General features: G+C 41.6%; 3 pseudogenes; all 3 read left to right on the top strand.

The window, feature by feature from the left end:
* Nucleotides 1-44,367: 44,367 nt before the first annotated feature.
* LOC101438698 (leukocyte immunoglobulin-like receptor subfamily A member 6) lies at nucleotides 44,368-139,206 on the top strand (annotated as a pseudogene).
* On the top strand, nucleotides 88,437-99,102 carry LOC139436926 (leukocyte immunoglobulin-like receptor subfamily A member 6; annotated as a pseudogene).
* Nucleotides 99,099-108,449, top strand: LOC139436925 (suppressor of cytokine signaling 6-like; annotated as a pseudogene).
* Nucleotides 139,207-144,179: the final 4,973 nt, after the last annotated feature.

Below are 144,179 nucleotides of genomic sequence, written 5' to 3'. Positions count from 1 at the left end.
TAGAAGATAAAATGGGCAACTGTATAACTCAATGAATTCTGGGGTGGCCAAGGATTGTAGTTAAGAATACAAATATAAGACAGTTCTTTCGGAATCTATAATGAAGGCACATCATTACTACAGGGAATAGATAGTGTGGTGAAATTTGGTAAGAAATGTCCCTAAAATATACTTCCATGGAATATGAATGTGTTCATGTTGTCATACTTATGGTTTCTCAATATATAGAGACCCACACATTAGCTAGCAAAATACTAAACTTCCATCCTGGGGAAGCCTTGCTACTTTCTCAAGTAAAAAGATAAATACATCTGGAATATATAAGCCTTACCTAAGAAAATAGGCCTATATGCCAAGTCAATGATCTTAAAGTTTATGCTTATGAATATTCTTGTAAAAATGAAAGTTACCCTAGTTATAATTAATGCCTAAGAATTTCCCCCTGAACACCTCCCTGTTACTCAAATGTGGCCACTCTCTAAGCCAAACTCAGCAAATAAATCACTACCTTGCCCCCAACATGGGACATAACACCTGGGGATAAGCATCCCTGGCACTGACATTGTTACCTAGCATTAATCAGCCATGCGTTTGAAAAGATCTTGAACTAAAGGGGGAAACATTAAATTAAAAAGAGTTTTTATGGCTAAGAGAGTAAGAACAAATACACTACAAACACACGTGATAACTTGGATGAATCTTGAGAACCTTATGTTGAGTGAAGCAACCCAGGCATTGAAGGACAAACACTACATGACCTCAATGATATGAAATAAGAAAGATGCCTCAGAGAGCTAGAGACTGAACGATAGGCTTACAGGAAATCGGGGGGTGGAGGAAGGACGTGAGTCGACGTCTGCAGGGGTGGAATTTGATGAGCTGGAGGTAAGTATGAGCACAAAGGAGAGATAAAATGGGGGCAAGGGGTTGCCTTTGGGGGGGCTTTGCAGATTTGAGGTGGGCTGGGGACGGACGGATGGGTAATCTTGCCCAAAAAGTGGGGAGAGGGAGGGGTAGCATACAAACATAGGAGAGTGTTCAGGTGTTGGTTGAGAGTAAAATGCTGAGATAATAGTATCAAAATATAATTAAGAGGGTTACCTGTTTAGGATGCTCGGAGGGGATGGTCTGATGCGGGACGGGCTCCTGGGGAATGTCTGAATGCTCATTTTGCCAGAGTGGGTGGTACCATTGGATAGAGACTCAAGTAGTGAGTGTGGGGGTGGACCCACATCCTGGGGAGGACTAATGCCATCAGATAGAGGGAACTGTATCTCTGGAGAGAAAGGGTGGCTCACAGGGCATTGGGGCAGTTGAGCAAGTTAGGCCCTGAACACTGTTGCAAGTATCTCTGGACGTGGCTCCTCAGGAAACGGAGGTTGGCTGTCACTGTGGGCACCAAGGGGATGGGAAAATGGATGTTAAATGTGTGGAACCAAAGTAAATGTGGGATAAGAGAGGACTTTCACGAGAGTACACAAGGATGGATATAAAACATGTACTATTACACCATAAACATATAGGGGATGACAGACTAATAATGTAAACCATAATGTAAAACATAGGATAACTAAAAATTTAGAAAACTGTATATCCTAAAGTATGGACCACAATGTAAGCACAGATGTCATCTTGTTTGAAAGCTATTGTCACAGAGTGTCTACATCACTGTAAGTAAATATGATATGAATAAGGTATAAGAATATCGCTGTGGAAGGGAAAAGGTTTTACGGTGGATGTGTGGGAGTACTGCATATTGTATATATGAATTACTGTGGTCTATGGCGCTTGTGAAGAGAAGTTCAATAATTATGGGAAAAAAAAAAAAGAAACTGATAGGATGTAGAATTTTTCCAAGTCAACACGTATTCTATATCTAACCTTTAAACCCATCGCTATATGCCATCTTACTAGTAAGGGAACCTGACATTATATTGGGCTTCAATTTTCAGGAAGTTTTGGATCACAGAATGGTTCAACAGTGGCAGCAGAGGAATACTGGTATAGGATACTATTGACAGGAGATATATGGCTGACGGGGAGCTATACAGGGCATATGTCCAGGGTGCATGGTAATGTTTGGATATACTCATAGTGGCAACAATTAAAAACTTGTAGCTGGGGGGTACTGGGTTCCTGGCCGGGGGTGCTCTGTCGTGGTCACTAGGGGAGCAGCGGCAGTCCCCCAGGTGCAATGGTAAGGACCAGGAAGGAATGAGGGTCCAACAGTGAGAGCATGATACTAATGACTATGCTTGTGAGCCTATATGCCTGAAATAAGAACAAGGCCTAGAGCAGCACTGTGCCTGGGAATTTCCTCCTGACAGCCTTTATGTTACTCAAATGTGGCCAGTCTCGAAGCCAAACTCAACATGTAAATGCAGTGCCTTCCCCCCAGCATGGGACATGACACCCAGGGATGAGCCTCCCTGCCACCGAGGGATCACTATCAAGTACCAACTGATGATGCAACTGGAAAATGACCTTGAATGGAAGGTTCAATGCGGATCTAGCAAAATATCCCTGTCTACATATAATAACATGGCTTCAAAATGCTGTTTGACCTAATGTAAGGGGGAAATGGAAAGGAGAAATGAGTTTATATGGCTACGAGTCTCTAAAAAAGAGTCTGGAGGCTGTCAGAAGGATTGCCCTTATGCACAACTGAGCAGAATCTAAGAGACAGATGAAGTAGATACAACCCCAGGTATTGGTTCCTTTGAGGGCTAAAGAGACCCACGGGCTCTATGGTCATGGCAGATGGGGTTCACTCTCATGTCAGATGGCCCTTCTTTGGAGCTGGTGTTTCTGCTTGATGGAACTGGATTCAGATGGAATCTCTTTTCATTAGACTTAAATGCTTCTTTACTGGAATTGTAGTTGGTGTTGGGGTTTAAGATATATTTAGGGGATTTGAATCTCTGGACTGACAATATGATAGCCAGGCCCTGAGCCTCAACAGACTTCAGCTCCTACAATCTGATTGATTGGACTCACCTCACTCAGCTAAGTTGAAATTGAAGAAGGACAGCCACCACACCATGGAGCCTAGAGTGCCTACAACTGAAAGCAGGAGGATTGCATCCAGTATCCATGTGGAATCTGAGCCTCCTCTTGACATAGAGATGCCACGGACATAACCAATCCAAGGTCCACAGAGAAAAGGTGGCATTGGAGTGGAGTGGGAAAAGTGGACATGGTGGCTGATATGGGTATGGGGAATGGCAGGAAGAGATGATATGTGGAGGTGCCTTTGGGACTTAGAGTTGCCCTGGATGGTGCTGCAGGGGCAATCGCCGGACATTGTAAATCCTCCCAGGGCCCACTGGATGGAATGTGGGAGAGTATGGGCCATGATGTGGACCATTGACCATGAGGTGCAGAGATTCCCAGAGATGTACTTACCAAATGCAATGGATGTAGCATGATGATGGGAGTGAGGGAGTGAGTGTTGCTGGGTGGGGGGGGGGGGGGAGTGGTGGGGTGGGGGTGGCAGGGTTGAATGGGACCTCATATTGTTTTTTTAATGTAATATTTTTACAAAATCAATTTAAAAAAAATAAAAATAAACATGAATTAGATCTGGGGAAGGACTGCTAAGGAATATGGACTTTTTCTTTTTGGAGTAATGAAATTGTTCTAAAATTTTTTGTGGTGATGAATGCACAAAATTGTGATTATACTAAAAGCCACTGATTATACTCTTTGGATAGATTTAAAAAAAAAAGTGAGTAGAGAGTGCATTCTGGAGGTTAGGCTTCTGCAGGCCTCAGACAGATTTCCTAACTGCCACAATAAACAAAGCCTCAAACAAGAGTGCTCCTGAGAACTGGAAGGATGTCTGGATAATAGAGGCAAGGAACACATCAAATTAACACACTTAGGCAGGCCCTATCTGGGGATATATGAAAAATCTATTACCCATATATAACATATTTATACTCATTTATAATTCCCCAATTCATGATTCTTCCACTCCTTTTATTTGAACCTATATTTCTTAGTATATCCATTAAATATATCTCTCAGAGACTTAAGTCATTGGGTTGTTCACACACATCTTGAATCCTGAACCCTAGCAGAGTAGCAGCCAACTCTTTCTCTCTAGTTCTTTGGCCTTGCCCTCTCCAACCAATAAAATTACTATGATAGATAAGTCATATTCCAAAAATCAAAGAGTACCTACAACTGCAAGCAAAGCAATCATTTCCATCTGCCACATAATTTCTAAGTTCCCTCATAGCCTGAGGCAGTCAGGATGGACTTCATTCCAAATCCCCCAAGATTGAGGAATGAGCAAACATAAGGTGGAGTGCAAACACAGACCAAAGTAGTTTATTGTTATTGTAGTTATAATCTTTTGTTCACAGAAGAACTTGAAACATTAATACAAAGATAGTAGTTCCCAGGGGTTCAGAAGGGAGGGGGAAGGATGAATGTGTGGAACAAAGGGAATATTTAGGAGAGTGAGATTCTTCATTATGACATTACAATGGTAGACACATGACATTATACATTTGTCAAGGACTACGGAACTAAAGAGGGTGAAGTGTAAACTATAATGTAAACTCCAGACTTTGGTTAGCACCAATGCTTCCATATTGATTCAATAATTGGAACACATGTACAACACTAATCTAAGATATTAACAACAGGGAGTAGAGAATGGTGAACCAAAGCTTAATCTGTGCAGAATTTATAAATAAGTTCCCTGTAACAGTTTGGAAACTGATGGAGGTATAGCTAGTGCAGTGCTATGTGGGTAATTAACACTGCTTTAGTGTGGGTATGAACGTAGTTGAAAGGGGAAGATTTGCCCTGTCCATGAGGCTAGAGGGAAGCTAGAAGATAAACTATGCTTGTGAGTGTGTTGGAGATTTATATTGAAATTCCATGTACTTTAGTAGTAATTTTTGCGTAAATGTAAATCTAAAACTTCTATAAAAATGAAGTTTATTATTGCAAAAAACCCATAGCCACGTTTGGAGAGAGAGGAGAAAACTGATTCTTGTATTTACATGATTATATGAAGGACAGTTAAGAATAAAACTAATCTTGAAGAAAAGGATTATTGGAGACTTGATTTCAATACTTCCTATAAAGTTAAGATAATGCAGAGAGTAGAATAATTTCATAAGGATACATATAGATCAATGGATTATTCTAGAGGTACCCAAAATAGACTAACATAAATATGCTCGCTTTATTTTCACCAAAATCAAAATAATTTCTTGGAAAGTCAGATAATGGTTTTAATAAATTATACTTGAACAATTAAATATTCATGAAAAACTCTTGAGTTAACCTCATGCCATATCTGAACGTTAATTCAAATGGATGATATTTCTAGCTATAAATAAATGAATATAAAATTCATGGAAGAAATCATAGAATAAAATCTTTGTGATATTAGGTTAGACAAAGGCTTCTTTGATATGACATAAAAAGAACAAACATTAAAAGTTAAATTCGGAGAGCAGATGTTCCTCAAGTGGATGAGCTCCTTCTTCCCATATACAAGGTCCCAGGTTGGGTCCTTGCTACCTCCTAAAAACAAACAAACAAAAAACGATTCTCATTGGGGAGTGGATGTAACACAGTTGTTTGAATCCCTGCTTCCTAAAACAAATGAAAAAACCAACTTTCACTGGGGAGTGGATGTACCTGAGTGGTGGAGCACATTGTTCCCATGTATGAGGCCCTAAGTTCAATCCCTAGTACCTCCTTAAAAAAAAGATAAATTCATAAATGGGACTTCTTCAATTTAAAAGTTTTGGTCTTCTTTAAATTAAAAGTTTTGGTCTTCAAATTTAAAAAGTTGGTCTTAAAAATACTGATAACAAAATGAAAAGACAAGAAATAGGGTGGGAGACAATATTTCTAAAACACTTATCTGAAAAAGAATTTCTATCTACAATATTTGAAGCACTCAAAACTCAATAATATTATTTTGGGGGTGGGAGGAAAACTAAAGAATACATGATGAGTATGTTAGGAGGGAAAGCAGAAGAATCTCATGACTCAGAGGCTACAGGCACCAGGAAGTCTTCCTAACCTTTAGTTCTGTTCACCTATTCTTCCCTGTATCTTGGTCCCCAGATAACCAGGCTTGGAAACCAGAAATCCTTACCAACCCATGCTGATTCCCAACCCCAACCTTCTGTCATTTATTTCTTTTGTGAAATAGAGAAACAAGTCAAATGTGGTGAGCCAGCCATGAGGTCAGTTTCTGTAAAAATCAGTCCCTTCCCTCAGCTAAACTTCGGGTGGCCTCTACAGACCCAAGTTCTTTGACCTCAAATGATATGACTGGCTCTGGACTCTCTGGAGTTCATGCTCTGAGCTGTGAGGTTGGAGTCAACATCTAAGAAGTGATGTTGTGTGAAATTTTAGTGATGAGAAGAAGCATGAGGAACTGTGGCCAGGTCAGCTCTCCCACCTCACCTGGCTTATGAGCGCCCCTGGATCCTTTGGTCTAACACAACTACATTTAGAGTACACGAATCTGGATGTCTACAGAGATGGTCCCATGGAGATGTGGGAGGTACATCTGCCACCACCATCATTTCAACGACTGGACTCAATTCCCTTCGATTCTCCCTTTTTAATTACTTGTCCCTATGTTCCTCCCTATTTTCCCAGTAGAAGAGAATAAAGCATCTAGCATCCTAGAAGAGAGAACTACTTGCCTGGGACTCCCCAATTTCTGCCAAGAATCCCATGAGATTTGGGGACAGATCCCATCTGGGTTTTACATTGTTAAATCCATAGAACCACAAGGTCATTATCCAGAGGACATTGGCCTGCAATAGGACAACATGGGGCTGTGTTTGTAAACCTTCCTCTTTGGTCTAACCAAGGTGTCCCACTGTGTTCTGCAGTATGGGAAAGGTCAAGTCCTCTCCTGATGTCACCTTGGAGGTTGTGGACCCAGAGGGCAAGTTTGTTCTTGACACACTTTGGAAAAGAAGATACCTTGGAATCAAACAAAGGAAATACCTTGATGAAAGTATCTCCTAGTCCTGGCCTGCTAGAAGGGAAGGTGAGATAAGAAGGTATCCTTCTCTGTTGTTTTTGAGTCTGATGTCAGACCTAACTGTCCCATATCTCCAGGGCATCCATATGAACCCAGTCCCTCAAGAACAATGAACAAAGCAGTAGTCTCCAGATGGAACCACTGATATGACTTTTAAAAAATTATTTATTTATTATTATTATTTTTAATTACATTTAAAAAAATATGAGGTCCCATTCAACCCCACCGCCTCCGCCGCCCACTCCCCCCACAGCAACACTCTCTCCCATCATCATGACACATCCATTGCACCTGGTAAGTTCATCTCTGAGCATCACTGAACCCCATAGTCAATGGTCCACATCATAGCCCAGACTCTCTCACGTTCCATCCAGTGGGCCCTGGGGGGATCTACAATGTCCCATAATTGTCCGTGAAGCACTATCCAGGACAACTCCACGTCCCGAAAACGCCTCCACATCTCATCTCTTCCTCCCGTTCCCCACACCCAGCAGCCACCATGGCTACCGTTTATCCCTGTATACTAGTTTTGCATGTTTTAGAATTTTATACAAGTAGTCATACAGTGTTGCTTTCCTGTGTTTGGCTTCAGTCATCAGTATCACAGTGATGAGACGTTTCCATGTTGTGTTAGCATGTGGGGAGTAGGGTATATGGGAACCTCCTATATTTTTTAATATAATATTTTGTGTGATTTATGTATATTTTTAAAAGATAATATTTCATTAAAAAAAGCTAATACTGGAGGACCAGATGTGGCACAAGTAATTAGGTACCTGCCTCCCACATGGGACGTTCCAGGTTCAGTTCCTAGTACCTCCTAATGAACATGAGCAGACAAAGTGAGCACACAGCAAGCAGTGAGTGCAAACAATGTGTACACAGACAAGGGTGTCATCTAGGGGTTGTGGGAATACGTAAGTAATATACTTCTTTAAAATATCTAGTCCTTCTACCGGTTGTTTTATGTCGGGCCTCCAGGCTCCAGACCCTATGGGGGTCTCAGTCAGAAGTGTGGTGGTGATTCCAGGAATTAAGGCCAACTTGAGGATGGTGGGTGTGGGGCAAAGCGAGCTCTCTTACCTTCTGTCTGTTTGTCATCTTCAGGCTTCTATCTTCAAAGACACAACTGGAGTGGAGTGAAATGGTCACATCTCTTCCGATATCTTCATCTTCCCTCCTCCACCCCTGAGCTTCCCTCCTCCTCTCTCCTTTCCTCGGAGTCATCTGCAGGAAGTTGGAGGTGTGTGGAGATTATAGCTCAGGGGGGAGTTGTCCAGGTTGGGTCCTGCACAAAGATGCAAATCTACAAGCTGGTATTCACAGCATAAAAACCAGTTTTAGGTATTTATTATGACATTTGTCCACAAGACAGCAGTAATATGTCTTGTTTTTAGCAATATCAGTATATTAGTTATATCACAGCATTGTTTTGCTGGATGGGAGAAAAATCTTGGAAAGACTGCTTTTTTAAAAATTAGAGATGTAGGTTTAAAGAAAAAGCATGCAGAAAATACAGAGTTCCCATGCGCACATCAATAAATTGGCTTAGAAAACATGAATTTATTGACTCACAATTTTGAGGGTGAGAGAAGTACAAAATAAAGGAGCCATCAAGGCAACACTTTCTCCCAGAAGACTGGATTTTGTGGGCTGGACACCAGCAATCATCAGTCCTTGGCTCCTCTGTCACATGGCAAAGCACGTGGCCCCCTGTCCTGTCCTCTTCCTTGTCTTCCATGTTCCATTGACTTTCACCTTGTAGTTGGCCCTCTGTGGCTTTATCTCTATCTATCTGACTTTTGTCCTGATTATAAAGGATTCCAGTAATAGGACTAAGGCCCATGCTGATTGAGCCTTAACTGAAATGACCTAATCAAAAGTGCTACTTACAGTGAGTTCACACCTATAAGAATGGACTATGTTTAATAACATGTTTTTCTGGGTTACAGAGCTCCAAATCACACCCCCTGTTATTAACATCTTGTGTTAGTGTGATATATTCATTAAATTGATGAAAGAATTTTGTTATAATTGTAAATTATAATGATTTGTCATAATTTACATAATAGTTACAGGAGGGTTCCCTGTTTGTCTTGTACAGTTCTATTTATTGTTCTTTTATTTTCATCCTGTTAACATATATACACCTAAAATTTCCCTATTAACCACCTTCACACACATAATTCAGGGCTTTTAGTTACTTTCACAATGTTGTGCTACCATCTCCACCAATAACTGCCAAAACCTGGCTATCACTCCCAAGCAAATACATACAATTTGAGCATTAAGTTCCCATTTATTATCTCCACCCAATCCACTGGTTACCTGAAAGCTAGTTTCTGACTCTATGAATTTGCTTATTCTAATGATTTCAAATCAGTGAGATCATAGAATAAATGTTCTTTCGTGTCTGGCTTATTTTACTCAACATGAAGTCTTCTTCAAGTTTCATCCAAGTTATAGCATATATCAGAACTTTGTTTCTTTTCAGAGCTGAATAATATTCCACTGGGTACATACACCACATTGTATTTAGCCATTCACTGGTTGACGGACACTCAGGTTGCAACCATCTTTTGACAATTGTGGATAATGTCATTATGCACACTGGGAGACAAATAGCTGTTTGAGTTCCTGCTTTCAATTCTTTGGCATATATACCTAGAGGGGAAACTGCTGGGTCTTAAGGTAATTCCAGATTGAACTTTTTGTGAAACTACCAAACTGTCTTCCACAGTGGCTGCACCATTTTTTAGTCCCAACAACAAAGAAAGAGTGTTCCAATTCCTACACTCCTCTCCAACACCTGTAATTTTCCAATTTTTAATACTAGCCATTCTTGTGGGTATGAAATTGTATCTCATTGTGGGTTGTTTTTTGTTTAGTTTTGTTTTGAGGAGGCATTAGGGATTCAACCTGGGACCTCATACATGGGAAGCAGGCAATCAACCACTGAGCTACACCTGCTCCCCTCATTGTGATTTTGATTTTCATTTCCCTAATAGGTAATGCTGTTGAGCATCTTTCCATGTGTATTTTGACTATTTGAATATCTTCTTTGAGAAACGTCTATTCAAGACTTCTGGCAATTTTGAATTGGGTTGTTTGTCTTCTTGTTGTTGAGTTGTAGGATTTCTTTATATGCTCTGGATAGTAAACCCTTATTGGATGTGTGGTTCCAAATTATTGTATCCTACTCTGTAGACTGTATTTTTACTTTCATGATAAAGTCCTTCAAGGCACAAAGATTTTTAAAATTTTTGAGCACTTTTATTGAGGTAAATTCACATACCATACAATCTATCAAAAGGTTTTTAATTTTAATGGCATTCCATCTATTTTTTTCTTTTAATGGTTGTGTTTGGGGAGTAAAGTCTAAGAAACTGTGGCTTAGCAAAAAGTTCCTGAAGATGCTTCCCTATATTTTCTTCTAGGAGTTTTAGAGTTATGGCTCTTATATTTAGGTCTTCGATGTACTTTTTGTTAAATTTTTAATATGGTGTCAAGTATTCTTGTTCATTCTTTTGCATATGGACATCCAGTTTTCCCAGCACCATTTCCTGAAGTTCCCAATTGTGTGGTCTTTGCCCCCTTGTCCAAATCAGATGGTCATTGATGTGAGGGTTGTTTTCTGGACTCTCAATTCAATTTCACTGATCTATATGTCTGCCTTAGTGCCAGTACCATGCTTTTTTAAATTATGTTTACTTGTAATAAGTTTTATGATCAGAAAATGTATGTCCTCCAACTTCACTCTTCTTTTTCAAGAAGGCTTTGTCTATATAGGTCCCCTTACCCTTCCATATAAATTTGACAATTGGCTTTTCCATTGCTGCAAAGAAGAATCTTTGGAATTTTTATTGTGATTGTGTTGAATCTGTAAATCACTTTGAATAGAACTGACTCCTTAATAATATTTAGACTTCCAATCCATGAACATGAAAATCCTTCCCATCTGTTTAGGCCTTTGTTTGTTTTTAGCAATATTTTATAGTGTTCTGTGTAAAAATCCCTTGTAACATCCTTGGTTAGATTTATTCCTAGATATTTGATTCTTTTTGTTGCTCTTGTAACCAGATTTTTTTCTTGATTTACGCTTCAGATTGTTTATTGCTAGTGTATAGAAGGCTATGAGTCTCTCAAAAATATTTATTTATTTATTTCTCTCCCCTTTTCCCTCCCCCATCCCAGTTGTCTGTTCTCTGTGTCTATTTGCTGAGTCTTCTTCTTTGTCTGCTTCTGTTGTTGTCAGCAGCATGGGAATCTGTGTTTCTTTTTGCTGTGTCATCTTGTTGTGTCAGCTCACCATGTGGGTGATGCCATTCTTAGGCAGGCTGCACTTTCGCACTGGGAAGCTCACCTTATGGGGTGCACTCCTTGTACGTGGGGCTCCCCTATGAGGGGGACACTGCTGCATGGCATGGCACTCCTTGCACGCATCAGCACTGTGTGTGGGCCAGCTCCATACCGGTCAAGGAGGCCCAGGGTTTGAACGGCAGACCTCCCATGTGGTAGATGGATGCCCTAACTACTGGGCCAAGTCCACTTCCCTCACCACTGATTTTTGCATGTTGAGCTGTACCCGCCACTTTGTTGAATTGGATTTTTAGCTCTAGTAGCCTTGTGGATTTTTAAGGATTTTCTGAACATAGGACCATGACATTTGCAAATAGGGAAAATTTCAGTTCTTTCTTTCAAATGTAGATTTGCATTTCATTTCCTGCCTAATTGCCCCAGTTACAAATTCCAGTAGAGTTTTTTTTAAGGATTTATTTTATTTATTTTTCTCCCATTCCCTCATTGTCTGCTCTCTGTGTCATTCGCTGTGTGTTCTTCTGACTCTGCTTGCATTATCAATTGGCACTGGGAAACTGCTTCTCTTTTTCTTGTTGCGTCACCTTGCTGCATCAGCTCTCTGTGTGTTTGGCTCCACTCCGGAGTGGGCTGTGCTTTTTTCACATGGGGCAGCTTTCCTTGTGAGGCACACACCTTGCACGTGGGGCACCCCTAGGCAGGGGCACTACTGCATAGCACGACACTCCTTGCACAGCATCATTTCTCGTGGACCAGCTTACCACACAGGTCAGAAGGCCCTGAGGATTGAACCCTGGACCCTCCATATGGTGGATGGACACTCTATCAGTTGAGCCATGTCTGTTTCCCTCCAGTAGAGTATTGAATAACAGCGGCGACAGTGCACATCCTTGTGTTGTTCCAGATCTTAGAGGGAAAGCTTTCAGTCTTTCACCATTGAGTACGATATTTGTTGTGGGATTTTCACATATGCCCTTTACTGTGGTGATGAAGTTTTCTTCTGTGCAGTTTTCTATGTGTTTTTATCAAAACGTGGTGTTAAACTACAATGTTAACTATAATCCAAGTGGTTCATCAGTCCTCCAATATGTATTCACCAAGTGTAATGAATGTGCCACAATGATAAGGGAGGTTGTTGATGTCGGAGGAGTGGGGGGTCAGGGGGGCTATGTAGGAACCTCTTATGTTTTTTAATGTAACTTTTTTGTGTGATTTATGTATCTTTTAAAAAAGAAAATTAGAAAGTATATATATAAAGAAGGGGTGTTAGATTTTGTCCAATGCCTTTTCTGTATCAATTGCAATGATATCAGTTTTTGTTGTTGTTGTGGTTTGTTTCTGCTCTCTGTTATTGTGGAGTATTACATTAAGAGATTTTCTTATGTTGAACTGCCCTTGCATACGTGGGATTAATCCCACTGGATCAAGGTGTGTAACTCTTTTCATGTGCTGTTGGATTAGATTTGGTAGTATTTTGATGAGGATTTTTGCATCTAAATTCATAAAGGATACTGGTTTGTGATTTCCTTTTCTTGTAGTATCTTCACCTGGCTTTAATATCAGAGTGGTGTTGACCTCATAGAATGAATTAGGGAGCGTTCTTTCCTCTTCCGTTTTTTTTTTTTGGAAGATTTGGAGAAGGAGTGGTGTTCACACTTTATAATAAAAAAAATTTTTTTAACCACAACCTCAAGATTTTATTGTCATAACAAAAGAAAACCTTAGAACTGGATCACCTGGCCCTTTCTCTTCTTGTGTCCTCCTAGTTCAAAGTGTTTGTATCTCTTAATAACCAACATCATCTTAAATCTGCAGTTAGGCGCAATGCATTCAATCTGCAGCATAATCTTTGTAGTTTTAACCTTCTTCTGGAGAATTAGCTTTGTGTGCCCACTGTAGGCCCCCTACTTCCTGTCATAATGATGCTTTCCATGGGCATAGAGAGAATTCTTGCCCTTCTTGTACTGTGTTACTTTGTGGGGTTGCTTGCCACACTTTTTATAGAACATCTGATGGATTTCAGGAACATTGGCCATATCTATGTGAGCATGAAGAATGAGAAAGCTCATTTTTCTTTTCATGTTTGGTAAAACTCACTTGTAATTCCATTTGGCCCTGGGCCTTGCTTTGTTGTGCGGTTTTTGATTACTGATTGAACCTCTTTACTAGTTATTGGGATGCTGAGAGCTTCTATTTCTTCCCGAGAAAATATAGATTGTGTGTTTCTAGGAATTTGTCCATTTCTTCTAGGCTACCCAATGTATTGGCATACAGTTGATCATAGTATATTTTTATATGCCTTTTTATTTCTGTGGGGCGAGAAGTAATGACCCACTTTCATTTCTGATTTTTATTATTTATGGCCTTTCTCTTTATTTGTCAGTCCAGCTAAATGTTTGTCAAATTTATTCAACTTTCAGAAAACCAACTTTTAGTTTGTTGTTTCTGTTTTTTTCTCTCCATTTCATATATTTCTGTTCTAACTTTTGTTATTTCCTTCCTTCTTTTCACTTTAGTGTAGCTTGCTCTTCTTTTTACTAGATCCTGCAGTTTTGAGTTTAGATCTCTGATTTGAGCTATTTCTTCTAGTTTTTAGAGTTTTATATTTCTCCCTAAATGTTGTCTTTGCTGCATTCCATAAGATTTGGAATACGATTTTCATTTTCATTTGCCTCAAGATATTCTCCAGTTTTCCTTGTGATTTAATATTTGTCCCATTTATTCTTTATTTATTCATTTATTTATTTTTAGGAAGTACCAGGGATTAAACCTGGAACCTTGTACATGCAAAGCAGGCATTCAAGCACTGAGCTAAATCTGCTCCCCGATTTATTCTTTAAGAGTACATTATATAAACTCATACATTAGTGAATTTCCATTTCTCCCTCTGTTATGAATTTCTAGCTTCATTCCATTTTGGTGGGAGAAGATGCATATGTATGAGATCAATGTTTTTTCATTTACTGTGTCTTGTTCGTGACCTAACCTATGATTTATCTTAAAATCCTAAAGAATGATTTATGTGCACCAAAGAAGATGGTGTATTTGCTGCTGTTGGGTAAGTATTCTACATATGACAATTAGCTCTAGTTAGCTATTTTTTAAAAAAATTTTTAATTTTTTAAAGATATTTAGATTATATAAATGTTTTATAGAACATATAGGGAATTCCAATATGCCCCTCTCTCCATAATTTGCACATTTTCCTACATTAGCAACATCTTACATTAGTGTGGTATGCTCATTTTAATTCATTAACACATTTTGGAGCATTGCTGCTGAGCATGGATTATAGTGTACGTTGTACTTTAAACTCTCTCCCACTCAACTCTGCAGGTTATGGCAGGATACGTAATGGCCTGTATCTATCTTTGTAATATCATTCAAGACTTTTCCCAAGTCCCCAAAATGGTTCCATATTAACCTGTTTTTCCCTCTCCCTACCCCCAGAACAAGTGACCACTGCACACACATCAATGATCTTTCTTCCTTTGCTAGAATCACAATAAGTCTATAGCAGAATACTAGTAAGTCTGCTTTATTTTTTTGTTTTCTTTTGTTTGTTTTTATTCATGTTTTGATATTACATTACAAAAAATATGAGGTCCACATATACCCCTCACCTCCCTCACCCTATCACTCCCCCCATAGCAACATTCTCCTCCATCATCATGAGGCATTCATTGCATTTGGTGACTACATCTCTGAGCATCGCTGCACCTCACAGTCAATGGTCCACAACATAGGCAACACTCTCCCACGTTCTATCCAGTGGGCCAAGGGAGGGCGTACAATGTCCAGTAATTGTCCCTGCAGCACCACCCAGGACAACTCCAAGTCGCAAAAACACCTCCACATCTCATCTCTTCCTCCCATTCCCCAAACCCAGCCAGTCACCAGGGCCACTTTCCCCACACCAATGCCACATTTTCTTTGATTACTAATCACAATAGTTCATGAATAGAATATCAGTAAGTCCACTCTAATCCATATTCTATTCCTCCATCCTGTGGACCTGGGATTGGTTGTGTCCACTCCACTTCTATATCAAGAGGGGGCTTAGATTCCACATGGATGCTGGATGCAATCCTCCTGCTTTCAGTTGTAGGCACTCATGGCTCCATGGTGTGGTGGTTGACCTTTGTCAACGCGATGTTAGCTGAGTGGGGTAAGTCCAGAAAACCAGAGTGTAGGAGCTGAAGTCTGTTGAGGCTCAGGGCCTGGTTATCATATGGTCAGTCCAGAGATTCAGATCCCCTGGGTATATATTAAACCCCAGCACCAATTACAATTCTCGTAAAGTAACAAGAAAGGCTTGTGAAAAAAGATCACATCTGAGTCCAGCTCCATTACACAGAAATACCAACTCCAAAGAAGGGCCAACTGACATGGCACTGAACTCTATCTGCCATGACCATAGAACCTGTGGGTCTCTGTAGCCCTCAGAAGAACCACTACCTGGGGTTGTATCTACTTTATCTGTCTCTGGGACTCTGCTCAGGTGTGCATAAGGGCAACCCCTCTGATAACCTCCTGGCTCTTTTTTAGAGATTCATAGCCATACAAACTCATTTGTCCTTTCCATTTCCCCCTTGATTTGTGTCATAAAGCATTTTTTACTCCAGTAATTATATGTAGGTAGAGATATTCTTCTGGTCCGAGTTGAACCTTTTATTCAAGGTCATTTTCTAGTTATATCATCAGCTGGTACTTGGTAGTAATCCCTCCATGCCAGGGAGGCTCCTCCCCGGGAGTCATGTCCCACGCTGAGGGGAAGGCAACAAATTTACATGCTGAGTTTGGCTTCAAAACTGGCCATCTTTGAGCAACATGGAGGCTCTCAGGAGGTAACTCCTAGGCACACTGCTGCTCTAGGCCTTGTTCTTATTTCAGGTGCACATGCTCACAAGCATAGTCATTAGTATCAGGGGCTCATTGCTGGACCTTCATTCTTTTTTGGTCTTTACCATTGCACTTGGGGATTGTTGCTGTTACTTTAGGGACTGTGATAGAGCTCCTGTGGCTAGGAAATCAGTACTGTCTCAGTTGTTGTTTTTAATTGTATCCACTATGAAAATACACAAACATTTTTATATACCCTGGATAGGTGCACTGTAGAACGCCCTGCCAACCATGTGTCCCTTGTCAATAACATCCCATACCACTATTCCTCCGCTGCCATTGTTGAACCTCTCTGTGATCCAAAACTTCCTGAAAAGTGAAGCCCAATATATTGCCAGGTTCCCTTAATGGAAAAGTGGAATATAACGATGAGTTTAAAAGTTAGATATAGAATACATATTAACTTGGAAAAATTCTACATCCTATCTTTTCCTTTTCTTTTTTCTAATTATTAATCTTATCTTCACAAGAGCTTAGATCACAGTAATTCATATACACAGTATACAGTACTCCCACATACTCAACATAAAACCTTTTCCCTTCCACAGCAATAATCTTTTAACATATTCATACCATATTTACTGAAACTGATGTACAGATATTGAGACAATAGCTTTCAAACAAGGTATCATTTGCATGTAAATTGTGGTTTATACTTTAGACTATACAATTTTCTAAATTTTTAGTTATCTTATGTTTTACATTATGATTTACATTTTAGCCTATCAGCCCCTATATATTTTTGGTGTAATTTTATATGTCTTATATCCATCATTGTGTACTCTTCTGGAACACTTCTATTGCCCACACAATTATATCGATTCCATCTATTCAATACCTCTTTTCCCCTCCCCTTAGGGCCCACATGACAGTCAATATTCATTGCTTGAAAAGCCATTTTCAGAGATACTTGCAACAGTGTTGAGGGCTTGACATGCTCAACTGCCCTAATGCCCTGGGAGCCACCATTTCTCCTGAGAGATACAGTTTGCTTTATTTGAGAACATCAGTCCTCCCCAGGATGTGGGTATACCTTCACTCTCATTATATGGGTCTCTACCCAATGATATAACCCACTCTGGCAAAATGAGCATTCACATATTCCCTAGGAGTCTGTCCTGTGTCATATTATCCCCTTTAAACATCATAAACAGGTAACTTTCCTTATATTTTTGAAACGGTTTTTTTGCTTTATACTCTCAACGAAATACCTGACAATCTCCCATTTTCGTATGTTGCCGAACCCTCCTCCCCAATTTCTTGGGCAATATTATCCATCCTCCCATCCATAGCCCCCCTCAAGCCCGCAAAGCCCCACCCAAAGGTAACCCTATGCACCCATTTTATCCCTTCCTTGTACAAAAACTTACCTCCAGCTTATTATAGATTTCACCAATGTAGGTGTCAGCTTACATCCTTCCTCTACCCCCAATTTCCTTTAAGCCTATCATCCAGTCTCTAGCTCTCTGAGGCAGCTTGCTTTACTTATTTCATATCATTGAGGTCATGTAGTATTTCTCCTTCAATGCCTGGGTTGCTTCACTTAACATAAGGTTCTCAAGATTCATCCATGTTATCACGTGTGTTTGTTGTGTATTTGTTCTTAAAGCCGAGTAGTATTCCACTGTATGTATATACCAAATTTTATTTATCCGTTCATCTGTTGATGGGCTTTTGGGTTGATTCCAACTTTTGGCGATAGTGAACAATGCTGCTATGAACATTGGTGTGCATATATCGGTTTGTGTCCTTGTTTTCAGTTCTGCTGGGTATATACCCAGCAGTGGAATTGCTGGGTCATATGGCAAATCTATGGTTAGTTTTTTTTTGTGTTTTTTTTTAACTTTTAAATTTTTATTCTTTATAATTTTCAAATAGACCATTGAATTATGTTAAATTCTTTTTTTTTAATTTTTTAATTCATTCTTTAAAAATATTACATTAAAAAAATGTGAGGTCCCATTCAACCCCACCACCCCCACCCCACCACTCCCCCCACAGCAACACTCTCTCCCATCATCACGACACATCCATTGCATTTGGAAATTATATCTCTGGGCATCGCTGCACCTCATGGTCAATGGTCCACATCATAGCCCATACTCTCCCACGTTCAATCCAGTGGGCCCTGGGAGGATCTACAATGTCCAGTAATTGTCCCTGAAGCACCACCCAGGACAACTACAAGTCCTAAAAACACTTCCACATCTCATCTCTTCCTCCCATTCCCCGCACCCAGCAGCCACCATGGCCACTTTTCCCACATATGGTTAGTTTTTTGAGTAACCGCCAAACTGTCCTCCAGAATGGTTGTAAACTTCTGCATTCCCACCAGCAGTGGATAAGTGTTCCCATTCCTCTACATCCTCTCCAGCATTTGTAGTTTTTTGTTTTTTCATAGCTGCCAAGCTTATGGGAATAAGATGGTATCTCATTGTAGTTTTGATTTGCATTTCCCTGATAGCTAGAGATGTGGAATGGTTTTTTTTCATGTGCTTTTTAGCCATTTGCATTTCTTCTTTGGACATGTGTCTGTTTAAATCTTTTTCACATTTATTAAATGGGCTGTTTATCTTTTTATTTTCAAGATATAGGAATTCTTTATATATGCAAGTTGTAAGTCTCCTATCCGATATATGGTTACCAAATATTTTCTCCCATTGTGTAGGTTCACTTTTCACTTTCTGGAGAAACTCCTTTGAGGTACAGAAGGTTTTAATTTTGAGAAGGTCCCATTTATCTATTTGTTCTTTTGCCGCTCATGCTTTTGGTGTGAAGTTCATGAAGCCATTTCCTATTACAAGGTCTTGTAGATGCTTCCCTACACTGCTTTCCAAAGTGTTTGTTGTCTTGGCTCTTATATTTACATCTTTGATCCATCTTGATTTGAATTTTGTATAAGGTGTGAAATGGTAATCCTCTTCCATTCTTTTACCTATGGCTATCCAGTTCTCCAGGCACCATTTGTTGAATAGGCCATTCTCCCCAGTTGAGACGGTTTGGTGGCTTTATTGAATATTATATGGCTATATCTATGAGGATCTATATCAGAACTCTCACTTCAGTTCCATTGGTCAGTGTGTCTCTCCTAGTGCCAATACCATGCTGTTTTCACTACTGTAGCTTTGTAGTATGTTTTGAAGTCAGGTAGTGTGATTCCTCCATTTGTGTTTTTCTTTTTCAACATGTCTTTGGCTATTCAGGGCCTCTTTCCTTTCCAAATAAATTTCATAGTTAGTTTTTCTTGTTCCTTAAAGAATGCTGTGTTGATTTTTATTGGGATTGCATTGAATGTGTAGATCAGTTTTGGTAGGATAGACATCTTAATAATATTTAGTCTTCCTATTCCTGAACAGGGAATGTTCTTCCCTTTATTTAGGTCTTCTTTGATTTCCTTGAACATTCTTGTGTAGTTCTCTGTGTATAAGTTTTTTACATCTTTAGTTAAATTTATTCCTGGGTATTTGATTTTTATATTGACTATTGTAAATGGTATTTGTTTCTTGATTTCCTCGTGAGCTTGCTCATTATTGGTGTACAGAATTGCGACTGATTTTTGCACATTGATCTTATAATCTGTGACTTTACTAAACTCATTTATGAGTTCTAGAAGCTTTGTTGTAGACCTGCAGGGTTTTCAATGTATAGGATCATGTCATCTGCAAATAATGAAATTTTGACTTCTTTCTTTTCAATTTGAATGCCTTTTATATCTGCTTCTTACATCAGTGCTTGAGCAAGTACTTCAAAGACAATGTTACATAGAAGGGGAGAGAGTGGGCATCCCTGTCTTGTTCCTGATCTTAGAGGGAAGGATTTTAGGATTTCACCATTGTAAACGATGTTGACTGTGGGTTTTTCATATATACTCTTTATCATATTCAAGAAATTTCTTTGTATTCCAATCTTTTGGAATATTTTTTTATCAAGAAAGGGCACTGTATTTTGTCAAATGCTTTTTCTGCATCTATAGATATATTCATGTGATTTTTTTCCGTTTAATCTGTTTATATGGTGTATTACATTGATTGATTTTCTTCTGTTGAACCATTCTTGCATACCTAGAATGAATCCCACTTGGTCATGGTGTATAATTCGTTTAATGTGTTGTTGAATACAGTTAACAGTATTTTGTTTAGGAATTTTGCATCTAGGTTCATTAGAGAAATTGATCTGTAATTTTCCTGTCTTGTGGTGTCTTTGTTTGCCTTTGGTACTAGGATAATGTTGGAATCATAAAATGAGTTAGGTAATGTTCCTTCTGCTTTGATTTTTTGGAAGAGTTTCAGCAGGATTGGTGTTAGTTCTTTCTGGAATGTTTTGTAGAATTCACCTGTGAAGCCGTCTGGCCCTGGACACTTCTTAGTTGGGAGCTTTTTAATGACTGATTTTATCTCTTTACTTATGATTGGTTTGCTGAGATCATCCATTTCTTCTTTCATTAATATAGGCTACTTATGTGTTTCTAGGAATTTGACCATTTCCTCTGAATTGTCATTTTTGTTGGAATATAGTTTCTCAAAGTATCCTCTTATGATTGTCTTTATTTCTGTGGGGTCAGTGGTGATATCTCCTTTCTCAATTCTTATTTTGTGTATTTGCATCTTCTCTCTTTTATTCTTTGTTAGTCTCACTAAGGGTCTGTCAATTTTATTGATTTTCTCAAAGAACCAGCTTTGGTCTTGTTTATCTTTTCAAGTGCTTTCTTATTTTCTATTTCATTTAGTTCTGCTCTTATCTTGGTTATTTCTTTCTTTCTTCTTCATATGGGGTTACTTTTTTTTTTTTTACTAATTCCTCCAAATGTGCGGTTAATTCTTCAAATTTTGCTCTTTCTTCTTTTTTGATGTATGAATTTATGGCTATAAATTTCCCTCTCATTACTGCTTTTGCTGCTTCCCATAAGTTTTGGTATATTGTGTTATCATTATCATTAATTTCAAGGTAGTTATTAATTTCTTTTGAGATTTCCTCTTTGACCCACTGTTTTTCTAACAGTGTGCTGTGTAATTTCCATATCTTGCTGTGAAATCTGGGCCTCTGGCCCTTGCAGATTTCCAGCTTCACTCCACTGTGGTTAGAGATATGATTTTGTATGATTTCAATCTTTTGGAATTCATTAAGCCTTTCTTTGTGGCCTAGCATATGGTCTATCTTGGAGAATGATCAATGTGCAATTTAGAAAAATATATCTCCTGCTGTATTCACATGTAATAAGCTGTCTATGTCTGTTAGATCCAGCTCCTCTTATATACTGTTCAAATATTTTGTTTTTTAGTGATTCTCTTTTGAAATGTTCTGTCCAAAGTTGATAGTGATGTATTGAAATCTCCCACTATAATTGTAGAGGCATCTATTCTTTCACTTAGCTTTTCAAGTGTTTGCCTCACGTATTTGGAGGCACCCTCATTAGGAGCATAAATATTTATGATTGTTCATTCTTCTTGAGAGATTGTCCCTTTTACTAATATGAGGTATCCTTCTTTGTCTCTCACAATTGTTTCATATTTAAAGTCTATTTTGTCTGATATTAAATAGCTACTCCTGCTTTTTTTTTGTTTATTGTTTGCTTGTAAGATTGTTTTCCAAGCATTTACTTTCAGCCTCCATGAATCCCTGGGTCTAAGATGTGTTTCTTGTAGACAGTATATAGATGGGTCATATTTCCTTATCCAATATCCCAGTGTGAATCTTTTGATAGGTGAGTTTAATCCATTGACATTCAGTGTTATTACTTTCAAGGAATTATTTATGTTAGCCATATTTTGATTGGAATTGTGTTTGTCATATTTTCGTTGTTTTTTTTTTCCTTCTCTTTTTGTCTTTTCTGTTGCTCTTACACTCTTCTCCAACTCTGCCTGTCCTGTTTTTTCCTTTCTTCCTGCAGAACTCCCTTTAGTATTTCTTGAAGGGGAGGTTTCTTGTTGGCATACTCTTTCAATTTCTGTTTATCTGTGAATATTTTGAACTCTCCATCATTTTTGAATGCTAGTTTAGCTGGGTAGAGTATTCTTGGTTGGAAATTTTTTCTTTTGGTACGGTGGCTATATCACACCACTGCCTTCTTGCCTCCATGGTTTCAGATGAGAAATCAGCACACAATCTTTTGGAGCCTCCCTTGAATGTGATGGATTTCTTTTCTCTTGCTGCTTTTAGAATTTTCTCTTTGTCTTGAGCATTGGATAATTTGACAAGTATATGTCTAGGGGTGGGCATGTTGGGATTTATGATGTTTGGGTTGCGTTGTGCTTCTTGAATATGTACATCTGTCTCAGTAGATTTGGGAAGTTTTCAGCCATTATTTCCTGCAACACCCCTTCTGTCCCCTTTCCCTTCTCTTCTCCTTTTGGGATGCCTATAATACATATGTTTGTGCGTTTTGCATTGTCATTCTGGTCCCTATGTCCTAGTTGGATTTTTTCTATCATTTTATTGATCAATTCTACTATCTGTTTGATTTCAGATGTACTGTCTTCCAAGTCAGTAATTCTCTCCTCTGCCTCTTATAATCTGTTGCTATTTGCTGAGAGTGTATTTTTGATTTCTTTAACTATGGTGTTCATTCCCATCATATCTGTTATCTTTTCGCATATGTCTGCAATTTCCTATCCAAGTGTTTTCTTAATATTGTTAATCTCTTCCTTTACTTAATTATTTTGGTTTCTAATATATGTTTTGAAATCTTCAATTACTTTTCTGATGTTCTGCTCCCCTTCCTGGTTTTTAGTTTGTTCATTGGATTCAGCCGTGTTTTCCTGATTATTAGTTTGGTTTGTAGTTTTTTGTTGCTGTCTGGTCATCATTTTATCTTGACAGGTTTAATCAGTTCCTTAGTTTCTTTGTCTAGTCTTGGGGATTAATTAGTTATTGTTCTTGCATGTGTTATGTCTTCTCTTCGTCACTTTGTTCTTCTTACTCTAATTTCTTGTTGCTGTCTAAGTTCACTTTGAAGGAAAATGTTAGGGACAGGGAAAGATATTTTGTAAGAAAAGAAAATGTGTAAAGTAGTATTGGTAATAAATGTTAACAGAGCAACAATGAGAGATCTGGGAGAATGGATATTAGACTTATGTAAGTTGTGTAGAGTTATAGCAGCAAGTAGAGTATCTATAATGAGATAGTCAACTGAGTATGGGAGGAATATAGTATGAATCAAAATGCCAGTGTTTTCATGAGAGAGGGAAAGAGAAAAGAAAGACAATAAACTCAAGAGTGGATAAAAGAAAGGAGCCAGAACTAAGGTATTAGAAATTAAAAGTTAGACAATTTGGGGGCCAAAGAAAGGGAGGTGGAATGTAAGAGACACAGTAGATAATGGAGGATAGCAAGATGTCAGGGAAAGGGGATAGTGTAGGTGGCCAAAATCAATTCACACAGAAACGAGGAAATGGAGGATGAGGAAACACAGCAAAATGTGAAGCGCTGCCTGCAGCACCTATTATATAAATAAAATAAAATAAAGTAAGAATTAAAAGAGAGAAAAGAAAAAAAGAGAGGAGAAAGGGGGTGGGCAAAGAAAAGGGAAGGAAAAAATCAAGAAAAAGAAAAAAAGAAAAGAACCTAAATAAACAAAAAAGGACCTTGGGGAATACAATGGAAGAAAAGACCAGGAGATAGTGCAATATTAGCAACCAAGACAATAAAAAAAAAATTGGAAAAAGAGAAAAAGAAAAAAAGCACAAATGCCGAGGGCTAGCATAATCAGGGACCTCAGATTTACCTCAGGGCTTGGTGAATTCAATGATGGGAAGTCTGTGATATTGCAGACTCAAGATGTGTGAGTCTCTTGAGTGTGGACCACAAGGTTTTAGGGGACACACACCTGGGAACCACGCATCCAGTTAACAGGGAGCCTCGGAGCACCACAGTGCAACACAGCCTTCAGGGATCCCTGCAATTGGGTGCAAGCCATAGGGGGAGGCGTCACCCCCAGAAACTCTGACCTCTTTGTCAGAAATCCAAAATTTCACTGCTCAGAAGAATCTCTCTGTCACTGTCTCACCAAATCAACTTCCAGACACCTCCTGCCCTGCATGTCCCCAAAACAGCCTACTGGAGGTGCCACTGTACTACAAACAATTCAGGGACTGCCACAGATGGGCCGCCAGTCATAGGGTGAGGGGCTCTAGCTGGAAGCTCTGACCTCCAAGTCAGAAACCCAAATTCCACCTCTCGCAAGAACCTTCTCCAAAACTGTCTCTCCAAACTGACTTCCAGACACCTCCCACCCTGCAAGCCCCCGAAGCAGTCCTTTCAGGGCTTGGGAACTCCCCAGTGCAGCAAAGCCTCCAGGAGTCACCCCCGTCGTGCTGCCAGCTCCAGTGGGAAGGGTCCCATGTGCAACCCCGATCTCTGTGAAATAGACCCAAATTCTACCTCTTACAAGAATCTCCTCTGTCACTGTCCCACTAAATTGATGTCCAGATACTTCCTGCCCTGCAAGCACCCAAAACAACCTGGTCCAGCATGACTCCAACCCTACTCAGCCACTTCTTTGCAGGAGAGATTATAAGGTGCACTCACTCAGATGCCATCTTGCCCCAACTCTAAGTCTGCTTTAGTCCTACTTCATTCCCCAATCCTGAGGATTCTGTAATGGTGGAGGAGGCCTTTGTTCCCATATGGCCGATGGATGGGACTCTTGCTTGCAGTTATAGACACTCTCAGATCCTTGGTATGTTGTTTGTCCATATTCTCCTCCTTCTTACTTGTCCTGGGTGAGTCCAATGAACTGAAGAGTCAGTGTTGCAACTCTGTTGAGATTCAGGGTCCAGCTGGCACAAGGACAGCTCCAAAATTTAAGTCTCTTGGACATACACCTACCAATTCTAGTGTTACTTATAGATCCTAATGGCAGGACAGAAAAGCCATGTGTAGGGAAACCAGAGCTGAGTCCAACTCTTTCACACTGGGGAGCATAAATTGCAAAATAGGGTCCACTGGTGAGGAACCAAATTCCTGAGCTATCTGCCTGACTATAGTGTCTGGATGTCCCCATATGCTTCAGGAACCCCTCAATTTTGGGTAGTATCTATTTTGGCTATCAATGAGATCCTGCTGAGATATGCATAAGTGTTACCTCTGGAAAGACTCACTTCTGAAGTCTCTTAGCCATATGAATGCATTTGTCTTTACCCTTTCTCCCTTTTGGTCAAGATCTTACTTTTTCCATTGCATAGCTTGTTGGTACTTGGTACCAATCCCATGATGCCAGGGAGACTCATCCGCAGGAATGCAGTCTGGAGGGAGTTATTGCATTTATATGCTGAGTTTGATTAGAGGCCATGTTTGAGCGAGAGGGACATTCCCAGGAGATAACTCTTAGGCATCCTACAACATTAGACTAAGTTTCAATTTCAAGAGCAAAGGCTCATAAGCATAGTCATCAGGTCATGACCCCTCAATGGATCATCCTCCTTCACTGGTCCTTGCCCCTGTACTTGGGGGATTCTTACTGTTCCATTAGAGAATGAGGCACAGCTCCCCAGGATGGGAATTTGATATTCTTTTGGTTACTATGTAAATCTCCACCCACTTTGACAATGCCCCATGAACACTTGAACCCATATATGTGCTTTATATGTATGCCCAGGTGAACTTTATCCTATGTATTCAAGGTCATTTCCAGTTGCATCACCAGCCAGTGCTTGGTAGTAATCCCTTGGTGCCAGAGGGGCTCATCCATGGGATTTGTGTCCCATGCTGGGGGGAAAGTAATGCATTTATATGATGAGATTGGCTTAGAGAAAGGCCACATATGAGCAACTTTGAGGCTTTCAGAAGGCAACTCTTGGGCACCCTGTGACACGTGGCTAAGATGCAATTTCATAAGCAAAGGCTCACAAGCATAGTTCTCAAAATCAAGGGCCCATCAATGGACCATCCTTCTTCACTAGTCATTGCCTCTGTACTTGGGGGAATGTTGTTTCTCCATTAGAGTACATGGCAGAGCCCTTCGTGGTAGGAATTCAATATTCTCGTGGTTATTGTTGGAATCTCCACCCGCTTTTACAATGTCCCATGGACATTTGAACACATTTATACACATTATATGTATGCCGAATTGAACTTCCTCCCATCTGTCCCTTCATCACTGACACCCCAAACCATGATTCTCCCCTACCACAGCTGTAACCCTTCTGTGATCCAAAACTTCTTCAAAAATGAAGCCAAAAAGATAGCCAAATACAATTAATGAGAAAATGAAATGACTGTTTTAAACATAAGAAATAAAATGAACAAGAAATTTTTAAAAACTAAAAATATTACATCAGTACAGGGGCATTTTTGGGACTTGAGAATTGTCCTGAAACATATTTCAATTACAGATACAGGCTATTATAAATCTTGCCATAGTCTACAGAATTGTGTGGAGGAAAGAGTGTAAACTACAATGTAAACTTTACTCCACACTTAGTGGCCATGCTCCAAAATGTGTTCATCCATCACAAAGAATGTACCTCACTGAGGAAGAATGTAATGGCATTGTGGGAAAAAGTGGGAAAATGTAGTAGGTGTAGGGAGGGGGGCATATGAGAATCCCCCATATTTTTTATGTGATGTTTGTATAATGTAAGTATCTTTTAAAAATAAAAATAATAAAATGTAAAAAAAACAAAGAAAACTAAAACTAAATTAAAATTTAAAAGTTGGTATTTAAAAGATAATGAAAAAATATTTTGAAAACGTTTTTTGACATTTTCCCTTTCATCGATGTCAGATGTGTTCTCCTGTATGTACAGTGATGTTATTTTCTTCCATTTATTCCCCCAAGGTCATACTTTTTTACATTTTGTCTTCAAAGATGTTTTAGGTAACAGTAAAGAAACATACAGAACCAGGGGATTCACATATACCCAACATCCTCCCCTTTTCTCCCTTCCTATATTAGTAACCTTTTTTATGTGGATGCTACATTTGTCACAAATGATGTACAAATATTGAAACATAGCTACTAACCTAGGTCAATGGTTTACTTATGGTTTATATTTTGAACCATAGACTTTTATAAATTTTTGATGTAATTTTTTTACAGATTTTTTTGTCTTTATTCAATTTTTTAACATTTCATTCAAAAAATATGAGGGAGAGAGCAAGATGGCGGCCGAGTGAACTTCCCGGTTACTAGCTCCTGTGAGGAATTGGCTGGGCGGCGTTGGAGACTCTTCAGGACCGGGCTGTTTCGGGATTTTTGCTGGTCTAGAGGTGTCTGGACATCGATTTGGAGGGAAGGTAACAGAGAGGATCCGTCTGTGAAATATATACGGACATTCCAGCTACGTGTGGAGGATTCCCTCCTTGGGTAGGCAGAGCCGAGCTGTCTGACGCCATGGCAGTGGGTGAGGCGGCCGGAGCGCCGAGCAGCGGGAGCAGGGGGGGCAGGGCCGAGCCGGGCCGAGCCAAGCCGGCCGATCCCAGCTGGGCCGAGCGGCGGCGGCCGGGGGGCGGAGCCGAGGTGGGCCGAGCCCAGCCGGGCCGAGCGCCGAGAGATGGGGGCTGGGGGGGCGGGGCCGAGCCGGGCGATGGGGTTTCTGTTCTTAGCGTGTGTTTTTTTTTGTTTTTGTTTTTGTTTTGTTTTTATATCCTCTCTTTCTTGTCCCTGATCTTCTTCTTCTATTTTATCTTAACAATACAATAGGTCCTGCAGGAAACACCTCACATTTGATGGGTTTCCTCATCCTCCACTGCCTCATTTCTCTGTGAATAGATTTAGGCTATCCACACTATCCCCTTTCCCCTACAACTTGATATCCTCCACCATCTGCTATCTCTCCTATATTCCACCTCCCTTTCTTTGACCCACAAAGTGTCTAACTCTTAAATTCTAATACCTTTGCTTAGTTTTCCATCGGGTATCTGCCCTTGAAACTATTACCTCTCTTTTCTCTTTCCCTCTCTTACGAAAACAGTAGCTTCTAAGTACGTACCATATTCCTCCCATATTCAGTCGTCTACCTCATTATAGGTACTTTCCTACTACTATAACTCTACACAATTTACACGATCTAACCTCCATCCTCCCAGAACTCATATTGTTGCTTTGTTAACATATATCACCAATACTACTTTACACTTTTTCCTTGCTTACACAATTTCCTTTCCACAGCACTAATACTTTCTTTTAAAGTGAACTTAACCAGCAATAAGAAATCGGAATAGGAAGAACAAAGGAACAAATAGAAGATATATCACTTACGCAAAAACAACAGCTAATTAATCCCCAAGACTAGACAAAGAAGCTAAGGAACTGATTAAACCCATCAAGAAGAAATGATGACAAGACAGCAACAAAAATCTACAAACCAAACCAGTAATCAGGAAAACATGGCTGAATCCAATCAACAAACTAAAAATCAGGAAGGGGAGCAGGACTTCGCACAAGCAATGAAAGATCTCAGAACATTTATCACCGACAAATTTGATGAAGTAATGAAAGAGGTTAACAACATGAAGACAACACTTGGAGGGGAAATTGCAGACATGCACAAAAAAATAACAGATATGATGGAAATGAACACCACAATTCAAGAAATCAAAAATACACTTGCAGCAAATATCAGCAGACTAGAAGAGGCAGAGCAGAGAATTAGTGATGTGGAAGACAGTACATCGGAAATCAAACAGATAGTAGAAGTGGTCAATAAAAAGGTAGAAAAAATCCAGATAGGACTTAGGGACCTGAATGATAATGCAAAACGCTCAAATATACGTATTATAGGAATTCCAGAAGGAGAAGAGAAGGAAAAGGGGTCAGAAGGAGTGTTGCAGGAAATAATGACAGAAAACTTCCCAAATCTACTGAAAGAGACAGATATACATATCCAAGAAGCACAGTGCACTCCACTGGCCATAAACCCCAACAGGCCCACCCCAAGACATATACTTGTCAAATTATCCAATGCTCAAGACAAAGAGAAAATTCTAAAAGCAGCAAGAGAAAAGAAAACCATCACATACAAGGGAAGTTCCATAAGATTAAGTGCTGATTTCTCATCTGAAATGATGGAGGCAAGAAGGCAGTGGTATGATATAGTCAAGGTACTAAAGGAAAAAAATCTCCAACCAAGAATACTCTATCCAGCTAAACCAGCATTCAAAAATGATGGAGAGTTCAAAATATTCACAGATACACAGAAACTGAAAGAGTATATCAACAAGAAACCTCCCCTTCAAGAAATTCTTAAGGGAGTTCTGCAGGAAGAAAGGAAAAAACAGGACAGTCAGAGATGGAGGAGAGTGTAAGAGCAACAAAAAAGACAAAAATAGAAAGGGAAAATAAAATATTACAAACAAAATATAACAAACACAAATCCAACCAAAATATGGCTACCACAAATAAATCTCTGAATGTAATAACACTGAATGTCAATGGACTAAACTCATCTATCAAAAGTTTCAGACTGGGACACTGGATAAGGAAATATGACCCATCTATATGCTGTCTACAAGAGACACATCTTAGACCCAGAGACTCATGGAGGTTGAAAGTGAATGGCTGGAAAACAATCCTACAAGCAAACAACAACCAAAAAAAGGCAGGAGTAGCTATATTAATATCAGACAAAATAGACTTTAAATGCAAAACAATTGTGAGACAAAGAAGAATACTACATTTTCGTGAAAGGGACAATCTGTCAAGAAGATCGAACAATCATAAATATTTATGCTCCTAACAAGGGTGCCTCTAAATACGTGAGACAAACACTGGAAAAACTAAGTGAAAAAATAGATGCATCTAAAATTATAGTGGGGGATTTTAATACACCACTATCAATTCTGGACAGAACATCTCAAAAGAGAATCACTAAAGAAACAAAACATTTGAACAGTATACTAGAAGAGCTGGATCTAATAGACATATATAGATCATTACACCCAAACACAGCAGGATATACATTTTTCTCAAGCGCACATGGAACATTCTCCAAGATAGACCATATGCTAGGCCACAAAGAAAGGCTTAATGAATTCAGAAAGATTGAAATCATACAAAACAATATCTCTAATCACAGTGGAGTGAAGCTGGAAATTTGCAAGGGATGGAGGCCCAGACTTCACACCACAATTTGGAAATTAAACAGCACACTCTTAGAAAAACTGTGGGTCAAAGAGGAAATCTCAAAAGTAATCAATGACTACCTTGAATCAAATGATAATGATAACACAACATACCAAAATTTATGGGATGCACCAAAAGCAGTACTGAGAGGGAAATTTATAGCCATAAATTCACATATCAAAAAAGAAGAAAGAGCAAAAATTGAAGAACTAACTGCACTTTTGACACATTAGAAAAACAACAACAAAGTACCCCAATAGGAAGAAGAAGGAAGGAAATAACAAAGATAAGAGCAGAACTGAATGAAATAGAAAATAAGAAACACTTGAAAAAATAAACAAGACCAAGGGCTGGTTTTTTGAGAAGATCAACAAAATTGACAAACCTTTAGTGAGAATAACAAAGAAAAAAAGAGAAAAGATGCAAATACACAAAATAAGAAATGAGAAAGGTGATATCACCACTGACCCCACAGAAATAAAGACTATCCTAAGAGGATACTTTGAAAAACTATATTCCAACAAAAATGACAATTTAGAGTAAATGGACAAATTCCTAGAAACACATAAGCAGCCCATACTGATGAAAGAAGAAATTGAGGATCTTAACAAACTAATCATAAGCAAAGAGATAGAATCAGTCATTAAAAATCTCCCAACTAAGAAGAGCCCAGGGCCAGACCGCTTCACAGGTGAATTCTACAAAACATTCCGGAAAGAACTAACACCAATCCTGTTGAAACTATTCCAAAAAATCGAAACAGAAGGAACATTGCCTAACTCCTTCTATGAGGCCAACATTATCCTAGTACCAAAGCCAAACAAAGACGCCACAAGAAAGGAAAATTACAGACCAATTTCTCTAATGAACCTAGATGCAAAAATACTTAACAAAATACTTGCTAATCGTATTCAACAACACATTAAATGAATTATATACCATGACCAAGTGGGATTTATTCCAGGTATGCAAGGATGGTTCAACATAAGAAAATCAATTAATGTGATACACCATATAAACAGACTGAAGGAAAAAAATCACGTGATTATATCTATAGATGCAGAAAAGGCATTTGACAAAATATAGTACATCTTCTTGATAAAAACACTCCAAAAGATCGGAATACAAGGAAACTTTTTGAACATGATAAAGAGTATATATGAAAAACCTACAATCAACATTGTTTACAATGGCGAAATCTTGAAATCCTTTCCTCTAAACTGAGGAACAAAACAAAGATGCCCATTGTCTCTGCTCCTATTTAACATTGTCTTGGATTACTTGCACGAGCACTGAGGCAAGAACCAGATATAAAAAGCATTCAAATTGGAAGGGAAGAAGTCAAAAAATCATTATTTGCAGATGACATGATCCTATACATAGAAAACCCTGAGAGATCTACAACAAAGCTTCTAGAACTCATAAATGAGTTCAGCAAAGTTGCAGGTTATAAGATCAATGTGCAAAAATCAGTCATAATTCTGTACACCAATAATGAGCAAGCTCACAAGGAAATCAAGAAATAAATACCATTCACAATAGTGAATAAAAAAATCAAATACCTAGGAATGAATTTAACTAAAGAGGTAAAAAACTTATACACCGGGAACTAAACAAGACTGTTCAAGGAAATCAAAGAAGACCTAAATAAATGGAAGAATATTCCTTGTTCATGGATAGGAAGACTGAATATTATTAAGATGTCTATCCTACCAAAATGGATCTACACATTCAATGCAATCCCAATAAAAATCAACACAGCCTTCTTTAAGGAACTAGAAAAGCTAACTATGAAATTTATTTGGAAAGGAAAGAGGCCCCGAATAGTCAAAGACATATTGAAAAAGAAAAACGAAATTGGAGAAATCACACTACCTGACTTCAAAACATACTACAAAGCTACAGTAGTGAAAGCAGCATGGTATTGGCATAAGGAGAGACACACAGACCAATGGAATCGAATTGAAAGTTCAGATATAGAACCTCAAGTATATAGCCATATAATATTTGATAAAGCCACCAAACCCTCTCAACTGGGAGAGAATGGCCTATTCAACAAATGGTGCCTGGAACTGGATAGCCATATGTAGAAGAATGAAAGAGGATTACCATCTCACACCTTATACAAAGATCAACTCAAGATGGATCAAAGACCTAAATATAAGAACCAAGACCATAAAGATCTTGGAAAGCAGTGTAGGGAAACATCTATAGGACCTTGTAATAGGAAATGGCTTCATGAATTTCACACCAAAAGCACGAGCAGAAAAAGAACAAATAGATAAATGATACTTCCTCAAAATTAAAGCCTTCTGCACCTCAAAGGAGTTTGTCAAGGAAGTAAAAAGGGAACCCACACAATGGGAGAAAATATTTGACAACCATATATCTGATAAGAGACTTATAACTTGCATATATAAAGAGCTCATAAATCTTGAAAACAAAAAGATAAACAACCCATTTAAAAAAATGGGAAAAAGATTTAAACAGATAATTCTCCAAAGAAGAAATATAAATGGCTAAAAAGCACATGAAAAAATGCTCCAAATCTCTAGCTATCAGGGAAATGCAAATCAAAACTACAATGAGATACCATCTCACTCCCATAAGATTGGCAGCTATGAAAAAAACAGAAGAATACAAATGCTGGAGAGGATGTGAAGAAAGGGGAACACTCATCCACTGCTGGTGGGAATGCAGAAGGATCCAACCATTCTGGAGGACAGTTTGGCAGTTCCTCAAAAAACTAACCATACATTTGCCATATGACCCAGCAATACCACTGCTGGGTATATACCCAGCAGAACTGAAAACAAGGACACAAAGAGATATATGTACACCAATGTTCATAGCAGCATTGTTTACTATTGCCAAAAGTTGGAATCAATCCAAATGTCCATCAACGGACGAGTGGATCAATAAAATGTGGTATATACACACAACGGAATACTACTCGGCTGTTAGAACAAATACACTACAATCACACGTGATAACAAGGATGAACCTTGAGAATCTTATGTTGAGTGAAGCAACCCAGGCATTGAAGGACAAATACTACATGACCTCAATGATATGAAATAAGCAAACTGCCTCAGAGAGCTAGACACCGGAAAAGAGGCTTACAGGAAATCGGGGGGTGGAGGAAGGATGTGAGTTAACGTCTGGAGGGGTGGAATCTGTGATGAGCTGGCGGTAAGTATGAGCACAAAGAAGGGACAAAATGGGGGCAAGGGGTTACCTTTGGGTGGGGCTTTGTGGGTTTGAGGGGGACTGGGGATGGGCAGAGGGGTAATATTGTCCAAAAATCGGGGGGAGGGAGGGGCAACATACAAACATGGGAGAGTGTCAGGTGTTAGTTGAGAACAAAATGTTGAGAAAATCGTATCAAAGTATAAGTAGGAGGGTTACCTGTTTAGGATGCTCAGGGGGTATGGGCTGATGCAGGATGGACTCTGGGCGAATAGCTGAAGGCTCATTTTGCCAAGGTGGGTTGTACCATTGGGAAGAAACCCAAGAAGTGAGAGTTGGGGTGGACCCACATCCTGGGGAGGACTAATGCCATCAAATAGAGAGAACTGTATCTCTAGTGAGAAAGGATGGCTCCCAGGGCATTAGGGCAGTTGAGAAAGTCAGGCCCTGAATACTGTTGCAAGTATCTCTGGACATGGCTTCTTGGGAAATGGAGATTGGCTGGCGTTGTGGGCCCCAAGGGGAGGGGAAAATGGATGTGGAATGGATGGAACCAAGGTAAATATGGGGACAAGAGAGGAGTTTTGTGAGAGTACACGAAGATGAATATAAAACATGTAATATTACTCCAAAAACATATAGAGGATGACAGACTAATAATGTAAACCATAAGGCAAAACATAGGATAACTAAAAAATTTAGAAAACTGTACAACCTAAAGTATGGACCACATAGTAAGCACAGATGTCATCTTGTTTGAAAGCTATTGTCTCGAAATCTGTACACCAGTTTCAGGAAATATGACATGAATAAGTTAAGAGATTATCGCTGTGGAAGGAAAAAGGTTTTATGGTGAATCTGGGGAAATACTGTATATTGTATATATGAATTTCGGTGATCTAAGACTCTTGTGAAGCTGACATTATGCTGGGATTGACTTTACAGAAAGTTTTGGATCACAGAGTGGTTCAACAATGGCAGCGGAGGAATACTGATATAGGATGTTATTGACAGGATATATATGGTTGACAGGGAGTTATACAGGGCATATGCCCAGGGTATATAGTAATGTGTAGATATACTCATAGTGGAAACAATTAAAAACAATAGCTGGGGGGGGGGTACTGGGCCCTTGGCCGGGGGTTCACTGTCGTGGACCCTGGGGGTTCAGCGGCAGTCCCCCAGGTGCAACGGCAAGAACCAGGAAGGAAGGAGGGCCCAACAGTGGGCTCCTGATACTTATGGCTATGCTTTTGAGCCTATACACCTCCAATAAGAATAAGGCCTAGAGTAGCACTGTGCCTGGGAGTTTCCTCCTGACAGCCTTCATGTTACTCAAATGTGGCCACTCTCACAGCCAAACTCAGCATGTAAATGCAGTGCAGTCCCCCCAGTGTGGGACATGACATCTGGGGATGAGCCTCCCTGGCACCGAGTGATCACTACCACATATCAGCTGAAGATGCAACTAGAAAAGGATCTTGAATTAAAGGTTCAACATGGATCAGCAGAATATCCCTGTCTACATATAATAACATGACTTCAAAATGCTGTTTGACCTAATGTAAGGGGGAAATGGAAAGGAGAAATGAGAATATAAGGCTATGAGTCTCTAAAAAAAGAGTCTGGAGGTTGTCAGAAGGAATGCTCTTATGCACAAATGAGAAGAGTCTGAGAGACAGATAAAGTAGATACAACCCCAGGTATTGGTTCTTTTGAGGAATAAAGAGACCCACGGGTTCTATGATCATGGCAGATGGGGTTCACTACCATGGCAGATGGCCCTTCTTTGGAGCTGGTGTTTCTGCATGATGGAATTGGACTCAGAGATCTCTTTTCACAAGACTTGCATGCTACTTTAATGGAATTGCAGTTGGTGCTGGGGTTTTAGATATATTTAGGGGATTTGAATCTCTTGACTGATAATATGACACCCAGGCCCAGAGCCTCAACAGACTTCAGCTCCTACACTTTGATTTATTGGACTTACCCCACTCAGCTAACATCGACTTGAAGAAGGTCAACCACCGCACCATGGAGCCTAGAGTGTCTACAACTGAAAGCAGAAGGAGTGCATCCAGTATCCATGTGGAATCTAAGCCCCCACTTGACATAGATGTGCAATGGACACAACCAATCCAATGTCCACAGAGAAAATGTGGAATGGGTGTGGGAAGGGTAGCCATGCTGGCTGCTGGGTTTGGGGAATGGGAGGAAGAGACGAGATGTGGAGGCGTTTTCTGGATGAGGAGATGTCCTGGGTGGTGCTTCGTGGACAATTACGGGACATTGTAGATCCCCCCAGTGCCCACTGGATGGAATTTGGGAGAGTGTGGGCTATGATGTGGACCATTGACTAGGGGTGCAGTGATACTCAGAGATGTACTTACCAGGTGCAATGGATGTGTCACGATGATGGGAGAGAGTGTTGCTGTGGGGGGAGTGGTGGGTGGGGGTGGTGGGGTTGAATGGGACTTCATATTTTTTGAATGTAATTTTAAAAAATAAATAAATAATTAAAAAAAATATATATGAGGTCCCCATATATCCCCCACCCCCCTCACCCCACCACTCCCTGCAAGGCAACATTCTCCATCATCATGAGGCATTCATTGCATTTGGTGAATATGTCTCTGAGCATCGCTGAACCTCATGGTCAATGGTCCACAACATAGCCCACACTGTCCCACGTTCCATCCAGTGGGCCCTGGGAGGACCTACATTGTCTGGTAATTATCCCTGCAACACCACCCAGGACTACTCCAATTCCTGAAAATGCCTCCACATCTCATTTCTTCCTCCCATTCCTCATACCCAGCAGCCACCCTGGCGACTTTCTCCACACCAATGCCAAATTTTCTTTGATTACTAATGACAACAGTTCATGAATAGAATATCAGTAAGTCCACTCTAATCCATATTCTATTCCTCCATCCTGTGGACCTGGGATTGGTTGTGTCCATTCCACATCTATGTCAAGAAATGGCTTAGATTCCACATGGATGCTGGGTGCAATCCTCCTGCTTTCAGTTGTAGGCATTCTTGGCTCCAGGGTGAGGTGGTTGACCTTCTTCAACTCCATGTTAGCTGACTGGGGTAAGTCCAATTAACCAGAGTGTAGGAGCTGAAGTCTGTTGAGGCTCAGGGCCTGGCTATCATATGGTCAGTCCAGAGATTCAGATCCCCTGGGTATATATTCAACTGCAGCACCAACTACAATTCTGGTAAAGAAGCAGGAAAGGCTCATGAAAAGAGATTACATCTGAGTCCAGCTCCATCACACAGAAACATCAATTCCAAAGAAGGGCCGACTGACATGGCACTGCCATGACCATAAAAACTGTGGGTCTCTGTAGCCCTCAAAAGAACCAATACTTGGGGTTGTATCTAATTTATCTGTCTCTGGGAGTCTGCTCAGGTGTGCATAAGGGTAACCCCTCTGATAACCTCCCAGCTCTTTTTTAGAGACTCATAGCCATATAAACTCATTTGTCCTTTCCATTTCCCCCTTGATTTGGGTCAAAAAGCATTTTTAACTCCTGTTATTATATGTAGACAGAGATATTCTTCTGGTCCAAGTTGAACCTTTTATTCAAGTTCATTTTCTAGTTCCATCATCAGCTGGTACTTGGTAGTAATCCCTCCGCACCAAGGAGGCTCAATCCCGGGAGTTATGTCCCATGCTGGGGGGAAGGCAATGAATTTACATGCTGAGTTTTGCTTCGAGACTGGCCATCTTTGAGCAACATGGAGGCTCTCAGGAGGTAACTCCTAGGCACACTACTGCTCTAGGCCTTGTTCTTATTTCAGGTGCACATGCTCACAAGCATAGTCATTAGTATCAGGGGCTCATTGCTGGACCTTCATTCTTTTTTGGTCTTTCCTTGGCACTTGGGGGATTGTTGCTGTTCCTTTAGGGACTGTGATAGAGCTCCCCTGGCTAGGAACTCAGCACTCCCTCAGTTGTGGTTTTTAATTGTATCCACTATGAAAATATCCAAACATTTCTATATACCCTGGATAGATGCCCTGTAGAACTCCCTGCCAATCATGTGTCCCCTGTCAATAACATCCCACACCACTATTCCTCCGCTGCCATTGTTGAACCTCTCTGTGATCCAAAACTTCCTGAAAAGTGAAGCCCAATATATTGCCAGGTTCCCTTAATAGTTAAATCGAATATAGCGGTGAGTTTAAAGGTTAGATAAAGAATACATATTAATTTGGAAAAATTCTATATCCTTTTTCTTTTCTTTTTTTCTAATTATTAATCTTATCTTCACAAGAGTTTTAGATTATGATAATTTTTTGATGTAATTTAACATGGCCTGTATCCATCATTTCAATATCATGTAGAACACGTCCATTACCCCCAGATTGTCCCCTGTTCCTTCTATTCTATTCTTCCCTCTGCCATTCCTTGGAGCCCAAGCTGACCTCCAGGCTTTACTTCTTGAAGGACAAGATTCATAGTTACCTCCAACAACACTGAGGGTTTGGCACACTGGCCTGTCTTCCACTATCAGTACGACCCATGGTCTTGAAAAACTCCTACCCCTCCATGTGAGAACATAGTGGGCCTCCCTGGAGGGAATTCCAACACCTTCCCACTCATTATGTGGTCTTTACCCACTGATATAACACACTATGACAAAATGATCACTCGCACACTCTCTAGAAGCCTCCTCCAGGTGCACCTTGCCCCAAAGGCCCCTCCTCCAACACCCTAAACCAATAACCGTTCCTTGTCATATTGCCAAACAACATTGTTGTTTCAACCATGTATCCACCAATACCCAGTGGTTACCTGCTCCCTTTCCCAACCCTCCCACTAGTTCCATGGACCATCAACCCACTGTCTCCAACCTACTCTTCTGTCTGACCTGCACCATCCAAGCCCATAGTGCTACTCTACCTCTGCCATGTCCCTTCACTGCAGAACTTCATACTTCCCCTATCATAGATTTCACCTATATGGGTGTTGACTCACAACCTTCTTCTCACTTTTTATTTCCTATAAACTTATATTCAGGACTATAGCTCTTTGAGCCTGCTCAATTTGCTCAATTCATGTTAGAGAGATCATGTAATATTTGTCCTTCAATGCCTGGCTTGCTTCACTCAACATAAGGTCTTCAAGGTTTAACCATGTTTTCCCTTGTGTTAATAATGAATTCCTTCTTACAGCTGAGTAATATTCCATTGTAGGTATACCCTATAGTTTGCTTGTCCATTCTTCTGTTGATGGATATTTGGATTGTTTCTAACATTTAGCAATAGTGAACAATGCCACTATAAACCTTGGTGTACGTGTCTTTCTTTGTGTCCCTGCTTCAATTCTTCTGGGTATATTCACAGCAATGGGATTGCAGGGTCATATGGAAGTTTTATAGTTTGCTTCCTGAGGAACTGCCAGATTGTGCTCCACAATGGTTGCACCATTCTGCATCCCCACCAGCAGTGGATAAGGGTTCCCATTCCTCCACAACTCTCCAACACTTGTTTTCCTCTGTTTCTTTTTATCAACTACCAGTCTAATGGGTGTAAGATAATATCTCATTGTAGTTTTGATTTGCATTTCCCTAAGAGCTAGTGACGTTGAGCATCTTTTCATTTGCTTTTTAGCCAATTGCATTTCTTCTTTGGAGAAGTGTCTTTTCAAATCATTTGCCCATTTTTTTAATGAGTTGTGTTTTTATTTTTGAGGTATAGAAATTCTTTATATATGCTGGACATTAGACTCATATCAGATATATGGTTACTGAATATTTTCTCCCATTGGGTGTGATTTTCATAAAGCCATTTTCTATTACAAGATTCTGTAGATTTTCCCTACATTATCTTCCAAGTTCCTTATGGTCTTGGGTCTTATATTTAGATCTTTGATCCATCTGGAATTAATTATTGTATAAGGTGTAAGTTGGTATTCCTTTCTCATTCTTTTTTATATGGATATCCAGTTCTCCAAGCACCATTTTTTGAAGAGGCTGTTCTCCACCTGTTCAGTGGGTTTGGTGGCCTTGTCAAATATCAGATGATGTATATGGAAGGATCTATATCATAACTCAATTCAGTTCCATTGGTCAATATGTCTATCCTTGAGCCAATACCATGCAGTTTTGACCACAGTAGCTTTATAGCAGTTTTAAAGCCAGGTATGGTGATTCCTGCTATTTCATTTTTCTTTTTCAAATTTTTTGGCTATTCAGAGACTTTTGCCCTTCCAAATAAATTTATAGCTTTTTCAATTCAGTAAAAAAAAATGCCATTTTGGTTTTTATTTGGATTTCATTAAATCTTTAGGTCAGTCTGGGTATGATAGACATCTTAAAGATGTTTAGCCTTTCTGTCTATAACCTCTAGAATCTTTGTTGTAGATTTTTCAGAGTTTACTATGTATAGGATCATGTCATCTGCAAATAGAGAAATTCTGACTTCTTCCTTTCCAATTTGGATGACTTTTATATCTTTTTCTTGCCTAAGTGCTTAAGCAAGTAATTCTAACACAATGTTAAATAGCAGTGTTCGTGGGCATCCTTATCTTGCTTCCAATCTTAGATTGAAAGCTTTTAGAATTTCACCATTGTGTATGTTAGCTGTGGGTTTTTCATATATACACTTTATCACGTTAAGGAAGTTTCTTTCTATCCATGTCTTTTGTAGTGTTTTTATCAGGAAAGGGTGCTGTATTTTGTCAAATGCTTTTTCTGCAACTATAGAGATGATTACATGATTTTTTTCTTTTCTTTTTTAATTGAAAGGCAACATTTCAGATACAGGGAATTTTAATTAGATTGACAGAGTTAAGATCAAAAAGATAAAGTGGTCTTAGCTACCTTATTTTCAGCACCTGCCTTTAAACAGGCTGATGAACACCAGTTGAAACACAGGTGAGTCTTGCTCTATAAGACAGTGAAGGGATTTCCCTTAGTATTTAAATATATTAATAAAACCATTATATAAATCTAAATATAAAACCAATCTCCTATAAGTTGTGAGTTGGCATTCACCATCTTTGTGAAAAGTTGAACACTACAACTACAACCTAGGTTTGAGTCCAATTATATCTTTAGAAGGGGGAAACAGTGATAGCACTTGCTGGACCAGAATTATTATCAAAATTCAAAAAGCTTGATCATATACGTTTAACTATAAGCCGATATTATTTAACTCAGGACTGTCCAACAAAAATATCCTATCACCCATTCATGATCTGCATTCTGGTGTATGAGATCAATTTAAGTATGGTACATGTACAAAAGTCATATGGCATTTTTGTTTTGTAATAAATAATGCAGTGCCCAACTATTACTCATTAGTAGCTTTTTTGAGATAAGCTCTCAAGTCTGCCCTTTCTGCCTCCTTTTTAATGCCAGCAAAGATCATTTTTGTCCCAGGGATGTACTTCTTGGGATTTTCTAAATACTCCATCAGTGTCTCCTCTCCCCAGGTGATGCCTTTGTTTTGGTTGGCATCTGTGTAAGAGAATCCAGGGTCCTGATCTGTCTTCTGCCAAAAGAGACCATGCAGATTTGGCAGTCTTGTGCTTGCCTCCCTTTTCCATGGTGTGGCACTGGGTGCATTTCTGAACAAAAATCTTCTTGCCATTCTCAATATCACCCATTTTGAATTCGCTCTCTCGTCAAGTACTACACAGGAGTCTACTCCAAAGCCGGGCGTCCCACGCTCTGCTTTTTTCCTTTTGATCTGTGTATGTCGTGTATAACACCAATTGATTTTCTTACGTTGAATCATTGCATATCAAGAATGAAACCCACCCAGTCACGATGTATAATTTGTTTGATATGTTTTTGAATACGATTAACAAGTATTTTGTTGCAGATTTTAGCATCTAATTTGGTTAGAGTGAATGGTCTGTAGTTTTCCTTTTTTTCCTTTCTTTTTTTAAAAATAAGATTTGCTTATCTTTATTTATTTCTCCCCCTCCCCCAGGCCCACCCTGCTGTTTTTCCTGTCTGTGTCCATTCCCTGTGTGATCTTCTGTATCTATTTCTCTTTTCATCTTCTATCCTCATTTTTTCTCCTCTAGGTTCCACCAGGATTTGATCCTGCAGATCCCTGATGTGGAGAGAGTTCCCTGTCAACTGCACCATCTCAGTTACTGGCTTCTGCTATGCTTCACCTTGACTCTCCCCTTCATCTCTCTTTTGTTGCATCATCATCTTGCTGCATGATTCACTTGTGTGGGCACTGGCTTGTCACATGGGCACTCGGTTCGCCATGTGGGCACTCACATGGCACTCTGCTCACCATGTGGGCACTCAGCTCACCACACTGGCACTTGTGCGGTCCTTGGCTCACCATGTGGACATTGACTCACTGGGCAGGCACGATTTCTCTTTTTCATTTTCACCAGAAGGCCCCTGGGATCAAACCTGGGCCCTCCGATATGATAGGCAGAAGCCCTATCACTTCAGCCACATCCACTTCTCTAGTTTTTCTTTCTTGTGGCATCTTTGTTTGGCTTTGGTATTAGGGTGAGGTTGGCATCATAGAATGAGTTAGGCAATGTTCCTTCCACTTCTATTTTCTGAAAGATTTTAAGCAGGATTGGTGTTAGTTTTTCAGGAATTTTTGGTAGAATTCACCTATGAAACTGTCTGCTCCTGGGCTCTTCTTAGTTGGAAGGTTTTCGATGACTGACTCTATCTCATTATTTGTGATTGGCCTGTAGAGTTCATTGATTTCTTCTTTTGTCATTGTAGCCTGCATGCGTGTTTCTAGGAATTTGTCCATTTCCTCTATACTTAGAGGAAATTTGCCATCTTGTTGGCATATAATTTTTGTAAGTATCCTTTTATGGTACTCTTTATTTATGCAGGTTCAGTGATGATATTCCCTTCCACATTTTGTTTTGTGTATTTTCATTTTCTCTGTTTCTTTTTAGTCTAGCTAAGGGTTTGTCAATTTTTTTTGATCTTCTCAAAGAACCAGCTTTTGGTTTTGTTTATTTTTTTCTAGTTCTTTCTTATTCTCAATTTCATTTAGTTCTGCTCTAATCTTTGTTATTTCATTCTTTCTACTTCCTTTGGGATAATTTTGCTGTTCTTTTTCTAATTCCTGCAGGTGTGCAGTTAGGTCTTTGATTTGAGATCTTTCTTCTTTTCAGATATATGCATTTATGACTATGAATTTCCCTCTCAGTACAGCTTTTGCTACATCCCAGGGATGGATGAGGAACTTGGCCTTATCCTTAGACTCCAGTGGGTTCTGTCTGTCTAGGGTTCTGGGCTTCTATCTTTATCCACACAGTATTCCTTCACCCAACACCAGGTGGTCACAGGCCTCCCCCAGGTGGTCAAAGAGCTTGACTCAGCCTAGAAGGTAGTTTTGGAGAGGATCCCTAGAGACAAAGATTGTTTTTTAATGCAATTCTAGTTGAGCTTCATGCTGGCCAAGGATCAGGTCAGTGAGCAGAGATACCCCAGTTCCCAATGCAAATATAGGGGTCAGCATAGATCAACCAGCTTTTCCCAGAGCACTGATCTCCCTGCTCCATGAGTTCTCTGAGGTTCTCTTCCTGCAACCACTCAGACATGTAAACCACCTCTCTCATGAACCCTGCTGGCCCCAGGCACCTTGGCCACTCTGCTCTGGCCTCTGTACTTGTTCTCCTTCCTTCTCTAATTCAGGAACTCTAATTTCTATTCCTCTGCATAGGAGTGTAGCTACAGGCTTCAGAAATGTGTAAGTAGCATTTCTTGGGATCTGGAGAGTCAGGAGTTCTTCAGTAGGCACTTCAAGAACCGTTCACCTTGACATGGAGTCTGGCATCTGATCCCCTCATATTTCCATCCACCTGTCGTAATCTGCTCTGGAAATTAGCAAGGACTTGACCCCTTTCAGATTCCAGGGACCACTGACTGCTACAACCACTCTCAAGACTGAGGTTTACCATAAACATGTTCAAATGAGGACAGAAAGGACAGAGAAGGGACTTGACAGCTGAAGTCCATGAGCAGTGCAGTATAGGTCAGGAATTCAATAAAAACAGCTTTACACAAATAAGAACACAAACCCAGTTCATGCTTGCACAATCCTTGAACATTGAGTCACAGGCTGAGGAGATTTCTGTCTGAGGAAATGAGGGCCACTGAGGAGGCAGAGATGATGCAGAGGTCTGTTTCCAGGGAGAAGGGGAAAGAGGCTATTACTGAGGAAAAAACAAAGTGGGGGGCAGGGAAGTCCATGAAGGGGTCATTTAGAAAGAAAAGCAATACTCAAAAACCAGGAGAAAATCATGGTTTTTTTTTCTATTCTCTGTATTTCTCCTTATATTTGTTGCTACAAAGTAACTCAACTTCAATTGCTCAGTTGATTGTAAATGTGTGTCTCTGCTGCTCTGAGCTCTGCAGGGAAGACTCTGCATCTCACTGAAGCATCTCCACGGAATGGAGAGACAAGGGCCAAGGATAAGGACTCAAGAGCATCAGCAGTGGATGGGCCAAAGGAGGGAGACCCCACAGGGGAGGCTCTGACAGCAAAGGACATGCCCACCTCAACCTGGCCAGGAGGGGAAGATCAGAATTGGGACCAAGGTCTACTTGGCTGCTGAATCCTGGTCTTTTGGAGATGAGGGGAGATCAGGCAGACAGTGGCTGGGGTCAGGAGAGACCCCATTTCTGTCTGAAATGTCTTAGAGACCCTGGAGCTCTGAGCACCACACTGGAGAAGCTAGAACAGGCTCACAGGGAGGGGCAGTTCCCCTTCCTGTGGGGCTGATGTGACAACCTGTGATGGGTAGGACCAGCCTCCCAGTGGCCACATCCTGTGCGTCTGTCTGTCCTGCCAGTCACTGTGGTTTCATCCATCTGCACAGCTGGATCCAGTGAAAGGAGACGCCATGACCTCCACCCTCATGGCCCTACTCTGCCTCGGTGAGATCTGAGAGGGGGAGGGGAACCACCAGTCTTGGAAGGTCCCCACCCCACAGCCAGGCCTGGTCCTCCAGGAGACCCCAGGGCTTGGAGGCTCAAGGGGAGGAGAGGAGCTGCTCAGGCTTCAGGGTGCAAACCTCTCACGTGGAACTATTTTCCAGGAATGAATCTGGGACTGAGGAGCCCAGTGCAGGCAGGTGAGTTGACCCCAGAACTTCCAGCCTCATGGATCTGGGACAATGCTGATAAAACTGGCAGGAGCTTTAGAGCTGAGAGGGCAGTAACCAAGGTTAGTAAAGAATTGCCTTAAAATCCAAACTCTGATCCCTTCCAGAGACCCTCCCCAAACCCACCATCTGGGCTGAACCAGGTTCTGTGATCACCCGGGGGGGGGGGGTCTGTGACCATCTGGTGTCGGGGGACCCTGGAGGCTGAGGAGTACCGTCTGTATAGAGAGAGAAGTCCAGAACCCTGGGACACACAGAACCTCCACGAGCCCAGAGAGAAGGCCAAGTTCTCCATCAGATCAATGACAGAGGACTATGCAGGATGGTATCACTGCTCCTATGGCAACTTTAGAGGCTGGTCAGCACCCAGTGAGCCCCTGGAGCTGGTGGTGGCAAGTGAGCGGATACTCAGGGGTCCCAGCCTCTGGCGCTGCCAACAGGAACTGGGTCTGCTCTCAGGGGTGTCTCCCTCTCATAACCCACCCTGGGGAGATGCGGAGGGTGAGCCCCATTGAGCACAACTCCTCCTTTTCTCCAAGGAGCCTACAGCAAACCCACCCTCTCTGCACTGCCAAGCCCCATGGTGACCTCAGGAGGGAATGTGACCCTCCAGTGTGGGTCATTTGAGAAGTTTGGAGTGTTTGTTCTGTCTGAGGAAGGACAGCATGGGAGCTCCTGGACATTGGATGCACAGCCACGCCTCAGGGGGCTGTTGCAGGCCCTGTTCTCCGTGGGGCCCGTGAGCCCCAGCCACAGGGGGCCATTCAGGTGCTACGGCTACTACAGAGACAAGCCCCAGGTGCGGTCAGAACCCAGTGATCCCCTGGAGCTGCAGGTCTCGGGTGAGGAAGTCCTGTCCCTGCTCCTTGAATCTTGAGGCCCCAGAGAGGTTAAGGGGAGTCTTGTCCTAGGGGAACCCAGAGGAGAAGGGACCAGAAGAGCAGAGGCTCCTGTGACAAACAAAGAGAGACAGCGAGGCACAGGCATCCTGGGGTCATAGACACACGGTGACCCCTAAAGCTAGGGAGGAGGTTGGAATTCTAAGGGGGAACTCAGACCCCTCACGTCCATGTTCATCTCCCCCAGGTGTATCCAGGAAGCCATCCCTACTGGCCCAGCCAGGCCCCATCGTGACCTCAGGACAAAACCTGACCCTCCAATGTCGCTCCGATGTTAGCTATGACAGATTCGCTCTGTTCAGGGAGGGGGAACGTAACCTCACCCGGAACTCTGGCCGGCAGCTCCTGGCTGGGCTCTCTCAGGCCAACTTCCCTCTGGGCCGAGTAAGCAGCAGCAGCAACCATGTGGGCCGTTACAGGTGCTACGGTGGACACAACAACTCCTCTGAGTGGTCAGCCCCCAGTGAGCCCCTGGACGTTCTCATCGCAGGTGAGGGGTCCAGCCAGGTCCATCCAGGACCCTGACCCTGCACAGGGCCTACCAGGGGGATCCTAGGGTGAGCTGGTTGGGGTTCAGAGTGGAGGGGGTCAAGGGTGGGAAAGAAAGAGAAAGAGAATGGAAAGGAGAGGGAGACAGAAACAGAGAGACTGAGAAGTCCTCAGGGAGGGGCCCTGGTGGAATCTCAGTCCAGAGCCCAGGTGGAGGCTGGCAGCCCCTCACCCACCTTCTTCTCTGCAGGAGTGTTCCTTTTCACACCTTCCCTCTCTGCCCAGCCGGGCCCCAACGTACGCTTAGGAGAGAACGTGACCCTGTGGTGTCAGTTATAGAACAAGATGAACATTTCCCTTCTGTACAAGGAGGGGGGAGCTGATCCCCCCCTGCACCGTAGATTCCAGCACCAAGCCCACCTGTACCTGGCTGACTTCACCATGAGCCCTGTGACCTCAGCTCGTGGGGGGACTTACAGGTGCTATGGCTCATACAGCACTAACCCCTATCTGCTGTCTCATCCCAGTGAGCCCCTGGAGCTCCTGGTCTCAGGTGAGGATCCCCCACCTCCCCGTGTGAATGGTCAGTTCAGGGTCCCATCCCAGGGCAGCTCTGAGACATGCTAGGATGAGGCAAGCACAGAGGGGGGATCTTCAGGGGGCCCAGACCATCTGAGGGTGGGCAGAGCATGGGCTCCTAACCCAATGGCATCCTATCCCCAATCAGTAGGCAGGGCTGCAGGTAGGAAAGGGTTGGAGCCAGACTGTGAGAACAGGAGGAAACATGCCCATCCTGGGAAGGGGAGGCAGGGGCCCCCACACCTGCTCACCTGCTCTTGCCTCATCTCAGCCTCGGGACCTCTGGGGTCCCAGGCCCTCTCCACCAGCTCCTGACCCCTTGGGGAATGAAGTCACCATCATGCCCAGGACTGAGCTAAACTCTAATCTCATCTCAGTCCACTTTCCCAGACTCAGGGAAGGGTCTGCTCCCCGAGAGGGGGGACATTAAGGGAGGGGAGCACATGACTCCCAGGGACTCTGAGTTTGGTCAATTGTCACCTCTGTGCTGGTCAGAGGAGAAGGAGACATCCAGGGTCTAAGGCAGGAGAGACCAAGGATGCTGGGCTGGAGAGGGCAGAGGTCTGTCCTCACCTCCTGTCCATGGATCAGGTGAAAGAGGATGACAGGGAGGTGTGGAGTACAGGGGCCCATTGGGAGGGGCTCCCTGCCTCAGCCCCTCCTTGGGCATTTAGTGTTTTGTCTTTTCTATTGTAATAATATTGCTCATTTCTTTTGTAATCTTTCATTCCTGCAAAGATAAATTTTATCTATACCAGACTCTGCATTCCCCTGTGGAATGATTTCATTCCATCCACGATTCCTCTCTGCTGACAGTATCTGGTAGTACTGCCCTTTCTCCATTTGCCTTCTTGCCACTATTTTCCCAATTTTTTCTTGCACTTGTTGCATGTAAACTTGTACAAATTTAATTTGAATTATTTGGACATATGCATATAAAATAATACACTGTATTCTTTATATCTTCATTGGGAAATGATTCAATTTATACCTTCATTATGGAGAATGGCTTCCTGAAATTTACTCTTCAAATTTACTCACAACTTTTCAAATGGCATTTATTATTAATGTGCAGAACCATTTTGAAATTTTAGTCCTACAATCATGGACTTCACAGTTAAGTTTAAGAATTGCTTCAACTTATTTAATATTGTATAAATAAGATCATTTCTATGTTTAAATATTTATTTATTTATTTATTTATTATTTTTTAAGAGGTAATGGGGATTGAACCCAGGGCCTCATATCTGGGAGTCTGTTAATCAAACAACTGAGCTACAGCTACTCCCCTAAATCTTTTAAATAATAGTTAAATGTTCATGACAAAATTATTCATTTTTTATGTTAATTTTATTTTCTATCATCCTACTTCAAAAGGTTTTCCAATAGAGCTCTTGTAATTTACTAATAAAGTATATCAGCTACAAGCTCCCAAGTGCTAAAGCTCTTTCAAAACCTAAATCTTTCTTTATGTCATACCGGGTGCTGGGAAGAGGAGGACCTCAAGAATAAGGGTACTCAGGATGGAGGAATAAAATATGGATTAAAGTGGACTTACTGGCATTCTACTACAGAACTATTGTGACTCTAGCAATAGAAGAAATTATACCATTGATGTGGGCAGTGGCAACGGGAGATGCTTAAGGCAGGGAGAGGGAAAAAGAGGTGTGATATTGGGCATTTTTGGGACTTGGAGTTGTCCTGAATGATATTGCAGGGACAGATGCAGGACATTATATATACTGCCATAACCTACTGAATAGACAGAGAGAGGGTCTAAACTACAACAGAAACTATAATCCATGCTGCGTAGCAGTGCTCCAAAATGTGTTCATCATATGCAATGAATGTACCACTCTAATGAAAGAAGTTGATGTGGGAGGAGTGGGAGATGTGGGAATTGGTGTGTATGGGAACCTCTTATATTATTTAATGTAACATTTTGTGTGATCTATGTATCATTTTAAATAAAATACTGAAAATAAAGAAGAGGCAATGGAAGAGTTTCTCACAGGTTCTGCCCTAAGCTAATGGGGTAGAGGACATGACACCCTCTAAACAGATAGCTCTTTGGATGCCCTTCTTCTGGGCCATCCCAACTGACATGAGAAGATCTGTATCTAACACAGGGAGCTGAACACACCTTAAATGCTTGCGAGAAAATGCATGAACAGGAGTGGGGAATGAGTTGTCTAGAATTTAAAGGAGGGTCCTTTCTGAGAAACAAGACTAATGCCCAGTCAGCCCATTAGGACACCTGACAGGCACATTGGCAGGTTATCCGGGGGCACATCCCTGGTGCCTGAGTAAGACCTGTCATGCTCCCCAGTCTGCTCCAGAGAAGCCTCCACAGAAAAGCCTTACCGTCATCTGTAGCCCCATGAGGACCAGATTCTTAGGGCTCTGCCAATTTTCAGCTGGGGAGTGGGAGTCAGAGGAAAGCACTGGGAGCTAATCCAGGAGCAAGTGCTGATGTTTGTTAGCTGCTTCCCCTGCTTCCACTGAGAGAACCACCTGGAAAGGATGGTGGCAACAATGTGGAAAGACATTGGTACTCTCATTACTGCAGATACTAGGAAAGAGGGTGCAAGGAAATACCATAGGAAGTGTGGAAGAAAGCTGAGGGAAAACGAAGCTTTAACTTCAAAGAAAAAGAACAAGATTTGATGCATATGGAAAGAACAAGTTCTCCACTTGCAGAATGTGTAAAAGTTCTGTGAGCCAACCAGGTTCTTGTTAAGGTCAGAGCTGAGCATACAGAAAGGGCATCTGTGCCAGATGTAGAAGAAAGGTTTAGATACAGGAAACTACAAGCAAACAATTGCCCAGTTGATTTTTCTATATGATTTTATATTCTACTTTGCATTTTAAGGCATAACATAGATGTTACATTAAAAGTAACATGTTTTAAGACAAATAATTATGTTTAAACCCCTGAAGTTGAGTGGTATTCATCCTTTTGCTTTCAAGAAGTTCTGAACAGCAAAAATGTAACTAGTCTTCTGACTTAAGTTGTTACTTTCCTTAAAAACATTTTATCAAATTGGAAGAAGTGACACATTTAATGAAAAAATTTCCCAATTCTATATGCACTTTTTATTTAACATTATTCATGTAATTCTCCCCCTCCCTCTATTTATAAAAAATGACATGATTATAGATATTTTGCTCTTATATATCTTTCCTCATTCCCTTATTGGTTGCATAGCTCTTAGAGTCAGCAGCCCCTTGATTAATTTTACTTTCAAAGGGTATTTTAATGTTTGAGGCCAATATTGCTGAATAGTTCCATAGTAGTTAGCCCATAATCACAAGCTGATTTTTTATTTTTTTAAATTTGTGCTTGAAGCCATAATATCAGGTCCATTTATATAAGAATGAATCCAAATAATCCCCATGTGTCCAAATGCATACACTGTATTTCAGAACAATGCATATACATATGCATTACCTTGAATTAAGACTATCATGAAAGACAAACACACGGAGTCTGTCCATGATATCATGTCATGAAAATGATTCCCACTCCTTGGAAAGATCTTTGAAGAAGAAACTAAACTTTTTGAACCCCCTTCAACAACAAAATATATATATATAAATAGAAATAACAAAAAGTAAATAATATAAGAAACAAATTTAAAAGGTATATCAATCAGAAGAAAATGGAAATTTCACTTCTTTATTTCCAAATTGTATATCTCTTCTCTCATTTTGAGTATCATATGATGATTGAGTAAAATGTTCTTGAGTGTCAATTCAATAAAGCCACTTCATTTTTACCCCACATTATTTTAAGGATATCACATCAAAATTTATATTTTATTACTATACCAATATTCATCTGCATATTTAAATCTGATGTCTTATTACGTTAGAGTTCTATTGGGAATGGATTCTTTTCCTGAAGTTTTGCATGCCCTGAACAATGAATTTTTCTTTGATTTATTGTCATGGTGACAGTACATTAAAAAGGCTCCTTGTTACCAAGTATATGGTTATTAACACTACTCTCCCACCTAGCCTGAACTCTTGGGACATGTTACACTTTGACTCAAAAACCAAAATTGAATTCAAAGATGGCAGGAGGCTATAAGAACCAAAGGAGACCATAGAGAACTCAGCTAGAGGAGAGAAAAGGTTTACTAAGAAACCACATCAAAATCACTTCAGAAGAAACAAAGGGATATAAGATCACAGGACACCCTTCCTCTTCAACTTCTTACATATCTCCTTTTTTGTTGTAATTTGGCTTAGGAGCACCTGATACCATCAGCCCACCACAACACAAGCCAGGCTCCAATGAGTAAGGGGATTCTCAGCTAATAAAGGGTGGGGCACAGGCACATGATCTGTCAAGGAGAGGTGGGTGTCTGATGGACATTAGAGCCCCTAAGGTGAAATCAGCCTCACTAACATTTCTAACCTCCATGTCCATACTTCCTAGGCTCTGCCTCCCATGACTACACAGTGGAGAATCTCATCCGAATGGGCATAGCTGGATTGGTCTTGGTGGGACTTGGGGTGCTGCTACTTCAGGCTTGGCACAGCCAGCGAAGCGACCAGGAAGCAGCCACGTCTTGATCACAGGAGAAAACGAGTGCACCACTCAGAGTGGGAGAGTTTGGAAAATAGCTGAGTCATTCGGTGGTTCTGGAAAAAAACAGTGTGAACTGTCTGCTGAAAACATCATAGAGGAATAGACATCATTTCAGTGCAGGACAATGTCTGGTGTGCTTTCTGTAGTGGACTCTTCCACCATTAACCTGTGGTTCTTTACCTTTACTGTGGTTGACCTTCCTGACTGGATCCCCTTCCATCCTCATCCCTATGACATCAGGCTCCATTAAATAGGGCAGTTGGGATACCAAACTCAGCATGCTTTCCTGCTGTGGTTCATTTTCAGAAAGTATGTATTTCTTTCTAAGTAGAACATTTTTTGATTTGTGCTATTGATCCACCATCTCTTCAACTCTCAGAACAAAACTTGTTTGCAATAACAGAACAAATGAGTTAAAACTCAGATTCCAGTCTGAATTAGATGTACCCAAAATGATACCCTAACACCCTCATTGGATCCCACAAGTCCTTCACTCTTCATTAGATGCTACTTGGAGTAGTTTCCCACAAATATCACCCCTTGAAATCTATGCACTTTGTGTTTGGATAGACAGGTCAGTGGCAGAATGATAAACCAGCTGTGTGAAAATAGATTTTTAAGTGAATGAGTCTGTGACAGTAAGTACATTGACATTATTGTTTAACTTTCACCACTACCTATTTCCATACTATTTTTATATCCTAGAGTCAAATTCAAGCCCATTAAGCAATAACAACCCATTCCACATGCATCTTTCTGTAATAGCTATACTCTTTTTCTGTCTCTATGAATTTGCTTATTCCAAGTATTTCATATCAGACAAATCATACAGTGTTTGTTCTTTTGTGTATGGCTTTGACTTTAAAATTCATCCATGTTGTGCCATGTATCCCCTAGAGTTCTTCCTATGGTTGAATATTGTTACATACTATGGATATATCACATTTTCTATAGCCAAAAAATCTGTTGATGGGCACTTAAGTTGCCTCCAACTTTTGTATGTTGTGAATAATGCTTCAGTGGTCATTGGTGTACAAATATATGTCATATATATACCCAATCCTTTTGGGTATATACCTAGAAGTAGGAATGCAGTGTCATATGGTAAGTCTGTTACCAGATGGCTCCAGATTCTAGACTACTAGGTACTTGGCTTTGCCACAAAAAACAATTTAAGGACACACCATAGGGTAGGCAAGGGAGTTACGAGCTGATTAAGAAACAAGAAGATGAGAAAAGTACACCGTCTAAGATATGGATGCAGGCATGCTGCAGAATGAGAGATCCACGTGTGGGAGCCCCAGATTAGGCCTTTTAAGACTTTTACTCCCCGTCCCCCTGCATAATGTTGAGGAGGAATAAAAGGCTTAAAAGGCTTAACCTGGGGACCTCACCTGTCAGTTCTGATTGGATGTTTGCTGTTCTGTTTGGATGCTCTACCTTTCAGTTCTCAGGCGGCCAATGGTGAGACCTTTTGAGGGAACCAGCGCTTTCCCTTGACCTTGAATGGAATTCTCATTCATGGCCAGGGTCTCATGTGAACCCTTGGGAAGTTTCCAGGTGGGGTCTCATGGCCATGTTGCCTGTCAGCCATGTTGTCTCTCAGCAAAGTTGTCTGCTGGGCCGTCACCTTCCCCCTTTCACTATACTTACCTTCCTCAACTGCCTCCTCAGAGAGTTTACCCCTTTATTCTTATGGGGGTGATGAAGGACAATGGTCATTCTTCTGTAGCTATTTCCTGCTGTTTAGGGGGAATAGGCCCTACCACAAGGAGTAAAATCATCTGGCTATTTTCTTGCAGTTGAGAGAAGACAAATCCAAAACTCTGGTTGGACTGGATGAAATCCCTGCATGACTAATAGGGCATTGATATTGGAAGAAATAATCTTAAAATTTAAGATACGTGTTCTTGCTAAAAGAATAAAGATGATATTATAAGCAGACCCAAAAAGGGATCCAGCCATGGCATACTGGGCAAGAGTGAGAGAAACCAGGAGCCTTCAGAGCATGCATCCTTCCAGTATTGATGGGAAACAGGATTCTTCCTTGAGTTCTTTTACACTGTTGGTTGACTCTAGGGATTGTGGTAGACAAGCTGAGTTTGGTATAACTTGCCAACCACAGTTACCAGAATTGTGTTTATGTTTAGTACAGCTAAGAGAGGTATGAAAAGAGGCACTCGTCTAGACATAATATCCTAAAGACAATATAATCAACAATAAGACAAGTATACAGTAATCAAAATAAAGACAATATGTAAGAGAGCCATTCATTTATCTTTCTAGCAATTTGATATGATTCATGAACTCCAAAAATAGATATTGGATTATGTTTGTAAACTGGTATGTAACTGGGCATGATTAAATCATGATTAGGGCTTTGAATGGGGACACACAGATAAAAGACATGGCAAAGGACAGAGTTGGACTTTTGTTAAGCTGGAGCCTGGGAAATGAACACACAGGAGAACAAAACAGAGGATTAGAGGTGACTTCTTAGACACAGCAGAAACCCCATCAAAAGAGAGAGAGCCATTCATCTGATAGGCTATAGCTGACCTTTTGGTTAAAACAGAGGAGCTGAGCCTGGACAGAAATGAACCTTGGAAAGAGAGGAACCCAGAAAGCTTGAACCCTGGCAGTCATCAGCAGCCACCTTGCTCCAACATGTGGCAAAAGACTTTGGTGAAGGAAGTAACTTGTGTTTTTTTGCCTGGTAACTGTAAGTTTCCACCCCAAATAAACACCCTTTATAAAAACCAACTGATTTATGGTATTTTGCATCAGCACCCCTTTGGCTGACTAATACAGAATTTGGTACTGGAGAGTGGGATCGTGCTTCTGCAAATACCAAAATGGATAAGGCATAACTTTTGGAGGAATTGTGAGATGCTTCATGGAAAAGGTCTAGCTATTTTGAAGAGACTCTTGGTAATAATGACGCTAAAGAGACTTTATGATGCCTTAGAAGTAAATGATAAAACTATCTTTGGAAACTGGGGGAAAGGTGATCTGTTTTTTAAAGTTGCAGAGAACTTAGCAAGATTAACTCTTGGTGTTTAATGGAATGCAGAATTTGAAAATGGTGAGCCTGGGCATTTAGCTGAAGAACTTCCCAAAGTAGACTCAGAGAATGTGGCTTGCCTTCTCCTTCCAGCTTATAGAAAAGTGTTAGATGAGAGAAATAGACTGAGGACTGTATTGTTGGACACAAAGAAAACAGAAATGATTCTGGAAATTCCAAGTCTCTGGACAAAATCAAGCTCCTAGATGATAGTGCCCCATTTGAAGACTTAGCTAATCTTGGAACTTGTAAATCAGGATTGAAGACTTGTGGAAAGTCTCACTGTCTGACGGCTTAGACCCTTGTTCCTTCCTTGGTAAACGAAGAAGCTTTTTGCAAGAGCTCTATGAACACAACCACTGGCAGCCTGGAATAAAAGGGACATGAAAAGGAGAGACTGAAGGAGAAACAGCTTTAAGAGTAAAACCATGGAAGCTGAGATCTGGAATTAGGACATTGCCTTGGGTCAAGAGCGGAACCTCACCCATGTGTACAGAGGGTGAGTTTGCCCCAGCAGTTGAAGAGGGTAGATGTTCCCACTTGATGATCAGAGAGAGTTTTGTTGCCCCAGGTTACAGAGAGGATGGAGCACATTCATCAAGAATTAGGGCAGTTAAAGTCAGCACTGCACAGGTCTGAGAGGGATGCGCCTGTCCCCCGTGGATTAGGGAACCTCAGATGGTTAACTCGTTGCTCTGAGAGGGTTGAGCCTGTATGCCAAAGGTTAGGGAGGATGTTGCCTTCACCTCACTGTACTAGGAGGGTTATGTCTCAAACCCAAAGATATAATAAGGTGTGGCAATCACCTCAGTGCTCTTCGAGAGTGAGACTTGGAGGTTGGTTTCACCACCCAGAGGTTTGATGAGAGTGGACCAAGAAAATGGCCATTCAGTAAGCCTTTGGAAAGGGTGAGTTCCCATATGGCCCCAGGAAGAAAAAAACCGACATCTTAAGAATGACTCTCAGACTTTGAATGGAGGATACTCTGCCGGTTTATGGAAATTTTCTGGACCCATCACATGTTTCCCTCCCAATTTCACCTTATTGTAATGAAAATCTTTATCCTTTGTCCATTTGTGAATTGGAAGCAGGTAAATTGTTCCGTAAGTTTCAGAGAACTATACAGACAGGACATTTCCCCCAAGGTGAACTGTATTTCTTTAAATTGATTCCAATGTGATTCTCTACTTAGCATGCCTACTGATTTAAGGTTTTTTAATATTGCAATGTCATTTGGAATTCAGAGGGTGGAGAGTAGCAGTTTGATATGGTTTATGATTTTGAAAAGTAGGTATTCGATTATGTCTGTAAACTAGTCTCTACCTGGGTGTGATTAAATTATGATTAGGGCTTTCCTTGGGCCACATCAGTAGGGTGTTGAGTCCTTGCCAGTAGGTAGGTTGGTAGGGACTCACAGATAACAGACATTGCAAAGGGCAGAGTTGGAGAATTGGTGTTCAAGTTTTGATGCTGGAGTTTTGAGCTGGAGCCTGGGAAGTGAACACACAGGAGAATAACACAGAGGAAAAGAGATGGCTCCTGTATTAGTTAGCCAAAGGGGTGCTGATGCCAAATAGCAGAAATTGGTTCATTTTTATAAAGGGTATTTATTTGGGGTAGGAGCTTACCAATACCAGGTCATAAGGCATAAGTTACTTCCCTCACCAACATCTATATGGAGGAAGATGGCTGCTGACATCTGCTTGGTTTCAGGCTTCCTGGTTTCCTATGTTCCTGGGGCTTGCTTTTCTCTGGCTTCAAGTTTCCTTTGTTCCTGGCATTGGCTTCTCTTTCCTCTGCATGCTGAATTCCCAGGGCTCCAGTTTAAGTCTTCAGCATCAAACTCCAACTCAAAACTTCAGCATTAAAAGCCCTCAATTCTCTTCTTCACCATACCTTTTATCTGTCCCCACCATAATCATAACTCAGTCATGCCCAGGTACAGGTCAGATTACAAGCAAAATCCAGTATTTCTTTTTGGAATTCATCAATTATATCAAACTGCTACAGATCCTTAGCCACAGTAGAAGCCCTGGAGGGAGAGATAGAGTCATTCACCTAATGGTATACAACTGGCCTTGTTTACAGGAGCTGAGTCTGAAAGAATGAACCTTGGGAAGAGAGGAATCCAGGTGCTTGAATTCTGGCAGACATCCACAGCCATTTTGCTCCAACATGTGGAAAAAGAATTTACTGAGGGAAGTAACTTGCACTTTATGTCCTGGTCACTGAAAGCTTCTACCCCAAATAAACACCCTTTATAAAAACCAACCAATTTGTGATATTTTGCATCAGCACCCCATTTGGCTGACTAATACAATCTTATAGGCAAGTTCATTAACTACTAAGAAAATTAATTAAATTTACCAGGACTTTTAAGATGATCATAATCCTACCACCTATGACCTAGAATAGAAGACATATAGGTACTGAACTTAATATTAATTAATGCAATAATCAATGCATGAGTTTCTCTTTGAGCTGCAATTAAGAGAACTAAGTTCCATCTTTGCAATACCATACATGTTATCTCTCCATGGGAGCAGACCATGATTCCATTTGTGTTGGTTAAAGTTCTACGCACATTTCTATGGTAATTTTTGCTCTGCTTGGTATGTCCTTCATGCAGCCAGCATACTGCAGCACTATTGACCCTAAGGAGAGGCTAGGAAGATAACACTCAGTGTTTCACTGGCCTGGTGCATAACACCCATCAGCACTATGAAACAAAGCCAGCCTGGAAGCAATGTCTATTGTACATCCAGTCAGATCAAGTCATTGCCAGCTGCTGCAAGAGTTCAAAATTGCAGCATTCTCTCCATCCACTTCAGGCACATAACTGGAGATTTGTAGATACATGTTAATGTTTTAGGGTTCACAGTGACTGACCAAGCCAATCACTCAAATGGAGAGTCACCATGCAGTGTATTTAAGCTGCATTGAAGCTTGATATGAATGCATAAGACAGCTTGACAGTACTGAAGTCTATCTCTTAATTTTTTTTGTTTTTTTAAAGATTTATTTTTTATTTATTTCTCTCCCCTCCCCCCAGTTGTCTGTTCTCTGTGTGCATTCACTGTGTCTTCTTCTTTGACCACTTCTATCGTTTATGAGTGGCACTGGGAATCTGTGTTTCTTTTCATTGCATCATCTTGTTGTTTCAGCTCTCCATGGGTGGCAATATTCTCGGGCAGGCTGCACTTTTCTTCATGCTGGGCAGCTCTCCTTATGGTGTGCTTCAGTTTAGATGATAGTCTTACAAACTTGTTATAATTAACCATAACCACATATACTGGTTACTTTACCTTTATATAAACTTATTAAATTAAATGTAGCAACCAATGAAATTTACTTTACCCATTTAAGAGAGGACTGACCTACATTTCCTAATTCAACTTATTTTCATTGGACATGAACTTGTAAATTTTATCTTAAAACATACTGACTGCTAGGTTCTGAAATATACTGTATCAACTTAATTTGTTTAATTAGAATTTAGAAAAAAGATCTTTCTATAGATGTCAAGGACTTTTCCTTTACTTACTGAAATCTGGTAAAACCATTATTAGGAACCTTTAATTTAAGGCTGTTAAAAGGCTTAAATTGGGGATTTACAGGGCAAAACGATTCTTAAGACCCCTGCCTAGTAGACAAAAGTTTTAATCTTTAACAATTTGAATAAAGCTCTTTTAAGAATTTTCATTTGTTAACTTGATATTACCATTCCAATGTATGAAGATATACATTGAAAAAATGGAAATAGAAAGTTAAACACAGAAGCACACATTTGATGATTACTTATCATTCTCATTCTCTTACAAAATAAGTTTAACCATAAAATAATATTATATTTGAAAGATCCCTTTAAAGGCTATTTCTCATTAATCTGCATTGCGACCATGCAATTTTGCACAAGAATTTTGTTCACTAGTCATTGGCTTATAGCAAAATTGTTCCCAATGCTTTAAAATACACTTTACAGTATTCAACTGGTCCCTCCCCTAACCCTGCCCCCTGTTCCATGGCTGGCTACATTTTTAAAAGAAGTTCTGGATCTCAGAAGGGTTACAACTTTGGCAATGCAGCAAAGGAGGATGATTGGCTCATTGGTGTGGAGTATTAGTGATAGGGGATGCATAGGTGGATGTTCACCTGGGACATACCTATAAGGCATATAAATGTGCTCACGTGTTCATGGGACATTGTCAATGATAGATACAAGCCATTATATATCTTGTCATAACTTACAAAATAGTGTGGAAGAGAGTGTAAACTACAATGTAAACAAAAATCCATGCTTAGTGGCAATGCTCCAAAATGTTCATTCATTGTAACAAATTCTCCACACTAATGGAGGATGTTGTTAATGTGGGAGGGATTGGGAGTGGGACATATGGAAATACCCTATATTTTTTAAAAGATTTATTTATTTTATTTTATTCCCCCCTTCCACTCCCCTCCCCTCCCCCTGCCCTGCTCTTTTTGGTGTCTATATTCATTCGCTGTGTGATCTTCTGTATCTATTTCTCTTTTTAGTCTTCTCATTTTTTCTCCTTTAGGATTCCCTGGGATTCGATCCTAGGACCACTGATGTGGAGAGAAGCTCCCTGTTAGCTGTGCCACCTCAGTTCTTGGTTTCTGCTGTGCTTCACCTTGACTCTCCCCTTCAGCTCTCTTTTGTTGCATCATCATCTTGCTGCGAGACTCACTGGCATGGGCACTGGCTCACTGCATGGACACTTACCTCACCATACAGGTACTGGCTTGCCACACGGGCACTGGATCACTGTGCAGGCATGCTTTCTCTTCTTCTTTTTCACAAGGAGGCCTTAGGGACTGAACCCAGGTCCTCCCATATGGTAGGTGGAAACCCTATCACTTGAGCCACTTCTGCTTCCCTCCTGTATTTTTAATGTAACATTTATGAAATCTAAGTATCCTTTTAGAAAATAAAAAGTATATTATAAAACATACGGTTTACACCATTTTCCTTTACTGCAGACCTTGCTTTTTTCCCCATTTTGACTTTGATAGACCTTGGATGAAAAACACTAATTCTACTATATACTCTCTGAGGTCAGTGAAGTCTCAGGGAAAACTGGCTTTTCTCATGACTTGCTTTTAGAAACATCAACACTTGAGGTGGGAGGCCCCCATCCCCAGTCCTCTGTGATAACAGGACTCTGGCACCCACTGGACTGGAAGACTGGATGTCCAACCCCAAGGGTCAGAATTACACCAGGCAGGAATCTAGTCCACACCTGGAGTCATGAGAGAAAAGTAGGGTTATTGACACCAGTGGAAGAACAGGAAACAGAGGTGTCACAAATTTGCCTTCTCTGAACCCATAGGAGAGACAAAAGTTGTCATGAAATAACCATAAGCAAAGGCAAACTCAGTTTAGCATACACAAGGGTGAGATTAGACCTGAAGCAAGCATAAACAAAGGTAAATTTGTCTAAGACTGTCATCACAGCAGTAGATTCTATGCTAAACCCATCCAGTTACAGCAATTTCAGATACTATCCTTCTGCTGTTTTACCATATAAAGATATCTACATAATGAACTTAACTCTTAGCGACAGTTTCTACTAAGTTTCCACTTAAAAACAATTTGGACATTTTTGTTTATTAACTAAGCAACTAAAACTACTATATTAGTAACACCTTTGCTAGGTTTTCCTACTTTCCCAGTGGTTGAAATAATTCCATGTGATTTTTACACTAAATCCAATTGCAAAACAGGATTGAATTTAAAGACTCATTTTTAGGGTACATTTCACCATTATTCAATTTGTAACAAGTGAGCCCAAATCCTATTTCCTAGGGTCAAGCATACTGGCAAAGTTAAACACATATTAAAAAGTAAATCTAAACTGCTAAATTGAAGCTTATCTGCTTTTGTGTTGCTCAAATATTCCTAACAGGTTGCTGATTACTAATAAAATTGTTCCCAAGAACAAGCTTGCACATTACAAACAACACTAATTCCAGAAAAAAATCTTAAAAGCAATAACATCAGCAATGTGAAATAATGGAAACCTTAAAAGTAGCCATACATAAGGAGTAAGAATTATGAGTCAAATTAACAAAGTGTATGTTCCTGTTGATGTGTCAAAAAACAAAAGTAAATTGCAGATGTAAAATGTTAAACACAAAGATAAAAACAGATTAGGGCAGAAGGGAGAATTTTACACACTTTGTGCAGAGAAAGATCAGATGAAAGTCATTTTCCAGGAACTTCCTTATCATATTTATTCTAATTGGGGTACACTGCACTTTTTAACATAACGTTAATTTCTAATAGATGGAAGCAGCATAACTGGGATTTGATGGAAGTGTTCCACATGATCATGCAATAATGGATATAGGACATGTTAAATTTCACCAAAAAATGTATAAAAGTCTATAGGCTAAAATGTAAACCATAATGTAAATAACAATGTAACTAAAAATTTAGAAAATTGTACGGTCTAAAATATAAACCATAATGTGAGTCAAAAGGGAACCATGTTTGCTAGCTATGTTTTAAAATCTATACATCAGTTGCAGCAAATATAACATGAACATGTAAAAAGATCATTGCTGGGGAAAGGGGAAAAGGGTTTGATGTGAGATATAGGGGAGTCCCCTATATTGCACATGTGATTTTATTGTGATCTAAAATGTTTTTGAAGACAGACTTTAAAATTAACAAAAAAGGATGTAGACAATGAGGAAGAAATGGAAGAAATTGCCCTACCAATGCACATACAGGGCAATACCTATTACAGTGATGAAAGGCAAAATGTAAAAAACTAGGTTTTATGATATTTTTCGTTTTTTAGTACCCCAATTTATTTTTACTATCTTTTAGTTTTTCTAAATTAGTATATATTCTATTTCTAATCTTTAAACCTATTATTACTATTTCCTTTTCCTATTAATTGAATTTGGCAATATAATAGGTTTCAGTTTTGAAGAACTTTTGCACCACAGAGGGATTCACAGAACACTGGAGTGGGCTGTTATTGGTGAGGCACAATGGTTGGGAGGGAGTTATCCAGGACATGTATATAGGGTATATAAAAATGTTCAGATATTCGTTGGGCATTTTCATACAAGATACAGTTACAAATGATAATGGAGAGAGTCCCAAGTTCCTAGCCAGGGGAGCTCTATCACATTCCCCAATGGAACAGCAACAATCCCCCAAGTGCAAGGGCAAAGACCAGTGAAGAAGGGTGGTTCAATGATGAGCACTTGATACTGATGACTGCTTATGAGACTGTGTGCCAGAAATTTCAACTAGGCCTAGAGCTGCAGGGTGCCTAAGAGTTACATCGTGAGAGCATCCATGTTGCTCAAATGTGGTCACTCCTTAAGCCAAACTCAACCTGTAAATGCATTACCTTCCCCCCATCATGGGACGTGACTACCCGGGATGAGCATCCTTGGCTCAAAGGGATTACAACCAATCACTAATAGGTGATGGAACTAGAAAAAGTCCTTGAATAAAAGGGAGAAATGGTAAAGAAAAATGAGTTTATATGGCTAAGAGTCTTCAAAAGAGAGCTGGGAGGTCTTCAGAGGGGTCATGCTTATGCACACCTCAGCAGGATCCCAGAGACAGCCAAAAGAGATGCAACCCCAGGTACTGGTGCTCCTGAGAACTACAGAAACACACAGGTTCTTCAGGCATGGTAGATGGCTCTGGAGTTCAAAGCCTTGTCAGTGGGATTCAAGAGGAGATTTCAATCTCTGGACTGTCCATGTGTCAACTGGGCCCTGAGCCTCAGGAGAGTTGCAACTCCTACTTTCCAGTTCATTGGACTTACCCAGATCAGCTAAGAAAGAGGTAATAATGGTCAACCACCACACTGTGGAACCAAGAGTGCCTACAACCAAGAATGCCTGCAACTCCAAGTAGGAGAATTGCATCCATCAGCCATGTGTAACCTAAGCCCCCTCTTAATATAGAGGTGGAGTTGGCATCACCGTCCTAGGGTCCACAGGATATAGGAATAAAATATGGATTAGAGTGGACTTACTGGTATTCTACTATACAATTGTTGTGACTAGTAAAGGAAGAAACTGCCTCATTGATGTGGATGTGGAGAAAGTGACTATTAGAGTTGCTAAGGACAGGGAGAGGGAAGAAGAGAGGTGATGTGGGGGCATTTTCAGGATTTGGAGTTGTCCTAAATGATATTTCAGGGACAGATGCTGGACATTATATATCCTGCCATAACTCACTGAAAGTAGTGGGAGAGAGTGTGAAGTACGATGTAAACTATATCCACGTAGTGCAGCAGTGCTCCAAATGTATTCACCAAATGCAATGAATGTGCCACAATGATGAAGGAAGTTGTTGATGTAGGAGGAGTGTGGGGTGTGGAGTATATGGGAACTTCATATTTTTTAATGTAACATTTTTTGTGATCTTTGTATCTTTAAAAACTTAAAATTAAAAAAATAAACTTCATTTCTTTCATGAGAACTGGAAGTTTTCTGCCATTATTGCCTTAAATACTCTTTTTGCCCCTTTCACTTTTTTTTGATGCAACTCCATGACACGTTGTTGCATATCAAGTTATCATTCAATTCCTGAGCCGCTTCTCATTTTTTTTTGCATTCTATTTCTCTCTGTTCTTCTGTCTCTTCAATTTCAGCTCTTCTGTCTATTGTATACTTATTCTTTCTTCTATCAGTTTGAGTCTGCTTGTATTAGTCAGGTTTCTCTAGGGAAACAGAATCGAGAGATACTGTCAATAGCATGTGATTTTATCAGAGTCTCTCATGTGACCATGGAGATGCCCAAGTCCAGATTCCACAGGCAGGCTGCAACCAGGGGCTCCAGCGAAAACCCAGTGAAGGTTTTTGATGAGTTCTGGGAGATGTTGGCTGTCAAAAGATAAGCTGGGAAATTCTCTCTCAATGCTGGAATCACTTCCCCTTTTAAGGCATTCAACTAATTGGATAAAGCATCACCCATTGCTGATGGCAATCTCCCTGACTGATGTAATTGTAATAAGCTATCAGATTTGCCACTGCAGTAAAGTCAATGGTAACAAGTCCATAAATGCCCTTTTATTACAGTTAAACCAGTGCTTGCTTGATCAAACAACTGGGCACAATTACCTGGCAGAGTTGACACATTAGCTTGACCATCACAGGCTATCCCTTGTCAATTCGGCAACCATACTCATTACCTTAAATCATACTTAGGCTTTAAGTAAAGACAATAACAGTCATGCACACACGCACACACACACATACACATATCCAGCTAGCAATGTTCATCTCTCTTGCATACACCTGGAAATGCATTAATTCAATACAGAATAGGGTGCAAGTCCTTGGGTAATAGTCACTCTTAAACTTGACATCCTCAAATACTATGATATGAAACTCATACAATTTGTTATATGATAAGGGTAACGTTTGGGGAAGGAGACAAATGTATTTTGTATACATATACAGTCATCATCATAATGAAACAAGGAGGAAATATTCATGACCACTACAGTCCTTCTTTCTGCAACTGGTTTCCTGTTGATTCAGAAGTAAGACGAGACGAAAGTGGCCAGGTGGTACTTTTAACTTCCAGTTCAATGGAATCATTGTTGTATTCCCCATGACAGCACTCCTCCTTTTGGGAATAAAACCTGTAGACCAGCACAATTTCAGGTTGCAGGGACAGGAAGCAAAAATTTTCCTAGTGGGTCACCAGGGGTAACAGTGAGTGGTGCCACTCTCATTTCCACCCATTGTTTCCAGGACCCGTGGATCCTGGTTATGGAAGGAACAGTACCACAGAGTGGACAATGATTTAGAGCATACTCAGCTTCCTGGAGAACATTGCCCCGGCCCTGCAAGGTATTACCACATAGTTGGCACCATAATTGAGTCTTCAAAAGGCCATTACACTCTTCTATTAATCCAGCTGCTTCAGGATGATGGGGAACATGGTAAGACCAGTGAATTCCATGGGCATTTGCCCACGCCACATCATTTGCTTTGAAATGGGTTCCTTGATCGGAAGCGATGCTATGTGGAATACCATGGCAGTAGATAAGACATTCAGTAAGTCCATGACTGGTAGTTTTGGAAGAAGTATTGCATGCAGGAAAAGCAATGCTTCTGGACACGTATCTAGAGTATGTGTCTATTTCAGTTCAAACAAATCACTGCCCCTTCCATGGTGGAAGTGGTCCAATGTAGTCAACCTCCCATCAAGTAGCAGGCTGATCACTTCAAGAAATGGTGCCATGTTGGAGGCTGTGTGTGGGTCTCTGCTGCTGGCAGATTGGGCACTCAGCACTGGCTGTAGACAACTCAGCCTTGGTAAGGGGAAGTTCATGATGCTGAGCACGTGCATAACCTCCTTCTCTACCTCCGTGACCACTTTGTTCATGAGCCCATTGAGCAATGACAGGAGTGGCTGGGGAGAGGCTGAGTATTAGCCACAGAGGGAGGCAATTTATCCACTTGATTATTAAAGTCTTCCTCTGCTGAAGTCATCCCCTGGTGAGCATTCACGTGGGACACAAACATTTTCATGTTTTTTGTCACTCAGAAAGGTCTATCTACATACCTCTTCCCCAGACCTCTTTGTCACCAATTTCCCAATCATGTTCTTTCCAATTCCTTGACTGTCCATTGGCAACAGCCAATGAATCAGTATACAAATGCACCTCTGGCCATTTCTTCTTCCAAGCAAAATAAACAACCTGGTGCAGTGCTGTAAATTCTGCCCACTGGGAGGATTTGCTCTCACCACTATCCTGCCGGAATGTCCCAAAAAGGGGCTGCAGTCCTGCACCTGTCCACTTTCAGGTGATTCCTGCATATCATGCTGAACCATCTGTAAACCAGGTCTGAGTTTTCCCTTTCTCAGTGAACTGATTGTAAGGGACTCCCCAAGAGGCCTAAGTTGTGGGTTGGGAAAGAGAAGTTAACACGGCATGGGTGGTGACCATGGGCATTTGGGCTACTTCCTCATCTTGTGTCTTCAGGATCCGCTCAAGCCCTATCTCATATATACCACTTCCATTTTATTATGGAGTGCTACTGTGCACACCCAATTTTAAGGTTTGGTGGGTCAGACAGTATCCAGCTCATGATAGGCAACTCAGGTTTCAAAGTAACTTGATGGCCCATGGTTAAGTTTTCAGTCTCCACAAAGGCCCAGTAGTAGCCCAGAAGCAGTTTCTCAAAAGGCAGTAGTTCTCTGCAGAGGATGACAGGGTTTGCTCCAAAATTCTAGGGTCTGCATTGTGATTTTCCTATAGGGGCCTGCCAACGCTCCAGAGAACATCTCTATTTGCCACGGAAACTTCCAGCACCATTGGATCTCCTGAATCATATGGTCCAAGTGGTAGTGCAGCTTGCACAGCAGCCTGGACCTGATGCAGAATCTCTTCCTATTCCAGTCCCCAATCAAAACTAGCAGCTTTTCTGGTCACCTGTATGTAGGCCAGAGTAGCACACCCAAATCAGAAATGTGTTGTCTCCAAAATCCAGAAACTAACTAAGCATTGTGCCTCCTTTTTGGTGTTAGGAGGAGCTAGATGCAACAGCTCATCCTTCACTTTAGAAGGGATATCTCAACATGCCCCACATCACTAGACACCTAGAAATTTCACTGAGATAGAAGGACCTTGTATTTTAGATGGATTTATCTCCCATCCCCTCACACAAATGCCTTACTAATAACTATAGGTCTTTGTTACTTCTTGCTCGCCAGGCCCTATGAATATGATATCATCAATATAATGGACCAGTGTGATGTCTCGTGGGAGGGACAGTTGATCAAGAGCCCTGCAGGAGGTGGGGCAAGATGGCATCTGAGTAAGTACACCATTATCTTTTCTCTTACAAAAGACTGGCTGTGTGGTGATGGAGTCCTACTGCAGAAGGCTGTTTTGGGGAACCTGCAGGGTGGGAGGTGTCTGGACATCAATCTGGCTAGGCTGCAGCAGAATTGGTGTTTGCTCAAGGTAGAACTGTGGGTTTCTAACACTGAATGCGGAAGGTAAATCCCCTCCCCCTAGGGCTAAGAGCTGCAGCATTCACTGAGAGCTGCCAGTTGTGGGGCAGAGTTTCCAAACCCCATGTTTCCCAAATGCATAAACCCCAAGACTGTGTCCCCTGAACTCCTACAGCCCACGTTTCACAGACCTACATACCCCAAGCCCACATTCTCCGGGGCCTCTGTTTCCCGTGCCCAGCACTCTCGGAAATCCAGCATTGCCCTACCCCTCTGGAAGTGAACTAACTCCGGGAGTGGGACCATTTAGGTGGGAGGGGCAGAGGGACCAAGGAGTGCAGGTTCAATTTTATGGTCCCCTCCTTTTATTGAGTTTGAAGGAGCATATCAGCTTACTTGGGAAGAGTCTAGGAAGAGAGAAGATGAGAATCTGGTGAGAGAGCCCAAATTACCTAAATGCCCTGGAATAGGAAACTTGGTCTGGGAGAAGGTGGAGTCAGAAAATCAACTAGCCCCCTTGTAGCACACCTAAGGGAGAGGGACAGTAGGGCGTGCTTTACAGGCTTATAATAGCATATTTAGGGTTCCTTCCAAGGGGTGGGTGCTCTCTGAAGAAATTGAGTCATTATTTTCTCAGGTGAGTGGGTTCACCAGGGACCCATTTGAATTTCCACAGGATGCCTCACACAGCCTTCCAGCTACCTTGGGAGAGAGGGAAGTGAGGAAGAGAGAAAGAGGGGAGGTTAGGCTCTCAAGCAGTTTATTCAAATGCAAAGAGGATTCTTTGCCTGAGGCCTTGTCTGTTCTTTTTGTTCATTTGGTTTCTTGTTATTTATTCCTTGATATCCCCCCACTGCCCTTTTTTTCCCTTTTTCTTTTTCTTTTTTTCTTCCTTCTCTTCCTCTTACTCTGATTTTTTTTCTTCTCTCTCTTTTTTCTTTTTTTCTTTTTTCTTTTTTTATATTAGTGCTGCAGGCAACATTATTTGTGGTGCTTCATCATCCTCAATTTTCTCTTTACTGTGTGTACTGATTTTGGCTACCAATGCTATCTTCTTTCCTTTACATCATTCCCTCCATCATTTATTGCTTCTCTTACATTCAACGTCTCTCTGTTTAGCCCCCAATATTTCTGACTTTTTATCTCTAATACCTCTAATCTATTTTCTATCATATATTCACTCTTCACAATATCATCCTTTTCTTTTCCCCTCTCTCCTGACCACACTGATGATTTAATTCATAGTATATTCCTCCCTATATTCAGTTTAATATCTGATTACAGGTATTTCACTTTTTTACAGTTATAGCTATACACAGTTTATATGAGATATATATCCATTCTCCTAGCTCTCACATGGTTCTTCTGCTAACATTCACTATCATTAGTATTACTCTATTTTTCTTTCTTACCCTTTTTGCTTTCTCTTGACCTAGTGTTTTCCTTCAAGAGAACTTATTCAACAACAAGGAAACAGAATACAAAGAAAAAAGTGACAAACAGAAGACTTAACATGCATGCAAAAACAACTGCTTGAACGAGAGAAATAGATGAAGAAGATAATCAAGAGAATAAATGTAACAAGATAAAATGATAACCAGATAGAAACAAAAACTATGGACCATACCAATAAATAGGAAAACATGGCCCATTCCAATGAACAAACTAAAAACCAGGAAGAGAAGTAGAACATTGAACAAGTAATTAAAGATCTCAAAACATTTATCATGGACCAATTAAATGAAGCAAAGAAAGAGATAAAGCATATTAAGAAAATACTTGGAGAGTATACAGAAGAAATTGTGATCATGCACGAAAAGATAACCTAGATGATGGGGATCAATAGCCCAATCCAAGAAATCAAAAATACACTCTCAGAAGATTTGAAGAGGCAGACAAAAGAATTAGTGATGTGAAAAACTGTACATCTGAAATCAAACATAGAATTAATCAAGAAAAAGATAGAAAAAATCTTGGACATAGAGACCTGAATGACAAGGGAAAATGCACAGACCCATGCATTATAGGCATTCCAGAAGGAGAAGAGAAGGGAAAGTGGACAGAAGGGGTGTTGGAGGAAATAATGGCTGTAAACTTCCCAAACCTATTCAGGGTGCTGCTTGTACATGTCTAGGAAGCACAACACAGCCTAAACAACATAAATCCAAACAGGACTACCCCAACACATATACTTCACAAATTATCCAATGTAAAAGACAAAGAGAAAATACTAAAAGCAGCGAGAGAAAAGGGAACCATCACATACAACGGAAGCTCCATAAGATTAAGTGCTGATCTCTCATTTGAAACCATGGAAGCAAGAAGGCAGTGGTATGACATAGTCAAGGTACTAAAAGAAAAGAATTTCCAACCAAGAATACTCTATCCAGCAAAGTTAGCATTCAAAAATGATTAAGAGTTCAAAATATTCACAGATAAACAGAAACTAAGAGTATGCCAACAACAAACCTGCCCTTCAAGAAATCCTAAAGGGAGTTCGGCTGGAGCAAAGAAAAAGCAGGAGAGACAGAGTTGGAGGAGAGTGTAAGAACAACTAAAGCTACAAAAGAGAAAAAAAAATCAAACAACATAAGACAAACACAAATCCAAAGAAAACATGGCTAATATAAGTAATTTCTTAATAGTAATAACACTAAATGTCAATTGATTAAACTCACCTGTTAAGGGACAAAGACTGGAAGGTTGGATAAGGAAAAATGAACCCACCTATATGTTGTCTACAAGAAACTCATCTTAGAGCCAGGAATTCAAGGAGATTGAAAGTGAATGGGTGGAAAATAATCTTGCAGGAAAACAATAATGAAAAAAGAGCAAGTGTAGCTATATTAATAACAGAAAAAATAGACTTTAAATGCAAAACTGTTGTGAGAAACAAAGATGGACACTACATATTAGTGAAAGAGATCATCTTTCAAGAAGAAAGAACAATCATAAACATTTATGCCCCTAACAAGGGCATGTCAAATATGTGAGGCAAACACTGGAAAAACAGATTGAGGGCAGGGCAAGATGGTGGCTGAGTGAGTGCACCTTATAGTCTCTCCTGCAAAGAAGCAGCTGGGCAGCATTGGAAATTCTTCAGGACCAGGTTGTTCCAGGGTTTTGCAGGGCAGGAGGTGTCTGGACATCGATTTTGTGGGAAGGTAACAGAAAATTCCTGTAAAAGATAAAATTGAGGCTCTCTTACATGAAGTTAGGGGCTGCGCATAGGATGCTCCCCCCTGGGGCTGGCAGAACCGTGCACCGGCACCGCAGCAGCCATTCCTGGACACTCTGCAGTACTAGGGAATTCATAAGCCCCGAGCAGGCTATTCAGGGGATGCAGGACAGGAGGCCTTCGCAAACCGATTTGGTGAGACAGACGGGAGTTTTATTGCAAGGTGGGGAATTTTTGATTTCTGACATGAATAATAGTGCTTCTGACTAGAGCCCCGCCCCCAGGGCCAGCTGCGGATATGCAGCGGTCTTTAATCACTCGCAATAAAGAGACGTCACCAGGAGGCTGTTTCGGGGGCTTGCAGGGTGGGAGGCATCTGGAAGCCAATTAGGGGAATCTTTTGCGAGGCATGGGATTTTCAGTTTCAGACACTGATATCGGTGCTTCCAGCTAGAGCCCTGCCCCCTAGGCCTGGCTGTGGATCTGCAGCATCCTTAAATTGGCTGCAATATAGAGGCGCCCCCAACTGGCTGTTTCGGGGGCTTGCAGGGCAGGAGGTGTACTGAAGTTGAATTGGTGATACAGCCACAGAGGAGACGCTAGTGAGAGGGGGAATTGCGGGTTTCTGACACATAGGTCAGAGTTTGTGGATGTGACCTCCCCCATAGGGCTGGCACCCAGCTATGGGGATCCCTGAAGACTGAGTTGCACGGTGGTGCTCCCAGGCTCCCTGTTAACCGGATTTGAGGTTGCCAGGTCTGTGTCCCCTAAACCCTGGTGGCCCACACCCCAGAGACTCACACCTCTTGAGTCTGCAATATCAAAGACGTTCCATGCCTGAATCCACCTCACCCTGAGGTCCATCTGAGGTCCTTGATTGCCCTAGCCCTCAACATTTGTGTTTTTTCTTATTTTAATTTTAATTTTTAATTTTTAATTTTTAATTGTCCTGGTTGCTAATATTGCATTATCTCCTAGTCTTTTCTCCCATTGTATCCCCCAAGGTCTTTTTGTCATTTACTTAGGGGTTTTTTGTTGTTGCTGTTGTTGGTGTTCTATATCTTCTTTTCTTTTCCTTACTTATTCCCCTCCCTTTTCTTTACCTACCCCCCTTTTCTTTCTTTCTTCTCTCTTTTTTTTTCTTTTCTCTTGTCCCTCATTTTCCTCTTATTTTATTTTATCTTAACTATACAATAGGTGCTGCAGGCATCACCTCAAATTTGCTGAGTTTCCTCATCCTCCATTGCCTCATTTCTGTGTGAATTGATTTTGGCTACCTACACTATTCCCTTTCCCCCACATCTTGATATCCTCCATCATCTACTGTCTCCCCTATATTCCACCTCCCTTTCTTTGATCCCCAAATTGTCTAACTTTCAATTTCTAATACCTTTGTTTTGTTTTCTGTCTTTTATACACTCTTGAAACTATTGTCTTTCTTTTTTCTTTCCCTCTCTCACGAAAACACTAGACTTTTTAATTATACCATATTCCTCCCATATTCAGTCGATTACCTCATTATAGATACTCTACCTACTGCTATAACTCTACACAACTTACATGAATCTAATATCCATCCTCCCAGATCTCATATTGTTGCTCTGTTAACATTTATTACCAATACTACTTTACACATTTTCCTTTCTTACACAATTGCCTTTCCCTGGCCCTAATACTTTCCTTAAAAGTGAACTCAGCCAGCAATAAGAAATTAGAATTAGAAGAACAAAGTGACAAAGAGAAGATATAACACTTATGCAAGAACAACAGCTAATTAATCCCCAAGACTAGACAAAGAAGCTAAGGAACTGATTAAACCCATCAAGATAAAATGATGACCAGACAGCAACAAAAATCTACAAACCAAACCAGTAATCAGGAAAACATGGCTTAATCCAATGAACAAACTAAAAACCAGGAAGGGAAGCAGAACTTTGCACAAGTAATTAAAGATCTCAGAACATATATCACAGACAAATTTAATGAAGTAAAGGAAGAGGTTTACAATATGAAGACAACACTTAGAGAGGAAAGTGCAGACATATGCAAAAAGATAACAGATATGATGGGAATGAACACCACAGCTCAAGAAATCAAAAATACACTCGCAGCAAATAGCAACAGATTAGAAGAGGCAGAGCAGAGAATTAGCGATATGGAAGACTGTACATCGGAAATAAAACAGATAGTAAAATTGATCGATAAAAAGACAGAAAAAATCCACCTAGGACTTAGGACCTGAATGACAATGCAAAATGCACAAGCATACGTATTACAGGCATCCCAGAAGGAGAAGAGAAGGGAAAGGGGTCAGAAGGAGTGTTGCAGGAAGTAATGGCTGAAAACTTCCCAAGTCTACTGAAAGAGACAGATGTACATATCCAAGAAGCACAACGAACCGCAAACATCATAAACCCCAACAGGCCCACCCCAAGACATATACTTGTCAAATTATCCAATGCTCAAGACAAAGAGAAAATTCTAAAAGCAGCAAGAGAAAAGAAAACCATCACATACAAGGGAAGCTCCATAAGATTAAGTGCTGATTTCTCATCTGAAACCATGGAGGCAAGAAGGCAGTGGTATGATATAGCCACGGTACCAAAAGAAAAAATTTCCAACAAAGAATACTCTATCCTGGTAAACTAGCATTCAAACATGATGGAGAGCTCAAAATATTCACAGATAAACAGAAACTGAAAGAGTATGCCAACAAGAAACCTCCCCTTCAAGAAATTCTAAAGGGAGTTCTGCAGGAAGAAAGGAAAACACAGGACAGACAGAGTTGGAGGAGAGTGTAAGAGCAACAAAAAAAGACAAAAAGAGAAGAAGGAAAAAAAATCTTTCCCTCTAAAGTCAGGAACAAGACAAGGATGCCCACTCTCTCCCCTTCTATTTAACATTGTCTTAGAGGTACTTGCTCGAGCAGAGATACCATCTTACACCCATTAGATTGGCAACTATGAAAAAAACAGAAGAATACAAATGCTGGAGAGGATGTGAAGAAATGGGGACACTCATCCACTGCTGGTGGGAATGCAGAAGGATCCAACCATTCTGGAGGACTGTTTGGTGGTTTCTCAGAAAACTATTCATAGATTTGCCATATGACCCAGCAATTCCACTGCTGGGTATATACCAGCAGAACTGAAAACAAGGACACAAACCGATATATGCACACCAATGTTCATAGCAGCATTGTTCACTATCTCCAAAAGTTGGAATCAATCCAAATGCCCATCAACAGATGAGTGGATCAATAAAATGTAGTATATACATAGAGTGGAATACTACTTGGCTTTAAGAAAAAATACACTACAAACACATCCATGATAACATGGATGAATCTTGAGAACCTTATGTTGAGTGAAGCAACCCAGGCATTGAAAGACAAATATTACATGACCCCAATGATATGAAATAAGCAAGCTCCCTCAGAGAGCTAGGGACTGGAAGATAGGCTTACAAGAAATCGGGGGTAGAGGAAGGATGTAAGCTGACATTTACATGGGTCAAATCTATGATAAGCTGGAGGTAAGTATGTGTACAAGGAAGGGATACAATGGGGGCATAGGGTTACTTTTAGGTGGGGCTTTGCTGGTTTGAGGGGGGCTAGGGATGGGTGGATGGGTAATATTGCCCTAGAAATTGGGAGGAGGATGGGGCAACATATGAACAATAGGAGATTGTCAGGTGTTGGTTGAGAGTAAAATGCTGAGAAAACCTTTTAAAAATAATATTAGGAAATTTACTTGTTTAAGATACTCAAAGGTGATAATCTGATGCAGGACAGACTCCTATGGAATATCTGAATGCTCATTTTGCCAGAGTAGGTTATACCATTGGGTAGAGACCCATATAATGAGAGTGAAGGTAGGCCCACATCCTGGGGAGGACTAATGACATCAAATAGAGGGAACTGTATCTCTCAGGAGAAAGGGTGGCTCCAAGGGCATTAGGGCAGTTGAGCAAGTCAAGCCCTCAACACTATTGCAAGTATCTCTGAACATGGCTCCTCAAGAAATGAAGGTTGACTGTCACTGTGGGCCCCAAGGCGAGGGGGAAATAGATACTGAATAGATGGAACCAATGCAACTGTGAGGGCAATAGAAGTGTTTCACAAGAGTACACAAGGATGGATATAAAACATGTACTATTACACCAAAAACATATAGGGGATGACACACTAATAATGTAAACCATAATGCAAAACATAGGATAACTAAAAATTTAGAAAACTCTATAGCCTAAAGTATAAACCACAATGTAAACATGAATGTTACCTTGTTTGAAAGCTATTGTCTCAATATCTCTACATCAGTTCCAGTAAATATGATATGAGTAAGTTAAAAGATTATTGCTGTGGAAGGGAAAAGGTTTATATTGGATATGTGCGAGTACTGTATATTGTATATATGAATTACTGTGATCTATGTTGCGGTCACCCCTCGGGCTGAAGTGTGGTTTGCTGGCCTGGCGAGGGGAGCGGCCGCGGTAGGCCTAATTCCTCTTCTCCCATAATAGGGTGGTTGGTCGGGCCCACCGCCACCCCTGAAGGAAGCTCGGCATGGGCGCAGAGTGCCCTCAGGTCTCCCCTTCTCAGCAGCCATGCTTCCGCGGCCACCCCTCCTCCCGGACGGCGCCACACGATGCCTTGTGGGGCGGCACCCTTCTTCTTCTTTCTCCCTGTGCAGGCGCAGGGCGGAAAATTCCAGTCTGCCCTTTTCCCCTCCCCCGACAGCAGCAACAGCCAGGCGTGGGCAGAAAAATCCAGTCTGCACTTTTCCCTCCCCCCGACAGCAGCAACAGCCAGGCGTGGGCGGGAAACTCAAGTCTGCCCTCCACCCCAGCAACAGCAGCCACCAATCCCTAAACCCTGCCCCTTCCCCCAGCAACAGCGACAGCCAATCCCTAACCACCACCCCTCCCCCATCCAGCACCGCCCACTGACCTTTCTCCGACAACCAATCAGAACAGGGCATGGCTTGGACCAATCAGCCTTCCCCAGCCCCTATAAAACTGTTGCCTCTCCCTCAATAAAGTGGACTTGCGTGTTTACCTTGTCTCCGCGGTAGTTCTTCTGCCGTGTGCCCTCCAGTCCTGAGAGCCCCTGACAAGGGCCTGGCCTCCCTTGTCCCCAGTTCGTCGCCTGCTTCTCCGGGCGACCCCTTCGTCGCCGGCTTCGCTGGGCGACCCCATCAGCCGAACCGCGCAACCCCTGTGAGACCGATCCCACGTCTGCTGCCGGACCGACCCCTCGTCCCCAGTGGGACCAACCCCTCGTCCAAAGCTGGACCAACCCCTCGTCCGCAGCCAGACCCCACCCTACCGACCGAGCAAGCCGTCGCACTATGTCTCTTGTGAAGAGATGCTCAATAAATAGGAAAAAAAAGAAAAAGATAGGATGTAGAATTTTTCCAAATCAATATGTATTCTATATCTAACCTTTAAACTCATTGCTATATTCCATTTTACTATTAAGGGAACCTGGCATTATATTGGGCTTCACTTTTCAGGACGTTTTGGATCACAGAGTGGTTCAACAGTGGCAGCAGAGGAATACTGGTATGGGATGTTATTGACAGGCGATATATGTTGACAATGAGCTATACAGAGCATGTGTCCAGGGTACATGGAAATGTTTGCATATACTCATAATGGAAACAATTAAAAACAACAGCTGAGGGGGTACTGGGTTCCTGGCTGGGGTGGGCTCTGTTGTGGTCCCTAGGGAAGAAGCGACAGTCCCCTGGGTGCAACGGCAAGGACCAGGAAGGAATGAGGGTCCAACAGTGAGCCCCTGATACTAATGACTATGCTTGTGAGCCTATACACCTGAAATAAGAACAAGGCGTAGAGCAGCACTGTCCCTAAGAGTTCCCTCCTGACAGCCTCCATGTTACTCAATGTGGCCAGTCTCGAAGCCAAACTCAGCATGTAAATGCATTGCCTGCCCCACAGTGTGGGACATGACACCCAGGGATGAGCCTCCCTGGCACCGAGGGATCACTACCAAGTACCAGCTGATGACTTAACTAGAAAATGACCTTAATTAAAGGTTCAACGCATACCAGCAGAATATCCCTGTCTACATATAATACCAAGACTTAAAAATGCTGTTTGACCTAAAGTAAGGGGGAAATGGAAAGGACAAATGAGTTTATATGGCTATGAGTCTCTAAAAAGAGTCTGGATGTTGTCAGAAGGATTACCCTTATGCACACCTGAGCAGAGTCTCAGAGACAGATAAAGTAGATACAACCCCAGGTAGTGGTTCTTTTGAGGGCTAAAGAGATCCACAGGTTTTATGGTCATGGCAGATGGAGTTCACTGCCATATCAGTTGGCCCTTCTTTGGAGTTGGTGTTTCTGCGTGATGGAACTGGACTCAGATGGGATCTCTTTTCACAAGCCTTTCATGCTACTTTACTGGAATTGTAGTTGGTGCTGGGGTTTAAGATATATCTAGGGGATTTGAATCTCTGGACTGACAATATGATAGCCATGCCCTGAACCTCAACAGACTTCAGCTCCTACACTCTGATTTATTGGACTTACCCCACTCAGCTAACATGGGGTTGAAGAATGTCAACCACCACACCATGGAGCCTAGAGTGCCTACAGCTGAAAGCAGGAGGATTGCATCCAGTATCCATATGGAATCTAAGCCCCCTCTTGACATAGATGTGGAATGGACACAACCAAGCCAAGGTCCACAGGAAGGAGGAATACAGTAAGGATTAGAGTGGACTTAATGATATTCTATTCATGAACTATTGTGCTTCATAATCGAGAAAATGTGGCATTGGTGTAGAAAAAGTGGCCATGGTGGCTGCTGGGTGTGGGGAATGGGAGGAAGAGATGAGATGTGGAGGCATTTTCGGGACTTGGAGTTGTCCTGAGTGGTTCTGCAGGGACAATTGTCGGACATTGTATGTCCTCCCATGGCCCACTGGATGGAACGTGGGAGAGTGTGGGCTATGGTGTGGACCACAGGCCATGGGGTTCAGTGATGCCCAGAGATGTATTCACCAAATGTAAGGGATGTGTCATGATGATGGGTGAGAGTGTTACTGTGGGGGAAGTGGTGGGGTGGGGGCGGTGGGGGTGAATGGGGACGTCATATTTTTGAATGTAATATTATTTAAAAAATGAATAAATAAAATAAAATAAAAAGTGAATGGCTGAAAAATAATCTTAATGGCAAAGAATAACCAGAAAAAGAGCAAGAGTCGCAACATTAATATTGGACAAAATAGACTTTAAATAGAAAACAGCTGTGAAAGACAAAGATGGACATGACATATTAGTGAAAGAGGCAATTTTTCAGGAAGAAAGAACAATCATAAACATTTATATCACTAACAAGGTCACCTCCAAGTATATGAGGCAAACACCGGAAAAGCTAAGTGAAGGAAGAGATGCCTCTACAATTATAGTGGGGGACTTTAATACACGACTATCATCAATGGACAGAACATCCCAATAGAGAATCAATAAAGAAAGAAAGACTTTGAACAATATATTAGAGCAGCTGAACCTCATAGATATATATTGACCATTACCCCCAAATACAGCAGGATATGCATTTTTCTCAAGTGCACATGGATCATTCTCCAAGATAGACCACATGCTAGGACACAGGGAAAGTTTCAGTGAATTCAGAAAGATTAAAATCATACAAAACAATTTCTCTGACCACAGTAGAATAAACCTGGAAATCTGAAAGGGCCTGAGACCCAGATTTGGCACCAAGATATGGAAGTTAAACAACACACTCTTAGAGACAAACAGTGGGTGTAGGAAGAAATCGCAAGAGAAATCAGTAACTACCTTTAAAGTAATGAAAATGATAACATAATATATCAAAATTTGTGGGATGCAGCAAAATGTATGAGAGAAAATTTCATAACCGTAAATTCATGTATCAAAAAAGAAGAGGTAAAATTGAAGACCTAACTACACCCTTGGAGGAATTTGTTAAAAAACAACAAAGTAACCCCAAAGGAAGATGACAGAAAGAAATAAGAAAGATCACATTAGAACAATATGAAATAGAAATTAAGAAAGTTGCTAGAAAAAATAAACAAAACAAAAAGCAGGTTCATTGAGAAGATCACTGAAATTGGCAAACCCTTATCTAGACTAACAAAGAAAAATGTGAGAAGATGCAAATGCACAAAATAAGAAATGAAGAAGGGAATATCATCACTGACCCCACAGAAATAAAGACTATCATAAGAGGATACTTTGAAAAATCATATGCAAAAAGAATGACAATTTACAGGAAATGGACAAATTACTAGAAACACATAAGCATCCTGTATTGACCAAGAAGAAATTGATGATCTCACGAACCAATCACAAATAAAGAAATAGAATCAGTAAAAACCTCCCAACTAAGAAGAACCCTGAGACAGATGGCTACACACGTGAATTCCACCAAACATTCCAGGAAGAACTAACACCAATCTTGCTTAGACTCTTCCAAAAACTTGAAATAGAAAGAACATTGCATAAGTCATTCCATGATGCCAAAATTACCCTAATAACAAAGCCAAACAGAGACAACACAAGAAGGGAAAATTACAGACCGATCTCTCTAATTAACCTTGATGCAAAAATCCTCAACAAAATATTTCCCAAACGTATTCAAGAATACATTAAATGAATTATACACCATGACCTAATGGGTTCCAATCCTGGTATGCAAGGATGGTTCAACATAAGAAAACCAATTTATGTAATACACCACATAAACAGATCAAAGGAAGAAAATTACGGGATCATATCTATAGATGCTGAAAAGCCCTTGACAAAATACAACACACTTTCTTCATGTAAACACCACAAAAGATAGAAATAGAAGGAAACTTTCTGAACATGATAAAGGGTGTATATGTGAAAGACCCACAGCTAACATCATTTGTAATGGTGTAATCCTAAAATCTTTCCCTCAAAGAGTCTGGAGGTTGTCAGAAGGAATACCCTTATGCACACCTGAGCAGAGTCTCAGAGACAGATAAAGTAGATACAACCCCAGGTAGTGGTTCTTTTGAGGGATAAAGAGACCCAGGGGTTCTATAGTAATGGCAGATGGGGTTCACTGCCCTGTCAGTTGTCCCTTCTTTGGAGTTGGTGTTTCTGCGTTATGGAACTGGACTCAGATGAGATCTCTTCTCACAAGCCTTTCATGCTACTTTACTGGAATTGTAGTTGGTGCTGGGGTTTAAGATATATCTAGGGGATTTGAATCTCTGGACTGACAATATGATAGCCACGCCCTGAACCTCAACAGACTTCAGCTCCTACACTCTGATTTATTGGACTTACCCCACTCAGCTAACATGGAGTTGAAGAAGGTCAACCACCACACCATGGAGCCTAGTGTGCCTACAACTGAAAGCAGGAGGATTGCATCCAGTATCCATATGGAATCTAAGCCCCCTCTTGACAGAGATGTGCAATTGACACAACCAATCCAATGTCCACAGAGAAAATGTGGCATTGGTGTGGGAAGGGTGGCCATGGTGACTGCTGGGTGCGGGGAATGGGAGGAAGAGATGAGATGTGGAGGCATTTTCGGGACTTGGAGTTGTCCTGGGTGGGGCTTCACGGACAATTACGGCACATTGTAGATCCCCCCAGGGCCCACTGGATGGAACGTGGGAGAGTATGGGCTATAATGTGGACCATTGACCATGAGGTGCAGCGATGCCCAGAGATGTACTTACCAAATGCAATGGAAGTGTCATGATGATGGGAGAGAGTGTTGCTGTGGGGGGAGTGGGGGGGTAGGGGCGGTGGGGTTGAATGGGACTTCATATTTTTAAAAAAATGAATTAAAAAAAAAGAAGTACTTGCTCAAGCACTGAGGCAAGAAATAAATATAAAAATTATCCAAATTGCAAAGGAAGAAGTCAAAATTTCACCATTTGCAGATGAAATGATCTTATACATAGAAAGCCCTGAGAAGGCTACAACAAAGCTTCTAGAACTTATAAATGAGTTCAGTAAAGTCGCAGGTATAAGATGAATGCACAAAAATCAGTAGCATTTCTGTACACCAATAATATGCAATCTGAGGAGGAAATCAAGAAATACCATTTACAATAGTAAATAAAAATATCAAATACCTAGAAATTTATCTAAAGATATAAAGACTTATACACAGAAAACTGCACAACACTGTTCAAGGAAATCAAAGAAGACTTAAATAAATGGAAGGATATTCCCTGTCCATGGATAGGAAGACTAAATATCATTAAGATGCCTATCCTACCCAAAGTGTTCTACAGGTTCAATGCAATCCCAATAAAAATCAACACAGCATTTTTTAATGAACTAGAAAAACTATGAAATTCATTTGGAAAGGTAAGAGGCCCAAATAGCCAAAGACATATTGAAAAAGAAAAATGAAATTGTAGGAATCACACTACCTGACATCAAATCATTCTAGAAAGCTACAGTAGTGAAAATGGTATGGTATTGGCACGAGGATAGAAGGATAGACACACTAACCAATGGAACTAAATTGAGACTTCTGATATAGATCCTCATATATACAGTCACATGATATCAAAATGGCAACCAAGTCCACTCAGCTCAGAGAGAATGCCCTCTTCAACAAATGGTGCCTGAAGAACTAGATATTCATATTCAAAAGAATGAAAGAGGATTACCATATCACACCTTATACAAAAATCAACTCAAGATGTATCACAGACCTAAATATAAGAGCCAAGACTATAAAGACCTTGGAAAACTATATAGGGAAGCATCTACAGGATCATGTAATAGGAAATAACCTCATAAACTTCACACTGAAAGCATGAGGAGCAAAAGAACAAATAGATAAATAGGACCTCCTCAAAATTAAAGCATTTTGAAACTCAAAGGAGTTTGTCAAGAAAGTGAAACGAAGCCTACTCAATGGGAGAAAATATTTGGTAACCATATATCTGATAGGAGAATAATATCCTGCACATATAAAGAACTGCTGTAGCCCAAAAATAAAAAGACAAAAAAATGTTTTTAAATGGACAGGAGATTTGAACTGATACTTCTCCAAAGAAGAAATGTAAATGCATAAAAGAAGCATGAAAAAAATGCTCAAAATCAATAGCTATTAGGGAAATGCAAATCAAAACTATAATGAGATACCATCTTACTCCCATAATACTGGCAGCTAGCAAAAATCAAAAGACTACAAGTGTTGGAAAGGATGTTACAGAATGGGAACCTTCATACACTACTAGTGGGAATGCAGAAGGATCCAGCCATTCTGGAGGGCAGTTTGGCATTTCCTCAAAAAATTAGCTATAGGTGTGCCACAAGACCAAGCAATCCCAAGGCTGGGTATATACCCAGAAGTGCTAAAAACAAGGACACAAACAGATATATGCACACCAATGTTCATAGCAGCATTATTCACTATTGCCAAAAGTTAGAATCCACTCAAATGCCCATGAACAGATGAATGGATAAACAAAATGTGGTATATACATACAAAGGAAGACTACTCAACTATAAGAAGGAAAACAGTATAAATATGTGGCATAAAATGGATGAATCTTGAAAATCTTATCTTGAGTGAAGCAAGCCAGGCTTTGAAGGAAAAATACTACATGACCTCTCTGATATGAAAGAAACAAATCAAGCTGTCTCAGAGAGCTAGAGACTAGATGACAGACTTACAGGAAATCAGAGGGGAGAGGAAGGTTGTTAGCTGATGCCTATATGGGTGAAATCTATGATAAGTGGAGGTAAGTATTTTTGCAGGGAAGGGAAATGATGGGAACATAGGATACCTTCGGATGGGGCTTTGCCGGCATGAGTGGTGCTAAGGTTGAGAGGATGGGCCAGATGGCCCAAAAAAAAGGGAGGAGGTTTCAGGGAAATGTTGTACATGGGATTGTCAGGTATATGGTTGAAACTATTATATTGAGAAAACTCTTTAGAAAATATTATAAGGAAGGATTACCTGTTTACAGGGCTTAAGGGGGGGCTTCTGGCACAGGGGTTGGCTTGTAGGTAGTTTGTGAGTGCTCATCTCGTCATAATGTGCTATATCACTGAGTGGAGACACACACAGTGAATGGGAAGGTGTACCACATCCTGGGGGCCCTGATGTCCTCAAACAGAGGGTATTTGTCTCTCAAGAGAATTGGTGGTTCCCAATGGGGAAGGACAGTCTAGTATGTCAAGCCCTCCACATTGCGGCAAGAATCTGTGAATCTGGTCCTTCAAGAAGTGAAGCTTGGTTGTCACTGTGGGCTCTGAGGGGAGAGGGAAAGAGGAATAGAACAGATGGAAGCAGGGTAACTGGAGGGCAATGGAAATGTTCCACAAGATCATACAATGGTGGATATAAGACATGTTAAATTACACCACAAATGTATAAAAGTCTATAGGCTAAAATGTGAACCATAATGTAAAATATAAGGTAACCAAAAATTTAGAAAATTGTACAGTCTAAAATATAAACCATAAGGTAAACCACAATGAAGCCATGTTTGATAACTATGTTTCAAAATCTGTACATCAGCTGCAGCAAATATAACATGAACATGTAAAAAGGTCATTGCTGGGGAAGGGGGAAAAGGGTTTGAAGTTGTAAATATGGGAGTCCCCTATATTGTATATGTGACTTTACTGTGATCGAAAACTTTTTTGAAGACAAAATTAAAAGTTAAAAAAAGAAGAATGTAGACACTGAGGAAAAAATGGAAGAAATTGCCTTGCCAGGGTTCATACAGGACAGCACCTACTATTGTGATGAAAGGTAAAACGTCAAAAAGAAAGTTTTATGATATTTTTCATTTTTAATGCCACAATTTAGTTTTACTAAATTTTTATGTATTCAATTTCTAGCAATTAAACCTTTTGCTAAAACTTCATTTTCCTAGAAATTAAATTTGGCAATATAGTTGGCTTCATTTTCTAAGAAGTTTTGGATGACAGAGGGGTTCAAATATGGCAGGGAAGGAATGCTGTTGTGGGGTGTTATAGATGGGGGAAACATGGTTGGGAGGAAGTTCTCCAGCGCATGTATATAGGATACATAAAAATGTTTGGATACATGGTGTGTATTTTCATAGTACTTACATTAATAACAACTGAGGGGGTATTGAGTTCCTAGCCAGGGGAACTCTGTCACACTCCCCAATGGAACAGCAACAATCCCCCAAGTGTAAAGGCAAAGACCAATTTAGAAGGATGCTCTAATGATGAGCCCATGATATGGAAGATGATGTCTATGAGCCTGTGTGCCTGAAATTTCTACTAAGCCTAGAGCTGCAGGGTGCCTAAGAGTTACCTCCTGACAGTCTCCATGTTGCTCAAATGTGGCCACTCTCTAAGCCAAACTCATCATGTAAACGCATTATCATCCCCCACCATGGGACATGACTCCCAAGGATGAACCTCTCTGGTGCAGAGGTAATACTACCCATCATTAACTGCTGATGCAACGAGAAAGACAAATTGTATAAAAGGGGGAAATGGTAAAGACAACTGTGTTTATGTGGCTGAGTCTTCAAAAAAAGTGTCAGGAGGTCATCAGAGGGGTCTTACTTTAGCGCGTCTCAGCAGGATCCCAGAGACTGACAAAGTCAATACAACCCCAGGTACTGGTGCTCTTGAGGGCTATGGAGACACGTAGGTTCTTTTTTTTTTTTAATATTTATTTATTATTATTATTATTATTTATTTTGTTTATTTTTATTTTTATTTTTTTACAGTGATTGTTTTTTAAAATATTTATTTATTATTATTATTATTTTTTTAATTACATTAAAAAAATATATGAGGTCCCATTCAACCCCACCGCCCCCGCCCCCCACTCCCCCCACAGCAACACTCTCTCCCATCATCGTGATACATCCATTGCACCTGGTAAGTTCATCTCTGAGCATCACTGCACCCCATAGTCAATGGTCCACATCATAGCCCAGACTCTCTCACGTTCCATCCAGTGGGCCCTGGGGGGATCTACAGTGTCCCGTAATTGTCCGTGAAGCACTATCCAGGACAACTCCACGTCCCGAAAACGCCTCCACATCTCATCTCTTCCTCCCGTTCCCCACACCCAGCAGCCCCCATGGCTACCATTCCCACACCCATTCCACATTTTCTCTGTGGACATTGGATTGGTTGTGTCCATTGCACACCTATGTCAAGTGAGGGCTTAGATTGCACATGGGTACTGGATGCACTCTTCCTGCTTCTAGTTGTAGACACTCTAGGCTCCATGTTGTGGTGGTTGACCTTCTTCAACTCCATGTTAGCTGAGTGGAGTAAGTCCAATAAGTCAAAGTGTAGGAGCTGAAGTCTGTTGAGGCTCTGGGCCTGGGTTTCATATTATCAGTCCAGAGATTCAAATCCCCTACATATATCTTAAACCCAGCACCAACTACAATTCCAATAAAGTAGCATGCAAGTCTTGTGAAAAGAGATCCCCTCTGAGTCCATTTCCATCACGCAGAAACACCAGCTCCAAAGAAGGGCCATCTGTCATGGCAGTGAACCCCTTCTGCCATGACCATAGAACCCGTGGGTCTCTTTATCCCTCAAAAGAACCAATACCTGGGGTTGTATCTACCTTATCTGTCTCTTAGACTCTGTTCAGTTGTACATAGGGGTATTCCTTCTGACAACCTCCAGACTCTTTTTTAGAGACTCACAGCCTTATAATCTCATTTCTCCTTTCCATTTCCCCCTTACATTAGGTCAAACCGCTTCCCGAAGTCATGTTATTATATGTAGACAGGTATATTCTGCTGTTCCACATTGAATCTTTAATTCAAGGTCATTTTCTAGTTGCTTCTTCAGCTGGTATGTGGTAGTGATCCCTCGGTGCCAGGGAGGCTCATCCCCGGGTGTCGTGTCCCACGCTGGGGGGAATGCATCACATCTACATGCTGAGTTTGGCTGTGAGAAGACATGTAGGTTCTAAGATCATGGCAGTTGGCTCTGGAGTTCCATGCCTTGTCAGAGAGCCCTACTTTGGAATTTGTTTTCCTGAGTGTGATGGATTTGGACTCAGATGTCAACTTTCTACACATGCCCCTTCTGTCACTTTTACTGAACCTCTGGTTGGTGCTGGGGTTGATGTATACCCAGAAGACTTCATCTCTGGACTGGCCCTGAGTCTCAGCAGCATTGCAGCTCCTACACTCGAGAGTTTTGGACTTGCACAGGTCAGCTAATGGGGAGGTGAAGATGGTCAACCACCACACCAGAGAACCAAGAGTGCCTATAAGTCCACGCAGGAGAATAGCATACATCAAACATGTGGGATCTAAGCACCCTCTTGATATAGAGGAGGAGTGGACATCACCAACCCAGGGTCCACAGGATGGAGGAATAAAATATGGATTAAAGTGAATTTACCAGTATTCTACTACAGAACTCTTGTGACAAGCAGTGCAAGAAACTGTAGTATTGATGTGGAGAAAGTGGCCATGGTAGTTGCTGAGGGAAGGCAGAGGGAAGAAGAGATATGATGTGGGGACATTCTCAGGACTTGGAGTTATCCTAAATGATATTGCAGGGACAGATGCTGGACATTATATATCCCTCCATAACCCACTGAATGTACTGAGGGGGGAGTGTAAACTATAATGAAAACTATAATCCTTGCAGTGCAGAGGTGCTCCAAAATGCATTCACCAAATGCAAGGAATGTGCCACAATGATGAAAGAGGTTGTTGATGTGGGAGGTGTGTGTGTGGGGGGTGTCGGGTAGAGGGAACCTCTTATATTTTTTAATGTAGCTTTTTTTGTGATCTATATATGTTTTATAAAAAAAGACAAATTAATAAAAATTACTTTTTAAAAAAAAATGGAATGATGTGGGCTTCCAATCACCTTCTTAAAAATGTTTCTTCTAGTTCTACTAAAACACTTACATTTATAAAATAGCTGATAAAAATGTTTCTCTGGTTTGTACAAGAAGGGAGAAACAGGGACCACCATTAAGGCATGGTGTATGGTATTAACCAGACTTGGCTTCTTTCTCTCTTGCTTCATCAGAAGCTAGACTCTCTTCATTTTCATTTCCTCCATTTTCTGCAGGGAAATCTTGTTTAGTTTCTTGGTTAGCCACTTCAGCTTGCTTTCCTTTTGTTCCCCTTCTACGTTTGGGTTACACTTTTTTATCTGAAGGTTTATCCTTTACCACTGCCTTCTTTGGCCTCACTTCCACTTTCACAGGAGTGGGTTTAGCAGATAGCCTCACAGACCTCCACTTGGGCTCCTCCTCCCCTCTTCTCCTTCAGCCAAGCTGCTCTTCCTCTTGGGCATCTTGACGAGTCACAGGATGCAGCACGCAGAAAGCCTTCTCAAAACCAGCCTGCTGGCACCTACCGAGCCTCCAAGCCCCTGACTTTGTTCTTCTAATTCTATTCCCTTGTTGTTGCATAAGTTCCCTTAAAGGAAAAAGATTAGGGCCAGGGAAAGTAAAAGAGGCAAGAAAAGAAACAGTATAATAGTAGTATTGAGAGTAAATGTTAGCAAAAGAATCATGTAAGACCTAGGAGAATGAATACTAAACTCATGTAAGCTGTGTAGATTTATAGGAATAAAAAAGTGGAGTACCTATAATGAGATGAGACACTGAATATGGAGAATAATATAGTATGAATTAAAAGACCAGCATGATCAGGAAAGAGAAAAGAAAGAACAATAACATAAAGAGTTAATAAGAGATAGAAACAGAATAAAAGTGTTAGAAATAAATAAAAAAAGAAAAAAAAAGAAAAATTGGGACCTAAACAAAGAGAGGTGAACTGTAAGAGCAACAAGAGAAGGTGGAAGATAGAAAGATGTAGGAAGGAAAGGAAAAAGTGTTGGTAGGCCAAATGAGCACACACAGTAAAGAGGAAATCGAGGATGATGAAGCATGGCAAAGAAGAAACAAGGCAGCAACACCTAATAGAAAAAAAGATAAATAAAAGAAAAAAGGGGATGGAGGGATAAAGAGGAAGGAAGGACAAGAAAAAAAAAAAATAAGCCCTCAAGCAAGGAATCCTCTTCATTAATCTTGATTCTCCCCAGTCAGCTCCAAAGGTCCTGCCAGATTTATCACCACTGTCCCTGTACGAAGAGGTTGGAAATCCTGGGGCAACTCACCTGCCTGTACCGTGGTCCTCATTCACAGAATCATTCCTAGAAGAAAGTTTCATGTGAGAGATTTGCACCCTGAAGCCTGAACAGCTCCTCTCCTCCCCTTGAGCATCCAAGCCCTGGGGTCTCCTGGTAGATCAGGGACTGGCTGTGGGGTAGGGACACCCCCAGACTGGTCCTAACCTTCTTTGCGATTAAAAAAACTGCTTAGGAGTCTGTCCTTCCCCGTTTCTTCCTTCCTCACTTCCCTCTTTCCCAGTGCAGGAGGAAAGCTGTGTGTGGGGCCTCATAGGAGATTCAAATCGGTCCCTGGTGAGCCAACTCACCATAGAAAATAACGACTCATCAATTTCTTGAGCGAGATCACCCAACCTTGTCAGGAACCCTATATATGCTATTGGAAGCCTACCAAGCACATGCTACTGTGCCCCTCCATTAGGTGTGTTGGACAGGACTAGTTAATTGCCTGTCTCCACCTTCTCCCAGACAAATTTTCCCTCTCCGGGGGCATTTAGGTAAATCAGGCTGTCTCCGCAGATTTGCCTCTCACCTCTTCCTAGTTTCTTCTCAAGCCAGCTGGGATTCTCCTCAAAGTTCCAAAAGGGGGGGTCCAGACAATTGAACCCTCACTCCTCGGGACCCTCTGCAGCCTTCTCCAGAACACTCCCACTCTTGGAGTTTTTCCAAGACTGGTGGGCTCAGTGAACACCGATGACGGAGAATGTGGGTTCAGGGAACACGGGTTTAGGTAACATGGGGTTTGAGGAATGCAACCATGTGACCAGCGGGGTTCAGGCTTAGCCTTCCCACTGCTCGCAGGCACAAGCTCCAGAAACCCGGGGTTTTACCTTGAGCACTCACTCTTTTTGTCGCACTCTCTCCAGATCGATGTCCAGAAGCCTCCTGCTTTGTGGGTTCCCAAAACAGCTCACTCAAGCAGGATACTGTCCCCACACACTCATTTTTCTGTAGGAGAGATGATAATGTGGTGCATTTACTCAGATGCTATCTTGCCCCACCTCATCCACATGCATGCTTTTGCACATGGACATCCAGTTTTCCCAGCACCATTTCTTGAAGAGACTGTTCTTTCCTAATTGAGTGGTCTTGGCCCCCTTGTCAAAATCAGATGGTTATTTCTTTCTCAGTGTCTGCATTCTTTCTCTTTTTTCTAATTATTAAGTTCATCTTCACATAAGTTTTAGATCACAGTAATTCACATATACAATTGTCGTTGCCACTGTACATAGTGGGCAACACCTCTAGCAGTGATAAAAGGCAAAATGTCAGAAACAAAACTTTTTCATTTTTTCATTTTTTGATACCTCAATTTATTTTTAGTTTATTTAATTTTTATAAATTTGTATGCATTCTATATCTAACCTTTAAACCCATCACTCTATTCCATTTTAGTAATAATGGAAACTGGCAATATATTAGGCTTCCTTTTTAAAGAAGTTTTGGACTACAGAGAGGTTCAACTATGGCAGGGGAGGAACACTGGTGTGGGATGTTATTGACAGGGGACACATGGTTGGGAGAGATTTCTCCAGAGCATGTATACAGGGTACATAAAAATGTTTGGATATTTTCATAGTGGCTTCAGTTAAAAATGACAACTAAGGGAGTGCTGAGTTCCTAGCCAGGGGAGCTCTGTTACATTCCCCGATGGAACAGCAACAATCCCCCAAGTGCAAGGGCAAAGACTAGTTTAGGATACTCCAATGATGAGCCCTGGACACTGATGGCGATGATTATGAGCCTGTGTGCTTGAAATATGAACGAGGCCTAGAGCTGCAGGGTGCCTAAGAATTACCTCCTGAGAGCCTCCATGTTGCTCAAATATAGCCAGTCTCTAAGCCAAACTCAGCATGTAAATGCATTACCTTCCCCCCAGTGTGGGACATGAATCCCAAGGATGAGTCTTCCTGGCGCCGAGAGATTACTACCAAGCACGAGGTGATGATGTCATTCGAAAAAGACCTGGAATAAAAGGGTCAACTCAGACCAGCAGAATAGCTCAGGCTACATGTAATATGAGGTGTTAAAAACTGATTTTTGACTCTGGATAATAGGGGGACATGGAAAGGACAAATGAGTTTATATGGTTATGAGTCTCCAAAAAAGATTTGGGAGGTCATCAGAGGGCTAATGCTAATGCACACCTCAACAGGGTACCACAGACAACCAAAGTAGATAGAAACCAAGCTACTGGTTCCCCTGAGGGCTACAGAGACCCACAGGTTCTATGATCATGGCAGATGACTCTGGAGTTCAGTGCCATGTCAACCAGTTGGCCCAACTCTGGAGTTTGTGTTCCTGAGTGTGATGGAGTTGGACTCAGATATGACCTTTCTACATATGCCTCTTCTGTTACTTTTACCAGATCTCTAGTTGGTGCTGGGCATGGTGTATACTCAGGAGACCTGAGTCTCTGGACTGTCCATGTGACAGCCAGACCCTGAACCTCAGCAGACTTGCAAATCCTACCCTCTTGTTTATTGGACTTACCCTGGACAGCTAACAGGGAGTTGAAGAAGGTCAACCACCACAAGAGGGAGCCAAGAGTGCCTGCAACTGCAAGCAGGAGAATTACATCGATCATCCATGTGGAATTTAAGCCCCCTCTTGATGTAGAGGGGGACTGGACATAACCTTCCCAGGATCCACAGGATGGAGGAATAGATTATGGATTAGAGTGGACTTACTGGTGTTCTGCTGTGGAACTATTGTGATTAGTAATGGAAGAAATTGTAGCACTGATGTGGAGAAAGTGGCCACAGTAGCTGATGATGGTAAGGAAAGGGAAGAAGAGATATGATGTGGGGGCATTTTCAGGATTTGGAGTTGTCCTAGATGGTGCTGCAGGGACAGATGCTGGACATTGTGGGTCTTGCCATCGCCCACTGGGTGGACTGGGGGGAAGTGTAGACTACAATGTAGACCACTGACCATGTAGTGCAGCAGTGCTCTAAAATGTATTCACGAGGTGCAGTGAATGTGCCACGATGATGGAAGAGGTTGTTTATGTGGGAGGAGTGGGATGAGGGGTGGGGGGCATAAGGGAATCTCATTTTTAAAATGTAACATTAAAAAAGTAAAGAAGAAGAATTAAAAAATCAGATGGCTATAAATGTAAGTGTTGATTTCTGAACTCTTAATTCAATTCCATTAGGCAACATGTCTCTACTTGTGCCAGTGCCATGCTATTTTGATATTTCAGGCTTGGTCCTAAGCTTTATGATCCTGAAGTTAGAGTCCTCTAACTTCATCATTTTTGTTAAGATGCTTTTGTTATTCAGGGCTCCTTACCCTTCCATGTAAACTGGATGATTAGATTTTCCATTTCTGCAAAAAAGTATCTCAGAATTTTTATTTGGATTATGTTGATTCTATAAATCACTTTGAGTAGAGTTGACGTCTTAACAATATTTAGTCTTCAGATTCATTAATGCAGAAAGTACTCCCATCAATTTAGGTCTTTGATTGTTCTTAGCAATATCTTGAAGTTGTTTTTGTTTCTCTGTACAAGTCCTTTAATTTCTTTGTTAGATTTAATCCTTCTTTAGTTGTTATTGTAAATGAAATTTTTTCTTGGTTACTCTTTAGATTGTTCATTGCTAATGTATCAGAGATTAGCCCTTCTCTCAAGATCAGCCTGAGGTGTATGCGATGTGAACAGTCCTCCCAGGTATCATCAGAGCCTGCATATGGTCGTAAAACCTCCTTGTATTCCTGGGATTGAACTTGCTAATGGTCTTAGAAACCCCCCTCTTTGCAGTTTATAGGCGTTCAAATGAGGGCTCCTTTGATATTGTTTGAAATAAGCTTTCACCTTTGTGCGGAGCTCTACACTGTGACATTATGCAGGCAGTCCTTTACCCCAAGCAACCTGGAATTTAATTGTTTCTTATACTTTTTAAAAAAATTTATTTCTCTCCCTTCCACCCTTCCGCCCCCCCCCCCCCCCCCCAGTTGTCTGCTTTCTGCACAATCCTCTGTGACTGCTCCTATCCTCATCAGCAGCACTGGGAATCTGTGTTTCTCTTTGTTGCATCATCTTGTTGAGTCATTCTCCGTGTGTGAAGCACCATTCTTGTTCGGGCTGCACTTTCTTTCATGCTGGGCGGCTTCCTTATGGGGCACACTCCTTGTGCGTGGCTCTGCCCTATGCAGGGGACACCCCTGTATGGCACGGCACTCCCTGTGCACATCAGCACGGCACATGGGCCAGCTCCACATGGGTTAAGGAGACCCCGGGTTTGAACCTCGGACCTCCCAGAAGGTAGGTGGATACCCCATCCATTTGGCCAAGTCCACTTCCCTCCTATACTGTTTTAAATACTGAAAACGGCTCTGCTTACTTCAGGAAAATTCTTGGAGGACTAAACCGAGACAAATTTCCTAGTTTGGTTTTCCAGACTTCCTCCCAATAAACTGACATGGGCTTACACGCACCCGAGGGTGTGCATAAGGGTTACACAGCTCCCTGTGGAACAAGGCCAGGGACCCACAATGGGAGCACAAGCTGGCTTCACACCAGGCCTGGAGGGGTTGGGGAAGGGGCTAGTAAGGGGACCACAATTGGGCCTACCATTTTTCAGGCTGTTTTTTCCTGACTCAGTACTTGTCCAGTTATGACAATCCTTTAACTGGAATTTTTAGAAATATGGCTCTGCCAGTCTTTGCTTGCTGTTCAAAGATTCTGTGAGCAAATGGGCCCCTAGAGTGTCTTGCTCCACCGTCATAGTTGACCAGAAATCTTGCATTCTAACCCATGTATGGTAATTTTCTGTTTGAGCTTCATTCCTTCAGTGGGACTGGTCCATAAGCAAAGATATCCCACTTCCTCCCTCCCACAAACATGGTAATCAGCTCAGAGCAACTGGTTTCCAGAGTTTGACCTCCCTGCCCTATGAGGTCTCTGAGATTCTCCTCCTGCAACCACTCAGACATTAAACCACCTCCCTCATGACCCCATGCTGGCCCCAGGCACCTGGGCCACCCTGTTCTGGCCTCTGTACTTGCTCTGCTTCCATTTCCATTCAGGAGCTTTCATTTCTCTTCTGCATTTGACTGTGGCTACGTACTGATGAAATATTATTAATAACATTTCATGGAATCAGTAGTAGTCAGGAGCTCCTCAGTGAGCACCTTGAACATGGAGTTTGGCACCCGATCCCCTCCTGTCTCCATCCACCTGTCTTAATCTGCTCAGAAAATTAACTAGGATTGACCCATTTCAGATCCCAGGAACCAATGACTGCCACAACCCCTCTGAGAACCAGGGTTCACCATCAATATGCTCAAATGAGGACCCAAGGACAGAGAAGGGACTTGACAGCTGAAGGTCACAAACAGTGGAGGATAGGGCAGGGATTCAATAAAAAAAGGTTTCACGCAAATCAGAGCATGAACCCAATTCATGATTGCTCAAGGCTTGAAGACAGAGTTACAAAATTAGGAGGAGAAGGAGACTTCTGCCTTAAAAATAAGGGCCACTGTGGAGGCAGAAATGATGTGGAGGTTTTTTTTCCCAGGGAGATGGGGAAAGAGGGTGCTGCTGAGAAGAAAAAAAAAACAGGAAGTATATGAAGGGGATCTTTTGGCAGAAAAAATGGCAACATCTCAGGAAAAGATGAAAGTCACTTTTCTTCTTCTGTTTGTCTGTATTTCTCTTTATACTCATTGCTGCAAAGTGTGACTATAATAATTTATGATACATGTACATTACTAATCATAAAGCCAACTGCACAGATGGTTATGAAATGTGTGTCTCAGCTGCCTGGGCTCTGAAGAGAAGAATCTGAATCTCACCAAAGCATCTCAAAGGATTGAGGTCATGACAAAACAGTGGTAAAAACTAAGAAGCAACTTGCAGTGAATGGGTCAAAGGAGGGAAGGAGACCCCCTAGGGGAGAGTTTGACAGCGAGGGAGTGCCCTCACCACCCTCAGCCTGCAGGGGGGACCCTGACTGGCACCAGGATCTATCTGGGTGCTACAACCTGGTCCTTTTGAGATGAGGCAGATCAGACAGACGCTGACCAGGGTCAGGGAACACCCATTTCTGTCTGAAATGTTTTAGAGAGCCTGGTTTTCTACGCCCCACCCTGAGGAAATGAGAGCCAGAATCCAAGGGAGGGCCAGTTCCACTTCTGGTGGGGCTGATGTGACAATCCCATGACAGGTAGAATCAGACTACCAGTAGCGACAATATTCTGCATGTCTGTCCATCCTGCCAGGCACTGTGTCTCATCCATCTGCACAGCTGGACCCAGTGGAAGAAGACGCCATGATCCCTACACTCACAACCCTGCTCTCTCTTGGTGAGATCTGATAAGGGGGGGAAGCACCAGTCTGGGGCGTCCCTACCCCACAGCCAGGCCCTGATCTACCAGGACACCCCAGGGCTTGGAGGTTCAAGGTGAGGAGAGAAGCTGTTCAGGCTTTGGGGTGCAAATCTCTCACATGAAACTTTCTTCCAGGATGAGTCTGGGACTTAGGATCCCAGTGCAGGTAGGTGAGGTGACTCCAGAATTTCCAACCTCTTTGTACAGGGACGGTGGTGATAAATCTGGCTGGACGTTTGGAGCAGACTAGGGGGAATCAAGGTTAATGAAGAACGCCCTGAGAAAACAATCTTTGATTCCCTTCCAGGGACCCTCCCTACCCACCAATTGGGCTGAGCCAGGCTCTGTGACCACCTCGGGGAAGCCCGTGACCATCTGGTGTTGGGGGATCCTGGAAGCTCTAATGTACCATCTGGACAGAGAGGGAAGACCTGGCTGTAGGTACAAACTGAACCTCCTAGAGCCCAGGGACAAGACCAAGTTCCCCATCCGGTCCCTGTCAGAGCAAAATGCAGGATGGTATCGCTGCCATTATCACAGCTCCAAAGGCTGGTCAGCACCCAGTGAGCCCCTGGAGCTGGTGAGCCCATGGAGCTGGTGGTGACAGGTGAGAGGACTCTCAGGGGTACCAGCTTTAGAATCTGCCCTCAGGAACAGGGTCTGTTCTCAGGGGGTGTCTCCCTCTCACAGCCCACCCAGAGGAAATGGGGAGGGTGAGCCCCACTGAGCAGAGCTCCTCCTTCTCTCCTAGCAGCCTACAGCAAACCCACCCTCTCTGCTCTGCCAAGCCCTGTGGTGACCTCAGGAGGGAACGTGACCCTACAGTGTGGCTCACTGTTGGGTTTTGGAAGGTTTGTTCTGTCTGAGGAAGGAGGACACAGGAGCATCTGGACCCTGGATTCACGGCCACAATCCAGGGGGCAGTCCCAGGCCCTGTTCCCCATGGGGCCCATGAGCCCCAGTCACAGGGGGCCATTCAGATGCTACAGCTACTACAGGAACAATCGTCAGGTGTGCTCAGAACCCATAGATCCCCTCGAGCTCCTGGTCCCAGGTGAGGAAGTCCTGTCCCTTCTCCATGAATCCTGAGGACCCAGAGAGGTTAAGGGGAGTCTTGTTCTTTGGGAGCCCCAGGTGGGAGGAGAGTTTGAGGGAAATTGATGACTTTAGAGACAATCAGAATGAGAGACCCTGAGATCTGGATCTCAGGAAAATGTGAGAGAAGGTTGAAGGACAAGCCCCTACAGTGCAGGGCATCGCCCCAGATTTGTCCAGGAAGCCATCCCTTCTGGCCCAGCCAAGCCCCATTGTGGCCTCAGGACAGATCCTGACCCTCCAGTGTCGCTCTGACGACAGCTACAACAGATTCGCTCTCTCCAAGGGGGTGTGGGGGAACCTGGCCTCACCCAGGGCCTTGGCCAGCAGCCCTAGGCTGGGATCTTGAGGCCAACTTCCCCCTGGTCAGAGTGAGCCACACTCACAGGGGCCAGTACAGATGCTAAGGTGGACACAACATTTCCTCTGAATGGTCAGCCCCCAGTGAGCCCCTGGAAGTCCTCATTGCAGGTGAGGGCCCAGCCAGGTCCATACAGGACCCTGATCCTGCACAGGCCCTATCAAGGGGACCCCAGGGTGAGCTGGTTGGTGGACTGGGGTGTGAGGTTGTAAGGGAGAAGAGAAAGAAGGAGGGTGGGAGTGGGATAGAGACAGACAGACAGACAGAAAGGTCCTCAGGGAAGGGTCTTAGTGGAATCTCAGTCCAGAGCCCAGGTGGAGGCTGACAGCCCCTCATCCACCTTCTTCTCTCTAGGAGAGCTCCCTGCCATACCCTCCCTCTCTGTTGATCCGGGCCCCAAGGTGTCCTTGGGAGAGAACATGATGCAGCAGTGTCTGTTTCGGAGACCAGTGGAAAATTTCCTTCTGTCCAAGGATGGGGAAGCTGATCCCCACCCCCCTGCATTGTAGATCCCAACACCAAGGTCACCTGTACCTGGCCAACTTCACCATGAGCTCTGTGACCTCAGCCCACAGGGGAACCTACAGGTGCTACGGTTTACACAGCATCACCCCCTACCTGTTGTCTCAGCCCAGTGCCTCCCTTGAGCTGTTGGTCTCAGGTGAGAAGCCCCCACCTGCACTTCTGTGAATGATCAGTTCAGGGACCCATCACAGGGCAGCTCTGCAACACGCTGGGATGAGGGGCGCACAGAGGGATGGTCTTCAAGAGGACCCAGGCCGTCTGAGATTGGGCAGAGACTGGGGTTCCTACAAAAGCGACATCCTATCCCCAATTAGCCGACAGGGCTACAGGTAGAGGGAAAGGGGTGGAGGCAGACTGAGGAAAACAGGAGGAAACATGCCCAGACTGGGAGCCAGAGGCAGAGGCCCCAACACCCACTCTCCTACTCCTGCATCTCATCCTCAGGATCTCTGTGGTCTCTCCACCAGCTCCTGACCCCATGGCGGATGAGGTCATCATCAACCCCAAGCCTGAGTCAAGCTCTAAACTCATGTTAGCCCAATTTCCAAGACTCAGGGAAGGGTTTGCTCCCAGACATGGTGGGACATTATGGGAGAGGACACGTGGCTCCCAGGGATGCCAAAGACAGTCAATCGTCACCTGCGTACTGGTTTGAGGTCTAAGGCAGAAGGAGGCACCAAGACTGTTGGGCTGGAGAGGGCAGAGGTCTGTCCTCAACTCCCAATCCAGAGGATCTAGCCCATGAAATGACAACAGGAGGTGCTGAGTCTAGGGGTCTGATTGGAGTGGGCTCCTGTTGCCTCAGCCCCACTTTGGGCATTTTGTATTTTGACTTTTCTGTTGTCATAGTATTGCTCATCCTTTTTGAAATCTTTCATTCCTGCAAAGATAAATTTTAGCAGTACGGGATGCTGCTTTCGCTATCATTTTATCTCATCTACGATTTCCCTCCTCTTGTACGACAGTATATGGTTGTGCAGAACTTTCTGCATTTCTCTTCTTTCCACTCTTTTCTCAAATTTTTCTTGCAATTTTTTCATGTAAACTTTTAGAATTTAATTAGAATTATTTGGACTTATGATTGTACAATACTAAACTGTATTTCTATTGTCATTGGGAAAATATTCAATTCATAATATCCTTATGGAGAATTAACTTCTTTATATTATATCAGATCCCTTTCAAATAGCATTGGTTACTAAAATGGAGAATGAGTTTGATGTTTTATTCCTAAAAACAACAGTCATTCACTGTTAAGTTTAAGGATTGCTTCAACTAATTTAATATTGTATAAAGAAGATCATTGTTTCCTTCAAATCTTCTAAATAATAGCTAAATGATCATGACAAAGCTATTCCTTTGGTGTATTATTTTTATTTATGTCATCCTACTTCACAAGGTTTTTCATTCAAGAGTTTTTCAATTGAGCTCTTGTAATTTGGTAAAAAAATATATCAACCCACAAGCTCCCAAGTGCTAAAGCTTTTTCAAGACCAAGCCTCTCTTTATATCACAGCAGGAGCTGTGAAGAGGATGGACCTGAAAAAGACACAAAGGAAGCTTTTCTAAGAGGTTCTGCCCTAAGCTAATTGGGGAGGGGACATGACACCCTCTCAACAGACAGCCCTTTGGCCGCCCTTCTTCTGGGTCATCCCAACTGACATGAGAGGATCTGGATCTAACACAGGGAGCAGAAAACACCTCGAATGCTTGCCAGGGAATGAATGAACAGGAGAGGGAAAAGTGTTGCCTAGAATTTAAAGGGGGGTCCTTCCTGAGAAACAAGGCTAACGCCCGGGGAGCCCATGTGCACAACTGACAGGCACATCGGGAGGCCATTGGGAGGCACAGCCCTGGCACAGGGCTAGCCCAGGTGGATAGGCGTGACAGCAGGAGAGAAGGATCCTCGGGTCTGCTCCAGAGAAGCGTCCGCGGAATCGTTTGACCGTCATCTGTAGCCCCACCAGGACCAAATCCTTAGGGTTACGCCAAGCCTCAGCTGAGGAGTGGGAGTGGGAGGAAAGAGCTGGGAGGCTAATCCAGGAGGACGTGCTGATGTTTGTAAGTTGCTTCCCCTACTTCTCCTAAGAGAATCACCTTGAAAGGACAGTCGTGAGAAAGTGGAAAGATCTTGGTACTGTCATCACTGCAGATACTAGGAAAGAGGGTGCAAGGAATACCGCAGGAAGTGCTGAAGAAAGCTGAGTGAAAGCAAAGCTTTGACTTCAAAACAAAAATAAAAAGCCAGATTTGATGCATATGGAAAGAACATGTTTTCCACAGGCAGAATGTGTAAAAGTTCTTTGGGCCAATCAGGTTCTCATTATGGTCAGAGCCAAGTCAACAAAAAGGATATCTGAGTCACATGTGTTTAAAAAGCTTGAGATACAGGAAACTACAAACAAACATCTGCTTAGTTGTCTTTTCTATATGTGCTTACTTTCTATTTTGAATTCTTAAGGCATAATATAGATGTTTATGTTTGTATAGCATAGATGTTTACATTTTAAATAGCATGTTTTAAGAGAAATAATTAAGTGTACACCAGAAAAGTTGTATGGTATTCATCCTTTTGCTCTCAGGAAATTCTGAACAGCAAAAATGTAACTAGTGTTCTGACTTAATTTGTTATTTTCCTTACAAGCATTTCATCAAACTGGAAGAAGTGATTCATGTCATGAAAATATTTCCCAGTTCCATACGCACTTTTTATTTAAAATTTTCATATACTTCTTATTTCCCTTCCTTAACCTTTACTTATAGAAGATATGAAGATGATTGATATTTTGCTCTGAACTCGGCATCTAGGCTTCTACTCCTTTCCACATTCCTCTTAGGATCAGCAGTACTTTAATTAATTGCAGATTCACAGGGTATTTGCATGTTTGAGCTGATTATTGTGGAAAGGTTCCCCATAATTAGCCCATACTCAATCAAAGACCGGTTGGATTTCTGGTTTTTCAATTTGTTCTTGAAGCCAGAGTACCAGTTTCTTTCACATAAGAACAAAGAAAAATAACCCCCACCTATCCACAGACATACACTGTATTTCAGAACAATGCATAGACGTACATTACCTTGAGTTCTGACTGCCATGAAAGACAGACAGACCATCAGGCCATGATAATATGTCATGAAAATGAATCACACTCCTTGGGAAAGATCTTTGAAGCAGACACTAAACTTTTTATCCCCTCCAACAAAAAGAAATAAATAGAAATAACAAAACATGAAATAAAATTAAAAACAAATAAAAAATACATCAATCAAAAGAAAATGGAAATTCGAGTTATTTGCAAATTGTACACCTTTTCTTCTCATTTCAAATATCATATGATGATGGAGTAAAGTGTTATTGAGCTTCACTTTAATAAAGCAGCTTCATTTTTAGCCCATATTATTTTAAGGCTAACACATCAAAAATTCCTATTTTATAACTATAGCAATATTGACCAACACGTTTAAATCTGGTTTCCTATTGCTTTAGGATTCTTTTGGAAATGAATTATTTTCCTGAAAGTTTTACATGTCCTACGCATTGATTTTTTCTTTCATTTGTTATCACTGTAAAAATAGATTAAAAAGTCTTCTTAGAAAAAATAAAATAATAAGAAAGAAAAGAAAAAAAACAAAAAATGGCTACTTGGTATCAAATAAATGGATATTAATGCAATTATTCACCTAGCCTGAACACTTGGGGCATGCTCCACTGTGACTAAAAAACATGCAAAGATCACCGGAGCCTGTAAGAATTAAACGAGGAGACCGTAGGGAACCTAGCAAGAGGAGAGGAAGTTTTACTAAGAAACCACATCAAAGTCCCTTCAGGAGAAGCAAGGGGATTTAAGAACACAGGAACCCTTCTTCAATTTCTCACATATCCCCTTTTCTGTTGTTATTCTTAGAAGCACCCTGATACCATCAGCCCACCACAACACAAGCCAGACATCAAGAGTGGTGAGTAAGGGGATTCTCAATTAAGGGGTGGGACACACAGGCACATGAGCTGTCAAGGGGAGGTGGGCGACTGGATGGATATTAGAGCCCCTAAGTTGAAATCAGCCTCACCAGCATTTCTAACCTCCATGTCCATACTTCCTAGGCTCTGCTTCCCATGACTACACAGTGGAGAATCTCATCCGAATGGGCGTAGCTGGATTGGTCTTGATGGGACTCGGGGTGCTGCTACTTCAGGCTTGGTACAGCCAGACAAGGTCCCAAGATGCAGGCAGGTCATGATCACAGGAGGAAACGAGTGCACCACTCAGAGTGGGAGAGCTTGGAAAATAGCTGAGGCATTCGGTGGTTCTGGAAGGAAACAGTGTGAACTGTCTGTGAGAATCCAGACAGGAATTTGCATTTTGGGTGCAGGATAATGCTGGTGAGCTCCCTGTAGAGGATTCTTCCACCATAAACTTCAGTTCTTTCCCTTTACTGTGGTTGACTTTCTTGACTGGATCCCCTTTCTTCCTCATCCCTACGACATCAGACTCCATTAAACAGGGCAGGTTGGGGTCCCCAACTCAACATGCCTTCCTGCTCTGTCCCACTTTCAGGTAATATGAATTTCTTTCTTTCCAATTAGAACATTCTATGACCTGTACTATTGATTCAACATCTCTTCAGCTCACATCGTGAAACCTGGTTGCAGTAACAGAACAAATGAGTTAAAAGTCAGATTCCAGTCTTCACAAGACAAAAAATGATGTCCTAACACCCTCTTTGGATCCCACGAGCCCTTCATTCTTCCTCAGGTACTACCTGGAGTAGTTTCCATAAATATCATCACCTGGAACCAACCCCTAGTGTTTGAATAGCCAGCCTGGTGGCAGGATCATAAACCAGCTCTCTGAAAACACATTTTTAAGTGGACGATTCTGTGACAGTAGGTACATAGACATTTTGTGTAACTTCCACCACTATCTATTTCCACACTATTTTCATATCCAAAAGTGAAAGTCGTGCCCATTAAGCAACAACAACCCACTCCACTTTCCCCCCAATTCTGATAACCCCTATTCTGCTTTCTCTTTCTATGAATTTTCTTATTTTAAGTATTTCATATCAGAGAAATCACACAATGTTTGTCCTTTTATGTCTGGCTTTGTCTTCAAGGTTCACACATGTTGTACCATGCATCAGCTTTCAGTTCTTTCCGATGCTGAATATTATTCCACTGTATGGTTATATCTCATTTTCTATATCCCTCATCTGTTGAGAGATACTTAGTTTCCTTCAAATTTTTGTCTGTTGTGAATAATACTTCAGTGGTCATTGGTGTACAAATATGTGGCCAAGTTCCTGCTTTCAATTCTTTTAGTTTTACATATGTAGAAGTAGGCTGGCAGGATCTAATGGTAATTCTATGTTTAACTTTCTGAGAAACTACTGATTTCCCTGTCTATGGACACATGTCTATTCCTCTGTGCTCTTCTCCAGTGTATTTACGTACCAGGAATCCAGCGTCAAAACTCAAACTCTCTCTTCTGCATGTGATTTTCTTTGTAAGTCCCCACCCCCCAATCAAGGGGGCAGGGACTCAACATCTTACTTACATGGCCAAATCAAAGCTTTAATCATAATTTAATCAGGTAAAGTGAAACCTTTGAATTTAATAAAATCAAAGGGTAACACATCCAGGGAAACAAACCAGTTTACAAAAATAATCCAGTATCTATTTTTGGAATTCATAAGCAATGCCAAACTGCTACATCTTAAAGTAATAACAACCTAGTTCAACTAGTACCACCCTCGTCTCTCTCCTCCTATATATCTCCATCCATTTGTCTGTATATTATCATTGTCTCAGATAATATCTTCTACATTCTATTCCCATTTAACGTAGATGTTAAATATTATTTTAAGTGTTTGCCTGTTAACACATCACCTTCATAACAAAGACAGATAAATATACCACAAGAAAAGAGAATTACAGACACTTATGGTTACAGATGCAAAAATCCTCAACAAAATAGAAGCAAAGTGAATCCCAAAACACATGAAAAGAATTACACCTATTGATCAAGTGGGATTTATGCCAGGAATGCAGGGGTGGTTCAACATAAGAAAATCAATTAATATAAGACAGCACATTAACAAAATGAAGGGAAACAAGGGAAATTGAGATGATCCTCTCAATTGATGCAGAAAAGGGACTTGAAAAAATCCAGCACATTTTCTGGATTAAAAAACACTTAGAAAGGGAAGCGGCTGTGGCTCAATCAGTTGGCTCCCGTCTACCACATGGGAGGCCCTCGGTTCGCATACCAGGGCCTCTTTGTGCAGACAGGCTCACCCACACTCTGCGGGCACTGCAGAGTGCTTGCCTGGCCTGCAAGCACTGTGGAGTGCCACCCTCCTGCAAGCGCCCTGGAGAGCCAACTCAGCAAGGAGACACAACAAAAAAGGAGACAAGCAAAAAAAATAAATGTGGAAGAGTGCACAGCGAATGGACACAGAGAGCAGACAGTAAAACACTCCATGGGGGGGGGTTATAAATAAAAACAAATACAGACACAGAAGAATGCACAGCGAATGGACACAGAGAGATGACAACATGCAAAAAGTCACAAAGCGGGGGTGGGGCAGGGAATTAAAAAAAACACTTAGAAAAATAAGAATAGGAGGGAACTTAACATGATAAAAGTTATATATGAAAAACCCATGTATAGCATCAAACTCACTGGTGAAAGACTGAAAGCTTCCCCTCTAAGATCAGGAACAAGACAAGGATGCCCAGTCAAACTCCCATTCAAAACTGTGTTTAAATTTCTTCCTACAGCACTTAGGCAAGAGAAGGAAATAAAAGGCATCCAAATTGGGGATAAAGAACTGAAATTTTCCCTATTCGCAGATGACATGATCCTATATATAGAAAGTCATGGAAAATCCTAAACAAAGTTAATAGAAATAAAAAAATTCAGCAAAATGTCAGGGTACAGGCAAAAATCAGTGTGTTTCTATACACTAGTAATGAACAATTTGAAGAGAAAATCAAGAAAAAATCTATTTACAATAATAACACAAAGAATAAAAAATTTAGAAATAAATCAAACCAAGGATGTAAAGGACTTGAACACAGAAACCTACAAAACATTGCTAAAAGGAATCAAAGAAGACCTAAATATATGGAAGGATGTCACACTTATGGAGAAATTATAATTAGCATATTTATAGAGTCAGATATTAGAATATAGGTTATCAAGGGCCTGGGTGCCGGTGTGGAATGGGGAGTTAATGCTTAAATTGTACATTTTATATTTGGGGTGATTGAAATGTTTTGGTAATGGATGGTGGTGATGGTAGCACAGGATTTGAATGTGATTAGCACCACTGAATTATATATTTGAATGTGCTTAAAAGGGGAAATTTTAGGTTGTATATGTGTTACTAGAATTGAAATTTTTTTAAAAAAACATAGGACTGAACAACACAAGAAACTCTAATGTGAACCCTGGTGCATAATTAATAGTAGAATTTTTTTGGCTTCTTTTTTTTTCTTTATTTTCTTTTAAATGTTACATTCAAAAAATATGAAGTCCCCACCCCACCCACCCCACCCCTCCCACATCAACAACCTCTTCCATCATTATGGCACACCCCCTGCACCTGGCGAATACATTCTGGAGCACCACTGCAACACATGGACAGTGGTCCACATTGTAGTCCACACTCTCCCCCAGTCCACCTGGTGGGCCATGACACACAACATCCAGCATCCATCCCTGCAGCACCACCTAGGACAACTCCAAATCCTGAAAATGCCCCCACACCATATCTCTTCTTCTGTACAATTTTAACAATATTCTTTCAACTGTTGTAACAAATGTACCCAGTAGTGCAAGGTGCTAAATGTGGGAGGGGCATTATGGGAACTCTGTAGTTTCTACAAGTTTTTTTTTCTGAAACCTAAAATTTTTCAATAAAAAGTACATGGGTTGTAGATCTAATGTATATATGTTGTGAGTTTCAGACAAAAAGAAGTGTGAATGATTTCTGACAGCTGTCCTGGAGACGAGAATTGATGACAGAAGATATTGGAAAAATACCTTCAAGTAATTCATTGTGAGTAGATTATTCTATACTGAGCAGATATTATTAAGGAGAAATGGTGAAATGGCCCACTGGGGATAAATCCCTAAACATGAGGAATTTCAGGGCAGGTCTAATTTTAGACTCATGCCTCACATGTTAAACTCACCATGTCAGACTGAATCTTCAGCAGAGGAAAATGCAGGTTATGTAAAATTACGGGGAAATTGCATAATCTTTAAATAGGGTAATTTAATTTATGAAACTAACAAGAATGACCAACCCAAAAGAGATAAAGAATTAGAAAAAATAAGCAAAGAGAATGCAAGATAATACACCAATCTTCAGCTCATTGAACTCACCCAGGACAACTATCAAGGAGATGATGATGAACAATGCCCATCCCAAGGAATAGAGAAAGTCTGCAAATGTGAGCAAGATAGCTTCATACATCTGGCCCAGCGGATCTAAGCCCCTCTCAATTAGCAACAGAGTCGGCACCACCAACCTCAAATCCTCAAGACTGGGGAATCAACAATGGACTAAAGTGGACTTATTATTATTCTGTTATAGACTTCTTATTATTCTACAGTGAAAGAACTTGTATCATAGATGTAAAGGCAGTGGCAACCAAACGTTCTGAGGGGAGGGAGACAGAAAAATAGACATAACATGGGGCGACATTGAAATTACCCTACATGACATTGCAATGATGGATACAGGCCATTATACATTTTGTCATAACCTATAAAATTGTGCAGGACAGAATGTAAACTCTAAATTATACTACATTCCATGGTTAGTAGCAATACTTCAACATGTGTTCATCAATTGTAACAAATGTACTATGCTAATGAAAGATGTTGTTAATATGGAAAAGTGTGGGAGGGAGAAAAGTGGGGCATTAGGGAATCCCCTATAATTTTTATGTAATATTTATAAAATCTAAAGATTCTTTAAAATTAAAAAAATGAAAAGAAAATGCAAGATGTCTTAATAAATAAATTAACTAAAATAGCAGAAATACTCCAAATTATCATTAGTTACTGTATTAGGCAGCTAAAAGGGTGCTGATGCAAAATACCAGAAATCTGTTGGCTTTTATAAAGGGTGTTTATTTGGGGTAGACACTTACAGTTACCAGGCTGTAAAGCATAGCTTTCTTCCCCCACCACTGTGTTTTGACATGTGATGGAGCAAGATGGCTGCTGATGTTTGCCAAGAGTTCAGGCTTTTATGTTCCTCTCTTCCCGGGACTTGTTTCTCTCTGGGCTCAGCTGCTCTGCTCATCTCTATGCTTAATTCCCAGGCTCCAGCTCAAAACTCCAACTTCCCCTCTCTACAGTGTGGTTTCATTGTGAGTCTTCGCCCACCAAGGGGGCAGGAATGCAATGCCCTACTGATGTGGCCCAATGAAAGCCTTACTCATTATTTAATCTAGTAAAATTGAAATGTCTGAGTCCAATGTAATCAAATATGCCTGGAGGAAAAGACCAGTTCACAAAGTCCAATATCTATTTTTGGAGTTCACATATAATGCCAAACTGTTATATACCATCCTCTGAATTCCAAAAAGACATTACCATATTATAAAAATCTTACATCAGTAACAAGGCAAGTACAAAATCATATCAAAATCAATTTAAAGAAATACAGTTTGTCTCGGAGCAAAGTCCTGTCCAGCTTTAGACCTCTAAAAATTTACAAAGCATTTTATCTGCTTCCAATACATAACTGGACAAAGGATAAACATCTCCATTATAATAAGGAGAATTTGGGAGGGAAACATGAGTCATGGGTCCTTTACAGCTCAGTAAAATGGCAGGGCATCCTCCATTTGATTTCAAAGTCTGAGAGTCATTCTTAAAATGATGGTTTCTTCTCCTTGGGACCACAAGGGGACCCACCATTATCACAGGCTTCCCAATGGCCATTTTCTTGGTTCCACCCTCATCAAGCATCTGTGGTGACCACAACCTCAAAGAGCTTTGGGGTGATTGCCACACTTTACACAGTCGTTGTGTTAGAGTCTTAACCCCCCTAGTACAGTGAAGACAACATCCTCCCTAACCGTTGGCATACAGGCTCAACCCTTTCAGAGCTACAAGTTGAATACCTCGCCTTCCCTAATCCATGGGGGACAGGTTGACCCCTCTCAGACCTATGAGGTGGTGACCTTAACGTCCCTAATCCTTGGGGAATGTGCTCTACCCTCTTTGAAACCTGGAGCAGCAAAACTCTTCCTGAACATCAGACATGGATATCCACCTTCTTCAACTGCCCAGGCAAACTCACCCTCTCTGTACACATGGGTTGGGTTCCTTTCTTTGCCCAAGATGATGTCTTAATTCCAGATCTCAGCTTCCATGGTTTTCATCTTAAAGCTGCTTCTCCTTCAATCTCTACTTTCCATGTCCCTTTTACTCCATGCTGACATTGGTTTTGTTCATACAGCCCTCTCAAAAACCTTGTTGATTTAGCATGCAAGAAGCAGGGGTCCAAGCCATCAGACTAAGACTTTCCACAAGTCTTTCTGAGATAATGGCATCTCCAATCCTGATTTACAAGTTGAGGTTTAGTTAAATCCTCACATGGGACACTATCATCTGGGAGATTGATTTCCGGAGGCTTGGAATTTCCAGAATCAGTTTCTGTTTTCTTTGAGCCCAACAGTTTAGTCCTCAGTTTACCTCTTACCCAGCATTTTGGTATAAGCTGCAAGGAGAAGCCAAGCCACATTCTCTGAGTTTACTTTGGAAAGTTATCTGCTAAATGCCTATGCTTGCCATTTTCAAATTATGCTTTCCATAAAACACCAGGAGTTAATCTTGCTAAGTTCTCTCTGACTTTAAAACTCAGGTCATCTTTCCTCCAGATTCCAATAGTAGTTTCATTCTTTACTTCTAAGGCATCATAAAAAGTCTCTTCAGAGTCCATATTACTATGAACAGTCTCTTCAAAGCACTGTAGATCTTTTCTAGCAAGCTTCTCACAATTCCTGCAAAAAATACCCCTTACCCATTCATAAAACTGTTCCAGCATTTTGGTAGTTGCAAAAGCACTACCCCACTACTGGTAACAAATTCTGTATTACTCAGCTAAAGGGATGCTGATGCAAAATACCAGAAATCTGTTGACTTTTATAAAGGGTTTTTATTTGAGGTAGAGGCTTACAGTTATGAGGCCATAAAGCATAAGTTTCTTCCCTCACCAAAGTCTGTTGCAACATATTGGAGCAAGATGGCTGATGATGTTTGCCAAGAGTTCAGGATTTCTGGGTTCCTCTCTTCCTGGGGCTTGATTCTCTCTGGGCTCAGCTCTTCGGATCCTCTGTATGCTTAATTCCTAGGTTCCAGCTCAAAAACTCCAACATCCCTTCTCTGCAGTGTAGTTTCTCTGAGAGTCCCTGCCAGCAAGGGGGTGGGAATGCAATGTCCTACTGACATGGCTCAATCAAAGCCTTACTCATTGTTTAATCAAACAAAAGTAAAACCTCTGGATCCAATAAAATCTAATATGCCTAGAGGAAAAGACGAGTTCACACACATGATCTAATATCTCCTTTTGGAATTCACAATGCCAAATTGCTACAGATGTCCCATGTATAATATTTAAGTCACTTATTCATTTGAGTATTGTTAAATAGTCCCTTCCACGAAAATCAAACAGTTATTTACCAAAGGTTCATTTGCAAAATCAATCATGGAAGAAATTATGGAAGAAAATTTAATTTAACAAATAGGTGGAGGCTCCGTGGTGCTACCACCCTATGAAGGAGAAGGAAGGGAAGGAGATGGTGCCTGAGGGAAGGAACCACAGCCTCCGCCCCCAGGAAACAGCTCCAAGAGTTAAAAGAGGCTGAAAAACACATAGCTCCAGCATTTCAACCTCTCCAGATGTTCCAGGATAATATTACACAGAGAAATTGATCCCCATGGATTAGCTAATCATTCACAATGAAGAAAAGTATTCTTAAAACCTTCCAGAAATCTTTTGACTTAAATGAAAATAGAGATAAAACTGGTTTCATTAAAGTTCAACAACCATCACTGACCAGTAATGTTGGAAAAAATTGTTCCTTGTTTGGAAGCTGCTATGGTAAAGCTATGGCCAGTCATCCTGTCACCAGTGAAGAACAGAGAAAGGGAAACAGAACTAAAAGTCAAAGTCTGTTTTTGTTTTGGGGGGAGAAGTGGGGTGAGGAAGGTGGGGGGTATATGGGGACCTCATATTTTTTTTAATGTAATATAAAAAAATAAATAAAGACCAAAAAAAAAGTAAAAAAAAAGTCTCGTAGGCATGTTCATTAATATTAAGGGAAATAACTGCATGCCAACTTCGCAACTTTTCTATAAAACTACGATTATTTTAAAATAAAAAGTTAAGTTGTTTTTCTGTTTGTTTTTTAGTGGTTTTTCTCTTAAATGGAAGCAGAAAGCTGAGGACAGCAAGGGCTCCAGGAGCTCTGCAATGAGGACACCTTCTCTCCCCTCAGCTCCATCCTTTTAAAGGCATGAACTCTCCAAGGCTCATCCTGGTAACTTCCCTCTGGTCAGCACTGCAGCCTTGTCCATCAACAAACTCTGAAGAAATGTGCACTGTATGGAGGAGAGGGTAAAAGCATGGGTTCATTCTCCCACCCCATGTCCAGCAATTAAGGGCATGCCATGGACTTTCAAAATCTTCAGTCCTGAGCTGGGTGCCAAGAACTCTGCATCCATGAAGACTTGGGAATCTCAGAACAGAGACGAGCCTCTTCAGCTTGATTGACAGGAGCCTGTTATGGGACTTGGCCTCAGGTCTACATTCAGTGTGCTGAGCCTTTAGATGAGGGAGGGGCCCTTTGGGAGAATTACGTGGTTACTGTCTGGACATTTCTCCATGGAAGTTTCTCTTTCCCTGAAGATGAGAGTCAGGGCACCAGGACCTTGGTGCTGTCCAGTTTCCTTCATGGATCCATCATGAGTGGCTTGTTGGTAAGCACCACAGGGACATGCTGCAGAGGCCAGGAATGAGTCATGGTGATGTCCCTCCATTCTGACCATTGTTACCTCCAGTGCAGAACCATCAGATCCAAAGGAGCTCCAGTGGACTCACTGGGTGGATGCCCATGTCCTCTAAGTGTGTAGTGTCATTTGAACTTGATCCTCACTCGACTCCAAGTGTTTATGACTCTGAAAAGCAGTGGTCCTAGACCTGTGTCAAACCTTGCTGAGGAGCTTAAAAAACCTGCCAAACAAGGGTGGTACTGGAGTCCAGTCACACATGGGGAGGCAGAAGAGAAACTAGCAATGGAGCCAGAGGTCTCTTCTCTTGTTCTAGATGGTTTTGATGGCCATTATCTTATAGGTTTGAGCTTTGACTCTCTTGGCAAAACACTTCACACTAGAACTCGTGCACAGTAGGTTTAGATTTTATGAATAACCAAATGTCAAAGGACGTACTTCTGTAGTTGATCTACATGAACATTCAGCAGAGACACTGAAAATGGAGTTTTTGGCTATTTGAGGTCTTACCCTGTCAAGCTGGCCAACCCAGGATCACACTTCATGTAGGTGCATTTGCTACAGTGCTTGTGTCTTTTTTATATAGTCAGAAAAGAAGCATACACTTAATTTAAAAACTGGATTTGCCAAACAAAATGAAGGATTATTTACAGGAGAAGCACTAATGAAAGATTATGAGAACCCTGCATCTTGCACTGTAGGAACAACTGAAAGAGATTGAAATACAGTTTACAAACTCTCATTGCTATCAGAATCTTTTCCTGCCATAACTATTTCAGTTTTATGTGTAAAAGAGGAATTAATTGGTTTGGGAGTGGGAACATCTCAACAAGATGTCTTGGGTTTGTTTTAGTTCTTTAAAAAGGGAAGTCTTAAGGTTTCAGAAGTGAAATTCTCTTCCATCAATGCTACAAAATAATCACAATGTGTACTATCAGATTCTCCCTTAATATCTCACAAGTCATTTGCTGCTATCCCTGTGATTATTATGCATTGACTCAAGCACATCTCATGTGTATTGAACCATAAACAAAGTTGAATAAAAGTTAATAAAAGGAAAACTGTTAGGTTGCTTAAATTGGCACATTTTTAAAAGCTAGTGTTGAAGAAACATATCCATATGATAAAACACAGAAAGTAAATATACAATGAAAAAGATTTTTACTCTTGCACTTTAGAAATATTAATTTTAAATTATGAATTAGAAAAAAAAGGATGTAGACAGTGAGGAAGAAATGAAAGAAATTGCCTTGCCAATGTACATACAGGGCAACACCTTTAGCAGTGATGAAAAGCAGAATGTCAAAAACAAAGTTTTTTCATTTTTTCATTTTTTTGATACCCCGATCTATTTTTCCTTTATTTAATTTTTCTAAATTAGTATGTATTCTATATCTAACTGTTAAACCCATCACTATATTCCATTTTACTATTGATGGAACCTAATAATATATTGGGCTTCCTTTTTGCTGCATACTTTCATAGTAGTTAAAGTTACAAATGACAATTGAGGGTGTGCTGAGTTCCTAGCCAGGGAACTCTGTCACATTCCCCAACAGAACAGTAGCCATCCCCCAAGTGCAAGCGCAAAGATGAGTGAAGAAGGATGCTCCAATGATGAAACCTTGATACTAATGACTATGCTCATGATCATGGGTGCCTGAAATTTGAACTAGGCCTAGAACTGCAGGGTGCCTAAGGGTTACCACCTGCAAGCCTCCATGTTGCACAAATGTGGCCACTCTCTAAGCCAAACTCAGTATGTAAATGCATTACCTTCCCCCTAGTGTGGGACATGACTCCTGGGGATGAGCCTCCCTGGTACAGAAGGCTTTATAAAAATCACCAACTGGTGATGCAACTAGATAATGACTTTAAATAAAAGGGGGGGATGGTAAAGACAAATAAATTTATATGGCTAAGAGTCTTCCAAAAAGAGTCAGGAGGTCATCAGAGGGGTCAGATTTATGCATGCCTTAGCAGTATCCCAGACACAGACAAAGTAGATACAACCCTAGGTATTGGAGCTCCTGAGGGCTACAGAAACACACAGGCACTGTGGTCATGGCATATGGCTCTGGAGTCATTACCTTGTTACTGGACCTTACTTTGGAATTTGTGTTCCCAAGTGTGAGGGAGATGGACTCAGATGTGACCTTCCTGTCATGCCTCTTCTGTCACTTTTACTGTACCTGTGTTTGGTGCTGGAGTTAGGGTATACCCAGGAGACTTGAATCTCTGGACTGGCCATGTGCCAGCTAGGCCATGAGCCTCAGCAGAGCTGCAACTCCTACTCTTCTGTTCATTGGACTTACCAAGGTCAGCTAACTGGGAGGTGAAGATGATCAATCACACCAGGGAGCTGAGAGTGCCAACGACTGAAAGCAGGAGTATCATATCCAATAACCATGTGGGATCTAAACCCCCTCTCAATATAGAGCTGGAGTGGACATCACCATCCCACGGTCCACAGACTAGAGGAAAAAATATGATTAGAATGAACTTACAGGTATTCTACTATAGAACTATTGTGACTATTAATGGAAGACACCATGGCATTGATCTGGAGAAAATATCCATGGCAGTTGCTGAAGGCACAGAGAGGGAAGAAGAGATGAGATTTGGGGGCATTTTTGGGACTTGGAGTTGTCCTAAATGATATTTCAGGGATAGATGCTGGACATTATATATCCTGCCATAACCCACTGAATGTACTGGGGGAGAGTGTGCACTACAATGTAAACTATTATCTATGTGGTACAGCAGTGCTCCAAAATGTTATCACCAAATACAATGAAAGTGCCACAATGATGAAAGAGGTTGTTGATGTGGGAGGAGTGGGGTGGGAGGCTGGGCATATATTGGAACCTCTTATATATATATATATTTTTTTTCAAATTCTACTCAGTTTATTCATTTTTTTAAAAGATATTACATTAAAAAAAATATGAGGTCCCCATTCGCCCCACCGCCCCCACCCCACCAATCCCCCACCCAATAACACTCTCCCCCATCATCATGTCACATCCATTGCATCTGGTGAGTACATCTCCGGGCATCGCTGCACCCCATGTCCCATGTTCCACACCATAGGCCACATTTTCCCACGTCCCATCCACTGGGCCATGGGAGGACATACAACATCTGGCAATTGTCCTTGGGGCACCACCCAGGACAACTCCAAGTCCTGAGAATGCCTCCACATCTCTTCTCTCCCTCCCCTTCCCCGCACCCAGCAGCCACCATGGCCACTTTTTCCACATCAAAGCCACATTTTCTCGATTACTAACCACAATAGTTCATGAATAGAATATCATTAAGTCCACTCTGATCCTTACTGTATTCCTCCTTCCTGTGGACCTTGGCTTGGTTGTGTCCATTCCACATCTATGTCAAGAGGGGGTTTAGATTCCACATGGATATTCGATGCAATCCTGCTTTCAGTTGAAGGCACTCTAGGCTCCATGGTGTGGTGATTGATGTTCTTCAACTCCATGTTAGCTGAGTGGGGTAAGTCCAATAAATTAGAGTGTAGGAGTTGAAGTCTGTTGAGGTTCAGGGCGTGGCTATCATATTGTCAGTCCAGAGATTCAAATCCCCTAGATATATCTTTTATTTATTTTATTTTTTATTCATTTAAAAAAATTACATGAAAAAAATATGAGGTCCCATTCAACCCCACCGCCCCCACCCCCCACTCCCCCCACAGCAACACTCTCCCCCATCATCATGACACATCCATTGAACATGGTAAGTACATCTCTGGGCATCGCTGCACCCCATAGTCAATGGTCCACATTATAGCCCACACTCTCTCACCTTCCATCCAGTGGGCCCTGGGAGGATCTACAATGTCCCGTAGTTGTCCCTGGAGCACCACCCAGGACAACTCCAAGTCCCGAAAATGGCTCCACATCTCATCTCTTCCTCCCATTCCCCATACCCAGTAGCCACCATGGCCACCCTTCCCACACCAATGCCACATTTTCTCTGTGGGCATTGGATTGGTTGTGTCCATTGCACATCTATGTCAAGTGGGGGCTTAGATTCCACATGGATACTGGATGCAATCCTCCTGCTTTCAGTTGTAGGCACTCTAGGCTCCATGGTGTGGTGGTTGACTTTCTTCAATTCCATGTTAGCTGAGTGGGGTAAGTCCAATAAATCAGAGTATAGGAGCTGAAGTCTGTTGAGGCTTAGGGCCTGGCTGTCATATTGTCAGTCCAGAGATTCAAATCCCCTAGATATATTTAAACCCCAGCACCAACTACAATTCCAGTAAGGTAGCATGAAAGTCTTGTGAAAAGAGATCCCATCTGAGTCCAGTTCCATCACGCAGAAACACCAACTCCAAAGAAGGGCCAACTGACATGGCAGTGAACCCCATCTGCCATGATCACAGAACCCGTGGGTTTCTTTAGCCCTCAAAATAACCAATACCTGGGGTTGTATCTACTTTATCTGTCTCTGAGACTATGCTCAGGTGTGCATAAGGGCAACCCTTCTGACAACCTCCAGACTCTTTTAGATACTCATAGCCATATAAACTCATTTCTCCTTTCCATTTCCCCCTTACATTAGGTCAAACAGCATTTTAAAGTCCTGTTATTATATGTAGACATGGATATTCTGCTGGCCCACGTTGAACCTTTAATTCAAGGACATTTTCTAGTTGAATCATCAGCTGGTATTTGGTAGTGATCCCTCAGTGCCAGGGAGGCTCATCCCAGGGTGTCATGTCCCACGCTGGGGGACTGCATCTCCATGCTGAGTTTGGCTTCGAGACTGGCCACATTTGAGTAACTTGAAGGCTGTCAGGAGGAAACTCCCAGGCACAGTGGTGCTCTAGGCCTTGTTCTTATTTCAGGCATATAGGCTCACAAGCATAGTCATTAGTATCAGGGGCGCACTGTTGGACCCTCATTCCTTCCTGGTTCTTACCATTGCACCTGGGGGACTGCCACTGCTCCCCTAGGGACCATGACAGACACCCCCGGCCAGGAACCCAGTAGCCCCCCAGCTGTAGTTTTTAATTGTTTCCACTATGAGTTTATCCAAACATTACCATGCACCCTGGACATATGCCCTGTATAACTCCCTGTCAACCATATATCGCCTGTCAATAACATCCGATACCAGTATTCCTCCGCCGCCATTGTTGAACCACTCTGTGATCCAAAACTTCCTGAAAAGTGAAGCCCAATATAATGTCAAGTTCCCTTACTACTAAAATGGAATATAGTGATGAGTTTAAAGGTTAGAGCTAGAATACGTATTGATTTGGAAAAATTCTACATTCTATCTTTTTCTTTTCTTTTTTCCTAATTATTGAGCTTCTCTTCACAAGAGCCCCAGATCACAGTAATTCATATATACAATATGCAGTACTCCCAAACATCCACCATAAAACCTTTTCCCTTCCACAGCGATAATCTTATAACTTATTCATATCATATTTACTTAAACTGATGTACAGACTCTGAGACAATAGCTTTCAAACAAGATGACATCTGTGCTTACATTGTGTCCATACTTTAGGATATACAGTTTTCTAAATTTTTAGTTATCCTTTGTTTTACATTATGGTTTACATTATTAGTCTGTCGTACACTATATGTTTTTGGTGTAATATTACATGTTTTATATCCATCCTTGTGTACTCTCGCGAAACTCCTCTCTTACCCCCACATTTACCTTGGTTCCATTTATTCAACATCCATTTTCCCCTCCCCTTGGGGCCCACAGCGACAGCCAATCTCCATTTCCAGAGGAGCCAAATCCAGAGATACTTGCAACAGTGTTCAGGGCCTGACTTTCTCAACTGCCCTAATGCCCTGGGAGCCACCCTTTCTCTCGAGAGCTGCAGTTCCCTCTATTTGATGGCATTAGTCCTCCCCAGGATGTGGGTCCACCCCAACTCTCACTACTTGGGTCTCTACCCAAAGGTACAACCCACCCTGGCAAAATGAGCATTCAGACATTCCCCAGGAATCCGTCCTGCATCAGACCATCCCCACCAAGCATCCTAAACAGGTAACCCTCCTAATTATATTTTGATACAATTTTCTCAGCACTTTACTCTCAACCAACACCTGATACTCTCCTATCTTCGTATGTTGCCCCTCACTCCCCCCAATTTTTTGGGCAATATTACCCATCCACCCATCCCCAGCCACCCTCAAACCCACAAAGCCCCACCAAAGGCAATCCCTTGCCCCCATTTTATCTCTTCTTTGTGCTCATACTTACCGCCAGCTCATCATAGATTCCACCCCTGCAGATGTCAGCTCACATCCTTCCCCACCCCCCGATTTCCTGTAAGCCTATCTTCCAGTCTCTAGCTCTCTGAGGTAGCTAGCTTATTTCATATCATTGAGGTTATGTCCTTCAATGCCTGGGTTGCTTCACTCAACATAAGGGTCTCAAGATTCATCCATGTTATTACATGTGTTTGTAGTGTATTTGTTCTTACAGCCGAGTAGTATTCCATTGTATGTATATACCACATTTTATTGATCCACTCATCTGTTGATGGGCATTTGGGTTGATTCCAACTTTTGGCGATAGTGAACAATGCTGCTATGAACATTGGTGTGCATATATCGGTTTGTGTCCTTGTTTTCAGTTCTGCTGGGTATATACCCAGCAGTGGTATTGCTGGGTCATATGGCAAATCTATGGTTAGTTTTTTGAGAAACCACCAAACTGTCCTCCAGAATGGTTGGATTCTTCTGCATTCCCACCAGCAGTGGATGAGTGTTCCCCTTTCTTCACATCCTCTCCAGCATCTTAGACCTAGAGACTCATGGAGGTTGAAAGTGAATGGCTGGAAAACAATCATACAAGCAAACAATAACCAAATAAAGGCAACAGTAGCTATATTAATATCAGACAAAATAAACTTTAAACGCGAAACCCACCTGCATTAGAGAACACAAATCTGCATGTCTACAGAGATGGTCTCATGGACAGGTGGGAGGTACATCTGCCACCACCATCATTTTGAGGACTGGAATTAATTCCCTTCAATTCTCCCTTTTTAATTACTTGTCCTGTTTTCTTTCCTATGTTCTCAGTAGAAGAGAATAAAGCATCTAGCATCCCAGAAGAGAGAAGTACCTGCCTGGGGCTCCCTAGTTTCTGCCAAGAATCCCATGAAATTTGGTGGCAGATCCCATCTGGGTTTTACATTGTTAAATCCATAGCAGCACAAGGTCATGGTCCAGAGGACATTGGCCTGCAATAGGACAACATGGGGCTGTGTTTGGAAACCTTCCCTCCTTGGTCTAACCAAGCTGTCCCATGAGTTCTGCAGTTTGGGAAAGGTTAAGTCCTCTCCTGATGTCACCTTAGAGCTGGTGGACCCAGAGGGCAAGTTTGTTCTTGAAACACTTTGTAAAAGAAGATACCTTGGAATAAAACAGGGGAAATATCTTTTAAAAAAGTGTCTCCTAGTCCTGGGCAGCTGGAAAGGAAGATGAAATAAGAATGTATCCTTTTGAGTCTGATGTCAGACCTACCTGTCCCATATCTCCAGGGCGTTCATATGAACCCAGTCCCTCCTGAACAATGAACAAAGCAGTAGTCTCCAGATGGAACCAGTGATATGACTTTTATCCCCGCATACTAGTTAAGCATGTTTTAGAATTTTATCCAAGTAGTCATACAGTGTTGCTTTCCTGTATTTGGCTTCAGTCATCAACATCACGGTGATGAGATGTTTCCATGTTGTGTTAGCATGTGGGGAGTGGGGTATATGGGAACCTCCTATATTTTTTAACATAATGTTTTGTGTGATTTATGTATATTTTTAAAAAGATAATAATATTTCATTTTTAAAAAAAGCTAATACTGGAGGACCAGATGTGGCTCAAGTAATTAGACACCTGTCTCCCACATGGGATGTTCCATGTTCAGTTCCCAGTACCTCCTAACGAACATGAGCAGACACAGGGACACACAGCAAGCAGTGAGTGCAAACAATGTGTAGACAGACAAGGGTGCCATCCAGGGATTATGGGAATACATAAGTAATATACTTCTTTAAAACATCTAGTCTTTCTACCAATTATGTTTTATGTAGGGCCTCCAAGCTCCAGATCCTATGTGGGTCTCAGCCAGAAGTGTAGTGGTGATTCCAGGAATTAAGGCCAACTTGAGGATGGTGGGTGTAGGGCAAAGAGAGCTCACCTGGCTTTCTGTCTGCCTGTCCTCCTCAGGCTTCTGTCTTCAAGGACACAATTAGAGTGGAGAGAAATCGTCACATCTCTTCTGATTTCTTCAGCTTCCCTCCTACCCTCTCCTTTCCTCAGAGTCATCTGCAGGAAGTTGGGGGTATGTAGAGATTATAGCTCAGGGGGCAGTTGTCCAGGTTGGGTACTCCACAAAGATGCAAATCTATGAGGTGATATTCACAGCATAAAACCCACAGCTTTATGTATTTATTATGACACTTGTCCACAAGACAGTAGTAACATGTCTTGTTTCAGCAATACCAGTATATTAGTTATACCACAGCATTGTTTTGCTGGATGGGAAAAGTAAGATAGCTTTTTTTTTTAAAATTAGAGACGTTGTAGGTTTAAAGAAAAAACATGCAGAAAATACAGATTTCCCATGCACGCATCAATATATGGGCTTAGACAACAGGAATTTATTGACTCACAATTTTGAGAGTGAGAGAAGTACAGAATAAAGGAGCCATCAAGGCAACACTTTCTCCCAGAAGACTGGAGTTTGGGGGCAGCCACCAGCAATCATTAGTCCTTGGCCCCTCTGTCACATGGCAATGCACATGGTGGCCTGTCCTGGCCTCTCACTTGTCTTCCATGTTCCATTGACTTTCACCTTTTAGCTGGCCCTCTGTGGCTTTATCTCTATCTATCTGAATTCCATCCTGATTATAAAGGACTCCATTAATAGAACTAAGACCCATGCTGATTGAGCCTTAAGTAGAAATAACCTAATCAAAAGTGCTACTTACAGGGAGTTCACACCTATAAGAATGGACTATGTTTAATAATATGTTTTTCTGGGTTACAAGAGCTCCAAACCCCAACACCCCCTATTATTAAAATGTTATGTTAGTGTGATATATTCTTTAAACTTGATGAAAGAATTTTGTTATAATTGTAAATTATAATAATTTATCATAATTTACATAAAAGTTACATGAGGATTCCATTTGTCTTGTACAGTCCTATTTATTGTTTTTTTAAAATTTTTATCCTAGTAACATATATACCACCTAAAATTTTCCTAATAACCACATTCACATATATAATTCAGTGCTTTTAGTTACTTTCACAATGTTGTACTACCATCTCCACCAATAACTGCCAAAACCTGGCTATCACTCCCAAGCAAATACATACAATTTGAGCATTAAGTTCCCATTTATTATACCCACCCAATCCACTGGTTACCTGAAAGCTAGTTTCTGACTCTATGAATTTGCTTATTCTAATGATTTCAAATCAGTGAGATCATAGAATAAATGTTCTTTCATATCTTGCTTATTTTACTCAACATGAAGTCTTTTTCAAGTTTCATCCAAGTTATAGCATGTATCAGAACTTTGTTCCTTTTCAGAACTGAATAATTCTCCACTGGGTACATACACCACATTATATTTAGTCATTCACTGGTGGATGGACACTCAGGTTGCTTCCATCTTTTGACAATTGTGGATAATGTCATTATGCACACTGGGAGACAAATAGCTGTTTGAGTTCCTGCTTTCAATTCTTTGGCATATATACCTAGAGGGGGAACTGCTGGTTCTTAAGGTAATTCCAGACTGAACTTTTTGTGAAACTACCAAACTGTCTTCCACAGTGGCTGCACCATTTTATAGTCCCAAGAACAATGAAGGAGTGTTCCAATTCCTACATTCCTCTCCAACACCTGTAATTTTCCAATTTTTAATACTATTCATTCTTGGGGGGGTGAAATGCTATCTCATGGTGGGTTGTTTTTTGTTTTGTTTTGTTTTGAGGAGGCATTAGGAATTGAACCTGCGACCTCAAACATGGGAAGTAGGCAATCAACCACTGAGCTACACCACATTGTGATTTTGATTTTCATTTCCCTAATAGGTAATGCTGTTGAGCATCTTTCTATGTGTATTTTGACCATTTGAATATCTTCTTTGAGAAACATCTATTCAAGACTTCTGGCAATTTTTAATTGGGTTGTTTGTCTTCTTGTTGTTGAGTTGTAGGATTTCTTTATATGCTCTGGACAGTAAACCCTTATTGGATGTGTGGTTCCAAATTATTTTATCTTACTCTGTAGACTGTATTTTTACTTTCATGATACATTCCTTCAAGGTACAAAGGTTTTTAAATTTTTTGAGCAGTTTTATTGAGATATGTTCACATATCATACCATCTGTCAAAAGGTTTTAAATTTTGATGATGTTCCATCTATCTATTTTTTTCTTTTAATGGTTGTGTTTGGGGAGTAAAGTCTAAGAAACCATGGTTTAGTAAAAAGTTCCTGAAGATGCTTCCCTATATTTTCTTCTAGGAGTTTTAGAGTATGGCTCTTATATTTAGGTCTTTGATCCACTTTTTGTTAAATTTTTAATAAGGTGACAGTATTCTTATTCATTCTTTTGCATATGGACATCCAGTTTTCTCAGCACCATTTCCTGAAGTTCCCAATTGTGTGGTCTTTGCCCCCTTGTCTAAATCGGATGGCCACTGATGTGAGGGTTGATTTCTGGACTCTCAATTCAATTTCACTGGTCTATATGTCTGTCGTAGTGCCCGTACCATGCTGTCTTTTATTATGTTTACTTGTAATAAGTTTTATTATCAGAAAGTGTAAGTCCTCCAACTTCATTCTTCTTTTTCAAGAAGGATTTGTCTATATAGTGCCCCTTACCCTTCCATATATATTTGATGATTGGCTTTTCCATTGCTGCAAAGAAATCTCTTTGGAATTTTTATTGGGATTATGTTGAACCTGTAAATCACTTTGAATAGAACTGACTCCTTAATAATATTTAGACTTCCAATCCATGAACATGAAAATCCTTCCCATCTGTTTAGGTCTTTGATTGTTTTTAGCAATATTTTGTAGTATTCTGTGTACAACTCCTGTGTAACATCCTTGGTTAGATTTATTCCTAGATATTTGATTCTTTTAGTTGCTCTTGTAACCAGATTTTTTTTCTTGATTTATTCTTCACATTGTTTATTACTAGGGTATAGAAGCAGCACTGATTTTTGCGTGTTGAGCTGTACCTGCTACTTTGTTGAATTGGCTTATTAGCTCTAGCAGCCTTGTGGATTTTTAAGGATTTTCTGAACACATGCCCATATCATTTGTAAATAGGGAAAATTACAGTTCTTCCTTTCCAATGTGGATGCCTTGCATTTCATTTCCTGTCTAATTGCTCCAGTGAAAAATTCAAGTAGAGTATTTGTTTAAGGATTTATTTTATTTATTTTTCTCCTATCCCCCTATTGTCTGCTCTCTGTGTCCATTCGCTGTGTGTTCTTCTGTGTCTGCCTGTATTATCAGTTGGCACTGGGAAACTGCGTCTCTTTTTTTTGTTGTCATCTTGCTGCATCCGTTTCTGTGTGTGTGGCTCCACTCCTGTGTGGGCTGTGCTTTTTTCACATGGGGCGGCTTTCCTTGCGAGGCACACACCTTGCACGTGGGGCACCCGTAGGCGGGGACGCCCCTGCTTAGCATGGCACTCCTTGCCTCGCAGCACTGCTCATGGACCAGCTTACCACATGGGTCAGGAGGCCCTGGGGATTGAATCCTGGGCCCTCCATATGGTAGATGAACACTCTATCAGTTGAACCAGGCCTCATTCCCTCTAGTAGAGTATTGAATGACAGTGGTGACAGTGCACATCCTTGTCTTGTTCCAGGTCTTAGAGGGAAAGCTTTCAGTCTTTCACCATTGAGTATATTTGTTGTGGGATTTTCACATATGCCCTTTACTGCATTGACAAAGTTTTCTTCTGTGCATTGTTTTCTATGGATTTTTATCAAGAAGTGGTGTTAAAACTACAATGTAAACTATAATCCATGCAGTTCAGCAGTCCTCCAAAATGTATTCACCAAATGTAATGAATGTGCCACAATGATGAGGGAGGTTGTTGATGATTTAGGAGTGGGGGGATGGGGGGAATGTGGGAACCTCTTATTTTTCTTTTGTAACTCTTTTTTTTAAATTTTAATTCATTTTTTAAAATATTACATTCAGAAAAATATGAGGTCCACATGTACCCCCCAACCCCCTCACCCCACTACTCCCCCCACAGCAACATTCTCCTCCATCATCATGAGACGTTCATTGCACTTGGAGAATGCATCTCTGAGCATCACTGCACCTCATGGTCAATTGTCCACATCATAACCCACACTCTCCCATGTTCCATCCAGTGGGCCATGAAAGGATCTACAATGTCCCTTAATTGTCCCTGCAGCACCACCCAGGACAACTCCAAGTCCTGAAAACACCCCACATCTCATCTCTTCCTCCCATTCCCCACACCCAGCAGCCACCATGGCCACTTTCTCCACACCAATGCCATCCTTTCTTCAATTACTAATCACAATAGTTCATGAATAGAATATCAGCAAGTCCACTCCAATCCATATTCTATTCCTCCATCCTGTGGACCTTGGATTGGTTGTGTTCACTCCACATCTATGTCAAGAGGTGACTTAGATTTCACATGGATGCTGTATGCAATCCTCCTGCTTTCAGTTGTAGGCACTCTTGGCTCCATGGTGTGGTGGTTGACTTTCTTCAACTCCATGTTAGCTGAGTGGGGTAAGTCCAATAATCCAGAGTGTAGGAGCTGAAGTCTGTTGAGGCTTAGGGCCTGGCTATCATATGGTAAGTCCAGAGATTCAGATCCCCTGGATTTATATTAAACCCCAGCACCAACTACAATTCTGGTAAAGTAACAGGAAAGGCTTGTGAAAAGAGGTCACATCTGAGTCCAGTTCCATCACACAGAAAGACCAGCTCCTAAGAAGGGCCAACTGACATGGCACTGAACTGCATCTGCCATAACCATAAAACCTGTGGGTCTCTGTAGCCCTCCGAAGAACCAATACCTGGGGTTGTATCTACTTTATCTGTCTCTGGGAGTCTGCTCAGGTGTGCATGAGGGCAACCCCTCTGATAACCTCCCAGCTCTTTTTTAGAGACTCATAGCCATATAAACTCATTTGTCCTTTCCATTTCCTCCTTGATTTACATCAAAAAGCATTTTTAACTCCTGTTATTATATGTAGACAGAGATAGTCTTCTAGTCCGGGTTGAAACTTTTATTCAAGGTCATTTTCTAGTTACATCATCAGCTGGTACTTGATAGTGATCCCTTGGCACCAGGGAGGCTTATCCCCTGGAGTCATTTCCCACACTGGGGGGAAGGCAACGAATTTACATGATGAGTTTGGCTTCGAGACTGGCCACATTTGAGCAACACGGAGGCTTTCAGGAGGTATAGAGTTTTATATTTCTCTCTCAATGCTGCCTTTGCTGCATTCCATAAGATTAGGTATGCCCTTTTCATTTTCATTCACCTCAAGATATTCTCTAGTTTTCCTTGTGATTTCATATTTGTCCCATTTATTCTTTATTTATTCATTTATTTATTTTTAGGAAGTACCAGGGATAGAACATGGGACCTTGCACATGCAAAGCAGGCATTCAAACATTGAGCTAAATCTACTCCCCCATTTATTCTTTAAGAGTACATTATTTAACCTCATACACTTGTGAATTTTCCATTTCTCCATGTTATGAATTTCTAGCTTCATTCCATTGTGGTGAGAGAAGATGCATTGTATGAGATCAATATTTTTCATTTACTGAGTCTTGTTTTTGATGTAACCTATGATCTATCCTAAAATCCTAAAGAATGATTTATGTGCACCAAAGAAGACTATGTTTTTGTGCTGTTGGGTAAAGTATTCTACATATGTCAATTAGCTCTAGTTAGTTATTTTCTAATAGTTTTTTTTTAAAAGATACGTAAATTATATAAATGTTATATTGAATATATAGGAAATTCCCATAGGTCCCACTCTCCACAATTTGCACATTTTCCTACACTAGAAACATCTTACATTAGTGTGGTATGCTCATTGCAATTCATAAACACATTTTGGAGCATTGCTGCTGAGCATGGATTATCTTGTACATTGTAGTTTACACTCTCTCCCACTCAACTCTGTAAGTTATGGCAGGATACATAATGGCCTGTATCTGTTTTTTTTTTTTTTAAGATTTATTTATTTATTTAATTCCCCCCCCCCTCCCCTGGTTGTCTGTTCTTGGTGTCTATTTGCTGCATCTTGTTTCTTTTTTTTTTTTTTTTTTTTTTTTAATTTTTTTTTTTATTGACTTTGTAATAATATTACATTAAAAATATATATGTGAGGTCCCATTCAACCCCACCCCCCCCACCCCCCCCCTCTCCCCCCCCCCCCAACAACACTCGTTCCCATCATCATGACACATCCATTGGATTTGGTAAGTACATCTTTGGGCACCTCTGCACCTCATATACATTGGTTCACATCATGGCCCATACTCTCCTCTATTCCATCATGTAGGCCCTGTGAGGATTTACAATGTCCGGTGATTACCTCTGAAGCACCATCCAGGGCAGCTCCATGTCCCGAAGACGCCTCCGCTTCTGTTGTCGTCAGCAGCACGGGAAGTGTGGGCGGCACCATTCCTCGGCAGGCTGCACTTTCTTTCACGCTGGGCGGCTTTCCTCACGGGCGCACTCCTTGCGCGTGGAGCTCCCCCACGCGGGGGACACCCTCGCGTGGCACGGCACTCCTTGCGCGCATCAGCACTGCGCATGGCCAGCTCCACACGGGTCAAGGAGGCCTGGGGTTTGAACCATGGGCCTCCCATGTGGTAGACGGACGCCCTAACCACTGGGCCAAAGTCCGTTTCCCTGTATCTGTTTTTTTAATGTTATTCAAGACTTTTCCCAAGTCCCAAAAATGCCTCCATATTACACCTGTTTTTCCCTCTCCCTACCCCCAGAACAACAAGTGGCCACTGCCTCCACATAAATGATCTTTCTTCCATTGCTAGAATCACAATAAGTTTATAGCAGAAAATTCTTTAGTCCTACTTCATTCCCTAATCCTGAGGATTCTGTGATGGTGAAGGAGGCCTTTGATCCCATATGGCCAATGGATGGGACTCTTGCTTGCAGTTATAGACACTCTCAGATCCTTGGTATATTTTTTGTCCATATTCTCCTTGTTAGTTTTCCTGGGTGAGCCCAATGAACTGGAGAGTCCGTGTTGCAACTCCATTGGAGATTCAGGGTCCAGCTGGCACATGGACAGTCCCAAAATTTAAGTCTCTTGGACATACACCTACCAACTCTAGTACTAATTATACTTTCAAATGGAAGGACAGAAAAGCCACGTGTAGGGAAACCAGAGCTGAGTCCAACTCTATCACACTGGGGAGCATAAATTCCAAAATAAGGCCCACTGGCGAGGAACCAAACACCTGCATTATCTGCCTGACTATAGTGTCTGGGTGTCCCCATAGGCTTCAGGAGCCCCTCAATTTGGGGTAGTATCTACTTTGGCTATCAATGAGATCCTGCTGAGACATGTATAAGCGTTACCTCTGGAAAGACACACTTCTGAAGTCTCTTAGCCATATGAGTGTAATTGTCTTTACCTTTTACCCCTTTTGGCCAAGATCTTACTTTTTCCAGTTGCATAGCTTGTTGGTACTTGGTACCAATCCTTTGGTGCCAGGGAGACTAATCCCCAGGAAAGCAGTCTGGAGAAAGTTATTACATTTATATGCTGAGTTTGACTTAGAGGCCATATTTGAGCAAGAGACATTCCCAGTAGGTAACTCTTAGGCACCCTACAACATTAGACAAAGTTTCAATTTCAAGAGCAAAGGCTCATAAGCATACTCACCAATATCATGGCCCCTCAAGGATCATCCCCCTTCACCGGTCCTTGCCCCTGTACTTGGGGGATTCTTACTGTTCCAGTAGAGAATGAGGCAGAGCTCCCCAGAACAGGATTTTGATATTCTTTTGTTACTATGTAAATCTCCACCCACTGTGACAATGCCCCATGAACACTTGAACCCATGTATACGCTTTATATGTATGCCCAGGTGAACTTCCTCCTATGTATTAAAGGTCATTTCCAGTTGCATCACCAGCCAGTGCTTGGTAGTAATCCCTTGGTGCCAGAAAGACTCATCCATGGGAGTTGTGTCCCATGCTGGGGGGAAAGTAATGCATTTATATGATGAGTTTGGCTTAGAGACTGGCCACATTTGAGCAACATGGAGGCTTTTGGAAGGTTACTCTTAGGCACCCTGTGACACCTGGCTAAGATGCAATTTCATGTGCAAAGGCTCACAAGCATAGTTGTCAATATCAAGGGCCCATCGACGGACCATCCTTCTTCACTAGTCATTTCCTCTCTACTTGGGGGAATGTTGTTTCTCCATTAGAGAACATGGCAGAGCTCTTCCGGGGAGGAATTCAATATTTTCATAGTGATTGTGTGAATCTCCACCCACTTTGAAAATGCCCTGTAAACATTTGAACACATTTATGTATCTCAGGTGAACTTCCTCCTATGTATCCCACATCAGTGACACCCCAAACCAATGATCCTTCCCTACCAAAGTTGTAACCCTTCTGTGACCCAAAACTTCTTCAAAAATGAAGCCAAAAAGACAGCCAAATACAATTAATGAGAAAATGAAATGACTGTTTTAAACATAAGAAATAAAATTAACAAGAAATTTTTTAAAAACTAAAAATATTACATTTGTACAGGGGCATTTTTCGGACTTGGGAATATTCCTGAAAGACATTGCAATTACAGATACAGGCCATTATAAATCTTGCCATAACCTAAAGAATTGTGTGGAGGAGAGATTCTAAACTACAATGTAAACTTTACTCCACACTTAGTGGCAATGCTTCAAAATGTGTTCATCAATCATAAAGAATGTACTTCACTAAGAAAGAATGTAACGACATTGTGGGAAAAAGTGGGAAAATGTAGTAGGTGTGGGGAGGGGGGCATATGAGAATACCCCATATTTTTTATGTGATGTTTGTATAATCTATCTTTAAAAAATAAAAATAATAAATTTTTAAAGAAACATACGAAACTAAAAATAAAATAAAATTTAAAAGTTGGGATATAAAAGGTAATAAAAATATTTTTAAAACTTTTTTTTTGACATTTTCCCTTTCATCCATGTAAGATCTGTTCTCTATATACAGTGATGTTATTTTTTCCATTTTTTCCCCCAGTGTCATATCTTTTTTTCATTTTGTCTTCAAAGAAGTTTTAGGTAACAGTAAAGAAACATACAGAATCAGGGGATTCCCATATACCCAACATCCTCCCCTTTTCTCCTTTCCTGTATTAATAACCTTTTTTATGTGAATGCTACCTTTGTCACAAATGATGTACAAATATTGAAACATAGCTACTAACCTAGGTCCATGGTTTACTTATGGTTTATATTTTGAACTATAGACTTTTATAAGTTTTTTATGTAATTTAACATGGCCTATATCCATCATTTCAAGATCAGGTAGAACATGTCCATTGCCCCCAGAATGTACACTATTCCTTCTATTCTATTCCTCCCTCTGCCACCCCTTGGAGCCCAAACTGACCTCCAGGCTTCACTCCTTGAAGGACAAGATCCATAGTTACCTGCAACATACTGAGGGTTTGACACACTGGCCTGTCCTCCCCTATCAGTACCACCCAAGGTCTTGAGAGAATCTTACCCCTCTGTGTGAGAACATAGAGGGCCTCCCAGGAGGGAATTCCAACACCTTCCCATTCATTATGTGGTCTTTACCCACTGGTATAACACACTATGACAAAATGATCACTTGCACATTCCCTAGAAGCCTGCCCCAGGTGCACCTTGCCCCAAAGCCTCCCCCTTCAACACCCTAAACCAGTAACACTTCCTTGTCATATTGCCAAAAGAGGATTTCCAACATTGTTGTTTCAACCATGTATCCACCAATAGCCAGTGGTTATCTGCTCCCTTCCCCAACCCTCTCACTAGTTCCATGGACCTTCAACCCACTCTCCCCACCCTACTCTGCTGTCTGACCTGCACCACCCAACCCCATAGTGTTACTCTACCTCTGCCATGTCCCTTCACTGCACAACTTCATACTTCCCCTATCATAGATTTCACCTAATGCGTGTTGGCTCATAAACTTCTTCTCACTTTCTATTTCCTATATACTTATATTTCAGACTAGCTCTGTGAGACTGCTCAATTTGCTTAATTTATATCAGTGAGATCATGTAATATCTGTCCTTCAATGCCTGGCTTGCTGCACTCAATGTAAGGTCTTCAAGGTTCATCCATGTTATCCCTTGCGTTAATACTGAATTCCTTCTTACAGCTGAGTAATATTCCATTGTAGGTATACACCGTAGTTTGCTTATCCATTCTTCTGTGTTGATGGACATTTGGGTTGTTTCTAACATTTAGCAATAGTGAACAATGCCACTATAAACCTTGGTGTGCATATCTTTCTTTGTGTCCCTGCTTTCAGTTCTTATGGGAATATTCCCAGCAATGGGATTGTGGTGATTATATGGTAGTTTCATAGCTTGCTTTCTGAGGAACTGCCAGATTGTCCTCCACAATGGTTGCACCATTCTGCATTCCCACCAGTAGTGGATAAGTGTTCCCATTCCTCCAAATCCTCTCCAACCCTTGTATTCCTGTTTTTTTTTTAACAGCTTCCAGTCTAATAGGTGTAAGATGATATCTCATTGTAGTTTTGATTTGCATTTCCCTAAGAACTAGTGGTGTTGAACATCTTTTCATTTGTTTTAGCCATTTGCATTTCTTCTTTGGAGAAGTATCTTTTCAATAACTTGCCCATTTTTTAAATGAGTTATTTGTACTTTTATTTTTGAGGGATAGGATTTCTTTATATATGCTGGATATTAGACGCATATCAGATATACGGTTACTGAATATTTTCTCCCATTGGGTAGGCTGCCTTTTCACTTTCTTGACAAACTCCATTGAGGTGCAATTTTTTTTTATTTTGAGGAGGTCCCATTTATCTATTTTTTCTTTCATTGCTTGTGCTTTAGGTGTGAACCTCATAAAGCCATCTCCTAATACAAGATCCTATAGATTTTCCCTACATTATCTTTGAAGGTCCTTATGATCTTGGCTCTTATATTTAGATCTTTGATCCATCTGGAATTAATTATTGTATAAGGTGTGAGATGGTGTTTCTTTTTCATTCTTTTGGATATGGATATCCAGTTCTCCAAGCACCATTTTTTGAAGAAGCTGTTCTTGAGTGGGCTTGGTGGCCTTGTCAAATATCAGATGATTGTATATGCAAGGATCTATATCAGAGCTCTCAATTCAGTTCCACTGGTCAATATGTCTCTCCTTAAGCCAATACCATGCAGTTTTGACCACAGTAACTTTATAGCAGGTTTAAAGTCGGGTACTGTGATTCCTCCTATTTCATTTTTCTTTTTCAATAGTTTTGGTTATTCAAGGACTCTTGCCCTTCCAAATAAATTTCATAGCTTTTCCAATTCAGTAAAAAAAAAATGCTGTGGTGATTTTTATTGGGATTGCATTAAATCTTTAGGTCAGTCTGAGTAGGATAGACATCTTAAAGATGTTTAGCCTTCCTATCCATGAACAGGAAATAGTCTTCTATTTATTTAAGTCTTTGATTTCCTTTAACAGTATTATGTGGTTTTCTGTATGTAAGTCATTTACATATTTAGTTAAATTTATTCCTAGGTTTTTTATTCTTTTAGTTGCTATTGTAAATGGTGTTTTCCCCTTGATTTCCTCCTCAGATTGCTCATTTTTGAAGTATGAAAATGCTACTTATTTTTGCTCATTGTTTTCATAGCCTGTGACTTTACTGAACTCATTTATTAGCTCTAGAATCTTTGTTGTAGATTTTTCAGAGTTTACTATGTATAGGGTCATGTCATCTGCAAATAGTGAGATTTTGACTTCTTTCCAATTTGGATGCCGTTTATATCTTTTTCTTGCCTAAGTGCTTGGAGCAAGTAATTCTAACACAATGTTAAATAGCAGTGTTCGTGGGCATCCTTATCTTGTTCCCAATCTTAGAGGTAAAGTTTTTAGAATTTCACCATTGTGTATGATGTTAGCTGTGGGTTTTTTCATATATACCCTTTATCATTTGAGGACGTTTCTTTTCTATCCATGTCTTTTGTAGTGTTTTTATCAGGAAATGGTGCTGTATTTTGTGAAATGCTTTTTCTGCATCTATAGAGATGATTATGTGCTTTTTTCCTTTTGATCTGTGTATGTGGTGTATAACACTGATTGATTTTCTTATGTTGAATCATCTTTGCATATCAGGAATGAAACCCACCCAGTCATGGTATATACTTCGTTTGATGTGTTTTTGAATACGATTAGCAAGTATTTTGTTGCAGATTTTCGCATCTAGTTTAGTTATAGTGATTGGCGTGTGGTTTTTCTTTTTTTCTTTTTTTTTTAAGATTTGCATGTCTTTATTTATTTCTCTCCCGTCCCCCAGGCCCCCCTGCTGTTCTTCTTGTCTGTGTCCATTAGCTGTGTGATCTTCTGTATCTATTTCTCTTTTTGTCTTCTCTCCTCGTTTTTTCTCCTTTAGGTTTCACCAGGATTTGATCCTGGGGATCTCTGATGTGGAGAGTGCATCCCTGTCAACTGTGCCATCTCAGTTCCTGGCTTCTGCTGTGCTTCACCTTGGCTCTCCCCTTCATCTCTCTTTTGTTGCATCATCATCTTGCTGCTTGATTCACTTGTGTGGCACTGGCTTGTCACACGGGCACTCGGTTTGCCATGTGGGCACTCATGCAGCACTCTGCTCACCATGTGGGCACTCAGCTCAGCACACTGGCACTTGTGTGGGTACTAGGCTGGTCATGTGGACATTGGCTCACCCAGCAGGCATGATTTCTTTTCTTCTTTTTCACCAGAAGGCCCCAGGGATCAAACCTGGGTTCTCCCAGATGGTAGGCAAAAGCCCTATCACTTGAGACACATCCACTTCTCTAGTTTTCCTTTCTTGTGGCATCTTTGTTTGGCATTGGTATTAGGTGATGTTGGCATCATAGAACGAGTTAGGCAATGTTTCTTCCACTTCCATTTTCCGAAAGTGTTTAAGTAGGATTGGTGTTAGTTTTTCTGGAATTTTTGGTGGAATTCACCTGTGAAACTGTCTGCTCCTGGGCTTTTCTTAGTTGGAAAGTTTTTGATGACTGGCTCTATCTCATTACTTGTGATTGACCTGTCGAGTTCATTGATTTCTTCTTTTGTCATTGTAGCCTGCTTGTGTGTTTCTAGGAATTTGTCCATTTCCTCTAAATTATCCATCTTGTTGGCATACAATTTTTCAAAGTATCCTTTTATGATACTCTTTATTTATGCAGGTTCAGTGATGATATCTCCTTCCTCATTTTGTGATTTGTGTATTTTCATCTTCTCTGCTTTTTTTCTTGGTCTAGCTAAGGGTTTGTCAATTTTGTTGATCTTCCCAAAGACCCAGTTTTTGGTTTTGTTTACTTTCTCTAGTGCTTACTTATTCTCAATTTCATTTAGTTCTGCTCTAATCTTTGTTATTTCCTTCTTTCTACTTCCTTTGGGGTTATTTTGCTGTTCTTTTTCTAATTCCTCCAGGTATGTTGTTAGGTCTTATATTTGAGCTCTTTCTTCTTTTTTGATATATGCTGTTATGGCCATGAATTTCCCTCTCAGCACAGCTTCTGCTGCATCTCAGGGATGGATGAGGAACTTGGTCTTATCCTTAGACTCCAGTGGGTTCTGTCTGCCCAGAGTGCTGGGCTTCTATCTGTATCCACACAGTACTCCTTTGCCTCCAGGTTTCCCCCAACACCAGATGGTCATAGACCTCCCCCAGGTGGTCAAAGAGCTTGACTCAGTCTAGACGGTGGATTTGGAGAGGGTCCCTGGAGACAATTAAAGATTTTTTAAAAATGCAATTCTAGTTGAGATCCATGCTGGTCAAGGATCAGGCCAGTGAGCAGAGATATTCCAGTTGCCAATGCAAACATAGGGGTCAGCATAAACTAACCAGCTTTCGCAGAACACTGATCTCCCTGTCCCATGAGTTCTCTGAGGTCTTCCTCCTGCAACCATGTAAACCACCTCCCTCATGAACCCTGCTGACCCAGGAACCTTGGCCACACTGCTCTGACCTCTGTACTTGTTCTCCTTCCTTCTCTATTTCAGGAATTTTAATTTCTCTTCCTCTTCATAGGAGTGTAGCTACAGGCTTCAGAAATATCTAAGTAGCATTTCTTGGGATCTGGAGTGGTCAGGAGTTCTTCAATAGGCACTTCAAGAACCTTTCACCTTGACATGGAGTCTGGCACCTGATCCTCGTGTCTCCACCCACCTGTTGTAATCTGCTACGGAAATTAATAAGGATTTACCCCTTTCAGTTCCCAGTGACCACTCACTGCGACAACCCCTCTCAGGACTGGGCTTCACCATCAACATGCTCAAATGAGGACAGGAAGGACAGAGAAGGGACTTGAGAGCTGAAGTCCACGAACAGTGGAGTATAGGTCAGGAATTCAATAAAAACAGCTTTTACACAGATAAGAATGTGAACCCAATTCATGCTTGCACAATCATTGAAGACTGACTCACAGGCTGAGGAGATTTCTGGCCGAGGAAATGAGGGCCTCTGAGGAGGCAGAGATGATGCAGAGGTCTCTTTCCAGAGAGATGGGGAAAGGCTATTACTGAGAAAAAACTATGTGGGTTGCAGGGAAGTTCATGAAGGGGCCATTTAGAAAGAAAAGCTACACTGCAAAGTCAGGAGAAAATCATATGGTTTTTTTTTTTTTTTTTCTATTTCTCTGTACTTCTCCTTATGTTTGTCGCTACAAAGTAACTCAACTTCAATTGCTCAGTTGATTGTAAATGTGTGTCTCTGCTGCTCTGGGATCTTCAGGGAAGACTCTGCATCTCACTGAAGCATTTCCAGGGAATGGTGAGACAAGAGCCAAGGATAAGGACTCAAGAACGTCAGTAGTGGATGGACAAAGGAGGGAGACCCCACAGAGAAGGCTCTGACAGCAAAGGACATGCCCACCTCACCCTGGACCAGGAGGGGAAGATTAGAATAGGCACCAAGGTCTACATGGCTGCTGTGTCCTGGTCTTTTGGAGATGAGGGCAGATCAGGCAAACAGTGGCTGGGGTCAGGGAGACCCCATTTCTGTTTGAAATGTTTTAGAGACCCTAGAGCTCTGAGCACCACTCTGGAGAAACAAGAACAGGCTTTCAGGGAGGGGCAGTTCCCCTTCCGTTGGGGCTGATGTGACAACCCCGTGACGGGTAGGACCAGCCTCCGTGGCTACATCCTGTGTGTCTTTTCATCCTGCCAGGCACCGTGGTCTCCTCCATCTGCACAGTTGGACCCAGTGGAAGGAGACGCCATGAACCCCATGCTCACGGTCCTGCTCTGCCTCGGTGAGATCTGAGAGGGGGAGGGGAAGCACCAGTTTGGGAGGGTCCCCACCCCACAGCCAGGCCTGGTCCTCCAGGAGACCCCAGGGCTTGGAGGCTGAAGGGGACCAGGGGAGTTGCTCAGGCTTCAGGGTGCAAACATCTCACAGGGAACTATTTTTCAGGAATGAGTCTGGGACTGAGGACCCCAGTGCAGGCAGGTGAGTTGACCCCAGAATTTCCAGCCTCATGGATCTGGCACATGGTGATAAAACTGGCAGGAGCTTTAGAGCTGAGTGCTCAGTAACCAAGGTTAGTGAAGAATTGCCTTAAAATCCAAACTCTGATTCCCTTCCAGAGACCCTCCCCAAACCCACCATCTGGGCTGAGCCAGGCTCTGTGATCACCTGGGGGGGACCTGTGACCATCTGGTGTCGGGGGACCCTGGAGGCTGAGGAGTACTGTCTGTATACAGAGGGACGCCCAGAACCCTGGGACAGACAGAAGCCCCGGGAGCCCTGGGACAGAGCGAAGTTCTCCATCCGATCAGTGACACAGCACTATGCAGGACGGTATCACTGCTCCTATCGCAGCTCCACAGGCTGGTCAGCACCCAGTGAGCCCCTGGAGCTGGTGGTGACAGGTGAGGGGACACTCAGGGGTCCCAGCCTCAGGCCCTGCCCTCAGGAACTGGGTCTGCTCTCAGGGGTGTCTCCTCTCTCACAGCCCACCCTGGGGAAATGGGGAGGGTGAGCCCCACTGAGCACAGCTCCTCCTTCTCTCCTAGGAGCCTACAGAAAACCCACCCTCTCTGCACTGCCAAGCCCCGTGGTGACCTCAGGAGGGAACGTGACCCTCCAGTGTGGCTCATTGGAGAGGTTTGCAGGGTTTGTTCTGTCTGAGGAAGGAGAACACGGGAGCTCCTGGACCTTGCATGCACAGCCACACTCCTGGGAGCTGTCCCAGGCCCTGTTCCCCGTGGGGCCCATGAGCCCCAGCCACAGGGGGCCATTCAGATGCTACGGCTACTACAGGAACAAACCCCAGGTGTGGTCAGAACCCAGTGAGCTCCTGGAGCTGCAGGTCTCAGGTGAGGCAGTCCTGTCTCTGCTCCTTGTATCTTGAGGCCCCAGAGAGGTTAAGGGGAGCCTTGTCCTAGGGGCGCCCAGGACAGAAGGGACCAGAAGAGCAGAGGCTCCTGTGACAAACAAAGAGAGACAGAGGCACAGGCATCCTGGGGCCATAGACACACAGTGACCCCTAAAGCTAGGGAGGAAGATGGGACTCTGTGGGAGAACCCAGCCCCCTCACGTCCATGCTTGTCCTCCCAGGTGTGTCCAGGAAGCCGTCCCTCCTGGCCCACCCAGGCCCCATCGTGGCCTCAGGACAGAACCTGACCCTCCAGTGTCTCTCTGACATCAGCTACGACAGATTCGCTCTGTCCAAGAAGGGGGGACGTGGCCTCACCCTGCGCCCTGGCCGGCAGCCCCAGGCTGGGCTCTCTCAAGCTGACTTTCCCCTGGTCTGAGTAAGCAGCACCCATGGGGGCCGGTACAGATGCTACGGTGGACACAACGACTCCTCAGAGTGGTCGGCCCCCAGTGAGCCCCTGGATGTCCTCATCGCAGGTTAGGGGCCCATCCAGGTGTACCTAGGACACTGACTCTGCACAGGGCCTTCCAGGGGGATCCTAGGGTGAGCTGTTTAGGGGCTCTTGGTGTGGGGTCACAGGGAGATGGAGAAAGAAAAAGAGGATGGGAGGGGGAGGGAGACAGAAACAGAAGGATTGAGAGGTTCTCAGGGAGGGGTCCTGGTGGAATCTCCGTCCAGAGCCCAGGTGGAGGCTGGCAGCCCCTCATCCACCTTCTTCTCTCTAGGAGAGCTCCCTGCCACACCCTCCCTCTCTGCCCAGCCAGGCCCCAACCTACCCTTAGGAGAGAATGTGACCCTGCGGTGTCAGTCATGGAGGCAGATGGACATTTTCCTTCTGTCCAAGGAGGGTTGTTGCTGATCTGCCCCTGCGACGTAGATCCCAGCACCAAGCCCACCTGTACCTGGCCGACTTCACCATGTGCCCTGTGTCCTCAGCCCGTGGGGGGACCTACAGGTGCTATGGCTCATACAGCACTAACCCCTATCTGCTGTCTCAGCCCAGTATCTCCCTGGAGCTCCTGGTCTCAGGTGAGGATCCCCACCTTCCCCCTGTGAATGGCCAGTTCCGGGTCCCATCCCAGGGCAGCTCTGAGACACGCTAGGAGGAGGCAAGCAGAGAGGGAGGATCTTCAGGGGGCCCAGGCCATCTGAGTGTGGGCATAGCCTGGGCCCCTGACCCAATGGCATCCCATCCCCAATCAGTAGACAGGGCTGCAGGTAGGAGAGGGCTGGAGCCAAACTGTGAGAACAGGAGGAATCATGACCAGCCTGGGAGGGGGTGGCAGAGGCCTCCACATTGCTCACCTGCTCCTGTCTCATCTCAGCCTCGGGACCTTTGGGGTCCCAGCCCCTCTCCACCAGCTCCTGGCCACGTGGGAGATGAAGTCACCATCACGCCCAGGACTGAGCTAAACTGTAACCTCATCTCAGTCCAATTTCATAAACTCAGGGAAGGGTCTGCTCCCAGAGAGGGGTATATTAACGGAGGGGAGCACGTGACTCCCAGGGACTCTGAGGTTGGTCAGTTGTCACTTCTGTGCTGCTCAGAGGAGAAGGAGACGTCCAGGGTCTAAGGCAGGAGTGACCAAGGATGCTGAGCTGGAGAGGGCAAAGGTCTGTCCTCAGCTCCTTTCCATGGGTCAGGTTAAAGGGAGATGACAGGGAGGTGCTGAGTCTCGGGGTCCATTGAGAGGGGCTCCCTGTCTCGACCCCTCCTTGGGCATTTAGTGTTTTGTCTTTTCTATTGTCATAATTTTGCTTATTTATTTTGCAATCTTTCATTCCTACAAAGATAAATTTTACCTATACCAGACTCTGCATTCCCCTATGGAATGATTTCATTGCATCCACGATGCCTCTCTGCTGACAGTATCTGGTAATACTGCCCTTTCTCCATTTGCCTTCTTGCCACTATTTTCCCAATTTTTTCTTGCAGTTGTTTCATGTAAACTTGTACAAAATTAATTTGAATTATTTGGACATATGAATTAAAATAATACACTGTATTCTTTACATCTTCATTGGGAAATGGTTCAATTTATACCTTCATTATGGAGAAGGAGTTTCCTGAAATTTACTCTTCAAATTTACTCACAACTTTTCAAATGGCATTTATTATTAACGTGCAGAACCATTTTGAGGTTTTATTCCTAAAATCATGTACTTCACAGTTAAGTTTAAGAATTGCTTCAACTTATTTAATATTGTATAAATAAGATCATTTCTATGTTTAAATATTTATTTACTTATTATTTTTTAGGAAGTAATGGGGGTTGAACCCAGGACCTCATATCTGGGAGGCTGGTAATCAAACCACTGAGCTACAGCTGCTCCCCTAAATCTTTTAAATAATAGTTAAATGTTCATGACAAAATTATTCATCTGGCATATTAATTTTATTTTCTATCATCCTACTTCAAAAGGTCTTTGATTAAAAAGTTTTCCAATTGAGCTCTTGTAATTTACTAATAAAGTATATTAACTACAAGCTCCCAAGCGCTAAAGCTATTTCAAAACCTATACCTTTCTCTATATCACACCGGAAGCTGGGAAGAGGAGGACCTCAAGAAGAGTGGTCCTCAGGATGAAGGAATAAAGTATGGATTAGAGTGGACTTACTGGTATTCTACTATAGAACTATTGTGACTCTAGCAATGGAAGAAATTATATCATTGATGTGGACAGTGGCCACGGAATATGCTGAAGGCAGGGAGAGGGAAAAAGAGGTGTGATATTAGGGCATTTTCGGGACTTGGAGTTGTCCTGAATGATATTTCAGGGACAGATGCAGGACATTGTATTTCCTGCCATAACCCACTGAATGGACAGGGAGAGAGCCTAAACTACAACATAAACTATAATCCATGCTGCATAGCAGTGCTCCAAAATGTACTCATCAAATGCAGTGAATGTACCACTCTAATGAAAGAAGTTGTTGATGTGGGAGGAGTGGGGGGTGTGGGAACTGGGGTGTATGGGAACTTCTTATATCTTTAATGTAACATTTTGTGTGATCTATGTATCATTAAAAAAAAAGATACTGAAAATAAAGAAGAGGCAAGGGAAGAGTTTCTCACAGGTTCTGCCCTAAGCTAATGGAGTAGAGGACATGACACCCTCTCAACAGATAGCTCTTTGGATGCCCTTCTTCTGGGCCATCCCAACTGACATGAGAAGATGTGGATCTAATGCAGGGAGCAGAATACACTTCGAATGCTTGCGAGGAAATGCATGAACAGGAGTGGGGAATGAGTCACCTAGAATTTAAAGGAGGGTCCTTCCTGAGAAACAAGACTAATGCCCAGTTAACCCATGAGGACACCTGACAGGCACATTGGAAGGTCATCAGGGGGCACAGCCCTGGTGCCTGAGTAAAACCTTGTCCCTGTGGACAGGAATGACAGCCTGTCATTCTCCTCGGGTCTGCTCTGGAGAAGTCTCCACAGAATCACTTGACCGTCATCTGCAGCCCCACCAGTACCAGATCCTTAGGGCTCTGCCAAGCCTCAGCTGGGGAGTGGGAGTGGGAGGAAAGCACTGGGAGCTAATCCAGAAGCAGATGCTGATGTTTATTAGCTGCTTCCCCTACTTCCACTGAGAGAACCACCTGGAAAGGATGGTGGCAACAATATAGAAAGATATTGGTACTCTCATCACTGCAGATACTAGGAAACAGGGTGCAAGGAATACCACAGGAAGTGTGGAAGAAAGCTGAATAAAAGCAAAGCTTTGACTTCAAAGAAAAAGAACAAGATTGGATGCATATGGAAAGAACAAGTTCTCCACTTGCAGAATGTTTAAAAGTTCTGTGAGCCAACCAGAGTCTCATTAAGGTCAGAGCTGAGCCTACAGAAAGGGCATCTGTGCCAGATGTGGAAGAAAGGTTTAGATACAGGAAACTACAAGCAAACAAGTAATTCTATATGATTTTATATTCTACTGTGTATTTTAAGGCATAACATAGATGTTTCATTAAAAATGGCATGTTAAAGGCAAATAATTAAGTTTAAACCAGTAAAGTTGAGTGGTATTCATCCTTTTGCGCTCAAAAAGTTCTGAACAGCAAAAATGTAACTACTTTTCTGACTTAAGTTATTTTCCTTAAAAGCATTTTATCAAATTGGAAGAAGTGACACGCTTAATGAAAAAATTTCCCAATTCTATATGCTCTTTTTATTTAACATTATTCATGTAATTCTCCCCCCTCTATTTATAAAAGATGAGATAATTATAGATATTTTGCTCTTACATATCTTTCCTCATTCCCTTATTGGTTGCATAGCTCTTAGAGTCAGCAGCCCCTTGATTAATTTTAGTGACTAAGGGTATTTTAATATTTGAGGCCATTATTGCTGAATAGTTCCTTAGTAGTTAGCCCATAATCACAAGCTGATTATGTTTTAAAATTTGTGCTTGAAGCCATAGTATTAGGTCCATTTATATAAGAATACACCCAAATAACCCCCATGTGTCCAAATGCATACACTGTATTTCAGAACAATGTATATACATATGCATTACCTTGAATTAAGACTATCATGAAAGACAAATACACGGAGTGTGACCATGATGACATGTCATGAAAATGATTCACACTCCTTGGGAAAGATTTTTGAATAAGAAAGTCAAATTTTTGAACCCCCTTCAACAACAAAAAATATATATAAATAGAAATAGCAAAAAGTAAATAATATAAGAAACTAATTTTAAAAGTATATCGACCAGAAGAAAATGGAAATTTCACTTCCATATTTCTGTATTGTATATCTTTTCTCTCATTTCGAATATCATATGATGATTGAGTAAAATGTTCTTGAGTTTCAATTCAATATAGCAGCTTAATTTTTACCCCACATTATTTTAAGGCTATCACATCAAAATTTATATTTTATTACTACACCAATATTCATCCGCATATTTAAATCTGGTGTCTTGTTACATTAGAGTTCTATTGGTAATGAATTCTTTTCCTGAAGTTTTGCCTGACCTGAACAATGAATTTTTCTTTGATTTATTGTCATTAAAAAGGCTCCCTGGTATCATTAACACTACTGTTCAACCTAGCCTGAACTCTCGGGGCATGTTACACTTTGACTCAAAAACCAAATTTGAATTCAAAGATGACAGGAGCCTGTAAGAATCAAATGAGGAGACCATAGAGAACTCAGCTAGAGGAGAGAAAAGGTTTACTAAGAAACCACATCAAAGTCACTTCAGAAGAAAGAAAGGGATATAAGAACACAGGACCCCCTTCCTCTTCAACTTCTTACATATCCCCTTTTTTGTTGTCAATTTGCTTAGGAGCACCGGATACCATCAGCCCACCACAACACAAGCCAGACTCCAGTGAGTAAGGGGCTACTCAGTTAAGGGGTGGGACACACAGACACATGACCTCTTAAGGGGAAGTGTGTGACTGGATGGACATTAGAGCCCCTAAGGTGAAATCAGCCTCACTAACATTTCTAACCTCCATGCCCATACTTTCTAGGCTCTGCCTCCCATGACTACACAGTGGAGAATCTCATCCGAATGGGCGTAGCTGGATTGGTCTTGGTGGGACTTGGGGTGCTGCTACTTCAGGCTTGGCACAGCCAGCGAAGTGACCAGGAAGCAGCCACGTCATGATCACAGGAGGAAATGAGTGCATCACTCAGAATGGGAGAGTTTGGAAAATAGCTGAGCCATTCAACGTTTTGGAAGAAAACTGTGTGAACTGTCTGTGAGAGTCTCGTTGGGGAGAATACATTGTTTGGGTGCAGGACAAAGTCTTGTTTGTACTCTGTAGAGGACTCTTTCACTATTAACCTGTGGTTCTTCTCCTTTACCATGGTTGACCTTCCTGACTGGATCCCTTTCCATCCTCACTCCTACAACATCAGGCTCCATTAAGTAGGGCAGTTGAGGTACCAACCTCAGCATGCCTTCCTGCTCTGGTTCATTTTCAGAAAGTATGTATTTCTTTCTTTCTAATTAGAACATTTTATGATTTGTGCTATTGAGTCACCATCTCTTCAACTCTAAGAACAAAACTTGATTGCAATAACAGAACAAATGAGTTAAAACTCAGATTCCAGTCTGAATTAGATGTACCCACAATGATACCCTAACACCCTTGTTGGATCCCACAAGCCCTTCACTCCTCATTAGGTGCTATCTGGAGTAGTTTCCCACAAATATCACCACTTGGAATCAATGCACTTTGTGTTTGGATAGACAGGTCAGTGGCAGAATGATGAACCAGCTTTGTGAAAACAGATTTTTAAGTGGATGATTCTGTGACAGCAAGTACATTGACAATATTGTTTAACTTCCACCCCTACCTATTGCCATACTATTTTTATATCCTAGAGTGAAATTCATGCCCATTAAGCAATAACAACCCATTCCACATGCCCCTGTCTGTAATAGCTGTACTTTTTTTCTGTTTCTATGAATTCGCTTATTCAGAGTACTTCATATCAGACGAATCACACAGTGTTTGTCCTTTTGTGTATGGCTTTGGCTTTAAAATTCATCCATGTTGTGCCATGTATCCCCTTCACTTCTTCCTGTGGGTGAATATTACTACATACTATGGATATATCACATTTTCTGTAGTCATAAATCTGTTGATGGACAATTAATTTGTCTCCAACTTTTGTATGTTGTGAATAATGCTTCAGTGGTCGTTGGTGTATAAATATATGTCATACATATATCCAATCCTTTTGGGTATATACCTAGAAGTAGGAATGAAGGCTCATATGGTAATTCTGTTACCAGATGGCTCCAGATTCTGGGCTACTAGGTACTTGGCTATTCCACAAAAAACAAGTTAATGACATGCCACAGGGTAGGCAAGGGAGTAAGGAGTTGATTAAGAAACAAGAAGATGAGAAAAATACACCCTCTAAGACATGATGCAGGCATACTGCATAATGAGAGACCCACACGTGGGGGCCCCAGGTTAGGCCTTTCAAGACTTTTACACCCCGCTCTCTACATAATGTCAGGGAGGTATAAAAGTCTTAAAAAGTCTAACCTGGGGACCTACCTGTCAGTTCTGATTGGATGTTTGCTGTTCTGTTTGGATGCTCTACCTGTCAGTTCTCAGGTGGCCAATGGTGAGGCCTTTTGAGGGTGCCAGCACTTCCCCTTGCATGGAATTCTCTTTCATGGCTGGGGTCTCATGTGATCCCTCGGGGAGTTTACAGGTGGGGTCTCATGGCCATGTTGCCTGTCAGCCATGTTGTCTCCCAGCAGGGTTGTCTGCTGGTTCGTCACCTTCCTCCTTTCACTACATTAACCTGCCTCAACTGCCTCCTAAAGAGTTAACCCCCTTATTCTTATGGGGGTGATGAAGGACAACGGGCATTCTTCTGTAGCTACTTCCTCCTGGCTAGGGGGAATAGGCCCTACCACAAGGAGTAAAATCAGCTGGCTATTCTCTGGTGGTTGAGAGAAGACAAATCCAAAACTCTGTTTGGACTGGATGAAATCCCTGCATGACTAATAGGGTATTGATATTGGAAGAAATATTCTTAAAATTTAAGATACGTGTTCTTGCTGAAAGAATAAAGATGATATTATAAGCAGGCCCAAAAAGGGGTCAAGCCATGGCATACTGGACAACAAGAGTGAGAAAGGCCAGGACCTTAAGAGGCTGCATCCTTCTAATATTAATGGGAAACAGATTCTTCCTTGAGTTGTTTTAAACTGTTGATTAACTCTAGGCATTGTGGTAGACAAGCTGAGTCTGGTATAACTTGCCAACCACAGTTACCAGAGTTGTGTTTATGTTTAGTACTGCTAGAGAAGAACAAATATAAGAACAGAACTAAAATAAATAGAAAATAAGAATGCACTTGAAAAGATAAACAAAACCAAGAGATGGTTCTTTGAGAAGATCAACAAAATTGACAAACACTTAGCGAGACTAACAAAGAAAAAAAGAGAGAAGATGCAAATACACAAAATAAGAAATGAGAGGAGATATTGCCACTGATCACACAGAAATAAAGGCTTTCATAAGAGGATACTTTGAAAAACTATATTCCAACAAAAATGACAATTCAGAGGAAATGGACAAATTCCTAGAAACATATAAGCAGCCTATATTGATGAAAGAAGAAATGGATGATCTCAACAAACCAATCATAAGTAAAGAGATAGAATCAGTCATTAAAAACCTCCCAACTAAGAAAAGCCCAGGGCCAGATGGCTTCACAGGTAAATTCTACAAAACATTCCAGAAAGAACTAACACCAATCCTGCTAAAACTCTTCCAAAATATCGAAATGGAAGGAACATGACCTAACTCATTCTATGATGCCAACGTTACCCTAATATCAAGCCAAACAAAGACACCACAAGAAAGGACAATTACAGACCAACTTCTCCAATGAACCTAGACGCAAAAATCCTCAACAAAATACTTGCTAACCGTACTCAACAACACATTAAGAGAATTATACACCTTGACCAAGTGGGATTCATTCCAGGTATGCAAGGATGGTTCAACACAAGAAAATCAATCAATGTAATATACCATATAGACAGATTGAAGGAAAAAAATCACATGATTATATCTATAGATACAGAAAAAGCATTTGACAAAATACAGCACACTTTCTTGATAAAAACACTCCAAAAGATCGGAATACAAGGAAACTTTCTGAACATGATAAAGAGTATATATGAAAAACCCACAGCCAACATCGTTTACAATGGTGAAATCCTAAAATCCTTCCCTCTAAGACCAGGAACAAGACAAGGATGCTCACTCTCACCTCATCGATTTAACATTGTCTTAGAAGTACTTGCTCAAGCACTGAGGGAAGAACCAGATATAAAAGAAATTCAAATTGGAAAGGAAGAAGTCAAAATTTCATTATTTGCAGATGGAATGACCCTATACATAGGAAACCCTGGGAGGTCTGCAGTAAAGCTTCTAGGACTCATAAATGAGTTTATTAAGGTTGCAGGTTATAAGATCAATCAGCAAAAATCAATAGCATTTCTGTACACCAATCATGAGCAAGCTCATGAGGAAATCAAGAAACAAATACCATTTAAAATAGTCAATAAATAATCAAATACCTAGGAATAAATTTAACTAAAGATGTAAAAAAACTTATACACAGAGAACTACACAAGACTGTTAAAGGAACTCAAAGAAGACCTAAATAGAGGGAAGACTCACTTGACATAGATGTGCAATGGACACAGCCAATCCAATGTCCACAGAGAAAATGTGGAATGGGTGTGGGAACGGTAGCCATGGTGGCTGCTGGGTGTGGGGAACGGGAGGAAGAGATGAGCTGTGGAGGCGTTTTCGGGACGTGGAGTTGTCCTGGATAGTGCTTCACGGACAATTACGGGACATTGTAGATCCCTCCAGGGCCCACTGGATGGAACGTGAGAGAGTCTGGGCTATGATGTGGACCATTGACTATGGGGTGCAGTGATGCTCAGAGATGAACTTACCAGGTGCAATGGATGTGTCATGATGATGGGAGAGAGTGTTGCTGTGGGGGGAGTGGGGGGCGGGGGCGGTGGGGTTGAATGGGACCTCATATTTTTCATAATGTAATTTTAAAAAATAATAATAAATAATTAAAAAATAAAATAAAATAAATAGAGGGAAGAATATTCCCTGTTCAGGGATAGGAAGACTAAATATTATTAAGATGTCTATCCTACCAAAATGGATCTACATATTCAATGCAATCCCAATAAAAATCAACACAGCATTCTTGAAGGAACTAGAAAAACTAACTAGGAAATTTATTTGGAAAGGAAAGAGGCCCCGAATAGCCAAAGGCATATTGAAAAAGAAAAACGCAATTGGAGGAATCACACTACATGACTTCAACACATACTACAAAGCTACAGTAGTGAAAACAGCATGGTATTGGCACAAGGAGAGACACACAGACCAATGGAATTGAAGTGAGAGTTCTGATATAGATCATCATATATATAGTCATATAATATTTGATAAAGCCACCAAACCCTCTCAATTGGGAGAGAATGGCCTATTCAAAAAGTGGTGCTTGGAGAACTGGATATCCATATAAAAAAAAATGAAAGAGGATTACCATCTCACACCTTATACAATAATCAACTCAAGATAGATCAAAGACCTAAATATAAGAGCCAAGACAACAAAGACTTTGGAAAGCAGTGTAGGCAAGCATCTACAAGACCTTGTAATAGGAAATGCCTTCATGAAATTCACAGCAAAAGCACGAGCAGCAAAAGAACAAATAGATAAATGGGACCTCCTCAAAATTAAAGCCTTCTGCACCTCGAAGGAGTTTGTCAAGAAAGTGAAAAGAGAGCCTACACAGTGGGAGAAAATATTTGGTAACCATATATCAGATAGGAGACTTATAACCTGCATATTTAAAGAATTTCTATATCTTGAAAATAAAAAGATAAACAACCCATTTAAAAAATGGGAAAAAGATTTAAACAGACACTTTTCCAAAGAAGAAATACAAATGGCTAAAAAGCACATGAAAAAATGCTCCAAAGCTCTAGCTATCAGGGAAATGCAAATCAAAACTACAATGAGATACCATCTTACTCCCATAAGACTGGCAGCTATGAAAAAAACAGAAGACTGCAAATGCTGGAGAGGATGTGGAGGTATGGGAACACTCATCCACTGCTGGTGGGAATGCAGAAGGATCCAGCCATTCTGGAGGACAGTCTGGCGGTTTCTCAAAAAACTAGCCATAGATTTGCTGTATGACCCAGCAATTCCACTTCTGTGTATATACCCAGTTGAATGAAAACAAAGACACAAACCGATATATGCACACCAATGTTCATAGCAGCATTGTTCACTATTGCCAAAAGTTGGAATAACCCAAATGCCCATCAACAGATGAATGGATAAATAAAATGTGGTATATACGTACAATGGAATACTACTCGGCTTTAAGAACAAATACACTGCAAACACACGTCCTAACATGGATGAATCTTGAGAACCTTATGTTGAGTGAAGCAACCCAGGCATTGAAGAACAAATACTACATGACTTCAATGATATGAAATACATAAACCAAGCTGCCTCAGAGAGCTAGAGACTGGATGATAGGCTTACAGGAAATCAGGGGGTAGAGGAAGGATGTAAGCTGACACCTACATGGGTGAAATCTATGATAAGCTGGAGGTAAGTATTTGTACAAGGAAGGGATAAAATGGGGGCATAGGGTTACCTTTGGGGGGGTTTTGCAGGCTTGTGGGGCATTAGGGATGGGAGGATGAGTAATATTGCCCAAGAAAATCAGGTGAGGGTGGGGCAACATACGAACATAGGAGATTGTCAGATATTTGTTTGAGAGTATAATGCTGAGAAAACTTTTTCTAAAATATAAGGTTACCTGTTTAAGATGCTTAAAGGGGATATTCTGATTCAGGACAGGCTCCTGGGGAATATGTGAATGCTCATTTTGCCAAAGTGGGTTATATCATTGGATAGAGACCCATATAATGAGAGTGAAGGTATACCCACATCCTGGGGAGGACTGATGCCCTCAAATAGAGGGAATTGTATCTCTCAAGAGAAATGGTGACTCCCAGGGCATTAGGGCAGTTGAGCATG

The sequence above is a fragment of the Dasypus novemcinctus genome, chromosome 18 (genome assembly GCF_030445035.2).
Source record: "Dasypus novemcinctus isolate mDasNov1 chromosome 18, mDasNov1.1.hap2, whole genome shotgun sequence".
Classification (NCBI taxonomy): domain Eukaryota; kingdom Metazoa; phylum Chordata; class Mammalia; order Cingulata; family Dasypodidae; genus Dasypus; species Dasypus novemcinctus.
The sequence above is the reverse complement of the archived record's forward strand: the minus strand, read 5'-3'. Positions and strand labels throughout refer to the sequence as shown.